General features: G+C 37.9%; 6 protein-coding genes and 3 long non-coding RNA genes across 12 annotated transcripts; 4 read left to right on the top strand and 5 right to left on the bottom strand.

Moving 5' to 3' along the window:
• Nucleotides 1–17,980: 17,980 nt before the first annotated feature.
• On the bottom strand, nucleotides 17,981–22,656 carry LOC147557270 (uncharacterized). Its single transcript, XM_086663845.1, has 4 exons — nucleotides 20,514–22,656; nucleotides 19,484–20,117; nucleotides 18,761–19,403; nucleotides 17,981–18,685 (listed from the first exon to the last, which is right to left on the bottom strand). The coding sequence occupies exons 2-4, from the start codon at nucleotides 20,100–20,102 to the stop codon at nucleotides 18,649–18,651; spliced, it is 1,299 nt and encodes a 432-aa protein (XP_086519971.1). The 5' UTR covers nucleotides 20,103–20,117; nucleotides 20,514–22,656; the 3' UTR covers nucleotides 17,981–18,648.
• A 13,531-nt stretch (nucleotides 22,657–36,187) lies between these two features.
• On the top strand, nucleotides 36,188–43,447 carry LOC147557269 (nodulin-26-like). Its single transcript, XM_086663837.1, has 5 exons — nucleotides 36,188–36,599; nucleotides 37,090–37,320; nucleotides 42,508–42,708; nucleotides 42,950–43,011; nucleotides 43,110–43,447. Exons 1-5 carry the CDS (start codon nucleotides 36,417–36,419, stop codon nucleotides 43,294–43,296), a joined length of 864 nt encoding a protein of 287 aa, XP_086519963.1. The 5' UTR covers nucleotides 36,188–36,416; the 3' UTR covers nucleotides 43,297–43,447.
• A 26,677-nt stretch (nucleotides 43,448–70,124) lies between these two features.
• Nucleotides 70,125–71,190, top strand: LOC147557268 (uncharacterized). Its single transcript, XM_086658790.1, has 3 exons — nucleotides 70,125–70,391; nucleotides 70,609–70,798; nucleotides 70,931–71,190. Exons 1-3 carry the CDS (start codon nucleotides 70,125–70,127, stop codon nucleotides 71,188–71,190), a joined length of 717 nt encoding a protein of 238 aa, XP_086514916.1.
• A 379-nt stretch (nucleotides 71,191–71,569) lies between these two features.
• Nucleotides 71,570–79,215, bottom strand: LOC147557265 (uncharacterized). Of its 2 annotated transcripts, XR_015233904.1 has the most exons (7): nucleotides 79,085–79,169; nucleotides 78,922–78,989; nucleotides 74,761–74,814; nucleotides 73,065–73,122; nucleotides 72,715–72,771; nucleotides 72,327–72,609; nucleotides 71,570–71,963 (listed from the first exon to the last, which is right to left on the bottom strand). It is a non-coding gene; the product is annotated as an uncharacterized LOC147557265 (long non-coding RNA). The 2 variants fall into 2 exon arrangements; XR_015233903.1 differs by having other exon boundaries at nucleotides 71,570–72,609; nucleotides 79,085–79,215.
• LOC147557266 (uncharacterized) lies at nucleotides 75,020–78,856 on the bottom strand. Of its 3 annotated transcripts, none has more exons than XM_086658217.1 (4): nucleotides 78,533–78,856; nucleotides 78,344–78,381; nucleotides 76,448–76,785; nucleotides 75,020–75,684 (listed from the first exon to the last, which is right to left on the bottom strand). In XM_086658217.1, exons 3-4 carry the CDS (start codon nucleotides 76,781–76,783, stop codon nucleotides 75,157–75,159), a joined length of 864 nt encoding a protein of 287 aa, XP_086514343.1. In that variant the 5' UTR covers nucleotides 76,784–76,785; nucleotides 78,344–78,381; nucleotides 78,533–78,856; the 3' UTR covers nucleotides 75,020–75,156. The 3 variants fall into 3 exon arrangements, with proteins under 3 accessions (XP_086514343.1, XP_086514344.1, XP_086514345.1); XM_086658218.1 differs by having other exon boundaries at nucleotides 78,349–78,381; nucleotides 78,533–78,611; XM_086658219.1 differs by lacking the exon at nucleotides 78,533–78,856 and having other exon boundaries at nucleotides 78,344–78,457.
• LOC147557267 (uncharacterized) lies at nucleotides 76,989–77,952 on the top strand. Its single transcript, XR_015233902.1, has 3 exons — nucleotides 76,989–77,483; nucleotides 77,626–77,672; nucleotides 77,746–77,952. It is a non-coding gene; the product is annotated as an uncharacterized LOC147557267 (long non-coding RNA).
• A 2,377-nt stretch (nucleotides 79,216–81,592) lies between the features above and the next one.
• On the bottom strand, nucleotides 81,593–84,886 carry LOC147557264 (seipin-2-like). The gene is made up of 2 exons (XM_086658216.1): nucleotides 83,630–84,886; nucleotides 81,593–82,314 (listed from the first exon to the last, which is right to left on the bottom strand). Exons 1-2 carry the CDS (start codon nucleotides 84,743–84,745, stop codon nucleotides 81,826–81,828), a joined length of 1,605 nt encoding a protein of 534 aa, XP_086514342.1. The 5' UTR covers nucleotides 84,746–84,886; the 3' UTR covers nucleotides 81,593–81,825.
• Nucleotides 84,887–103,632: 18,746 nt separating this feature from the next.
• LOC147557262 (protein trichome birefringence-like 41) lies at nucleotides 103,633–127,888 on the top strand. Its single transcript, XM_086658215.1, has 5 exons — nucleotides 103,633–103,939; nucleotides 108,290–108,461; nucleotides 117,039–117,214; nucleotides 126,586–126,744; nucleotides 127,535–127,888. The coding sequence occupies exons 1-5, from the start codon at nucleotides 103,668–103,670 to the stop codon at nucleotides 127,839–127,841; spliced, it is 1,086 nt and encodes a 361-aa protein (XP_086514341.1). The 5' UTR covers nucleotides 103,633–103,667; the 3' UTR covers nucleotides 127,842–127,888.
• Nucleotides 110,032–112,702, bottom strand: LOC147557263 (uncharacterized). Its single transcript, XR_015233901.1, has 2 exons — nucleotides 112,083–112,702; nucleotides 110,032–110,414 (listed from the first exon to the last, which is right to left on the bottom strand). It is a non-coding gene; the product is annotated as an uncharacterized LOC147557263 (long non-coding RNA).
• Nucleotides 127,889–144,179: the final 16,291 nt, after the last annotated feature.

The raw sequence follows: 144,179 nt of genomic DNA, 5'->3' as shown, positions 1-144,179 counted from the left end.
TATTCTGATGGTTTGGTGTGGTTTTGTCGTGGAGCTAACTTTGAATCAACAACATATTGTTGAGGATGTACTTTACTTTGGCCCTTGTAGTGTCAAAGAATGTATTCTATCGAAATATGAGGGTAGATTAAACGATTAGTGCATGTCTTAATTATATCCTGCCAAATGATGATCAACTTTTTTTTTTAATTACTTGTGTTTTCTTGGTTAAACATTTTCATTTATCATTTGAAAATTGTAATTTTTTTGTGGTAATACAAATAAAGTTATAAGTTTGTGTAAATTTTATTGGAGAGCCCGGACTGAAACCGTCTGGTGTCCGACTGGCTCGATAAAATAAACGGTCTTGGACGGTCAATGGACAAACAATTCTCGGAAGTGACCGTCCCAAGTACTCCATGTGTTTTCCGACTACCAGATCTCCTGTATCATTCTTGGTTAAGTCAATTTATTGTGTCTTGGATCGACTGCTACCCGGTGATGAGATGTCATCCTTAATGGTGGTAATGAATGGGCTGTCACCATAAATATGGATATCGTAATCCCCTAACGGGCATATCCAGTATATTTTCATACTGAATGACTGTAACGTCTCCCTAACGGATACAAGGTGGTAGGTCCGCTGAGGATGTGAGGACTGACTTCTTTATCCAGGGCTGGAAGTGCTTGCGTATTTGGACGTTGCTTCGGGGTGCCCAAGGTAAATGTGTCGGGCCCATTAGCCAATAATTCATGGGCGTGGTCACCATGTGAGTATTTCTGGGGGCGCTCCTGGTGACGTATTTTGGCCCATACATAATGCAATTCATCATGTTGATGACCATCAATATTATTTTCATCTTGTATATGAGTTTCAATCAATTCTTCATCTTTATTTACTAAATCTTCATTTAAAGTTGGTTATTTTGTAACAATGAACTTGTCAAGAGCCCATTTTTTTGTTTAGATTAATTGGTTTTCTTTTTCTTTCTCTTACCTCTTCAAACTTTCGGACTTGTATTTTCTTGGTGCCATTGACTTTTGCTATAAAAGAATAACATAAAATAAATGTCAACTCAAAATCACTATATGGAAAAATAATATTTAGTTATCCAACAAGACAACAAAGCCTTGATGTATGATAAAAAATTACGTATTATTTGTAATTTATCTTCTACCTTTAAATACACATTATGGTAAAATGACAATTAAAAGTACTTTTATATGTTAAATAAACAGTGAATAAAATATATAAAGTGAAAAATTAGTGAGAGAGTACCTTTGTGATCGAAGACTTATAGTTGTAAATTCCAAAAAAAAAATAAACTTGTAAGTTGTATTTTATATTTTGCCAAATGCCAACATGTAAATTATCATCCAATTTTAATTTGTCATGACTTGAACTCTTGAAATTAAAATTTAAGAAGGAAAAAATCAAGATAAGGTAAAGTATGAGATAATAAAAAAGAAATGTGAGAAGTGTTATGACGGAAGCAAGTAATCCAACAAAAGCAATAGGAAATAAAGAACAATCACACAGAACACAAGAGCTTTACGAGGTTCGGTTGGTGAGACTTACTCCATGGAAACAACGACACGATGATTTCTACTATGATAAGCAAATAAGTGACACAAGAGATTCTTGAGAATTCGACATAGATATCTCTTAGGGTTTTATTTATATAGCCACTATGATAAGCAAACAAGTGACACAAGAGATGAGAATTCGACACAGAGATCTCCTAGGATTTTAGTAGCCACTATGATAAGCAAACAAGTTCACAACAATTAATGTGATGTAACTACTTTTAGAGAATTGAGAGAGAAAAACGTTAGAAAGAGAGAAAAAGTCAAACAGAGAGAATGTACAACTGGCATTAGATAGAGAGAAAAAAGTTATAGAGAGAAAGAAAAAGTTGAATAATAAGAGAGAAAAGTTAGAGATGGTATAAACCGGTACAATAAAAATATTAGCTAATACATTAGTTGGTAGTAGTAGATATCTTGTCAGAGTAACAAATATATATTTTTTAATACTAGCATTAACCTGTAGGTAAAAGGGGGCCCGGGTAAATTGGGGGCCCGGTGCCACCGCACCGAATGCACTCCTTTACCCACGCCCCTGTGTATAACTTGTCAATGGGTTAACAATGCAAGAAGACCACTGGTTACATACCCCTCTGTATGAAGGAGTTGAAGGAAATGTCATTTGACCAAGATGGCAATGCGAGCAATAGGCCGTCTAGGACAATTGATGAAGAAGATCATCAAGTCCGATTGATTTATGGGTCGTAGTGTTTAGCTAGAAACCAACTACGATCGTCGAATTACGAAGTAATTCGCGGCTAACTTCGATCGGATCCTACATCGGGTTACACATAAGAATGGATATTTAATCGGATGATATGACTAGTGGGAGTGTGATATAACATTGGGAATGTCCCATAAACATATCTCACAGGCCTAAATAGAATTTGGGCAAAAGATAACAAAAAGGCCCGAAATAAGGGTTTTGGGCCTAGGCCGGTTCGGATACTTCCAAGACTCGGATTGGGCTGAATTTTGGAGGGTGTGTTTCTGACATACCCAGTAGTATGCAAGAAAAATTTCGTGGTGTTTGGACACCTCCTACTTAGGGAATTGAGAAAATATCATTAATTGCTATTTCCGACTATTTCCCTAAATTTTATTGTAAAGGGTGTTTTAGGAAACCTTTGAGTAGGTGTATTCTCATTAGGGTTCTGTATAAACACTCTTAGGGAAGAGAATAAGGTGTGGAATTTCTCTCTAAGCTTTCTTACTCTACCACATCAAGTAGAGAGGAGAAAGTGAACTAATTCCCAAGCTATCTTCTAGTCAAGCAAGAAGAAGGTCTTCTTATTATCAAACCACCATTGGAGTGCTAGCGAGCTTTCAAGGAGGGAGATTAAATACACCGTTCGGTATGCCAAGTAGAGGAGCTACTTTTGTAGCTCTTGGTCTTCTTTAATCAATTCAACTAGCTGGAGGGAAATAGCGATTAAGGTAATCTACTATCTTCCTATTAGTTAATTACTAGTTTTGCATGATGATCTTGGGGATACTAGTATTTGATATGCTTGACAGTTTGATAGATTGAGTTTATAAAAGTATTTTAAAAGTGTTTTAAAATCACTTCAAACTCATAATTTGATTACAATGAATATGATTCAACTAGTTTTTCAAATTAAAAAATCAAAATATGTGATTGAAAGTCTTTCAAAACATTGAATTTCATTGATTTTGAATTGGTTTTCAAAGTTGTTCTTGAAAAAGTTTCAAAAACCTAGAATTTTGATCCAAAATTGGTTGATTAAAAGAATTATTTTTGAGTTTTAGGAAACTACCAAAAACAAAGTTTGAAAATTTTAAAAGTTTCTAAAAGTTTTGAGAAATTTTAGAAGTGTTCTAAAAGGGACTTCAAAATTTAGAAAGATTTTAAAATTTGGAAAATAGCAAAAAGAGATTTGCAAAAAAAAAAAAAAAAAAATCCTGCCCGGACAGAAGCTGCTGGACGCGTCCAGAGCAGCAGGGACGCGTCTTGGAGATGCGACCACCAGCTGCGATGGAAGCATATGGACGCGTCTAGGACGCGACCAGAAGCTGCACAGGTAGCTTACTGGACGCGTCTAGGACGCATCTAGAGCTCTCGACTAGACGCGTCTTGGATACCCGTCTGGGAGGTTCTGGGTGTCTCGGACTAGGTCCGAGGCACCTAGTGCTGGTCCGGTCCAGCACCAGACGCGTCTGGTACATGGACTAGCGTCCTGGCTCCGGCCAGGACGAGACCAGGCCTTGATAGGCCTCGTCCAGGACATGCCGGCCCTATGGGCCGTGCTATGTCCGGACCTTGTCCGAGCCCTTTTGTGGGCTTGGGCCGGGACTTGTCTAGGACTTGTCCCGGGCTTTTTCGAGGCTTTTCGGACCACGAAAAGGGACCATTATTCGAGTGGGAGTTTTTGCAAAATTTTCTTCCGATTCCAACCAAATAATTCTAAAATTAATCCGGGCCATCCAGAAGGCCAAAACGAATTTTCCTTTAAATTGATTTATGAAATCATTAAGAATCAAACCAATATTTTTTCCGAAATTAATTCGGGCTTTCAAAACCCGAAACGGAGTTTTTCTTGAAGTTGATTTTAGAAATCATAAAAGATACAACCGGAACGCACCATTAGTCGAATTCTTCGAATTTAGACTTAAGGTCTGTAATGTTACAAGTGATGTCGACAAAAGTGTATCCCAAGTATATAATTCTTAGCCTTAATATATTATATGAATGCATGTGATGTGAATGCGGGAAACTAGTATGGCCATAGATTTGTTTCTGTATTCTTGTTTTAAGCACGGATGGGTGCATTTTTGTAATTAATTTTAATTTCAAGTTTATACGATCTGCGAATCGTTAAAGTCTTGTAATTAGAGTTTAGGGTCTATGAGTCCATTGAAGAAACTCAAGGAAGGAATCCGAAGGCGAGTGGGATAAATCAATGGAGGTTCAAAGATGGAGATCTAGACGAACCAAAAGGCGAAACAAGAAGCAAACCAAAGGAGATTAGATCTTCTAAGTTAGGGGCAATACTAGGATCCACGTCTGCTTGATTTATTTTCTCGTACGCATTTACTTACTTATTTACGCTTTATGTCGTGGATGTTAGTTAGGCTAAATAGTTCACTATAACAAACGCCAGACTAGCGTAAAAGTCCCTAAAATGTAATCTTGAGTAATCGCCTATCCAGATTAAGACACTTGTTGCGCCCTTATTCGAGGAAGGTAGGTCGGCCTTCGCAGAGTACCTCCTCTACCTTGGGACAATGCGGGTAGGTCTATAGAAGAGGCCTACACGTCTAAATGGTTCTACTCTACGAGATCAACAAGAGAATCTTGGATGATCGAGGCAAAAAGATAGATTAGTCATTCATTAATGAAATCTATCAACCAAGAGTCATAAGGTATGATCAGTGAAGTAGTTCACTCACCCGGAACGACGGAGTCAAAGGGTACGGCCTTCGTCCGCTTTACTCCGAAGAACTGGGATCTTGGAATCACTTATTCAATCAGGGACGATTTTTATTGAATAATGTGGGAAAACTAAGTTTTTCAAAACGATAACGAGTTTTAAAACTTTGCCATCTCTTTTATGTAGTTTAAAGATGACAAAAGATATTTTCAACTTCCGCTCACTTCTCGACAAGGAGAAGCTGAATGAGCACAACTTCCTCGACTAGGAGAGGAACCTGGGAATAGTTCTCAGGATGGAATGCAAGCAACATGTACTAGAAACTTCAATTCCTGTATTGGATGATACTCCGACTAAAGAAGAGATAGATGAAGAAAGAAGTGTGCGGAAAAAGGCAGAGCCTGTAACTTGCTTAATGCTAGCAACCATAAAACCGACTCTGCAAGATCAGTTCATTGACATGGATGCTTACTCCATGATGCGACAACTTCGGAAAATGTTCCAGAAACAGTCGAGATTGGAGAGGTTTGAAACCTCTAAAGCAATTATGGACATGCACCTTGAAAAGGGGAAACCAGTAAGGCCTCATGTTCGTCAAATGACCAGGCTGATGGGCAAGCTAGCTAAACTAGGTTTCCCTTATAGCCAATAGACGGCTACCGACACTATCCTTCACTCCCTCCATAGTGGTTTTAACCAGTTTAAGATGAACTACAACATGAATGGATGGGATAAAACGTTGGAGGAACTTCATTCTATGTTTCTAACAGCCGAAAAGGGCGTCGCTATAGTGGAGACTAAGAAGGACGTTCTTATGGTACCAAAGGACAAAGGGTTCAAGAAAGGTAGAAAACAGAAGAAGAAAACCGCGTCAAAAGGAAAAGGCAAACGGGTTGCCAAACCTAAAGACAAAGGTCCTCCTCCTGACACCAAATGTTTTTACTGTGATGGCAAGGGCCACTGGAAAAGAAACTGCCCTAAGTTCTTGGAGGACAAGAAGAATGGAACAACGGCTTCCAATTTAGGTATAAACAGTTAACTTATCAAATACTGTAAAATTCCCAAACTTTGGTATATGATACCTAAAATTGCCCTATCATTGTGAATGTACAGGTGCAACTGGGAACTGAGTATTTGACTAAGGAAGACAAGATCCAAGAGGAAGCAGAAGCCTCGACTGCTAAGGATGCTGAAAGGGATCGAAGTCTACTTTAGGCACTAATCTAGATTAAACGATTTTCTAGTTTTTAACATCATCTCTGTACTAAGTATTATGGAGAATCAATAAAGAACTTTATTTCTAAATTGAGATGTTATTAAAAGTGCTAAATTAAACAATCTATACCTAAGGATTCTAAACTTGGTAAACACCTACAAGATAGGTTCAAATAACCAAAACATGAATCAACTGAAAAGAAGAAAGTCTTGAGTCAGAAACAGAGATTGATCTTCAAACGTACTTCTAACCTATCCATATTTGGAGTGTCCAAAACGATTAAGATGAAGAACACGAATCAAACTTTATCCTCCAAAATCCACTAGTTTAGACATAGCTTCCCACAAAACTACCAAAATTCCGTCTAAAGCTAAAACTTGTAAAAAGCGTTACAAAACTAGCTAATATTTGACGCAATTTCTTTTAGAAAGAAATTTGGGCTTTTTCCACAACAAATCAAGAGAACAAAGTGTTTGTTGCTCATGAAAGTATTCTTTTATTAATTAGCACACCTAGTAGTCTGGGAGAAAAGTACTAATTAATACAAGAATAAGGGGGAGAAAAGTACAAGTCGATTTAATTCGATCATGAGAAAAATCATGAAGAGTCATGAAGAACAATCATGAAACTTGTACAAGACGATTAAATTCGACCAAGAGCAACAAACTGCGGCTCCTCGGAAAAGGAAAGGTTAAAGATATGATCTTATAAACCCACCGCACAAAAGCGAATGTCATTCGCAGGAGAACTCTCAAAGCAAGTGAAAGTGTCTCTAAAGGAATATCTCAAAGTAGTTGAGAAAATTCGAAATTGTTGTTCAAAAGCCCTAAAAAGTCAAAAGTAAAATCTCAAAGACTCAGAAAATAAAGGTTATTTCTGAAGAGATAAAAGACCTGCGCAGAAACGGAAACTGACTCTAGATTTTGGCTAGAAGCCAAAATCATCATGGAATCCATATCTCGTCAAGACATGAAGCTTGATAATTTAAGTCAACGGAAGACCTAAATTAGTTTTTCCAAAGTAGAAAACTAAGAAGATGGAGACATTCATGTTTCCCGAAACTAGACAAGAAGAATAAGATTCTTCCAGTCAAGTTATATCCATAGGCATGCTTCAGAAATCCATCGACGGATTAAAAGAACGCAAGAGCCAGAATATTCGATTCAAAGAGGCAATCAAAGAAGTTTGATTCCTGAGGAATGAAGAAAAATCTTGAATCACGAGTTTCAAGAAGGTAAGTGGGAGAAACAAACCTTCCGGGTCCGTATGCAGAGTACATACAAAAGATTGAGTACGACATAAGATGTTGCGTAACAGTGAACACACTGACTCAATAAAAGGACCACACACCAGGATGAAATGCCATTTTGGGCATCTGAAGATCTATAAGCATAGATCAAAAAGATGATAGGATTAGAGAGACTCAGTACGCTGAGATGCTTGAGATCCGAAACAGAAAATATAAGACTTGGAAAAGTCTAAAAGAATTTCGACCCAAAACTCATGACAAAGAGCGTTGCCAAATCGGAGTTTGAAAGACACCGATGAGCAAGCACGCATGAGAGAGACGTTTATGTTTGAAAACATAAAGTCAAGTCATGTTGAACGTGATTAGCATTTAGACATCCAATTCAGATTGGAAACTCGGAACACTACTGAAACATCCTAGAAGGCTAAAGGATGACAGTAGTACAAATAGTCATCGTAGCAAACTTCCAGACAAGGAAGGAAAATAGGCTTAAAAGTGTTTAAGCCGTAACCGTTGCAAATTCTACATAAAAAATTAAAAGCCTTAACTCTAGTAAAGATTACTAGATATTATCAAGGTTGAAGATAGCAATCTTCAAATTACTTGATAATAAGCAAAGTTTAAAACCGACTACCACGGTAGTCAAACTAAACTGTCACCTAAGACATAGTATGAGATTCATACACAGTCTAAGGCATGAGGTAAATTTGGAATAAACCTCGACAAGTAAAACTGAGTGGGTAAAAAGAGTTTTACGGAAGAGGCTCAGATTTACAACTCTCGTTATCAAAATAATAGAGTTATTTCACAAGTCGTCTAAATTTAGTTTAGTGTTTAAACGACAGTCCATTGATGATAAAACATTCCGAATAGGTTTGTCAGATACGTGTTCTGTTGAATGAAACCCTATTAAGTGAACTTGGAATATTTATTGTCAAATCCCTAGTCCAGGTCATTGCATGGACAACAATGACTCATGAAGACTAGTACGGGAGTCGATGGGATAGCGCAGTTTCATGGGCTATAGGAATAGTGTATTCGATTCGACTACGTGAGTGTGTAAAAGGTTTATACACTGGCTAACCCTTTAATGAGAAATACATCACTCTTGATGAACGCCAAATACTTCTCAAAAGAAAAGATTGGAGAGATTCCTCAAAACATGAGTGTTCCACTCATCTTATGTAAGGAATGTCCGACTTTGGTTCCGTCAAACACCGCGCCGTAAAAGGAGGTTATAAAGACAGATGCTGGGAAGGACAGGATAGATATGAAGTTAAGTGGGAGTGCAAGAATGGATTGTGTCATCCTAATCACATTAGGTACAAAGTGTCTCAAGGCCACTTGTTGAGTAGCAACTGAAAAATGCGTGGCCACGCTCAAACGGATTAAAAGTTAATCGTTTGTCTTTTACAGTTGTGCTCAGATATCAAGAATGACTGACGGATTTGACGTATCAAATGGGATACAAATTGACACGGCAATCGATCATTGCACTTGTTCTAAGTACAAGTGGGAGTCTGAAGGAGATGTCCTTCGACCAAGATTGCAATGCGAGCAATAATTCGGCTAGGACAATTGATGAAGAAGATCATCAAGTCCAATTGATTTAGGGGTCGTAGTGTTTAGCTAGAAACTAACTACGATCGTCGAATTTTGAAGTAATTCGCGGCTAACTTCGATCGGATCCTACATCGGGTTACACATACGAAAGGGTATTTAATCGGATGATATGACTAGTGGGAGTGTGATATAACATTGGGAATGTCCCATAAACATATCTCACAGACCTAAATAGAATTTGGGCAAAAGATAGCAAAAAGACCCGAAATAAGGGTTTTGGGCTTAGGCCGGTTCGGGTACTTCCGGGACTCGGATTGGGCTGAATTTTGGAGAGTGAGTTGATGACATACCCAGTAGTATGCACGAAAAATTTAGTAGTGTTTGGGCACCTCCTCCTTAGGGAATTGAGAAAATATCATTAATTGCTATTTTCGACTATTTCCTTAAATTTTTTTCTAAAGGGTGTTTTAGAAAACCTTTGAGGAGGTGTATTCTCATTAGGGTTCTATATAAACACTCTTAGGTCAGAGAATAAGGTGTGGAATTTCTCTCTAAGATTTCTTACTCTACCACATCAAGTAGAGAGGAAAAAGTGAGCTAATTCCCAAGATATCTTCTAGTCAAGCAAGAAGAAGGTCTTCTTATTATCAAACCACCATTGGAGTGCTAGCGAGCTTTCAAGGAGGGAGATTAAATACACCGTTCGGTGTCCCAGTAGAGGAGCTACTTTTGAAGCTCTTGGTCTTCTTTAATCTATTCAACTAGCTCGAGGGAAATAACGATTAAGGTAATCTATTATCTTCCTATTAGTTAATTACTAGTTTTGCATGATGATCTTGGGGATACTAGTGTTAGAAATTAGATGTCGTTATCCGCTATAAACACTAGTATAAGGGTATCATACCCAACACTGTATGTATCTCAATCTCCGTGGGAAGATATCAACATAGATTTTGTTCGATTCCCAAAGACTATTAGGCAGCACGACTTCGTCTTTGTAGTTGTAGACCGTTTCTCAAAAAATGACTCATTTTATTCGTTGTTCAAAAACTTTGGATGCTACTAATATTGTTAAACTATTCTTTCAGAAGACTGTTCGTTTACTTGTTGTATGGGCAAATATCCGCCCCACGAGGTGCCCGCATAATTTATGAACAACCGCTTCGTAAGGATAAAATCCGCTAAGCTTGATAAGGAGGCCCGGTAACGGCCCAAGACGCTAGCATGATCACCAGATCCATGCCCGCTTAACACTAAGCGTATCTAACACGTGTCGCACGATAACCACCTCCTAGTACTAAGCTATCTGACGGCTAGAAGGTTATCGCGCAATCCATAACCGCACTAATGGTGAATATTCCGTATCTTCCACTTGAAGACGGACGTTACCGGCCAGTAGCTTATCGCACTCGCGGTAACATCCTGACCGTCTCCCAAGAGATTCGAATACTCATCTGACGGTCGATACGTCAGATCCCCTATCTCTTAACGTACTTCCATGAGTAATGTCACAGAATAATTACGTCGGTTACGAGCTGACCGTCATCAAGACGACCCTCCTCTACCACTATAAATACAAGAGGCTATAACCAGACCAAGGCATCCAATATTCGACAACAGTACTCGAGTAGCTAAATCCATTCTCTCCACTCACTTACTCTCTCATAAGCATCTCAAAGGTCTTTCGATTCCCTCAAAGTCTCTGACTCATCATCTTAGAAGTTCGGAGATAAGAGTCTGGTTGTCACGAATCAAACGATAACTAACTAGCCGTATCGACACCATACCACCACCACCTTATTGCATAAGAGATCTCTCTGGTCTAATATATCTTCCCTTCAACGGTAACGAGCTGATCGTATCAACGTCATTCATCCAACGATCCTCACCATCCGATCCACTTACGACCAGCACCTTATTGCTGATCCCTCTACGACCAGCACCTTATCGCAAGTCCACTTACGACCAGCAAGTTAACGACAAAACATCATTACCATCTCCCTTTTCACTACAGTAAGTATACTATTACCGTGGGGATCTGTTCCGACAACTCCACGAGCCGCGACACCTAAGCACTCCGACGACGGTTACCTCACTATCGCTCACATTCACTTTATTTATATTTGATCGAGTATCTGACTTGACCGTCGGAGCCCCCTTAGGCCGGCACCATCTCGGTGTCCCAGAGGCTTCACGATCTCTTCTCTCTTTTTGTGTGCAGGTTCTTTTCGACACGTAGCTGGTCCCCAAAGCATCCGACCCGACCCGACCCGACAAGACTTTGACCGTTGACCCGTTGACTGTCAGACTTTCCGATCCGTAGACATTTTACCGTCTACAATTTGGCGCTAGAAGGAGGGGGGCCAGCCACTAACTACCGAAAAGACAAGTACCATGGAAGGAGACATGTCCAACGCTTCTGTGGATTTCTCATCACAACTTGCTGCACTCACTGCCCAGATCCAAGAAAACGCCGAAAGATTGAGAGCTTTGGAGGAGGAGAACTCTACTGTCCGGGCAGAGAACATGCTACTGCAAGAAAGAATTACCGAGTTGGTGGTTCCAAGAAGACAAAGTTTAGGGGACAATCGACCACCTCCCAACGGTTCTGAAGTAGGAGGACCATCTAATCGCCCAACACCCCCTCACAACACTACTGCAGGCTTCACCACCAGCCAAGTAGGGACAGGATTCGCAAGTGCTCCATTCATAGCTCCAACACATACCTTTCAACAAACTCTCACTCCACAGCAGACCATGGCTGCTCCTCTTTACTCATCTTCTACTATTGCTATGCCTACTATCTTCCCTATGCCTACTCAACCCACCATGGCTTCTAATCCCTTATTGTTTTCACATCCAGGTACCCCTTTAGAGCAAGCTTTAGCAAAGAGGCTAGCTGAAATGGAGGCTCTGATCACTAGAATTCCAGGAGTCCCGACCCCCTTCAAGAAGAGTCTTCCTCAAAGCTATGCCGATTCTCTGTTCGTCGATGCAATTGCTCTGGTAGAGATGCCCAGAAAGTTCACTTTTCCCAACATGAAGATGTATGACGGCACCTCTGACCCGGACGATCACATAGCCTCTTACAAACAGAGGATGTTTACTGCTGCGATTCCAAGGGACTTGCGGGAAGCGTGTATGTGCAAGAGTTTTGGGTCTAGTCTGATTGGCCCAGCTCTGCAATGGTACACCAACCTCTCCCATAACTCAATTGCTTCATTTGCCCAGCTCACAGACACCTTTGTCGAGCAATTTGCAAGCAGTAAGAAGCTGGAGAAACTCTCTGGTGATCTCTACCGAATCCAACAACGAAGAGGTGAACCACTCAGAGAGTATGTGGGAAGATTTAATCGGGAGAAGGTGTCAATTCCTTACTGCAACCAGGAGACAGCAGTTGATGCATTTAGGAAAGGTTTACTGCCAGATGGGGAGTTGTACAAAGAACTCACCAAGTTCAATTGCACAACAATGGAGGATGTTCTTTCCAGAGCCTGGGTTGAAATTAGGTGGGAAGAAGACGAAGCCCACAGGAACATATACTATTCGCAAGAAGATAGGTCAAGAGATCGTCACTCCAGAAGATACGAACGACGGTCAGAAGCCAGGAGCAATGATCCGTACCCAACCAGACGACCAATTCCAAGGGAGAACAGGAGGCCATTCAACCCTCCGCCTAATCGTCAAAACGAGAAACCGCAAGGACCCATCCGTACCAAGATTCCAGAATACAACCTCAACATTGAACCAAGTGAGGTGATTGCTGTAATGAAGGGGATGGGTAACACGGTAAGGTGGCCAGGGAAGACAAAGACGCCAAGCGACAAGAGGGATATTTCCAAGTGGTGTGAATTCCACTTGGACCATGGGCACACTACTGCAGATTGCATTGCCCTCAGGCTTGAAGTTGCTGAGCTCCTAAAGAGGGGTCACCTCACCGACTTACTGACAGACAAAGGCAAGAAAACCATGTCCCAAGGAGATGCCCGACCCAAAGAGCCAGAGGAGCCGATTCCAACATTGACTTGCAACATGATCACAGGGGGCTCGGAAGTGAGTGGAGTAAGCCACTCGGCAGCCAAAAGAAGTGCACGAATCACAGCCAATCCAACTGCCCACTCGACAGAGGCGTCGACCCTAACTTTCACCAACCAAACCATCAGCTTCGTTTACAACGAAGTCTCAGGGCTCGTCAACCCTCATCATGACGCTCTTGTCCTCTCTCTCACTATTGCAAATGTGTTAGTTAAACGCATACTAATTGATAACGGATCCTCCACTAATGTCTTATTTCTTCATGCCTTGCTAGGAATGGGACTAGAAGAATCAAACATCTGCCGACGTTCTACTGTCCTTATAGGATTTAGTGGAGAACAGAAGTATACCTTGGGAGAAATCGTGTTACCGGTATATGCAGGAGGAATTAACCTTAGCACCACTTTTGTGGTACTGGACTGCCCATCAGCTTATAACATGATCCTTGGAAGACTTTGGATCCAAGAGATGAGGGCAGTACCATCAACATACCACGATGAAGGCTCCCAAGAAGCCCTTGTAGCAATTACAGAACAAAGTACCCCTTAACTCGAACCTTAACCAACCGAACATGGAGGAGTTAGACGAAGTCCAAATTAACCCCAACATCCCAGAGCACAAAGTCCAAATTGGAGCACAGCTAGCTCCTACTCTCAGAGGAAAACTCATTGAATTCCTAACCAATAACTCTGATTGTTTTGCTTGGTCTCATGCAGATATGACAGGGATAGATCCCTCTATAATAGTTCATGAATTACAGGTAGACCCTTCCCATACCCCGGTCAGACAGAAAAGAAGGAAATTCGCACCAGAACGCAACAAGGTGATCAACGAGGAGATCCAGAAGCTACTTGACATCGGATCTGTAAGGGAAGTGCACTATCCAGATTGGCTCGCTAATGTGGTGGTCGTTAAAAAGAAGAATGGTAAGTGGCGGGTATGTATTGACTTTACAGACTTGAACAAAGCATGCCCGAAGGATTCCTTCCCACTACCTCACATCGACATGCTAGTAGACGCCACAGCCGGACATGAACTCTTGAGCTTCATGGATGCATTCTCGGGCTACAATCAGATCCTTATGCATCCAAACGACCAGGAGAAAACCGCCTTCGTCACGGAGAGAGGTATATTCTGTTACAAAGTCATGCCTTTTGGACTAAAAAATGCAGGTGCCACCTACCAGAGGCTCGTAAACAAAATGTTCGCCAACATGCTAGGCGACACTATGGAGGTCTACATCGATGATATGTTGGTCAAGTCCTTAGTAGCAGAACAACACTTGGAACACCTCAAACAAGCATTTGAGGTACTCAGGAGGTATAATATGAAACTAAACCCTGCTAACTGTTCTTTTGGTGTGTCCTCTGGAAATTTTTTAGGGTATATGGTGACTCAAAGGGGAATCGAAGCTAACCCAGATCAGATCAATTCGGTGATGGGTATTCCTTCCCCGAAATGCATCAAGGACGTCTAGAAGCTTGCAGGTAGAGTGGCGGCACTTAGCCGATTCATTTCCAAATCTTCCGAGAGATGCTATCTGTTCTTCACCACTCTGCGAAAGGGGAAAAATTTCGAGTGGTCACCCGCATGTGAAGAAGCTCTACAACAGCTGAAGAGATACCTCACTTCTCCACCTTTGCTCTCCAAACCAAAAGATGGAGAGAAATTGTTCATATACCTTGCTGTTTCAGAGACAGCGGTAAGTGCAGTACTCGTTCGTGAGGAAGACGGTAAGCAGCTGCCTGTCTACTACACAAGCAAGTCATTACTCGATGCTGAAACTCGATACAGCCAACTAGAGAAGCCAGGAAGCTGAGACCTTACTTTCAATGCCACCCAATTGTGGTGGTTACAACTTTCCCAATGAAGAATATTCTTCACAAACCAGAGCTGTCTGGGAGATTGACCAAATGGGCAGTGGAGTTAAGCGAACATGACATCAGTTACCAGCCAAGGACAGCGATCAAATCTCAGGTACTGGCTGATTTTATTGCTGACTTTACACCTAACACCTTAGTGCAGGCACAAGGAGAATTGCTCCATCTACAGGAACATAGCCAACTCAAATGGACCTTATCAGTAGATGGTTCCAGCAACATGAATGGAGTAGGACTTGGTGTTGTTCTCACTTCCCCAGAAGGTGACCTAATCCAACAAGCAATAAGATGTGGGTTCAAAGCCACCAACAATGAAACAGAGTACGAGGCCTTAATCGCAGGAATGAACCTAGCAAAGGAGATGGGAGTCCAGAAACTTGCGATAAAATCAGACTCCCAACTCGTAGTTAACCAGCTACAAGGAACCTACCAGGCCAAAGACGTGAAGATGGCAGCCTATGTGTCGCATGTAAAAGAACTACAAAGTTAGTTCACCGAGGTTAGTTTTGAACAGGTACCCGGGCTCGAGAATGGGCACGTTGATGCCTTGGCCAATTTAGGGTCATCAATTCCAACCAAGGATGCACAAACAATCCCCTTAACGCTACTTCAGTGGACGGCAGTATGGAAAACAAAGCCTTCAGAGGTAGCGGTTACAGCTGCAGAAGAGACCTGGATGACACCAATAATCAGGTACTTAACTAATGATGAGTTGCCACAGGATCGAAATGAAGCTAGAAGGCTCAAAGTCAAAGCTGCAAGGTTTTGCATCATGGACGGCCAGCTCCTTAAGAGATCATACTCTGGGCCTTACTTGAAATGCATCACCCAAGAGGAATCCAAGTATGTCCTCAAGGAATTGCATGAGGGGGAATGCGGTAACCACTCTGGCGGTCGCAGCCTGGCCAACAGAGCACTGACTGCAGGTTACTATTGGCCGACTATGAGAGCAGACTCTACTGACTATGCTAGACGTTGTGACAGCTGCCAGAGGTTCGCCCAAACTTCCCACCTCCCTCCAGAGAAGCTAAGTTCAATTCTATCCCCATGGCCTTTCATGAAATGGGGGATGGATATAGTAGGCAAACTACCAACGGCCCCAGGCCAGAGAGTCTACATGCTTGCTGTCACAGACTACTTCACCAAGTGGGTGGAAGCCGAAGCCTACCACCAAATCAGAGACCGCGAGGTAAAAAGTTTTGTTTGGAAACATGTCATTTGCAGGTTTGGAGTTCCCAAGGAGATTGTCACAGACAATGGTTCCCAATTTATCAGCTTTGATTTCCAAGACTTCTGCAAGGAGTGGGGAATCAAACTAAGTTTTTCGACTCCTAGATACCCTCAATCCAATGGGCAAGCAGAATCGTCAAACAAAACGATAATGAACTCACTGAAAAAAAAGACTCAAAAAAGCTAAAGGGGCATGGGCAGATGAACTACCAGGAGTGTTGTGGTCATACAGAACCACTTCAAAGACCCCAACTGGGGAAACCCCATTTTCCCTTGCATACGGTTGTGAGGCGGTAATACCAGCTGAAACAGGAGTTCCCTCTGCCCGATATCAGTGGACCATAGAAGAGAGCAATTGGGAGCTACTTAACCATAACCTGGATACGGTAGACGAGGTAAGGGACATGGCGGCAATCAGGAATGCCGCATACCAACAGAAAGCAGCCAAACATTACAACAAGAACGTCAGGGTTCGTACATTCAAAGTTGGCGACTGGGTTCTGAGGAAAGTATTTCAAAATACTAAGGAAACAGGAGCTGGCAAGTTAGCCCTTACTTGGGAGGGCCCATACCTCATTACCAAGGTAGTGGGACAAGGAGCTTACAAACTTCAATCAAAAGATGGCCTAAACATAGGCAATAGCTGGAATGCCATTCACTTACGAAGGTACTACTTCTAACCTTGAAACTTCTCCTATTTCGCCTTTTTTCCAAAGATCACCTACTGACTTGGGCGTCGGAGGGTTGTTGGCTATGCCAACAACCACCCCTCACCATCTACGTGTGATGACAGGAACTGTCTCCAAGACACAACAAAGTAGCAAAAACAATAAGAGGCTGGACGTCAGAGTCGAAGTCCAAACCACCAGAAGAGTTTCGCACTTCGACTGGGGAGCATGAGGATACTGTAAGAAAACTATGAAGAAACACAAGAACAATACGGGTTAAGCAACCCTCACCTGTCGAACAGGCAACTAAAATCACCAGGCACCTAAGTTGAATGACGAACACTTCTTCATTTGACAACAACGAGTTCCAGGCACCTAAGTTGAATGACGAACACTTCTTCATTTGACAACAACAAGTTCAACGTACTGTTCATCAAAATTAATTTAGAAGAAACAAAGTCCCACACTTATTCCTCAAGTTCAATGTAATGTTCTTAAATCTAAGATATCACTTCCGATGTAAACAAAAATTTAGAAATAAAATCTCAAGTATTTATCCAGTAATTACTTGTGTTTAAACTTTATCAATATCGATGTCATTTCACTACAAGGGCATCTAATTACTTGTCTGGAGAGAAACAGTAGGTCGCTAGACGATCCCAAAACACAATAAAGTGTCGGTCGTATCACTTTTATAAGTGAAGATTGGCAACCCATCCAAGACGGGACAACAAGTAGCTAGCCGTCACCTGAACACAGTAAGGTGCTGGCCGTATCCCGTGTATAACTTAGGATTCATAATCCATTCAAGTTGGGACGACAAGCTGCTAGCCGTCACCTGAACACAGTAAGGTGTTGGCCGTATCCCGTATATAACTTAGGATTCATAATCCATTCAAGTTGGGACGACAAGCTGCTAGCTGTCACCTGAACACAGTAAGGTGTTGGCTGTATCCCGTATATAACTTAGGATTCATAATCCATTCAAGTTGGGACGACAAGCTGCTAGCCGTCACCTGAATACAGTAAGGTGCTGACCGTATCACTTGTATAAATTAGGATTGGTAATCCATCCAAGATGAGACAATAAGTTACTGGCCGACACCTAAACGCAATAAGGCGCTAGTCGTCTTCCCTTCATAAGCATAACCACTCAACTAAGAAGAAAAACAACAGGTACATAACCATAGCAATGTATCCTTGAAGGAAGAGTCTCAAAGAAATCCAGTGGGTTCACTTGAACCATTAAAATACAAATCCAGAAGTCAACTCCACAAACAACATATATCCGACGCGTGTCGTCCAAACAAAAGGGCTGAGCGCCTAACGACACACGACGACGACTACATATAGTTCGTCACTAAGGAAAAGAAATCAACAACACACATAATATTCTAAACAAGTCAAGACAAAGGAAATCACTAATGAGGCGAACCACCTCCAGTTGCGTCATCGCCCCTCATTACCTCGTCCATATCTATCGTCATCTCTCTCGCCCGCTGCTCCGCCAAGAGCTCCTCGTGACGAACCCGCCATGCCTCTATGTTATCATCCATATCCCATCTGTCGGGCCCATTCTCGCGGTACTCGACGAACAAGTCTGCACGGGTCCGTAACGCCGCGTCAGTCGCAATCTGATCCCTCTCACGGGGAAATTCATCAACTAGTTGTTGGTTGTACGCCGCTTCTCGCTCCAGCACAGTGTACCGCCCCCGAAGATCCTCTAGCTCTCTCTCCCGGGCACGCATCCTGTCACCCTGCTCCTGAAAGGAAACCACCTGGCTGTCGTAACGAGTCTGCAACCTGGAGAATGATCCCGTCAACTCCGCAACTCGATCCACACTCTCGCTCAACTGACGACGGGAGGAAATCGATGCCATGAGAGCCTACCAAGACCCAAAACAAAGATGAGCATATAAATATAACGAGAAATAGTTGCAACATGAATAAGAGGTAAATACCTGGTATTGGTGCGAAACACCATAGTCTGCACCCCTGCAGGGACCATAAGCAAGGAACTTCTGATGATCCTCAGAAGAGAGCAGCTGGTCCCCTCCAGTAGACAAAAAAGTGGAACCATCAAAGGGAGAAGCAGAAGGATGATGCCTCCACATAGAAACCCCACCAGAAGACTCAGATAGGGGTATCGCCGAGTAAACCGGCTCCGTAGCTGGGACCTCTCGGTAACAGGAACAGACGAAGAAGAATGCGGAAGAGAACTCGAACCGGTGCCTGCCTTGGACCTCTTCCTCTGGCCACCCTTCCGGATGTCCGCGTAAGGAGCAGGGATGTAACCAGATCCCACCATTTGCGACGATGCGAATGACTCTGTACTTGCCGAAGGAGGTGGAAAGAATACCGGAGCACCAAATAACTCTTCGTAGGCTTGAAGCGCACCTCGAATCTCTATAGCCGTTGCAGGTGCAGGGGGACGACTTGTTAGGGTCGCACCAGGAACAAAGTCCCACAAAGGGGTACCTGTAATAAGAGAATGACTCAGAAGGTAGGAAGAACTCCTCTCTGGATCACGACGCTCGAACAACTTTGAAATCCTCTCCTTCCAATGCGGCAGGCGCTCAACGTGCTTGTTGTTGAACGAACAATCTGTCAAAGGAACACTACAAACTTAAGCTACAGAAACGCAAACGCATAAGGTACTCTAAGTTAAACAATAACATACTTACGAGCATCTTGCCAACTGGAAGGAATCTGCCCTACCCCCCGGTCACCATATACAAGGTCACCGCGCGCAAGAAAGTAACAAGTTTGCCACTTTCGGTCGCTAGCCGGCATTCCAGTGATCAAGTGAGCACCGGGGTTCCGCAATTTGAAACCATAACGACCATTGTCCCTAGAATGGCTCGTCAAGTGATAGAAGCGAATTACATCGCTAGCTGAAAGCTCAACCTGCTGTAGGTAGGCCAGCACTTCCAAGCACAAGAGAAGTCTCCACGCGCTAGGCATGAGTTGTGAAGGAGCTATCTCGTAGTAACTCAAAACCCCATGCACCAAACGAGGGATGGGAAACCTAAATCCCATCAAGAAGGAAATCATGTAGAACGCGGTCCAGCCGCCATGGTCTTCGTCAACAAGTTCGTTAGGCTGCGGAAGCCTAAGCTCTATGGACTCGGGGATATTGAACATAAACCGTATATCCCGTAATCCGCCCTCCGTAATGGTTGAAACCGGATTTAGAGATGGTCGTTTCAAGGCCACCCGTTCAAGCACCTTTTGTCCCCGGAACTCAGAAGGTTCTAGCACGCGAAGCGATCTAGAAGAACTACCTTGCCCATGATGACTCATCTCGGGATGCAAAGTCTGTAGGACAAAGGGATAAGGCTTCAAACCCAACAACTAGCTTGAAGGGTGCATTTAAACGAAACATATCCTAGCAGTAATTCACTCAAGGTATCGATCCTAACAGTAGCTCACTCAAGGTATTGATCCTAGCAGTAGTTCACTCAAGGTATCAATCCTAGCAGTAGTTCACACAACGTATCGATCCTAGCAGTAATTCACTCAAGGTATCAATCCTAGAAGTAGTTCACTCAACATATCGAGCCTAGCAGTAACTAACTCAAGGTATGCAATCTCAAAAACACATTACGACAAATAAGGAAACTAACTTTAAAGATCAAAACATCACGGATATTCAATATCAATTCAAGAACAATTCAAGAACTCAACAAAACCAAATAGGAGAGAGAAAAATACCTGATTACAAGTGAAGAATCCCCCAAAAATCTCTCTCTTCAAGCTTCAAATGGTAAGTAAAATAATGATCCTTCACCCCTTTTATAGGGTCCGAATCAATAGGCATCACCTACCTCCTTCCCGCCAAGGAGCCCTTGAACAAATGCACACGATCAGCATATTACAGATTACCACCATAGCAGAGTGTCCCACTCGCAAACCTTAAACAAATGCAAAAATTGCCAGGCGTCTCAGGGACATAGAAGAAGGATGTCCGTCCGAGATAAATATTCGGCACAGAGATGGACGCTCCTAAAGACTCAGTGAGAGTCGGACATCCGAAAGATGCAGAACTGGGCTAAACGTCCGAAAGAGGCAAAGCGAGATAGACGTTCCAAGAGCCGCGGAAGAGAGCTGGGCGTATACCCACGCCCAGCTCGCGCCACGTGGCGAGTTCCTGCGCAATCCCGCAGGAACGCGCTGGGCGTCACGGGACGCCCAGCGAGCGCCACGTGGCGCGTTCCTGCGCAATCTCGCAGGAACGCGCTGGGCGTCACGGGACGCCCAGCGAGCGCCATGTGGCGCGTTCCTGTGCCTTCGCGCAGGAACGCGCTGGGCGTCCTTGCTATGGGCGTCCCAGCGCCAGGCGCCCCTGCTATGGGCGCCCGACGTTCTTGTTAAGGGCACCAAAACTGTCCTTTTCTTCATTGCGCCCCTCTTTTTGTGTTTTTTCTGAATTTTTGAACACGTCCCGAAAACTCGCACTTAGCGCCTAAAAAATCCGGGCAAGGCACCCAACCTCGAAACAGCCACCGCTACGATGCAAAGTGACACTCCCACTAGTAAAATATGATCGAGACGCGCACTCCTCCGCTGACACGGTCATACCTCACTACTCTCTAACTCCGAATCCGGACTTAGAGAGTGGGGGGCAAATTGTATGGGCAAATATCCGCCCCACGAGGTGCCTGCAGAATTTATGAACAACCGCTTCGTAAGGATAAAATCCGCGAAGCTTGATAAGGAGGCCCGGTAACGGCCCAAGACGCTAGCATGATCACCAGATCCATACCCGCTTAACACTAAGCGTATCTAACACGTGTCGCACGATAACCACCTCCTAGTACTAAGCTATCTGACGGCTAGAAGGTTATCGCGCAATCCATAACCGCACTAATGGTGAATATTCCGTATCTTCCACTTGAAGACGGACGTTACCGGCCAGTAGCCTATCGCACACGCGGTAACATCCTGACCGTCTCCCAAGAGATTCGAATACTCATCTGACGGTCGATACGTCAGATCCCCTATCTCTTAACGTACTTCCATGAGTAATGTCACAGAATAATTACGTCGGTTACGAGCTGACCGTCATCAAGACGACCCTCCTCTACCACTATAAATACAAGAGGCTATAACCAGACCAAGGCATCCAATATTCGACAACAGTACTCGAGTAGCTAAATCCATTCTCTCCACTCACTTACTCTCTCATAAGCATCTCAAAGGTCTTTCGATTCCCTCAAAGTCTCTGACTCATCATCTTAGAAGTTCGGAGATAAGAGTCTGGTTGTCACGAATCAAACGATAACTAACTAGCCGTATCGACACCATACCACCACCACCTTATTGCATAAGAGATCTCTCTGGTCTAATATATCTTCCCTTCAACGGTAACGAGCTGATCGTATCAACGTCATTCATCCAACGATCCTCACCATCCGATCCACTTACGACCAGCACCTTATTGTTGATCCCTCTACGACCAGCACCTTATCGCAAGTCCACTTACGACCAGCAAGTTAACGACAAAACATCATTACCATCTCCCTTTTCACTACAGTAAGTATACTATTACCGTGGGAATCTGTTCCGACAACTCCACGAGCCGCGACACCTAAGCACTCCGACGACGGTTACCTCACTATCGCTCACATTCACTTTATTTATATTTGATCGAGTATCTGACTTGACCGTCAGAGCCCCCTTAGGCCGGCACCTTCCCTGTGTCCCAGAGGCTTCACGATCTCTTTTCTCTTTTTGTGTGCAGGTTCTTTTTGACACGTAGCTGGTCCCCAAAGCATCCGACCCGACCCGACAAGACTTTGACCGTTGACCCGTTGACTGTCAGACTTTCCGACCCGTAGACATTTTACCGTCTACACATGTTTTTACCTAAGACAATAGTGTCTGATAAGTATGTAAGGTTTATGAATTATTTATAAAAAACACCTTGGCATATGATGGGAAATAGACTCAAATTTTCATCTGCATATCACCCACAAATTGATGGGCAAAGAAAAGTTGTCAATAGAAGTCGAGGAATATCGTGTTACGATGTCTTGTTGGTATACATGTTAAAAGTTGGGACAACATCTTGCATATACCTGAGTTTGCATGCAATAGTTCAGTCACTGGGACAATTGGCATGAGTCCATTTATAGTTTTTAGTGGGTCCAACCCTAGGACCCCATAGATCTGATCCCTACGTCCATATCACATAGACCATCTGAATCAGCTAATGCATTGCATTCGGAGGTCAAGAAACACATATTCATGAATAAGGAAAAATATAAAACAATTGGTGATTTACATCGCAGAAATAAGAGTTTTCAATGGGAGGTTATGTAATGATACAGATAAGGCCAGAAAGTTTCTTCTATCCCATCCATTACCAATGAACCATGGTACCCAACAGACCAGCCTTCACAACCTTTACCTTCTCTACCATCCACCCTGCTAATGTCAAATTTTTTCTGTATGGTATCTGGTATAATAGTGAGATTGTTATGTCGAATCACGCTTTTTCTCCTCTTGATCTGAGGGAAAACTTGTAAGGAGCTCGAAAACCTCTTAGACGCTCAAGATAGTTAGAATTCCCTTGCGAGCAAAAGAATTGAACATTGAGTGAACCTTTAAAGACTTACTCGATGTGAGTTAAAATGTGTTTTTCAACGTTTCCGCTTTGAGATGATTTGATCACCTTTCATAGGATACTTCGACCGGCTGCAGGGAGGCGGTTGAGATCCACAGTGTTGGACTCAAATTATTTTTTCGTGGGCTGGAAATATCTGGGGTTCCCTTTGGAGTGTTCTTATCGTTGATATCTAGGAGTTCCCTTGTTTAAGGATTCTCGATAGATTATGTTTCCGAGTTGACATATCCTTAGGGCATGTCTCTTCCTAAAGACTCTTTAAGCCCAAGTTAATTCAATACTTAAGATCCTCACCGACTAGGAGCTTTGACATGATTCAGGATTAAGTCGTTATGAATTAGGCACGCTTCTTCCTTCCATGTCTCGGGATTGAGGTATCGGCCCTGCTTACGTGGAGGCCCTAGTATTCTCGTAAATCCCAAGGCAGACTTTGTCGTATTTGAGTCAGGGCATGGATTAAGGTGCCTAGGATAATCACACCCGCTCTCCAGTTCTGGGCTTGAGTTGTAGACTTCCTTCAGATTCAACCTCTTTGTTGACTTAATGCAGGTTGAACCTTGGGGCTTCTGTCTTTGCTTGACCTATTCACCTAAGTCAACTAGTGACCAATTCATAGACCATCACATCCCTTTGAGCAAAGATGAGGTATTGGACATCTTGGATGCACAAGTTGTTTCTATAAGGCATCGAGGATACCAAAAATACTTTGTCAAGTGGAAGAATCAACCAATTTCTAATTGTAGTTGGATAATAGATTCAGAGATAAGAGTATTTAATCCTAATTTATAGAAGCAGTATCACTAGTTTATTTCACTGAGGCGAACCTTCTCTTAACCACGAGGAGTTGTGTGACGCCCCGTGTCCCAAAATAGACACGACCATGCCCCGGCAACTCACAGGCGAGACAAAAATCCGGCAGAGTCTCCTCTGTAAATCGAACCGGTCGCACCTGCAAAACTTGTTATGCAAATCATACATTCGCATATACAAGAATAAACTATAGAGCAGAAGCTAAACAAACTCAACACAACTTCGGGTCGAAACCCGAACCATAAAAAGAACTACAAAAGCCTCTTACACATAGATACAACTTATAAATAACTCTAAGTGTTATATATATACATATTAGAGTTTGGTTTCTGCGATAAATACATAACTTGAAAATAACGAAAAATCATATAAAACGACATAACTCCACTAGCCTCGTCAGACAAGATCACCGGCTGGAATACATACTCCGCCTTGAGGCTACGACAAAGCACCTGCACACTAACAACTGGTAGGGGGTCAGAATACTCACCGAAACGAGTTATTCTGGTAGAAGACCAATCCAAAACCCATCACGTTTTCAAAAGTTCATTTAATAAGTTGTAAACATCATGACAAAGCGAGTTATCAAACCAGTTACCGTATATACTATATACAAAACCATTTTCCTTAATCTAGCAAGCAAAGCAGTGATTAGCTGCCCACCCATGGTGCGCTCCCAATAAGAGGAGAGTTCCTCAGGAGAACCTAGAGTGCGTTAGATAGTACCAGCCCATTTATGGCACTAGCTAATGCACTACGTCTCCTCGAGAAAGAAACTTACCTCTAGCCGGTAAGCCCCTCTCCCACTAAGGGACTCCGCAATCATTGAAGAGTTTACCTCATGATACATATATACCTTAAGTATCTAAATACGTTTTTGATCACCGAGTTCGAATAAGAGAGCCGTCCCCCAATTACTATGGAAGGATCTGAACCTCATTCTCTTCGGTACCCTGTCATGCATCTAATGCGATCTTTCAAAATCAGTTCCATTCGTATATCAAAATCACATTCTCATATTCGATTCAAATCAGTTCCATTCGTATCTCAAAACCAATATTCTCATTTAATTCATTATCTTATCAAACACGGAAGTGGAACAACCAAGAGTCATATCGCCACAAAGTAGAGGGATTCCCAATCAATGTCACCTCCCAGGCGAGCGGTCAGGGTGTACGGCCCTGAGCCTCGAGCTGGAGGCACGAGCACCAATGGCAAGCAAGTGAAGCACTCTACTCCCACAGGTCTCATGACTAGTGTCGCGCACCTCACCGGACTCACACGGGTCACAACCGTGTCCACATGTCACCTACTCTCAATGGCTACGTGCCTGTAGGTTGACATAATCCGCAGTCGGGTACATACAAGAAAATCCCCAGTAGATGCAATCATCGTAAAATCAGTTCGAAAACATTTCTCACATCCCATCACAACAGTTCAAGCATATTTCAATTCATCACTTAAAATCGAGTTTCATGCTACCTAAACTCTAGTTATAATGGCCCATAAATAACTATACGACTTAGCACATTTCATTATCTATAAAACCATGCTGGATAAAGGATTCAGAACCCCTACCTCAGTCCTTGCATCACCAAAGACCTCTCGCCTACCAGACGACCTAATTCCTCCTCATTCGCTTACTCTGGGATAAGGAAGAATAACCAAAACATCGAATATAAACATTAGGTTCTTATACTAAGAACCTTCGTACAATAAAGACAATATCAAAGAGAAAACGATGAAAACTTAAAACACGAAAACAATCAATAACCCTGGAAGACTTCGAATAATCGATTTGATCTCTAACTTTCATAGCCATGTCCACTGAATACTCGAAATGCATACAAACTGACGAACCGCTTTCCCATAAATTCTATTTTTCATATTAGAGTCTTCATAAGCTGACAAATCATATAATGAACTTTATAATATAAATCTATAACCGAAATTGTCCATTTATATGAAATACGACAAAATTTGGGTAATCATCTCTATTCCAATTCATTCCCAAAACTAGTCCAAATCTGAAATTCGAGTCGTAAAATAATTCGGCAACACCTCGTCTATATACGGACACCCCAAAATAGTTCATAACATCCTAAACATGATCCTGAACATTAATCATTCGACGAAACTAAAGAATAACTGCTCCAAATCATGAACCCAAAAGAAACTAGTACAACTATATAGTATACGAAATAGCTATCATAAAACCACCAAATTTGGACGAAATAGAAAATTCTGAACGGATAGATATGTAGAACAAGTCGAGTGGAATTACCTGGAACAAGTTTCATTGAATTCCGACCACCAGACGCAATGAAATTGACGAACGAAAATGGAGGACACTTCACGGCCAGAAACCCATTTTAGTTTCCACGATTCTCTTGTCTTAAATCTGACTTTTGAAAACAAAAGGTAATTGGGTTTTAAAAGGTGGCAAAAGGGTTGGGACGTGGATGCAGGGAGGGGTTTTGGGTGTGGGTTTAAAAGGATTAAAAGGCTGCCATGTGTCATTATCTAAAGTGCCATAGAATATAATCCCAATCCAACCCCCTAATTTATATATAACCCATAAGTAAGCCCTATCATATTTATATCTTACTTATTCAACCCCTTTAATTATTTTATAAACCTCACTTGAACTTTTTCTTCTTTTCATTTTCTCCGACAACCAATTATAAAGAAACTATATGGTCCCCCCGTCTAACCTAAGTCTTCTATATATTTACCCGAAAAACATGAGATGTTACAAGTTGATGATGATGACATCATCAAATTTGTACAAGGTGAACTGAGGGGGAGATGAATCACCAATGCCCATGAGTCTATATGGGTCCCAAATAACACAATTATTATACTAGATGCTCATTTAGTGTGAAACTAACATGCATAATACCATAGTGTATAAAATTTTACCTCTCGATCCTCCAAACTGTCGATCATCTCTCAAAGGTTAACCAATCTATCATCCCGGTTTCCTTGTGTTACATGCTGTGCCCATCTACACATTAATTTCAAATCCGAACTTATATCAAAATCCTTGTTCGGGATTGAATGACCAAGCTTAAAGTGGTCCTCAATCCATGCCTATACAAAAAACTATTAGTACTACCAACAAGATAGACTCATATTTAATATAAATCAATATACTTATAATGATGTGAGAAATACCTGAAGGAAGGGCAGATAACCCGCCATTTGTCCACCCTTAGTAGAAGCATGACTAAACTGCATGTAAAGATAAGCAAGCACAACCGTGCCCCACGTATAGTTTGGGACCTCAGTCAAGTGCATCAAATATCGAAGGTAGCAAACAAACACCTTTGAACAACTTCAGTTACAGAAAATCGTCGAGCCATAATATGGAGAAGTTATCCTCTGACGCAAATGTCTTTCCCCCTCTCTTCATCTATGTCTAAGCTACCAAATAGTTTTGCCTCAACCACATCATGCGAACACTCTTGCACTTAGTCACCTTCATTTCTGCTGCTGCAGTTTCAGATGTTACCTTTAAACCTTGCACAAAAAGTGCACATTTGTTGACATTTTCATCATCAAGATGAAACGAGTCACCTTCAATCCAAAGTCTAGTAATACGACGCACATCCTCTTGGAAAGGTGTTGGCATCCTCATGCCACCTCTCACTGAATGCCGTGATAAGAATCCGATCGAGTTTCTGGTACGAGTACTTAGCTATTTGCAGAAGTTTGGATTCTTGCACCTTCTCACAAACTACTTGACACTCGATATCTATGTCCCAAATATGATCCATCTTTGATTCTCGTATAGTTTCATTTTGAAGGGTCCTCACATGCACACCAGATGCATGATTATTTAGTCTCAGAACGACGCAATCATATCACATAAACATATAAAAGTTACGTTTAATTGAAGTAAAAACATAAACTTATCCAACATTGTGGGATCCAAAAAACCATACACGTACCTCTTCGTCCTAAATCTAATAAGCAATGTGGTTCTCATAGTTCTTTAGAACGCTTTGGTCGATCGGTTGGCCCCTCTGGAAAGAGATCGTTGGAACCAACTGTCACCTTCTATTGAGATGTACCTTCTGTTATATTAGACGACTCAACCGCTTCAGTGGTCGAGGGGTCCATCCTTTGTTTCTTCCTAGCTGTATCCCTCCTCTTTCTCTCACTTCCAGTTGGTGGGACACAACCAGAAGAGATAAAATGCTCAAACATAACATAAATAACTTTATTCATCATTCACTTTTTCACTTTTTCATTTTTTTTGTCTTTCTTTCGTTCTTTTTTCACTTTTTCACTTTTTTTTCCTCTTTTTTTTTTCATAACACAACATCACATAAAACAAACATAACTCACACAATACTATATTCTTGCAATCAACTTTTTCCATTTCATACTTGCTTTGACATTCTTCTTTCTTTCTTCTCATGTCTTCATTCTCGGGATAGAAGATGATGGATGATGATGGAGTATCCGCTTTCCTCTAGTTGACACTCTTATTGGGTTTCATGGACTACAAGGGCAAGGTTAATTCGCTATCCTAATGTCACTCTTAGTAGTTAAGACAGTTGAGCACACGAGATCAAACGAGCTCTTTTGATAGTTACAAGGTTGAATAACTCTTCATTCTACTCGGAGTTAGCGCAGAAGAGTACACTCGAAGGACAACTTAGTCTTTGAGCTCTCACATGGGTTAAGTCTCCACTAATAACTACTCTAGGTCTCTTAGAGATGTTTCTTCTACACTAAGATGTTACTCCCATAGTATAACACAAACACTCAAAGACTCGACTTTCATGCAAAGACCATTAGCAATCACAAAACTCATCAACTCGACACATATGCATCAACATTCTTAAAACTATCACTATAATCACATGCAAGTCTACTTAAAATGTTCAAAAATTTTCAAATTTTGGCTAATTTGAACCCTTTTGTCTTTGAAACCCATGGTCATGCATTGGTTATGGTCATATCTCGCATCCCCAAACTTAAAACTAACATTGTTCTCAATGTTCTAAGCATACACTCACCAAAAGATAAAGAGGCACATCAATTTAAAGATAAGAGTGGAGAGATATTACCATAACCGAAGGAGATAAAAGATGATACTACCAAGGCTCATGTATAAAGAGGTTCCAAGTTGATGTTAAGCTCGCGCCATCCCCAAACTTGGAACAAACCACGCCTTAGAAGTAAAACATATAAGAGATGCTCCTAAAATATCAAAAAATATAATGAGAATAACACATAAAAAGCATGACCATATAGAACTCTACCACTAACGCGGGTATACACGATTGCATTGAGCTATGCAATTAGCCTTTGATTCTGTTGTTGTCACACAAGAGCACGAGTTATGTCTCGTGGAGGGTTTCCAGAGATGCTACCCACAAACATCAAAGACCACCTTAATCGGCCTAACGATCATAAAGCAAAAGACGGAAGATTTTGGGGGTCAACCCAAAGAAAGCTATATACAAAAGCTAAAAGTCTCACAAAAATATTAAACGAAAGAAGTGCAAGTGAGACTAATAGCGAAAAGAAGTCATCCCCAAACTTAGTGGATGCACGGTCCACTAAGTGCGCATAAATGCTAGGGACGACGACTAAACAGTCGTCAAAAGGATCAACATACAAATGAAGGGTCAGGAAGTCAGTCGAAGGTAAAAAGTCATCCTCAAGCTTAGTGTATAGAACATCCACTAAGTCCCTAGACATGCTAGGGAAGACGTCCGAAGTGTCCCAGAAGGGGTCAACAACCAAGTCTGAGATCAAGTGGAAGGTCGAACTAGACTCTAAGGGTGAGGCAATAGGCTCGGGGACCAAGTCAAGGTCCATAATTTCCTTAGGCAAATAATCCAACAAGCTATCCGCTATCTCTCTAACTACTATGTCATCGACGTCCTTAAAGGCATCGGGAGCCTCAAAGTTAGGCATAACACCTTCCATTCTACATAACCCATCCAAATAATCGCAAGTGCTAAAGATTGGAAAGTTCAACATTGTGTGATCCCCAAACTTGCTCATAGAGCTATCATCCTGAACATTAAAATCTAATGTAGTCGGATCATGGTGAGATGACAATGGTTGAGGGATTGAGCAATAAGGTTCATCGGTCAGTTCATGCTCTAAGGGTCTATCAAGAGCTTCTTCGACATTTAACTTAAGACTAGAGTCAGGTGTATTACCCTCACCATCATTCGTAGTCTCTTCTTGAGTTTGGGGTGCGTAAACCCCTTCCTCGTCAACGATAGGCTCTGACTCATGTCTATCAACAGTATTGAGAATCTGTTCCGTGATTTCTTTTATATCTCGATTGAATCTAGTTTGATACTCTAAAAGTGCTTGGAGAGTATCTTCAAACATCTCCTCGTAATAAGGCATATGAGTATAACTAGACGAAGACTCTTGCGGAACACGGATCATGGGACAATAATCGGTCAAATGGTGTAAGCTCGCACAAATAGTACAAACCGGGCTAATGGTCTCCATGGTCCTTTCTCTACTACCTTCATATAGATACTTAGACTCGACTCTTTGAGTGGAATCATCGAGTCAGGAATTGTCATCACTAAATGAACCGTTCATATATGCTTGTCGATAGTCTCGAAGACTCTTAGGGGTTGATTACCCTCATGCTCATAATCCCTAAAACCATGTTCATGACGAGTCTGACCGACTCCATACATCCGTCGATATTCACCCATGGTCATCCTAGGTCGGTCAGACTCAACTCGCGTATTCCTATCACTAATCAGACCATTCCTATATAAGTTTGAGTAGTCTTGACGACTTGTAGATGGTCGACTAGTGTTGGAAATAGTTAGAATAATGTCATCATCATCATCATCAAACGACAAACTTGCCATGATTTCACAATCTTTAAGATGCTAACACACAATCAAAAAATGGAGACTAACACTAATAGAACTAAACAATCACGCACAAGTGAAAAAAAGGAAGAGTTAGAATGCGATACTAGAAAATGCTCCTTTCGTCTCGTTCGTTTTTCCTCTTTAGCTTCTTGATTCCTTCCTTTCCCTTCGCCTTTATGTCTCTTTTGGCTCTTTTCTATAAAACGACACCTAAAAATATGAAAGTAAGAGAAACTACAAAAATAAATAAAACAAAAATGTCTAAGAAGCAAATAACACTAAACTAATGAACAAAACAAACAAACGATATCCTAACTACTAAACCTATCCCCGGCAGCGGCGCCAAAAACTTGATGCACCCGAAAAGGTTACACACCCAAGCGGAGGTATCAAGTAGTAACCGGTAAAACCAGAGTCGATCCAAGGATAGGAAGGTGATTAGGATAACAAAGGAGTCTTGTTCGCCGGTTTAGGTATTAAAAGCTAACTTAGACTAAAAAGGAAAGGAAACAAAGATAAATGGGGGTTTTGATTAAAAGAGCAACAAAAGAAAACCAATAAAACTAACTAAACAATCAATGTAAACGGGCGAGAGAGATTCGAGAGAAGTATCGGATGAACAAGAGTCGGAAGGCAACAAATAAATGGGAGAGGTGTCGAACCCGGGAATCCATAATGATAAACCTACGACTATATGTAGTCCGATCTAATGTTTCAAAGTGTAATCGATGTTCGACTCCTAAGGTGACATCTATAAGCACTACGTATATCCGGAAATCATACTTAGTCAAACAAACATCATAATCGGTTAATCCCGAGTCAACGAAAGTGTTGTCTAGTCGCCTAACTATGTGAAGTGCATGACAAGACACATGAAATTATGACCTAGACTACGAACGATATCGAATACTTCGGTTCGTCTATTAACTATGCGAAGTGCTTGACAAGACACATGAAAATACGATCGAAACGATAATCGAAATAAATGAACATCAATTTATAATCAAGACATCAGATCATATTAAACATAATCACGAATTCATCACATTTCATCTCATATAATCGACACACTAAAGTTAGCTAATTATGGTGAATGGATAAGAAATGGAATGAAAATGATGAGAGAATCCCCCTTTTCGATGTGGTTCGAGGCTAAGATCGTCGGAAATATGAGTCTCTAAGGTGCAGCCGATCTCCCCTTAGCAAATTCTGGGTTCCCCATAGCGACCACCATCATCTTCTCCATTTATCACAAACCTCCATTAAAGCTAAACCCTAGCTTTCTCTCTCTAGCAATCTTCAACCAAAATCAAATCAAACCACATAGGAAGCTAGATCAAGACATGGGGAGCAAAATCCCTAAGGTTTCAGATAAAAAAGGTTGCTGGAAAACTCATATAAATCCGACCAAAGAAGCATGAAATTCCGGACAAGAACCAAGAAGATCCGGCCACAGGGTGTTGTCCGGCCTTCCCTAGCTTGTACCGAGCCCCGTGCGCGCGTCCCATGCACGTCCGAGCTGCAGCCGCATCCCGTGAAGGCGTCCCGAGCTCGGAGAAGCTGCTGCCGAGAGGAAGCTGCTGCCGGAGTTTCTTCTGGCCGCGTCCTTGCTCGTCCCGGTTGCTGCTGTTCGTGTTTCCCGACTGCTGGTGCGTGCTTCCCGTGGATGCGTCCCGAGCTCCAAACAACTCCCATGGTTGCTGCTCATCCTGAGCTCTTGTAGTGTCGGCCTTGCTAGGCCGGCCTAGCTTGGCCGGCCAAGCTAAGGCCGGCTACTCCTTCTTCCTCTTGCTCTCTCTCTAGCTCAAACTCTCAAACTCAAGAACACTCACAAACCCTAGCCTCCTTAATCTCTCTCTTCCTTTCTCCTTTTCCAAGCTTGAAGATGATGAATAGTGTCTTTGACCCCTTTTCTCTAACTTGAGTCAAACCTTAGACTTAGTCAAAGTTTGACTGAGTCTTTAGACCATTTCACCTTGGACCCTAAAGAGGTGCCTCTAAAATCTCTAATCCTTTTCTTTGTGGGCTTTTGGTTTTTCTTTGGGGCTGACTTTGATTCCCAACTAGAAACAAAGGAGAGTGCCTTCAAGAAAAGACTTTGGCTTCTTTCTTTCATATCTTCCCCGTCCGAACTCCGAATTGAATTCCGTTTTCACCGTCGGACTCGTCATTGACTCCACTTGTCATATGATTTGCTTGAAATATTTTTCTCCCATTTTCGGCACATGAAATGATAGTCACAAATCGTTCCTTTTATTCCGGTTTACATGTTTATCTCCAAAAATGATACCTAACAAGAAAAACACATAAAATATTATTGATAACACTCGATAATGACTAATTAGTCTAAGTTAGGCTCTCCAAATGTGACATTTTCGTGTCACATCAATAACACACACCCGAAAATCAAAAATAACTAAATAAACCATAAAACGGTAAGCTTTTAAGGTTTACCTGAAAAAATTGAGGGCTTTCTTCCTCTCTTGATTTTCACCCACTTCCAGACGAAATTCTTTCAAACAAGGTCTGAAAATCTTCTTCCTTGTGTTGCTAACCACTATATTCAAGTATTCAAGTAATGTTTTTACAAAAATTCAAAAAAATAAAAATAAACCAAGGGTTTTAGATTTTCAACCACACAAAGACAGAGATAGAGAGCAAGATAGAGCGAGAGAAGGAGAGAGAGGGAGAGAGAGACAAAGAGAATGAGATAGAGATATAGAGATGAAAATGGTTGTAGTGATAGGTGGTGATAGATTATTGAGAGAGATAGAGAAGATAAACTAAAGAAGAAGATGAAAGAAGGACTATGTTCTGATGAAAGAGATAAAAGGATCAGTTAAGGGATGTGTTGGTTTGAATATGACGCAGCGGAAAACTACGCAAAGGCCATCGTCTAAAACTTATAAAACTCGAAATTAACAAGATTAAACTAAATACTGAATTTTATTTGTAAACTGAATGAATAGAACAACTACTAGATCCCCTTTATATAGCTTTAGGATTTCCTAAACCTAATCAAATTCGAAATAACAACTTTAAAAAACAAAAAAGCTAGAATCCTAAAGTCATAAAACTACTAAAAATATTAATTCTTTACTAACCCAAAATATGAAACTACTAAAATATCTAGATTATTAGATATCTTAGATTCTTCAGTTATTTTCCGTAAATCTCCCGGCATCAGTCTCCTCCACTCCACTTCAATGAAACCCGCCTCGAGTTTACTAAACGATTTGAATTTATCTTGTTTGGTATTCCCTTGATGTAGCCTTTTCGAGAATTATGCATAAAAATCACCAAATATTCATATTTGAATGAAAACCGAATTATGTTATCACAAGTTTTCCGTCTACACTTGTGATGTGGTTTAATCTTTATTTTCAACTCAAAAATAAATTTGTAAGGATCATGAATATGGTGATTGAAGACCACAAACTTTAATGAAGAATGTCTGTTGGAATTACTAACCATTCCTTTAGAAACAAATCTAGATTCACAAAATATTAAAAAAGGGATCTTCATATAAAGAACATTCAGTTTGACTGGAATCCGACTAAAGTTTCTCATCTTCCTTCGGTTCAAGTTCTTTAAGAATTAGAAACGCCTCATCTTGAGAATTGGTGATATTAAGCTCTTCTGTGATCTCGATAATGTTAGTATTTATTTCTTCGACAACTTGCTTAATAACACTATCCACATGAATTTCCGTGTGTGACAGATTATTGAAATTATCACTAATCTCATCCAAAATTAAATGATGCAGGGAGATTTGCAGAAGATCTTCGAAGAATCTTAGGTATCGTCAAGTTTAGCTATTTTGGTTGTTTCCTATTTTTTTTAGTAGACAATTATTAGTTTTAGCAATTTTGTATTTTTAGGTAATTTTCTAAGTTTTATATTCTAGAATTTTATTTATTTAGAAGTTGTTATTATAATTTGATTAGACACAGGAAACTAGTATTTTATTTATTAGAAGTTGGAGTTAGTTTAGGTTTAGAAAATTCCTAATGCTATATAAATGGGATTTAGTAGTTGTTTAGGTCATTAAGTTATATCAATAAACTTAATTCTTTAGTTTAATATTGTTAGTTTTAGGTGCAATTAGATATTACCTTAAAATTTGTAGTAATTGTAGTTGTGTTTTCTTTGTATCTACTAACAAGTTGCTTGTGGGAAAATCCCTCAACAAATTCTCTGTAACCATATCCATTAACAGCTTGGTTGTGGGCGAATCTAACAACAAATTCTCCGTTAAGGTATCCATTAATAGGTTAGTTGTGGGGGAATCCCTCAACATATTCCCTGTTTAGGGTGACTGCCTAATGTTTGCATTGGTATTTAGATGATTTTTCAACATCACCTCGAGTAGGTCTATTTGTTGATTCATCTTGTCAATTGCTAACCATACAACATTGATACCCTGACCACCGCCGAAGGTTGTGTTTCTAGCCTTGCCTTCTGCTTTTGAGCTTGAAGAAACCTCGCTCTTCATGCCAACTGACGGAACGGAAAACTAAGAAAATGCCTTTGATCTTCGTCTAAAACTTATAAAGCTCGATACTGACAAGATTAAATTAAATACTGAATTTTATAAATAAAATGAATGAATATAATAACTACTGCATCCCCTTTATATAGCTTTAGGATTTCCTAAACCTAATCAAATTCAAAATAACAACTTTTAAAAAATAAAAATTAGAATCCTAAATTCATAAAACTACTAAGGAATATTAATTCTCTATTAACTCAAAAATTGAAACTACTAAAATAAATAGATTATTAGGTATCTAAGATTCTTGAGTTATTTTTCGAAAATCTCCCTGCATCAGAATTACCTTGACCTAGCAGCGTTAATTTTGCCATTATGTCAAACTAGAGAAGAGGGAGTGCTTTTTTCTGAAAGAACCCTTCTAACTAAAATAACTTATTTGAGGGGCGTTTTAAGAGGGCCCTTTAAAAAAAACTCTCAAAACATTTTACAACAAAAAAACAACTCTCAAACTATTAGTTGTGCTCTCCCTATCATTCCTAGTTTATTTTTATTAATAGTATAGTCAACTCTTAGAGATGATATTACAAACCCAAGTTTTCTGCATTCAAAGTACACACCCATCTTAATGTGATTGAATTGCCTCCAAGAATCACATCCATTTCATCCAATTAAGAATGGGCTTCTGACATATTTCATAATATGTAGTTGACTTTAAAGTTCTTGTTAATGCATAAATATGAATATGATTCAAATTAACAAGTGTGAGTGGTAATTAAGAATTTTTCATCTTCTTCCTTACCTTTCCTGTTATGGCTGAGATCTCCAATGATGATTCTATTTCTGATCCTCCAAATTACATTATTTCAAGTTCGAGTCTTGTTGTTCCTGTAACAGACGATAAAAATATTCCAATTCGGGTAGAATCCAGGACGAAACGATCCAAAGCAACAAAAATTGAGGATCAAATATTCTCATTACCCTTCCTCCAAAAGGTACATATTTCATATAACTTATCTAAATATAATCTCTCAACCTTTGGAGCACAAGACACAATTGATTTAGATGTATAGTAACAAAAAATATATCTTTTGACCTTATTGAATTTGTTACCATTTATTTTTTGTTACAATTGTACATCAAATGGAACTTGATTGAGAATTTTAGTCAAGTATAATTTATTTTTCACGAAAACCATCCTTTCTAAATTCTATAAGAATAGTAACAACCACATCAATCATTACAGTTCTATTTTACGGCTATTCAAACATTAGCACCTAATTCTAACTGGAACATTTTTGGTTCTAGTGAGACATTTTCTCTTTACATAGTATCTTTTTTCCAATATACCCTTTGTGTTTAGCTTGTAATTTTTTTTTTGAAACCATATTTCATTTATAAGTGATTAAATCACTGATTACATGGATATTGATTATTCCTATCGGTTCAGCGACATAAGAGTTATATTAAACCATTTAAATGTAGTTGATTGCAGAAGGAATTGGTACATACTTCTTAATGTTCGCGGGTTGTGCAGCAATTCAAGTTAATTTAAGTACCAATAATGTGGTGACTTTGCCAGGAATCGCTTTAGTATGGGGATTAGTGGTTATGATAATGATATATTCTGTCGGATATATTTCTGGTGCACACTTTAACCCTGCTGTTACAATTGCTTTTGCAACTTGCAGTTGCCAAAAATTTCCATGGAAACAGGTAATATGTTACATTAATCAAGTGGAAATTGACGTGTACAATTCTTTCTCTGTAAGCGTATTGGTTTGATGAGTTTGGCTTAACGGGAGACCAAAAGTAGAGTTCTAGCCATAATTTGGTTCCATAGCCCTAGCCCTTCATAAAGATGAAAGTCTACCTCTTGGGCTTTAGAGTATCTCCAAATGCTTATCTCCAAATGCAACACTCCAGAAAAGCTGAAAGAATCCCAGGCGTCGAATGTGAAAATAAGATATCTAAATGGCCTATTTCCTGTCGAAATATCTTTCTATATGATATAATAGATATTAGGAAATATCAAATATTAGAAACTAGATTGAAATTAGAAACTAGTAAATATATTAGTATAAACTATTAAAAACTAGTACAATATTAGGAACTAGTAAAATTAGAAACTAGTAGTATTGTAACTCTATAAATAGAGTTTTATATTTCTTTTGTAAACCATCAAGGAATAAAAACAATCTCTTTGATCAATTTCAACTTGGTACCAGAACCAACAGTCTTAAATTTGAGTTTGGGAATTTATATTGATTGAAAGGGAAAGAGCCTTCATCTTCATCTTCATTGTCATCTTCATCTTCATCTTGTTTTTCCGGTTTAGCTAAAGTGAAGGGCAACTGATGCTTCCTCAATAATGGCTCGCAATAAGGCAAATTCAAATTTTGCTAAAGTTGTTGGTCAATCTGACAAAACTACTTATAAGTGTACTCACTGCAACAAAATTGGTCATACCAAGAGTCATTGTTATGAATTATTAGACTATCCAGAATGGTGGGATCATAATCGAAAGGAAAACTTTAGGAAGACCCTTGTAGATCCAACTGTTAAGCAAGCTTCATCGACGGTAGCTACTACAGGTAGTGTAGGCAAGACTTTAAATATGTCTACACATGTTTCGGATAGTACTTGGATAATTGATTCTGGTGCTACAGATCATATGACTTTTGATTCTAGACAGGTCTCAACCATTAATCAATCTTCACATAAATATGTCTCTGCTGCCAATGGCACCTCAGCCCCTGTTGTAGGGGAAGGACCTATAACTCTAACGAACATATTGAACTTAGACTCTGTTTTGGTTGTCCCATCTTTAGATCATAATTTATTATCAGTGTCTCAAATAACCACCATTCTATTTTGTGTTGTCATCTTTTGGCCTGAATTTTTTGTATTTAAGGACATTCGGACAAGGCAAACAATTGGTTATGGTGTTAGGCAAGGAAAGTTGTATTACTTGGATTTAGTATCTGAAAGCTCTAATAAATTGTGTCAGACATTAGTAGTGAACAATTCTGAAATAAAAAATAAAGATGAAATATGGTTATGGCATCGCCGTCTGGGGCATGCCTCCTTCGGTTACCTTAAGAAATTATTTCCATCGCTATTTATTAAATGCGATGTTTCAAGTTTTCAATGTGATGTTTGTGTACTTGCAAAAAGTCATCGTGCATCGTTTCCGTTAAATTTAAATAAAAGTCCAACTCCTTTTATGATCTTACATTCCGATGTCTGGGATCAATCTAAGGTTCCTACATTGGGTGGGGCACGGTGGTTTGTTACCTTTATTGATGATTGTACTAGGATGACTTGGGTGTGTTTGATGAAATCTAAAAGTGAGGTAAAGTTATTGTTTCAGAAGGTTTATAAATTGTTTAATACTCAGTACAACGCAAATGTCCAGATACTTCGTAGTGACAACGAAGGAGAGTATATGGATCATGAACTTCAAACTTATTTGGTTTCTCATGGTATTGTCATCAAACTACTTGTCCAAATACCCCTCAACAAAATGGGGTCGCGGAAAGAAAGAATCGTCACTTGTTAGAACTTATCAGGGCTATGTTGATCGAAGCACATATGACATTATCTTATTGGGGAGAAGCACTTCTTGTTGCAACCTATTTAATTAATAGAGTACCATCTAGTACTATTGAGTTTAAGACTCCTTTTCAAACTCTATCAGATGTTACAACTTCTCTGACAGTTTCAAATTTACCTCCCCGTGTCTTTGGGTGTGTAGCATTTGTTCATCTTCATGAGCACCAACGTACAATTGAACGTTACAAAGCGAGATTAGTGGCAAAAGCCTATACTCAAATTTATGGAGTCGATTACACAGAGACATTCGCTCCAGTTGCAAAAATCAACACTGTTCGCGTCTTGTTATCGTTAGTAGCAAATTTAGATTGGCCACTACAACAATTTGATGTAAAGAATGTTTTTTTGCATGGGTAACTATTAGAAGAAGTCTATACGGACCTTCCATCGGGATGCAAGATACTAGAAATACATAACCAGAAGGTATGTAGATTGAAAAAGTCATTGTATGGATTAAAACAATCACCAAGAGCGTGATTTGGAAGGTTTACAAAGGCTATGAAAGAATTCGATTATCGCCAAAGCAATTCTGACCATACCTTATTTATAAAAAGGCAGAACGGAAAACTCACAACACTTATTGTATATGTTGATGACATGGTGGTTACTGGGGATGATCCTGAAGAACGAAAGGCTATACAGAATTACTTATCTAAAGAGTTTGAGATGAAAGACCTTGATCCGTTGAAATACTTTCTTGGAATTGAAGTATCTCGATCTAGTATTGGAATTTTCCTATCCCAAAGAAAGTATACTTTAGATTTGTTACATGAGGTGGGTATGTGAGTGTGTGAGCCGATTGATGCACCTGTTGAAGAAGGATTAAAGTTGTCAGTGGAGCCTAATCAGATACCGGTTGATAAAGGAAGATATTAACGGCTGGTTGGAAGGTTGATGTAATTGGCGCACATGAGGCCAGATCTTGCATATGCGTTAAGTATGGTTAGTCAATTTATGCACAATCCCGGTGAAAAACACATGAATGCTGTTTTACGCATTTTGAGATATTTGAAGGCGGCTCCTGGAAAAGGTATTTTGTTTACTAAAAATTTGAGTTGTCGATGTATATACTGATGCAGATTGGGTCGGGGAAGTAAATGGTAGGCGATCAACTGCAGGATATTTTACCTTGTTGGTGGAAATCTTGTTACATGGAGAAGTAAAAAACAGGACGTTGTTGCACGTTCAAGTGCAGAGTCTGAATTTAGTAGAATGGCTGATGGCATATGTGAAGCGTTATGGTTAAGACTCCTGTTGGATGATTTAGGATGTCTTTCTGAAAGATCAATTCAATTATATTGTGACAATAAAGCAGCATGTGATATTACTCACAATCCAGTCCAGCACGACCGCACAAAGCATGTTGAGGTGGATCGATGTTTTATTAAAGAAAATTTGGAAGACACATTGTAGAGTTACCAAAGATCCATCCGAAGATCAATTGGCTGATGTTCTTACCAAAGCAGTTTCAAGTCGAGTATTTTCGAAAATGCTAGACAAGTTGGGCATGTGCGATATCTATGCACCAACTTGAGGGGGAGTGTTGAAATATCTTTCTATATGATATAATAGATATTAGGAAATATCAAATATTAGAAACTAGATTAAAATTAAGAACTAGTAAATATATTAGTATCAACTATTAAAAACTAGTAAAATACTAGGAACTAGTAAAATGAGAAACTAATAGTATTGCAACTCTATAAATAGAGTCTTATATTTCTTTTGTAAACCAATCAAGGAATAAAAACAATCTCTTTGATCAATTTCAACTTTTCCCACTTAACCATTTACAGGTACTCTATTAAAAAAACATTCTCCAACACAACAGTACTAAAGACAAACTCTAAAACTTCTATTTTGACTATAAAATTAATTGATTTATTTATGTGGTACTTAGAGGTCCTTAATAGAACACTCTAAATGATGTCAGATCATTTTAGATAGAGTTAATTCCTATATGACCCCCTACTTTGTGACCAGCTTCCTTTATGGCCCCCTTTTTTTCGTAAATTCAAATATAGCCCCCTATTTTCATGGAAATGTCCTAACTACCCTTCCTTTAAATCTTTTTTCAAAATAAAATCAAAGAAACAAACATAATTCCACCTCACTTCCCTCTCCACCACTTATCTCTCTCCACCTCACCTCTCTTCCCAAATCATCTTTCTCTCTCTCTCCACCTCACTCTATCTTCTCCGATGAAGGTCGCCGGCCGGAAAATTTTTCGGCCGGCGACCTTCAACCTAAAAAAAAAAGAAATTTTTTTTTTTTTTCTCTCATCTCCCTCTAAAAACTCCGGCGAAGGGGGTTCCCTTCGCCAGAGTACGGGTCTGTTGAAGAACAGACCCGATCCGGTCTGTTCTTCAACAGACCCGTACTCCGGCGAAGGGAACCCCCTTCGCCGGAGTTTTTAGAGAGAGAGAGAGATGAGAGTAAAAAAAAAAAAAATTTCTTTTTTTTAGGTTGAAGGTCGTCGGCTGGAAAATTTTCCGGCCGGCGACCTTCATCGGAGAAGATAGAGTGAGGTGGAGAGAGATAAGTGATGGAGAGGGAAGTGAGGTGGAATTATGTTTGTTTTTTTATATTATTTTGAAAAAAGATTTAAAGGAAGGGTAGTTAGGACATTTCCATGAAAATAGGGGGTCATATTTGAATTTACGAAAAAAAGGGGGCCATAAAGGAAGCTGGTCACAAAATAGGGGGCCATATAGGAATTAACTCTTTTAGATATTCAAGTTGAATTTTGCATTGAAGATAGTTTTTAAAGAAAAACTCCAAAACTATCCTATTTGGCACTTTTAAGTTTGGGAGTTTGAGTGTTGCTTGGAGATGCTCTTAAGAGGCTATTAGCAATATCCTACATCTCTTTTGCATTTAGTATGTGATATGTGTACAAACTCTAGCAACCTTTTCAATTGAAGCTATAGCATAGGAGAGGGTTCGCCAGGGGCTTTTGTATCCTTTAATGAGTTCTTTTGTAAAAAAATCCGGGAATCGTCAAGAAATTGTGAGACTATGAATTTGTAAATCCATTTCTAAGTACTCCATTTTTCTGACTTGAACAAACTGTAATTTACGTGAGATTAGAACCTACGTAGTTGTCTACGTAGTCACTAATAGTTCAAATTAAGAAGCCAAAAGAACTTCTTATGATTCTAGGATAGTTCTTCTAGTTAGTTGTTGTAAGTTTATTAAATCGGTCACGAGTTGTGTCTATATCAAACAATATACCATACATTATAGTCCTCAGTTATCTCATGAAATTTATGTAATATATCTTTGTAGGTACCTGGCTATATATTTGCTCAGATCCTGGCATCAATACTTGCAATGGGAACCATAAGATTATTATTTGATGGGAATAAAAACAATCACTTCGTTGGGACATTACCAGCGGGGTCGAGTATACAGTCTTTGGTGTTAGAGTTCATTGCAACTTTCTATCTCATGTTTGTGATATGCAGTGTCGCTACAGATCACCGAGCGGTCAGTTTAATCTTCAAATAAGTATGAGAAATTTAGCTAAATTGCATGCTTTTATTTTCAAAAAACAAAAACATCTACTCTTCTATCTTTCATATGAAAAAAACATCAACAAATGGGTTTTAAATAAAGCATAATTAACTAAATGTGTGTTCCATTTATCTTTTTTGACTCCTCTTAATGAGTTCGAAATTCTAGTTTTCATGTGTTCCGACATGTATTCAATTTTCGATGACTTTGGCAGGTCGGAGAACTTGCTGGGCTTGCAATAGGATCTACAATTATCGTTGACATTCTTTTTGCCGGGTAAGTATCTAGGGCTAGAATTCTAGAGCATGACCTACAACTGTTGATTTGTGTATGCTTTTCTTTTAAACCAGCATCATGATGTATGTTTTGTCCAGGCCAATTACTGGGGCATCCATGAATCCAGCAAGAAGTATCGGGCCAGCCATCGTGTTCAATAGGTATGACGGGCTATGGATATACTTAATAGGGCCCATCAGTGGCGCCATAGCAGGAGCATGGAGTTACAGAATCATTAAGTGTGATTCTCTTCTCAAGAACTGTATGCCAAAGCGGTCTATTTGAAAAATGAAACAATGAAATACTAAACAGTGATTACTGATTATTAGACTTTTCATTTTTCCTGCTTTCTTCTGCGAGGTGTATCTTTTATCCTGTTGACTCTTTCAACTCCAACTCAATCAATTTAATACATCAACTGATTTCGTTATTTTCATTCGCTACTTGTGTGAATCGGAGTCGATTTTGGCTCCACCCGACTCGTCAAACTCAGAAACGGAATACTCCATTGTGTTCGTCTCGTCGAGATCTTCAACTTGGAGGCAATAATTACTCAAATCCGACTCCAGATGAATGAGAAATTCAAGTTTAAAGATTGGTCAGATATCGGTCAAAACAGGGACTAAAGCGGCAAATTGGACAATTCAATTTGGGGGCCATTTGAGCGAAGAGAGCACGTCCAGATCTGGACGGCTCGCGTTCACTCTGCGGGATTTTAAGATATCTGAGTATCTGACGAACGCGCGATTGGTGATTCAGGACAGTGTCAGGCACCTATCAGAGGCGTTGATCCTTGCAGATCTAACGACCCACGTTAGTCCCGAGTTGGGCATGAGTCTAGCGCCATCCGACGGTAGGCGTTCCACCCGAGTTATTTAGCCTAATCCGACGCTCCAGATTGCCATCGACTCTAATATGGGTAGTTATCTCAAGTTAGTCCGCCATTTTGGAGGGATATGCCCATTGACCCTAAGAGACATATGTACCTATATGAATCCTATTTGAACAACCCAAACCCACTTCATTTTTCATCCAATTCATTCCCTTCTTTTCTTTCCTTCTACGATCAGTATTCTGGTATGTGTTTGGAATATAATTCTGGTCTTAGAAATATTTTATAAGTATATATAGAACTCTAAAGCCTCCGAGTGAATTCAAGTCATTCTCTTCTTCTCTTCTCTTCTCTTCTAAAATCAGTATTCTGGTATGTGTCTGGAATATAAATCTGATTTTAGAAGTATTCTAGTATGTGTCTGAAATTCTGTAGAGAGAAGTAGCGAGTGAAGTTATAAAATTCAAGTGTCTAGAACTCATATTATTTATGAAGGTTCGCCCGCTTTCAGAATATAGAAGTATCATCTTAAATTCTGAAAGGATAGTCGTTGTATCCTGAAGGCATACACCCTAACCATTGGTACTGTTATGGGGTGTAAATTGTCTTAAGGAAAGAGAAGTTGTTCTCGCCTCGACTCCATAAATTCTTCTTACCTTCTATTAATTTTGTCTACATCGATTAATCCAAAAGAAGGATTGCTGATAAGTTCGAATTATAGTCTATCTTTCTATAACTTAGAGAAAGGAAGTTCCCTACTTCAATCCAGACTCTGTCTTAAACAAGACAGGACATAGATAAAGTGAACGTGACTCATAACCAGAGGAGCAACAACTTGTCCACAAGTTTAAAACTTAAAATAAAGGAGTATGATTCAATGAGCTCGAGCTCGTATTGTGTCGTATGAGCTCGAGCTCCACACTGTTGATTTTCAAGAACGTTTTCCAATGCGGGTACATTTGTCCTCCCGTTTCTCTTTAAATTAAGGACTATTTAATGCAATATACAATACAGCTTTAAAGCCTACTTGGAGCATCTCCGATGGTTAGCATTAAAAAGAACACCAAAAAGGAATCTTCACCAATTTTTTTGGTATTTTCAAATTGTTGAACCCAAAGGCAGAACACTAGAAGTCTCACCAAATCACTAATCATCACACTAATTTTAGAGGCAGGACAATACACTGGACGTAGTGGACATCCAACCATAATTTTAGAGGCAGTTGCCTCTTACGACCTCTGGATATGGCATGCATACTTTTGATACCGGGTTCTAACAATGACATTAATGTACTACAGTCTTTTAATTTTATTTGCAGATTTATGCTTAGCATAAGGTAAAACTGCTCAGTAAAATATAATATCATAGGAAAAGAATATATTACAGGATATTATCTTGTTCATGGTATATATCTGAAATGGTCAACCCCTGTTCAAACTATCTCTCAGCCTCTAGGTTTTGAAGAAACAACATTTTGCAATGATGCAAGAAGCATGTCGTAAAGATTTTGAACGTGCATATGGAGTTCTTCAATCTCGATTCGGCATTATTAAGGATCCAACGCGATTTTGGGATAAAAATGTCCTCCATGATATAATGTTTGCATGCATTATAATGCATAACATGATTGTAGAGGATTGATGTGGCAATCGTACAATACCCAATATTTTCTCTGAGATTCCAACGGTAGAAATTGTTGAAAATGAAGTCGAACGTTTCAAACGATTCTTAGCTAGGCACAAGCAAATTAAAGATAAAAAGGCTCATTTTGAACTACGAGACGCTCTTATTGATCATCTATGGGAAAAAGGCAATGATGAACATTATTGATTCTTCAATAAGTTGTTCGCATGGGACTAATAGTATTGTAATGTCTCCGAAAACCAAGAGTACACAAAATCGATAATGGTGGAGATGATAATCATAATACTTCGATTATGTGTTATTAAGGGTATAAATAAAAGTATGTAAGGTAGTTTCTTTTTTCAAATATTTTAGTGAATTGTTTATTTTTCAGTTTTAGTATAATTTAATTAAGTAATGAATTTTTTTATGGGACCAAATGCACAAGAAGAAACACTAAAAGGGTTCAAATAAAGATAACAAAACAAGAAAAGGACTCAAAATAAATAAGAAAACAAAAAAAGAACTAAAAAGTAATGGAAAAAGACCCGAGCCCACCATCCAACCATTTTGGTGGGAGTGAACCGTGTCCTACCATATTTGGTCGGACATTGTTCACGGCACATGAGATCTTTGGTGATCTTTAGTGCCGTTGGGTGGAGGGGGCACTGGAGATCACCAAAACCTCCAGTGCCGTTGGGAATGCTCTTAACAACAAACTTGCCCTTTTCAACCAAAAAAAATCTACAAACTTTCCATCAAATCAAAATAACCATAAAAACTTTTTGTGTTCCCCATCGGGTGACTTCGTTCAAAATGATTTGTGGCTACTTTATTTACCCGACTAAGAATGTGGAAATATTAAGTGGAGATATTTTATTTTTATTTTTATTTATACGGCCCCATAGTTCTAGGGTAATTAGTTAATTCTCCTTTTTGACAAAACTATTTTCTTAGACAATTTTTTAGTGTAGCGTATTTAGTTTTGTTTCATGAAATGATAATTTATGATCATTAAAACCTTTGACATTTAGCATAAGTGAGTTTCTCTTTAAATGCTTTTTAAAGTTATATGTCTTAACAAATGTACTTGCTTGGTTCAAAACTATCACATGATCACCAAAGTTACCATTTCATATTTTGTCCTTCTACGTCTCTAGATTTCGTTCGCACTCTTGAACCGAAAATCTTATTAAGACCCTTGAATTTACTAATCGATTGACGTCTAGACCGAATGACGTAATATTCAACTTTTATGTCTTATCGACCCTAATTCCCTTATCTATCTTAGGAGACTAGGTTGCCCATTAGGATTTATGAAAGACCATTCTGTAAGTTATACAGAACTAGGGACCTATTTACGAAGACTTAAGGATTTAATTATAATATCCACTGATGCCGAGACCTTTCATTAAGGGTTTTTTCTGTAAATTTTTCTGTTAACATATCTAAGGATACTTTTGTTATTCTTAGACAGATCTAAGGACCTTCCCAAAATTAATTATACAGATTTACCATTTGAACATGTTATGCGAAGTAACTTACTTTCTTGAAGAAATGTTTAATTTAAGAATTTTACATTCTCTGTCAACTTTGTATTCGAGACCGTTTCACAGAATATTCATTATCTCAGACTGATGAATTCTCTCGAACACTTCATCATCTTGTAACTCTTTGTATGACGAGAACATTTTGTCGTCGACCTTGTCTAACCATTTAGGTTTCGACATTTGGCTTGACACACTTCTCCGCTCACTTATGCGGTTGTCTTCTTTGATCCGTCATCGTATCAAATCTTTAGGATCAAGTATTCAGGACTTATATCTACGTCATTGATGTCTCTCCATAGTCTCGATAGCCGTTGTCGCACCCAGTATTTTCGTCTATACTTGGTGGTCAGGGTGTCGCTTAGCTCTTCGATGTCTTGATAATCGAGAAGATATTTAAGAGTCATCAGCAAAACATTTATGGTGACTATGTGCTGAGCCTTATGCTTGCCCATGGCTAGGGAAGGGTAGCCTTTAGTGAAATACTTCACAAGACCCAGCGGGATTAGATTTATCATCGTTTTCAATCTCCACTGATCGAAGTTTTATCTTTTTTAACGTTTTGTTTTTTCGCGCTGCTATACCATTTCATTGAGGTGTATAAAAAGTCGTCGTTTGATGAACTATGCCATCCATGATGCATATCTCGGCGGAAGGAGATTCGTACTCTCCCTCTCGATCGCTTATCAAAGCCTTCATTTTTTTAAGTTGAGTTTCTACTTTAGATTTATAAAGCTCGAACTTTTCGATTGCTTCATCCTTACTCCTTAGTAAGTAACCATAATAGAATTGAGCGGAGTCATTGATAAAGGTGATGAAATACCTTTTGCCACCTTAGGTTTGAACCATCTTTAAGTTATAGAGTTTATTAGGAATTAAGTCTAAAGACTTGAACGCCGTCTTAGTTATTTTTGACTCTACACATGTTTAACATGTTCCTCTTGAGTTAATTTCGAGTTTCAAAATTAACTCCAAGTTCATTAATTTCTTTAATGACTTATTATTCACATGTCCTAATCTTTCGTGACAAATATTAGAGGACTTAACAATTTAAGCAAAATTATAAATTTCATTAATAATAGGTGCCTTCGACATTACAGAGGTAGCATTTAGTTTAAATAACACCCCACATAAATCGTCGTTCCCAATATATATCCCTTCCTTAAATAGGATAAAGATATCTGACAAAAAGACTAGTTTGAACTTGTTCTCATTTAGAATAAAACCAGAAACCAAGTTTTTTTTGAATGTCTGGAAAATGGAGTACATCGTTCAAAGTCACTTATATATCTGAAGTGAACCTCAACACGATCTCCCCCTTTCCTTTAACTTGGGTGGTCGAGCCGTTCTCTTTTAATAAGGTCTCTCCTTCGATTACCTCCGTATAGGAAGAGAATAGGTTTTTGTCACTACAAATGTGATGACTTGCCCCGTTGTCGACCCACCATTCTCTTTGGTTGGTAACCAAGTTAACTTCATATGCCACTGCACAGAGGTCCATCTTCTGAAGTTTCTCAGACACTTTGTCAGCTTTAGTAATCATAGCACACTGATTCTGATTTGCGGTGTATTTTACTAACGAAGCTTGGTTCTTAACCTTTTCATCTCAATTGCCATATGTGGAGCGATAATCTTTGACTAGGCGGCCCCGCTTGCCACAGTTGTAGCATTCGCCGAACTTCTTATTTTTCTTCGACTTGCCTCCGATTTTAGACAGATGTTTGCGCTTCTGGGTGAAGTCAGTTCCCTTAAACTTCTACAGAGATTCTCCATATGTGGTGTTAGGTAGACGAACCTGTAGAGTTGTTCTTGTTCTTGCCATATTTCTGAAACACACAGAAAACCAAATCAATATCTTATGACTAGAGAAATAATCGTTATAAAATGTTTTAAGATTGTTGTTCCTCTAGTAATGGGTCAAGTTCACTTTATCTCTGTCTAGTTTTGATTAAGAAAGAGCCTCGGTTGAAGTAGGGAACTTCCTTTCGCTAAGTTATAGAGAGATAGACAATAACCGGATTCAGACTTATCAGTAATCCTTCTTTCGAATCATCTGAGATACACAAGAAGTATTTATGGGGTCGAGGCGAGAATAAATTCTCTTTCCTTAAGAAATTTTACACCCCCGTAACACCAACAGTTAGGGTGTATGCCTTCGGGATACAACGACTATCCTTTCAAAATTTAAAATGGTACTTCTATATTTTGAAAGCGGGCGAACATTCGTAAATAATATGGGCTCTGGGACTGAAGCAAATAGATCTTCTAGACAACTGAATATTATAACTTCACTCGGGTACTTCTTTCTTCAGAATTCCAGACACACCAGAATGTTTCTAAAAGCAGAATTATATTCCAGACACACCAGAATACGGTTTTAAGGAGAAAGTAGGAGAAGAGAACAAACGGAATTCACTCGGAGACTTCTTTCTTCAGAATTTTAGATATACTAGATATTTCTAAAATCAGAATTATATTTAAGACACACCAGAATACTGATTTTAGAAGAGAATAAAAGGAGATAATGAATTGGATGAAGAATGGAATGATTTTGGGTTGTTTATATATGAATCGAATAGGTACATTTGTCTTTTGGGGTTAAGGGATACAACTGTTCAGAACTTGGGGATAAAGTAGAAGTCAGGATCAAGTTTAGGGTCGGTTAATTAATGGGACGTTGGATCCACCTAAAAAGTGCGGACAGAACACTAAGCGTTGGGTTAATACCGAAATGTGCCCGATAGATAAGTTGCTGATGATGACGAGGATGAACTTACCAAAGTTCTTAATGGTTTCATGAACCGTGTGAGGGGTTTACGTCTACGTTGAGGTAGACTTAAAGAAATCACCTGCGTGAGCCCGAGGGTGGAAGGCTGCCTTATATGAAGGACATACAACAGTCTTCTTAAAAGCTCATTAGTCTTAAGTTATGTTAAGGGCCTACTAAATGAATATGAACGAATCGCGGAGAACGCAAGACTCAACGGATCGTATGTGTCGTGAGGGTCTCAGCTAAGAATCTCCATGTTCAAGAATCATTTCACTTGGTTGTTTTATTCTTGTTGTTGCCCCACTCCACTATGTGTCAATTCAAATCGAAAGATATTGAACACTTAAGTACATGTCCCACTTCAGCTTGGCAGTCGGAAGTCTTTGGTAGCCATCTTGTGGGGGATTGTTGGGTTTAATGCATGTTTGGGCCCACTTAATGTTTAGGCCCACTTGCATATTGAAATTAATTGAGGGCGAGCCTTACCCACTCAACACTAGTCAAGACTATCTTGTCTTGTAACTAGCACATGGGTGGGACTCTCTTTCTTTCTCCAGAAAATTATCCCACATCTTCCAACTATTGAAACTAAAGATACCTTATAATGAGTTGCTTGACAAGTCATAGTAAAGCACATGGCTGAGTAAAGAAGGTTCCCACACGCGTTCTCACACATGCGAGGCAATTGGGTTGTTGGCCATTTGGTTCTTTGGGAACTTTGGCTAGTTGGGCCATGTAGGCCTTTGGGCTATTTGGGCACTTCGACCTCGTGGGTCTTTGGGCCGTAAGCTTGTGGGCCCTTGAGCCCGTGAGTTCGTGTGCTCGAGTGCTCGGGTGCTACGGTGCTTGGGAGCTTAAAGTGAAATTACTCTTTTGCCACGTGGAGTAGTTAAACTCGGATTATAACTAAGTCGGTGGGATTAAGCAAATCAGTCTTTGAGTTTATCTCAAACTGATTACGTGGGGTTAATCTGATTAGTTTTCGGGTTTATCTCCCGACTTCTCTACCACGTTTCTTAGGCGGTTAGGGTTTTCTCTGAGCCTATATATACTGGCCGTATATGAAAAGAGAAAATACACAACTCAATTTCGGTTATCTTCCTCTTTCTGTATGCTTAAGTTTCGAATCCTGCGATCTCCATTACTATCTCTATTAGTGCAGACAGAGGAAGTAAGTTGTGGTAAATCCTTGGGGAGTGATCGAAAATCAGTAATTGGCACCGCGGTTACTCTGAAATCACTTTCAAGACAGTGAGCCTCCATACCACGACACAGTGAATAAAGTTCTTATCTACCCGACAGTTTCATTGATCTACCCCATATTTTCAACATTATCAACTTCTTTTTCTCCTTCTCCATCATTTGTGAACTCAATTAGTAAATCGGAAAAAAATGAACAAAAATTAAGAGTAATCATGGAGTATATTAGGGGTTTCAATTGGTTGGAAATTATAATGATCTGGGTCAAAGGTTTCCAGTAGTTTTCTATAAAATTGATAAGAAACAATGAACTTTTCTTAAATTTAGGATTTAATGGATATTTCTGTTTTGAGTTACTTTAATCTTCTACTTGAATGTTATCAAAGATTGAGATGGAAGTTTGATTTAAATAACATGTCTTTGGTTGTGGGGGTGAATTATCATGAATTGAAGATTATGGTATTTTTCAATTTCATGAATATTATTTGTTTGCTCTCATCATATTTAGCCTTAAACATATCTGTTTGATTGAGATTGCTAGGGTTTGTTTTGCATTTCTTGATATGAAAGTTCAACGCAGATTTTGCTAAGTAAAAATGGTAGTGGATTGCTTGGTGTTTGATCAGTTTCCTCTTACTGTTTAAAGGAGATTTAGATCAAATAGTTGATGGTTTAAAATTTTGAGTTTTCGACGGTATTACTAAAACAAACACAGTTTTTTCTAGTCCAAGTAAGGAATTCTCCCATGTGTGCTTGCTGTAGCCAATTTTTTCTGAGATCTAGATTGTTGTAGCCAATGTTTGCACAGTTGATTAATCGAAAAGGAGTTGGGAATTGGAGGTTGGTGTTGTTGGCCATGTGTGCTTGTCCCTTGGTTTTATATAACTTAATGAACATGAGTTGTGTCTCATTTCTCCATGGACTTAAGTTTGAGTAGTCCACTATCAATAGCTGGTAAATGACGACAGCAATGGAGTTAGGTATAGCTTTAGAGTTAGATAAAATATATGTTAATAATGTAGATTTTCCAACTATTTGGGATTTTCTAATTCCAACTTATACGGATCGTTTTCCCAAATTAAGTTATTGTTATAAGAAAATGGTTGTTTTTTCTATATGGACCATAACTTTGACGGCCATAAACATTTATAGTGCTCATAGTTTAACTATTGCCCATTATAGTACATAATTATTCCTTGTTCATTCATCAAATAAATATGGAAACCTTAAAGTCAACAAGCTTTGTGTTTGTATAATATTACATTGCTTAACTCCTAAAACCTTCTTGTTATTGTTCTTATTTAACTGCAGCCTAAGAGAAAAGTACATCTTGTAGTTCTTTCGGAAACAAACCAGCCACACACAATAGCTAGATTATTGTGGGGAAGACTCATTTTTGTTGTTTTTATGTTGGTTCTCTCTTTTTGATACACCTTTTGTCTTAATATTAGAAATACATGTCTTAGTTCAAGAGTACTTTTTTATCAGTAACATATATCAAGAACCTTACTTCTTTTGCTTGAGTTTGAATAATGACATATTTTTTATCCTTTAAATTCCACGTAAAAAACAGGCCAGTTGGACGAAACCAAAATTGGCGCATTACATCAGAATATTGGCGAGGGATGGTAACAGATTCCCAATAACAAAACCCGATTGGAAAGAAGTTGACAAAGAAAACATAAAGAAATCCATTAGTGGCATTAAAGTAATAAATTTGACTTCAATATAGTTGTCTTTCAAAGAATACATTGATATTCCGGATGACTTAAATGAGTATTTACGTAAAGAATTAAATGCTAAGTGGAAAGACCACAAATTTGCTACGAAGAAAAAATATTATACGGATGTTGAAGATAAAAGTGAATGTGGAAAAATGGTCCCTCCGGAAATTGTTGCTTCTTAGTGGTTCAAAATGCTTGAACTCTGGGAAAATGATGATGATGTTATGGTAAAGATTTCTTTTCATCATATTATATTTTGTTCGAAGCTTTATTATGTATTTCTAACTAATTTTTTTTTAAAGTAGAACCTAGTAGAACGAAATGCAAGAAATAGGGCTGCTCAGAAGCTTTCTCACTCTCTTGGGTCAAGATCTCCGCACAAGTCTCTCATGAGGTAAAACTCGCACAAGGTTCTTGAATTATTTCAGGAGATTTGTACTTTGAAATCAACACTTCAGAATATTGATATTATTTCAGGAGAGAGAGACTTGTTCGTATTTCAATTAGTTAGAGATTGGTTTGAGTGTTTTTGAAAAATGAAGTCGCTACTTAGCTTAGTGTATCTGAAATTCTCGATAACTATAAGCTAATTGAATGCAAACTAAGTTCTTGGATTATTGTGATTCTCTTCCATTTTCATCTATATGCTTCTTACTTGTGTTTATGTCTTAAACCCTGTACATGTTTCCCGATTTCTGTTTTGTTTATTGACATGAAAAAGGGGAAAAGTGCTTCTACCTTTAAGATTGATCCACATGAGTTACTCTTAAGATGTTCTTCTCTTCATATCTGAAAGTTCTTTATTTGATCATAAACCATAACAGGGATCCTTCGACTTTTAGTTATTTCAAGTGAAACTCAGCTACAGGGGTGAACTGTAGATTATTGGATCAAATTTGACTGTGTCCATATGAATTTATAGGTCAAAATTCGATTTAGAAGAACTTTTGTCTAAAATTGGGACTAGTAATAGTTTTAGAACATAAGTTCTGAAGACAAATTTGTGATATGTTTTTGGTCCAAAATCCAAACCTATATATATGTGTGTGTGTGTGCGCGCGCGTGTGTGTGTACACGATTAGTTGTAATTTACGATAACGTATTATGGTATTAATACCTAGAATCCGCCGTTATGTATTATGCTTGGCCATAATGTATTATGCCATAGCAAAAACAAGTTCAAGATGAAGAAAAACACCAACTGTTTGCTTGGTTTATGTGAAATTATAACTCTTATTGGTTTAGAATTCTTTTATTGTAACTTCTTAATGACCGAGTACCATCGAAACTGTTTGCTTGTTGTTTGTTCTCTGTAGACAGAATTTAATGTTCTTTTATTTATTCAAATCTTAGTCAGTTAGTGTGTTGTGCCCAATCGGGGTTAATGTGAACAATACGAGTAATCCAAGATAAGCAATAGGAATAGTAAAGAACAAAACACAGAGATTTACGTGGTTCGGTTGGTGAGACCTACTCCACGGCGACAACGGCGCGATGATTTCCACTATGATAAGCAAACAAGTTTACACAAGAGATTCGTGAGATTGTGCCTTACTGATATCTCCTTAGGGTTTAGTTTATATAGCCACTAAACCCTAATCCCACCGCCTCACCGACTCTCTCTTTACAACCGACATTGTACACGGATACGCTAATACTAATAACTGACATAAGCTTAGCTTCGCATTCCAGCTCTGTCTCGGAGTCCAGCTTTGCCTCAGAGCACTGCTTCGCATACCAGCTCTATCTCAGTAATCAACTGCGCTAATGGGTCCAAGTTTCGGTAGGTTGTACCGGGTTCGATATCAATTCATATTCGAGTCACTTCTAACAATTCTCCACGTTGCCTTGTATATGCTCCTCTTGACTTAAATCTGTCACCATCATAGCTCAGCGCCTCTGAGCCATCGTCGCTCCAGCCCTGCTAGGGCTAACATCTGGAAATCCCAATCAAGTCTAAGCAATGCTTAAACTTGAAAGTTGTTACTGCCTTGGTCAGCATATCTGCTGGATTCTCTGCCGTAGAAACTTTCTTCATCGTGGCTTCCCTTGTTCAATCACGTCCTTGATAAAGTGATATCTTACGTCAATGTGTTTAGTTCTCCCGTGATAAATTTGAGTTTTGGTCAAATGAATAGCACTCTGGTTGTCGCAGTAGACCTCTGTCACCTCCTGCTTCAGGCCCAAATCCTGAACTAAACCACTCAGCCATATTGCCTCCTTCACCGCCTCTGTTGCTGCCATGTACTCAACTTCCGTTGTAGACAACGCTACCACCGACTGCAGCACTGCTCTCCAACTAATGGCACTCCCGCAGAGTGTGAACGTATAGCCCGTCAGTGACCTCTTCCTATCAAGATCCCCCGAAAAATTCGAATCTACAAATCCAACTACCGAACCAGAAGTGTCATCCCTTCTGTCGTAAACCAAACCAAGCTCCACAGTTCCTCCCAGATACCGCAGTATCCATTTCACAGCCTGCCAATGACCTTTCCAAGGTCTGCCCATGTATTTGCTTACTACACTAACAGTATGTGAAATATCAGGCCTTGTGCACACCATAGCATACATAATGCTACCTACTGCATTTGCATAAGGCACCCGAGACATGTACTCCGTCTCGTCATTAGTTGTTGGTGACTGTTCACCCGAAAGCTTGAAGTGTGCTGCCAATGGAGTACCGATAGGTTTTGCCTCAGTCATACCAAAACGTTCCAACACCTTCTCGATGTACGTTTTCTGAGACAAGAACAGTTTCCCAGGAGATCTGTCTCTCCGTATCTCCATACCCAATATCTTCCTTGAGGGACCCAAGTCTTTCATTTTAAACTCACCCTTTAACTGATCCTTTAACATGTGGATTTCCGACATATCCTTGCAAGCTAACAGCATGTCATCCACATACAGGAGTAGATACACATAAGAACCATCCGATAGTTTCCTGTGGTACACACAACTATCATACATGTTTCTGTCATAGCCGTTTTAAACCATAAACGTGTCAAAACGCTTATACCACTGCCTAGGAGACTGTTCAGTCCATACAAAGACTTCTTCAGCAAACAGACCTGGTCTTCTTTTCCGAGAATCTCAAACCCCTCTGGCTGACGCATATAGATTTGTTCCTGCAGTTCTCTATGTAAGAACGCAGTCTTAACATCAAGCTGCTCCAATTCCATATCATACAAAGCAACCATAGAAAGTATCACTCTAATAGAACTATGCAGGGCCGTGTGGTGGGCAGTGCGGGTAGCGCGCCCGCACTGGGCCTCCCACCACAAGGGGCCCACGAACGCTGTTAGTTATAAACTTATATAGGGAGGAAATCAGTTTTGTGAGTAATTAATGGGGGAGAAAATTTTCTCTCTCCACTTTCCTTTTGAATTCTCGGTATGAGAGTTAATTCTCTCTCTACTTCTCACGCAAATCTCTCCCTTCCATGTTTATTTAAATATTTAAATTCCATGTCCTCCCACTAAACAGTAACACTTATTTCCTTCAAAAGTTAACTAGGCAATAGCCTATTTCCATCAAAAAAAAATTTTCCTTCAAAAGTTTACTTTCCCTATATTCCTCTTTTTTCTTAATTTATTCTCTTTTTTTCTTTATAAAATTTATTCTCTTTCTAAATATGCAATTTATTTCCATATCTAATTTATTTTCTCACTGTAGAGAAAACTTAGAATTTATATTATATAGAAATGGGCTTTGTTGAGTCTTCAATTTCAATTGTCTTTTTTGTCTAGTATTCAAACTCTTGCATAACCATTACAAAAAGCGAAAAAATAAAATCACTCAAGTTGAAAATTGGTGTCACTATTATTTGTGATTTTAGTGTAACATTATAATCCTGTCTCTCCTTTTATAACAATTTCTTTCATCTAGACAGATCAAGTAATTATTATGTTTAGTTAGTTTGCTTATAATATATGAATCGATACTTTTTAGTTTATTATTTTGAATTCTTTTAAATAAACTAGTTATTGGATATTAATCATTATTAGTCTTTTTAACAAAAAAATTTGTTTTACTTGTACCTTTTTACAAATAAGAGAAACAAAAGAAAATGTACCCGAATTGAAAACAACTATATTCTATTATCCTATGTTGGTTACTTTTTGGTATTATTTAGTCTTCATATTGTTTTACTAGAGAAATTAGTTTATGTTATTGATAAATTCACTATTAGAAAGCAGCCGATTCGATTGAAATACACTGAGATTTAATCCATATACAATTATTATCTTTTTGTGGTAAAATTAATTTGAATTTGCTTGTTGTGAGTCTTTAAAAAAAATATATTTACATTTGATTATACTAGGAGCCCAACTTAAAATTTGGCACCGGGCCCCCAAATTCTCAGGCACGACCCTGGAGCTATGTTTAACAACAGAATAAAATACCTCATTGAAGTCTATCCCTTCTCGTTGTGTAAACCCTTTAGCTACTAACCGTGCTTTGTAACGTGCATCTTCCACCCCTTGGATCCTTCCTTCTTCTTGAAAACCCATTTGCTACCAACAATCTTCTGACCCTTAGGCAGCTCGGCTAATTCCCAGACCTGGTTCATCCGAAGAGACTCAATTTCTTCATTCATGGCAAGAGACCACTGCCGTGAATCATCGCTCCTCATAGCTTCTTCATAGGTGCATGGCTCACCTCCATCTATGTTTTCTCCCACACTAAGTACAAATGCAACCATATCTGCCATCCCATACCTTTCCGGTGCCCGGATGTCTCTCCTTCCCTTATTCCTCGCAACACTGTACTGAACCAGCTCTGGCTCAGCTTCCTCAGCTTCCTCATCTACCTGAGGCCGAACCTCTACCGGAGTGTCTATCTCAAACTCCACCTATTCTCCATGATCTTCCTACTCCACCTGTTTGCCAACACCCTCTCGAGCATCTACAGGCGTTACCTTCTGAGTTACCAAGGCTAACTCATCAAAAGTAACATCTCTACTTATGAGAAACTTCTTCTATTTTCCATCTGAATTCCACAACCGATAACGCTTAACTCTAGGCTCATACCCAAGAAATACACATTTCTTAGTCCTCGGATCAAGTTTACCTTCTTTAACATGTGCATAAGCCGGACAACCAAAGATCCTTAAGTTCTCATAATTAGTAGGATAACCAGACCACACCTCATTAGGAGTTTTACACTCTATAGATGTACAGGTGAAATGTGAAGGAGTTGAAGGAGATGTCCTTCGACCAAGATGGCAATGCGAGCAATATGTCGGCTAGGACAATTGATGAAGAAAATCATCAAGTCCGATTGATTTAGGGGTCGTAGCGTTTAGCTAGAAACCAACTACGATCGTCGAATTACGAAGTAATTCGCGGCTAACTTCGATTGGATCCTACATCGGGTTACACATAAGAATGGGTATTTAATCGGATGATATGACTAGTGGGAGTGTGATATAACATTGGGAATGTCCCATAAACATATCTCACAGGCCTAAATAGAATTTGGGCAAAAGATAGCAAAAAGGCCCGAAATAAGGGTTTTGGGCCTAGGCCAATTCGGGCACTTTTAGGGATCGGATTGGGCTGATTTTTGGAGGGACGTTTCCTTATGTTATGAACATTAAATCTGCCCATTTTGGCTGGGTTTGGACGTCATCTCCCTAAGGAATTGAGAAAATATCAACTAGTTGCTATTTTCGACCATTTCCCTAAATCTTATTCTAAAGGGTGTTTTAGGAAACCTAAAAGGAGGTGGATTCTTATTAGGTTCTATATAAACACTCTTAGGTCAGAGAATAAGGTGTGGAATTTCTCTCTAAGCTTTCTTACTCTACCACATCAAGTAGAGAGGAGAAAGTGAGCTAATTCCCAAGCTATCTTCTAGTCAAGCAAGAAGAAGGTCTTCTTATTATCAAACCACCATTGGAGTGCAAGCGAGCTTTCAAGGAGGGAGATTAAATACACTATTTGGTGTCCCAAGTAGAGGAGCTACGTTTGAAGCTCTTGGTCTTCTTTAATCAATTCAACTAGTTCGAGGGAAAAGCGATTAAGGTAATCTACTATCTCCATTAGTTTAATTACTAGTTTTGCATGATGATCTTGGGGATACTGGTGTTAGACATTAGATGTCGTTATCCTCTATAAACACTAGTATAAGGGTTTAATTCCCTTCAGTGGTATCAGAGCCTCTTGCAATTAACTAGTTTTTGATAAGAATCGAACTAATTCATATTTGATATACTTGATAGTTTGAAAATTGAGTTTATAAAAGTATTTTAAAAGTGTTTTAAAAGTATTTTAAACTCATAATTTGATATTATTGAATGGGATTCAATAAAATTTTCAAATTGAGAATCAAATTGATGATTGAAAGTGTTTTAAAAACTCAATTTGATTGAATTTCGAACTAATCCATGCTTGATTAAGTTGATAGTTATGTTTAAAAGAGTTTTAAACATAAGAATTTGATTGATTCTGAATGGGATTCAAGAATTTTTCAAATAGATTTCAAAATTTGTTCTTGAAAAAGTTTCAAAAACCTAGATTTTGATCCAAAATTGGTTTGATTAAGAGTTGTTTTTAAGTTTTGGAAACTTTTGAAAAACAAAAATTTGAAATTTTAGAAGTGTTTTAAAAGGAGTTGTTTTGAGTTTAGGAAACTCCCAAAACAAATTTGGAAAATTTTAAAAGTTTCTAAAAGTTTTAAAAGAATTTTAGAAGTGTTCTAAAAGGAATTTCAAAATTTTAGAAAAGTTTTAAAATTGGAAAATAGCAACTTAGAGTTGCATAAGAAAAAAAAAAATTGGAAACTAGGGTTTTGAAAAACCCTAGTGTCCGGCCAGGAAGCTTCCTGGCCGGATCGGAAGCTCCTGGACGCGTCTTCTGGACGCATCCAGAGCAGCTGCAACCAGAAGCTTCTGGACGTGTCTTCTGGACGCGTCTAGAGCAGCTACTGGGGACGCGTCTTGGAGACGCGTCCAGGTCACGTCTAAGACGCGATCAGCAGCTGCAAGGGAGCTTCATGGACACGTCCAGAGCTCTCAACCAGACGCGTCTTGGAGATGCGTCTGGGAGGTTCTGGGTGTCTCGGACTAGGTCCGAGACACCTAGTGCTGGTCCGGTCTAGCCCCAGACACGTCTAGGACGCGTCAGGTACATGGACTAGCGTCCTGGCTCCGGCCAGGACGAGACCAGGCCTGGATAGGCCTCGGCCAGGACATGCAGACCCTATGGGCCGTGCTATGTCCGGACCTTGTCCGAGCCCTTTTGTGGGCTTGGGCCGGGACTTGTCTAGGACTTGTCCCGGGCGTTTTTTAGGCTTTTCGGACCACGAAAAGGGACCATCATTCGAGTGGGAGTTTTTGCCAAAATTTCTTCTGATTCCAACCAAATAATTCCAAAATCAATCCGGGCCATCTAGAAGGCCAAAACGGATTTCTCTTTAAATTGATTTATGAAATCATTAAGAATCGAACCAATATTTTTTCCGAAATTGACCCGGGCTTTCAGAACCTGAAACGGAGTTTTTCTTAAAGATGATTTTAGAAATCATAAAAGATAAAACCGGAACGCACCATTAGTTGAATTCTTCGAATTTAGACTTAAGGTCCGTAATGTGACATGTGATGTCAACAAAAGTATCTCCCAAGATAATCATGCATATATAATTCTTAGCCTTGATATATTATATGAATGCATGTGATGTGAATGCGGGAAACTAGTATGGCCATAGATTTATTTCTATATTCTTGTTTTAAGCACGGATGGGTGCATGCTTTGTAATTAATTTTAATTTCAAGTTTATACGATCTGCGAATCGTTAGAGTCTTGTAATTAGAGTTTAGGGTCTATGAGTCCATTGAAGAAACTCGAGGATGAAATCCAAAGGCGAGTGGGAGAAATCAATGGAGGTTCAAAGATGGCGATCTAAGATGAACCAAAAGGCGAAACAAGAAGAAAACCAAAGGAGATTAGATCTTCTAGGTTAGGGGCCATACTAGGATCCATGTCTGCTTGATTTACATTCTCGCGCGCATTTACTTACTTATTTATGCTTTATGTCGTGGATGTTAGTTAGGCTAAATAGTTCACTATAACAAACGCCAGACTAGCGTAAAAGTCCCCAAAACGTAATCTTGAGTAATCGCCTATCCAGATTAAGACACTCGTTGCGCCCTTGTTCGAGGAAGGTGGGTCGGCCTTCACAGAGTACCTCCTCTACCTTGGGACAATGTGGGTAGGTCTATAGAAGAGGCCTACACGTCTAAATGGTTCTACTCAACGAGATCAGCAAGAGAGTCTTGGATACTCGAGGCAAAAGGATAGATTAGTCATTCATTAATGAAATCTATCAACCAAGAGTCATAAGGTATGATCAGTGAAGTAGTTCACTCAGCCGGAACGACGGAGTCAAAGGGTAGGGCCTTCGTCCGCTTTACTCCGAAGAACTGAGATCTTGGAATCACTTATTCAATCGGGGACGATTTTTATTGAATAATGTGGGAAAACTAAGTTTTTCAAAAACGATAACGAGTTTTAAAACTTTGCCATTTCTTTATGTAGAATTAAGATGACACATGAAAACGGTTTCAACTTTAAAATCACACCTAAGGGAGGTGTTGATCCACTTCCTAGAACGGAAGAATGAATCCGAGAATAGTTCTCAGATTCAAAAGGAAAGCTTACTAGAATACCCAATCCCAATGTTGACTCATACCGAAGAAGGTCAAAAGCCATTTGCAAGCAATCTTATAACATTCTCTTTGGAAGAATAATGGATGCTAGCATAACCATTAAGACAAACTGAGGAAGAATTTCTCACAGAATTCATAAATGGAGAGGTACGAGACCTCCAAGGCAATCTGAAAGTCATCCTAACGGAAGACAACAGAATACATCTATCACCCAATTCAATATCGATTGAACAAAGATAGATAAAACCTTAGATGAGTCACTCAGGTTGTTACGAACAAACTGAGCAGAACATACGGGAATATCCAATCTAGGAAAGGTTATTGAGATTTGGTACAAAAATCTAAGAAAGAGCTCTTAAGATTCAAAAGGGCAAAGGGTCAGTCAAGTGAGACAAACATTTGATCAAAGAAAAGCAGTTACCGAGTACATGATCAAGAGTATTTCTCATTACTGTGAATGTTTCTAAACAATGGCTAGACCATTTAAAAGGAAACTACCTTTAGCACCTGGAGGACAAAAGGAATGGAATTATGAATTCCGGTTCCGTGTCCTTGTTAACAAAGTTAAAAACAAGTATCGTAAAATTCCTTCATCAAGTATTTAAGACCAGATGAGCGGCTCAGTGAAAGCTCAAGGAAATCACATACTTGACTAAAAGAAGTAAAGATCCAAGAGGGAGCAGAAGCAGTAATGCTAAGGATGCTGAAAGGGATCAAAGTCTTCTTTTAGACACTGATCTAGCTTAGAACTTAATAGTGATTATTTTGTTCTTCTAGAAACGTCTGATGTTTTAAACCAGTGGTAAAATTAACTGAAGGTTAACATTGATAATGGCTAAAATCAAGAGATTCAAACTCATTAAACTTCAGCATTGTCAATTAGGTCTTAAGGACTAAATTGACAAAGTCACCCTTTTCAAAAGGCATAGAGACTAGTAATCTATTAGTACTCATACAGTGTTATGCAGACCTATAAGTTTACTTGCAGAAGCTAACGAGAGCTATTCCAATATGTACGCTAATAACTTCATGAAGTATGGAAACGTACAAATCATAAAGTATAAGTCAGAATGTTTGAAAGGATCAAACAAAGTACAAACCGAAGTAAAGAATCACTTTGACAAGAGAGTTTAAGCCGTCCGATTAGATTGGAGTGGTAAAAACTTGAGTCAAACATTTGATAACCATCAAAGGAGTTGAGAAACCGATTCCCAACTCGCTCCATGGAACACATCTGTGGGATGGTAGATTCAGTGGGAGTAATCGAACATTGCTATGCATGATTCGATCAATGATGGGTTTAAGCCAGTCTTCCGAATATTTTGGGATATATTCTAGAAACGATTGTTTTCACACTTATCAAAGTCCGTCTAATAGCTAAGCTTGTAAAAGCATTACAAAAATTAGCTAAAGTCTGACGCAATTTCTTTAGAAGAAATTTGGGCTTTTTCCACAAGCAATCAAGAGAACAAAGTGTTTGTTGCTCATGATAGTATTCTTCTAGTAATTAGCACACCTAGTAGTCTGGGAGAAAAGTACTAATTATTACAAGAATAAGTGGGAGAAAAGTACAAGTCGATTTAATTCGATCATGAGAAAAATTGTGGAGGGTCATGAAGAACAATCATGAAACTTGTACAAGACGATTAAATTCGACCAAGAGCAACAAATTGCGGCTCCTCGAAAAAGGAAAGGTTAAAGATATGATCTTGTAAACCCACCGCACAAAAGCGAATGTCATTCGCTGGAGAACTCTCAAAGCGAGTGAAAGTGTCTCTAAAGGAATATCTCAAAGTAGTTGAGAAAATTCCAAATTGTTGTTCAAAAGCCCTGAAAGGTCAAAATAAAATCTTAAAGACTCAGAAAATAAAGGTTATTTCTGAAGAGATAAAAGACCTGCGCAGAAACGGAAACTGACTCTAGATTTTGGCTAGAAGCCAAAATCATCGTGGAATCCATATCTCATCAAGACATGAAGCTTGATAATTTAAGTCAACAGAAGACCTAAATTGGTTTTCCAAAGTAGAAAACTGAGAAGGATGGAAACATTCATGTTTCCCGAAACTAGACAAGAAGAATAAGATTCTTCCAATCAAGTTATGTCCATAGGCATGCTTTAGAAATCTATCGACGGATTAAAAACACGCAAGAGTTAGAATCTTCGATTCAAAAAGGCAATCAAAGAAGTTTGATTCTTGAGGAATGAAGAAAATCTTGAATCATGAGTTGCAAGAAGGTAAGTGGGAGAAACAAACCTTCCGGGTTCGTATGTTGAGTACATACAAAAGATTGAGTACGACATAAGATGTTGTGTAACGGTGAACAAACTGACTCAATAAAAGGACCACACACAAGGATAAAATGCCATTTTGGGCATCTGAAGATCTATAAGCATAGATCAAAAGGATGATAGGATTGGAGACACTCAGTACGCTGAGATGCTTGAGATCCGAAACAGAAAAATCTAAGACTCGGAAAGTCTAAAAGAATTTCGACCCAAAACTCATGACTAAGAACGTTGCTAAATCGGAGTTTGAAAAGACACCGATGTAGCAAACAAGCATGAGAGAGAGATTTATGTTCGAATACATAAAGTCAATCATATTGGATATGATTAGCATTTGAATATCCAAATTCGGATTTGAAAACCGAAACACTACTTAGAAACATCCTAGAAGGCCAAAGGATGAAGTAGTACGAAAGTTGAACATGTCATCGTAGCAAACTTCCAGACATGGAAGGAAAGTAGGCTAAAAGTGTTTTAAGCCGGGAACTGTTGCAAATACTACATAAAGAATTAAAAGCCTTAACTCTAGTAAAAGTTACTAGAAATTATCAAGGTTGAAGATAACGGTCTTCAAATTAATTGATAATTAGCAAAGTTTAAACGGATTACATACGTAGTCAAACTAAACTGTCACCTAAGACAAAGTATGAGAGTCATACACGAGTCTAAGGCATGAGGTATCATTTTAAACCTCGACAAGTAAAACTGAGTGGGTAAAAAGAGTTTTACGGAAGAGGCTCAGATTTACAACTCTCGTTATCAGAAATAATAGAGTTATTTCACAAGTCGTCTAAATTTGGTTTAGTGTTTAAACGACAGTTCATTGATGATAAAACATTCCGAATAGGTTTGTCAGATACGTGATCTGATGAATGAAACCCTATTAAGTGAACTTGGAATATTTATTATCAAATCCCTGGTCCAGGTCATTGCATAGACAACAATGACTCACGAAGACTAGCACGGGAGTCGATGGGATAGCGCAGTTTCATGGGCTATAGGAATAGTATATTCTATTCGACTACGTGGGTGTGTAAAAGGTTTATACACTGGATAACCCTCAAATGAGAAGTACATCACTCGTGATGAACGTCAATACTTCTCATAAAGACAATTGGAGAGATTCCTCAAAACATGAGTGCTCCACTCATCTAATGAAAGGAATGTCCGACTTTGGTTCCGTCAAACGTCGCGCCGTAAAAGGAGGTTATAAAGACGGATACTGGGAAGGACAGGATAGACATGAAGTTAAGTGGGAGCGTAAGAATGGATTGTGTCAACCTAATCACATTAGGTACAAAGTGTCTCAAGGCCACTTGATGAGTAGCAACTGAAAATGAGTGGTCACGCTCAAACGGATTAGGAGTTAATCGTTTGTATTTTACAGTTGTACTCGGATATCAAGAAAGTCTGAATGACGTGACGTATCAGATGGGATACTAAATTGACACGGGAATCGAGGCATTGCACTTGTTCTAAGTCCAAATGGGAGTCTGAAGGAGTTGAAGGAGATGTCCTTCGACCAAGATGGCAATGCGAGCAATATGTCGGCTAGGACAATTGATGAAGAAGATCATCAAGTCCGATTGATTTAGGGGTCGTAGCGTTTAGCTAGAAACCAACTACGATCATCGAATTACGAAGTAATTCGCGGCTAACTTCGATCGGATCCTACATCGGGTTACACATAAGAATGGGTATTCAATCGGATGATATGACTAGTGGGAGTGTGATATAACATTGAGAATGTCCCATAAACATATCTCACAGGCCTAAATAGAATTTGGGCAAAAGATAGCAAAAAGGCCCGAAATAAGGGTTTTGGGCCTAGGCCGATTCGGCCAATTTTGGCTGGGTTTGGACGTCATCTCCTTAGGGAATTGAGAAAATATCAACAAGTTGCTATTTTCGACCATTTCCCTAAATCTTATTCTAAAGGGTGTTTTAGGAAACCTAAAAGGAGGTGGATTCTTATTAGGGTTCTGTGTAAACACTCTTAGGGCAGAGAATAAGGTGTGGAATTTCTCTCTAAGCTTTCTTACTCTACCACATCAAGTAGAGAGGAGAAAGTGTGAGCTAATTCCCAAGCTATCTTCTAGTCAAGCAAGAAGAAGGTCTTCTTATTATCAAACCACCATTGGAGTGCTAGCGAGCTTTCAAAGAGGGAGATTAAATACACTATTCGGTGTCCCAAGTAGAGGAGCTACGTTTGAAGCTCTTGGTCTTCTTTAATCAATTCAACTAGTTCGAGGGAAAAGCGATTAAGGTAATCTACTATCTCCATTAGTTTAATTACTAGTTTTGCATGATGATCTTGGGGATACTAGTGTTAGACATTAGATGTCGTTATCCGCTATAAACACTGGTATAAGGGTTTAATTCCCTTCAAAATGTTCACCAGATACGCTGTCGTGTTCACTGCTTCAACCCAGAACACCTCCGGCCGCCCTGCATTTGAAAGCATACAATGAGCTCGTTCCAATAGAATTATGTTCATACGTTCCGCCACCCCATTCTGTTGTGGGGTCTTTCTGACCGTATGGGGTCTCACTATTCCTTCGTCTACACAGAACCTATTAAACTCGTTTCCACAAAATTCCATGCCATGTCAGTCCTCAAGCATTAAATCGATTTTCCAGTCTGCTTCTCGATCAAGGTCTTCCACTGCTTGAACTTGATGAATGCATCATCTTTGCGTTTCAATATGTAGACCCATACTTTCCTGGAAAAATCATCTATCAAGTTTAACATGTATCTACCCCCACTATGTGAGCTGACCCGAGAGGGACTCCAAAGATCTGAATGGATGTAATCCAGAGTTCATTTGGTATTATGAACCGCTGTACTGAACTTTACCCGACATTGCTTCCCGAAGACACAATGTTCACAGAATTTTAGTTTTTCAACCTTCTTCCCACAGAGTAAACCCTGCTTGCTCAGTATAGCCATCCCCCTTTCACTCATATGCCCTAACCGCATATGCCATAGCTTGGTAGTCTCAACTTCCTTGTCTGATGATGACACCGCTACAGATCCGGTAATTGTGTTACCCTATAGCACATATAGACCATTCTTTTTCAACCCCTTCATAACTATAAGACTCCCCTTAGAAACCCGAAGAACACCACCTTCACCAACATATTTGCAACCATTATCATCTAGAGTTCCCAAAGAGATTAGATTCCTCTTCAAATCTGGAACATGTCTGATGTCTATTATAGTCCTCACAACACCATCGTGCATCTTGATCTGAACAGTTGTAATTCCAACCACCTTACAAGGAGCGTCGTTTCTCATTAACACCTTACCGCCATTAATGACTGTGTAAGTAGAAAACCATTCCTTATGAGGACATACATGGAATGTACAACCAGTATCCAAAATCCACCTATCTTCAGCGAAGCAGGCATTGATCGCCATAACCATAGCTTCATCACATTCTTCAATGATTGCTAAGACACTACCATCATCTTCTTCTATGACTGCTGCCTCTTCTGGCTTCTTCCTAAGCTCAGGACAATTCCTTTTGAAGTGCCCCTCCTTCTTACAGTTAAAGCATTTGTACTTCTTAGGTTTCGATTTAGACCGAGAACGACCCTTCCCATTGACCACATGCTGCGTCCTTCCCCTTACCATCAAACCATCACCTGAGCTGCTTTCTTCCATTGACCTCCGTCTCAACTCCTTCGAGTTCAATGCCGCTTTAACATCCTCAAAGGTTGTAGTTATTTTTTCAGACATAAAAGAATCAACAAAGCTTTCATATGATGGTGGCAGGGATGCAAGCAATAATACTGCCTTATCTTCTTCTTCGAATTTGACATCTATGTTTGCCAAATCTAAGAATACTCGGTTTAGTTCATCCATATGGTCTTTCAACGATTCCCCTTCTAACATCTGTAAACTAAATAATTTCTTCTTTAGATACAAACGATTAGTTAGAGATTTCGTCATATACTTTGTCTCTAGCTTACTCCGTAGCCCATCTGCAATAGTTTCGGTCGCTACTTCCCGCAAGATCTCATTGCTCAAACAGAGTAGAATTTGACCATGAGCTCTCTCTCCATGAGATCTTCCTTCTCTGCTTCTGAAAGTGATTCAGCGAGTGCAGCCTTCCCATTCAACGTCTTCAGCAGAATCTGTTGAAATAATAGTGCTCGTATTTCGCCATCACAGACACCTCAAAACCTTAGCTTTGATACCAGTTTGTTGTGCCCAATCAGGGTTAATGTAAACAATACGAGTAATCCAAGACAAGCAATAGGAATAGTAAAGAACAATCAAGAACAGAACACAGAGATTTACGTGGTTCGATTGGTGAGACCTACTCACGGCGACAACGGCGCGATGATTTCCACTATGATAAGCAAACAAGTTTACACAAGAGATTCGTGAGATTGTGCCTTACTGATATCTCCTTAGGGTTTAGTTTATATAGCCACTAAATCCTAATCCCACCGCCTCACCGACTCTCTCTTTACAACCGACATTATACACGGATACGCTAATACTAATAATCGACATCAGCTTAGCTTCGCATTCCAGCTCTGTCTCGAAGTCCAGCTTTGCCTCAGAGCACTGCTTCGCATACCAGCTCTGTCTCAGTAATCAACTCCGCTAATGGGTCCAAGCTGCGGTAGGTTGTACCGGGTTCGATATCAATCCATATTCGAGTCACTTCTAACAGTATGTATTCACTACATTGAGCTATTATTTGATTGCTACACTAGAATGCTATTTATACGGTACGTTATGCTCGAAAAGAACTATTATATATAGTGAATTATGATGGTCATTTGAAGATATCTCCTTAGAAAGAAATGTTTTGTGTTTAAGCCTACCAAGTACAATCCAAGAAGACCCAAAAAATAAGTAGTAATATGACATGTGAAGACGTAGTATGTAGATCCATCCCTTTTGTTAATCATGTGATTCTTGTAGAAACAGAATGTTGTAGCTTCTTTTGGTTCATATTGTTCGCTCTTTGCTTCTTTTTGTTATAGATTGTGTGAAAGCCCTCGCTGGTCCTATTGCTTCTTTTTGTTCATATATTGATTATAGAGATGCTCATTGAGATCTTCTGTAGAAACTTGACTACATATGATACTTTTAGTTTGATATTATAATATTTGAGTTAATAGTGTTTTATGTTGTCTTTCGGTTCATTTTAATCTTCATGTTATTATATCGATACTAAGATATGTGTTCTTCCTTTTTCTTTGTAGGGATTGAACTTGATGACGAAGAATTATGAATTTTGAAGGGAGTTTTGTTATAAATATGAATGCTTTATGAATGATTTTGACGTTGATAGTTATATTTCGTTTATAATTAGTTGAACCTTATAAATTTACCTTTAGGTTGATAGTTTTATTTAGTTTACGATTAGTTGAACTTTATAAATTTACCTTTAGATTGATGTGTTATCAATTTGTTTTAAATTTATGTTTATCAGGTTATTATTCATTATGTTGTTGCAGTTTATGGATCACCTACTGCAGCAACGGGTTGCGAAAACTGATTTAAAAAGAGTTAAGAAAACTATTGCCGACTGTATAGGGGTCGCCGGCACGGGTTATAACGACGGGTAAGGGGCGTTGGCAAAATCAGGGGTTGGCTGAAGGGTGCGCAAAAATTTGGCGCCAAATTCCATTGCCGACGGTGATTTTTTCAAAAACCCGTCGGCAATAAATTTTAGTCACTCGTTCCCGGGATATACTGACTTATGATGACGGTAATTAAAATTCATGTAACCGTCGGCCATTCTAAGGCTGACAACCTGTAACCCGTCGCTTGTTTCATCGGCAGTAGTACTGCCCACGCCTTTAAAGCCGATGCCTCTATTCCGTCGGGAGAAATCTACAGCGACGGCTTTTTTAATGTTGCTGACGGTGTTATTCCGTCGTCAGTAACCTTAATTTTGTAGTGTGTAAACTTTGATGACTTCTACTTTATTTCTTTTGTAGACAATCTTTATCAGGGTATATTTAATGAGGGCAGTTGACTATAAAACCTCGTAATCCTATAATAGCAATTGAGTGCTAGTACTAATATGAGTATAAAAATCAAACCATTTGATCATAATTGTTGATTTTGAAACCATCTCATGTAAATTTGTGACTCTTTATTTGATTTTTTCTAAAATAATTATTATCATATTTTATCTCAAACAAATGAACTAGTATAGTTTCAAAACAATTTTGACTTGTAAGAATAATATACAAAGTATTTATATTATACTACAACAGTATATATTAGTTAATGATGTTGTAAAAAGTAGTTTTTCTTTGTAGTCTTTTATTTTATTAGATAACCAGTTAGATACTACACATTGATAGATTTTAAATTTGGTATAATGGTATACAACGCAAACACCACAGTTAAGTTTGCGCATTGTATGCACAATGATGATTATCATCATACATGCATTTTTTGAGTAATCGTTGTAGGAGACATGCCATTATGGACAAGAGTTCTTACATAAATCGAGACCAAGATAGAAACAATATATTGCAAAGAATTTACTTGGAGAGTGATGGATGTTGTCATGAACAACCTCGAATGAACCGAGGACGATACCAACACTTATATGTACGCTTATGGGGTTATGGTTTAGCCGACAATCGGCATGTAAAGGTAGAAGAACAAGTTGCTATATTCTTAAGCACAGTTGGACACGATCAACGTAATCGCAATTCAATTCTTCAATTTATTCGATCAGGAGAAACTGTTAGTCGGTATTTCCATTTAGTTTTGTCAACATTACTTAGGCTTTACAAAGATGTTGTTAGACCAGCGACGAACGCTAACTCTCCGATGGATGAAAGTCGTCGACAAACTTGACATGAGTACTTCAAGGTTAGTCTAGGTACAATAGTGCTTCGGTCTTTTGCAACTAAATTAATTAAATAAGAACTTTAGTTAATGCATCATGCAAATTCTACAGAACGTTGTCGGTGCAATCGAGGGGACTCATATCAGAGTAACTGTTCTTATCAAAGACCAACCTAGATATCGTAATATAAAAGCTTACATTTCCCAGAATGTTTTTGTTGCATGTGGGTTTAATATGAAATTTCAGTACATAATTGCTGGGTGGGAAGGGTCTGCTCATGACGGACGTCTTGAGATGCGCAGTCTCTCGTTCTGGACGCAAGTTAACCGTTCCAATTGGTATGTAGTTTTAAATAATTATATCAAAGAAAAGAAATTGTTTAGGTAAAAAAATAGTATTCAAGTAAAATTATAACTACGTTATGTTAATGTAGGTAAATATTATCTTGCTGATGCTGGATTCCCGCTAGTACCTGAGTTTTTCACAGCATATCGTGGCACACGATATCATCTGCAAGATCATGTTGGTCGTCGACCTCAAAATCCTAAAGAACTGTTTAATTATCGGCATTCATCCTTGCGTAATATCATCGAAAGGACTATAAGATTGTTAAAGAAAAGATTTGCATATTTGAGAAATGCACCATTCCATGATATTGTTACACAAGCTAAGATTGCACTAAAAAAAATATAGCCATTAAGGACATTGGAAAACCATTCGCAAAACCTAAAAACCGTCCCCAATAGTTTACTGGGGTCGGCTTTGGTCTGTCCCTGAAGCCGCGTCCCAAATGGTATTTGGGATAGATTTAGCGACAGATTGCACCTTCCCTGCTAATGTATTTGGGACGGTGATAAATTGTCCCAAATCTATCGGTCATTAGGGACAATCATTAGTTGCCCCTATTAGTTTGGCAAAAAAATTTGTTTACAATTGGGACAATTACGATCTGTCCCCAATAATTTGGCGAGAATTTTCTTGCGAAAATTTTCTCTAGCTTGCATTTGAGAAAGCAAATATTAGTATTTTTGAATCCCAAACATACAACAATTTATTATAAGATAACCATATCACAAGAAATACTTAAAGCATATGAATAAAAGACATACAATAGTTTCACCAATTTGGGTTCTGTAAAACAGACATAAAGAATGCAAATGAAATCAAGTAAGGCACCAGGAGAAAATCTAAATATCAAAGTTCATGATCAATGTATAAGTATTTAGTACAGTAGCCAATGGGATTTCTCCAACAACTCCTAAATTTCTTTTCTTGTTGCTACTTTACTTGAATGTGTGTTATTTGGATTTCTCCACATACTTATAGTCACCACTCGTTGTCCAGATGAATAGGGTCATCTACAATCACCTTTTATCCTTGGATAAGAAATTGTTGTTTTGGACTTACGTGCATGTCGAAGATCGACAAGACAGTCACCTCTCCTGAACATATTTGCAGCTCTTATTCTGTTGTTTGCACAAAAACTGAAAGTCAACTCAGGGATTTTCTCATGTTGGAGCTAAGTAGACACCTTAGAACAGGTAAAATCTAAATATGATCATAAAATAGACATGGATATTACTCTCAAACGGATTTCCTTGCAGCGGCGCTTCATCTCATGCAATACAAATGCAAAACAACGATTTTCTGGAACAAAAACATTATGTGGGATCACAAATATCTTATCAATTTATCGTCTCTTTAGAACCACTGCTATGAAATATGCCTTAAGTTGAACTTGTAGTCGGAACCTTTTTCATATCAACACGTGCTTTTCAGAATTTGAAACGCTATACTATTCGAGATCTTTGAAAAGCTGAAACTCGTACCAGTAGCACCAAGGGGATGGCCAATGGCCATAGCACCTCCATCGACATTCACTTTCCTTGGGTCAAGCCCAAGTTTGTCACAGCAATACACAAATTGGGAAGCAAAAGCATGAGTAAGGGATCAAAACTATTGTCAACAATACGCATATGTAGGTTAGAAGCACAACATATTGGTCAAACAAGATGTGATGGTGTTTATATTACCTCGTTTATGTGGAAGAGTATTTTTAGCGAAATCAGTAAGGATATTCCCTTGGACAATAGGAAACAGGTACTGATCGAACTGCATATTGGATCATAATGAGAAACTATCAACAATCACAATGTTCTATATGGCATTGAAGGGTGATACACTACATTTAGCCAATACTTGAGAAAAAGATCTGACCTTATTATCTACGAGAACCTCCAACATGTAGCTATTCCAAAGATACCTAGGGTCAGCCTGTCAAAGAACAACAATGCAACACATGGCATGACATTTGTAAAGAAAAAGAGGCACCCATCACATTCAAGATAGGAAAACAATTGTAAAGAGTGAAATTTAACCAACAACAACTAGCTTGAAAAATGATGTGAACTTGTTTGCAAGTTGCCTAATTGCTGCCTACCCTAAGGAGGTAGCTTTAAGGGTTCTTAGTTCTCATAAAAAATGAAGGAATAGTTTTACTTGTTAACTAGAAACATGACTTCAAAGTGAAATTACTCTCATGTAATTCAAAACATAGATAAAATTACCTGTCTCTAAAGAGGAAGCCTTTTTTACTCTTTCCCCACATCATGCAATCGTTGTGCACTGCAACATCGAATCATGAGATCATATATACTACAAAAAAAGTTCATGATAGAACATGAAGAAAGAGAAAGAAAACTAAAAGGAACTAAGTTCACATAACGAAGGAGTTACCAACCACTGTTATAAGACAATTCCACAATAATAGGAACTAGGAAAAACATTGAATAAATCAGGAAATTCAGGTTTGGTTATCTGGAGACTGAGTAGAACTTTGATCATTTGAGATGGTATCTTCTAATATTGCTTCGGATATTTATCTCCTTATTCAGCATAACAAGTTGCAGCTAAATCAGATGTTACTTACTAGGTGAAGTCAAACTTAGAGGAGTAGTAATTAAATCAGCATGAATTTAAGTACTAAAAACCAATCAACGACTAATAAACTATGAGTGCCTTAACTGTGATCTATAACATTACAAACATTGCAAACATGCAGAAGCATAAAGACTCGCGAAGGTTGAGGAAGTTTTGACGTCTTTTACCCTGTTTTGATCTTTATGAAGTAAGGCAACTTTAGTTTACACGATATGAAATCTGAGAATGGTTGCTTAGAAAATAAAGTTGTTATGCTCATCTTTAGTTATGTAGCCTCGTTTTACACGATAATCATAAAGTAGATGGGAAAAAACAGTTAGTTAGACAAATAAAATCATCCCGAGACCATAGATGGAAGTGTAAACAAGGGCATTGAATATGTGGCATGATATAGTTAATCAGTTCGAACTCATAAGATTTTGGGAGAGGTCAATCAATCTAAGTTTTAACTACAATTGAATCCCACGGTCCTACCCTCTCCACCATACACAAGTAGCAAATGACACTACCTTTGTAGACATGCATAATTTTAGCTTTGAACTTGCAAGATAACAACAATGGACCAGAACATCCGTAAAACTTACAGCTGCCCAGTCTTGCTCCATTCTTGTTACACCATAAATATGGAAACATTTCCAAACTTAACACCCATGAGTAGAAAACACAATCTTTAGCCTTTTGAATGTTATTGGCCTTATGCAGTTAGGAATCAAATGTTTAGAAAAATACATCGTGACAAACATATGAATTATGTTTATTTGAGAAGAAAGAATAGTAAGAGATTATACTTTCGGATTGATTGATCTCTCCCATGCCATTGGAGTTACTGTACTCCAACCCAACTCCTAGACATGATTATGGAGAAATCATCTAAGGGAACAACATATTGTATCACATAACCTAGAGAGATACAAAAGGACTACTATCTTCTTCTTACCTATGTCGTAAAATCCAGCTTTTAGGGCGGCTACAACATTTGCAACTGCTTGAAGAGCAGATGAGCATTGTCCGTTCACGATTCTAATGAGCATAGTTTCTGGCTATATTTAGGTTAACTCTAACCCTGGCTTGAATGCTTCTTATGACCCTTCATCATCTCATTATAACTTAATAGCAATATTGTAGGGCAAGAAGACATAATAATAAAACTACACTTAGATTTTCTCTAATAACAAAAAAAAACCTAAACAAATTTCTGTCTTATATTAGAAATTAAGTTTATGATTTCAAAACACTAAATAGTTTAAACGGATTGTTACTCACAATAACTAGGGTTAGGAATAGAAAAAAGAATATGAAGAAGAAATTTAATTGTAGTAATACCTATAGAACCAGCCGATTTCTCAGATTTGTTCAAGTCGATTTATCCTAGGCAATCTGTTTTAGCCAAATTCAATTGATGGTGTGTTTGGATGCAGGAATCATGAATCCACGGATTCATGAATCCAAATGATTCATGATTCCATGGATTCATGAATCCAAATGATTTTTTTTTGTGTGTTTGGTAACCTATAAGAATCCTAGAATTCTTGTTTCCTTCATCTAAAATCCTTTGGCTTGTTTGGCAAACATAATTGGATTCTTACAAAATAAGTTTTTAATTAAAATAATACCTTCATATTCATGAATAATATCCAAAAAAGAAAACCTCATCCAAGTATTGTCTTAAAAATAAAAAGTAAGTACTGGTAAAAAAAATAATGTCATCTCTTGTCCATGCTAAAATAATTTGCTCTCGATCCACATAAGTTGTTCATCTGGTTCCATTGTTAAGAAAAACCTCCTTCTTTCAACATCATGATGGAACCATTCCAAGCAATTGATCTTTGTCTCTGTATCTAACTGGAGGGTGTCAAGTGCTTTCTTTACGTCTTTCCAGCAATTGTCGTCCATGTTGTTCCTTTGGGCCATTGCATTAGCAACATTTTCAATTGCGACACGTACTCCGGTCATCTCTTGGCTCAAAGTTGCTGAAATAGAACGACTACGCTTATTGCGTGTCTCTAGAACGGAGCCGCCACGTTTAGATGAAGATGAGCGACATTGATCACCGCCAACATCAAAAGAATCGCAGTCAACATCAACTTCGGTAGAAGGAGCTCCTTCATTTGTGTTAGACTCATCATCGGTTGTAAGATTAGTTGTTGTTTCTCTATCCCCAACTGCCGGTTCGTCTCCGAACACTTCAACCATCTCTAGGTACAAGTCAACGGACTTGTTTCTTAAAAATTTCAATTTTGGTCTTGCCTACAAATAATAGAGAGAAAACCATAAGAAAACCACAAATAAAAGCTGGAATCATAACTTTATAACAAAAATGCATGGAAGTAAAGTTTAACTGCCTCACTGATTTGGCTTAATTTGCAAAGAGCATCTATTATCACACTGTATGAAACAACATCAGGAAATAAATTCCATATTTTTACCATCTTGGTTTGGAATTCCATAGCAAGACCCACTTCACCAACTCTACATAGGCCAGTTATAAGAGTTCCACATGTAACATTATCAGGTCGAAGTCATTTTATCAAACACTTCAAGGGCAGCACTAATATTTTTCTGTAGACACAGTCCTTTAATAAGTGTATTACAAGTGATCAAATCAGGCTCATACCCACTCTTTTGACATTTTCCCATTACACAAAATGCATAGTTTACCTGACCTAATTGACAGCAACAGTTAATCGAAATATTAAATGTGAACAAATCCATTTGGATTCCAACCAAAATCATCTTTTCATAGAGGGTAAACACATCTGAGTAGGATCTAGTTTTGGCAAGTGAACTCAATAGTTGATTAAAGGTAGAGGTAGATATAAATGGTTTAATGGAAACCAATTTATCAAAGTAAACAAGGGCATTATCAAGATTCTTAATATTCCCAGACTTACATTGATTAGGGAATTCCAAACCAAGATGGTAAAAATATGGAATTTATCTCCAACCGAAGCATTCTCATAACTCTAGTGATAAATTCATGTAAGATAGTCATTGAAGGTATTTAACTTACTTGTATAAGTTCATCCCATACTCGATCCTCAGCAATAACCATATTCCTACTAGAGCTCCAACCGAAGCCGCTAAGTTTCAGAAGTTCTTCCACACCGTTTTTTAACTTCTTCATTGTTTTTATTCGATTTTGAATGTTAGCTTTGCTGATTTTTTGTTGACATAAGGGTTGAACAGCATTTGAAATAGCAACAAAAGCAGGTCCTTTCCAACCGGCATTACCACCTTTACCTTTGTTGCCAAGAAGAGTTTGTTCTCTTAAAGTGTCAAGCATCGCTTTGTCCATTGGAACAGTCCATGTCACATTCTCCTTTTTTTGCGAATCAACTTCATTCATCTCTAATAGTTCAACAAAATAAGAATGTAAATAAAACAAGTATACAAATTCGTAATTCATATCATTCTGAAATATCAATGACATATCATTCTAAAAATCAAATACGTATCATTCTAAAAATCAATGACATATCATTCTAAAAATCAAATACATATTGCTCTAAAATATAAGTTCATATTATTCTAAAACATGTTAACGCTGAAACTTAGTAACATACAAAGTATCGGACCTATGATCACTTAAAGAATCGCTATACCGGAGCAATGGGGGGCTTAAAATACAAATACTTCAGTACCTGGAGCAATGGATTTCTATTGCGAGAATGCAACGTTTTCTAGCTAACCAAGTCTATTGCTAATTCATTAATACAATGTCAAATGTCTTAACAGTAGAGTGACTCGTGTGTGAATTTGAACAAGATGGATATTGTGGTTGTTAATAATTCCTAGGCAAGGCTCAATATTGATCGGCAAAACAGAGGAAGAATAAGAAGAAACATGTTGGTACCAGCCATAAATATCAATAAACGTTTTCCCCGCCAAAAGCCGGAAGGAAAAACAAGCGAGCAACTACTTATATAGTACAGTTCGTTTCAGGTAAAGGATAGGCATCCCAATCTCTACTATCAACTTATGACAATAATGCAATAGCATATAAGCAAGGTCAATTATCATGAAAGATCACAAGGGGTTAATCACAGGTATTTATATAATTCAATAGTTTCTAGTATTTTCTTCTTCTTTGAGTTCAAAGATAGAAAAGTTTGGAGGTGCATAACCTTTTGGTTTGTATTCAAGTATATGCCTGAAAGATCTAAAAGTTTTATGTCAATTACTGTGCAGATTCGATCTTTTTTCTCGCATCGAAGTTTCTTAAATCAACTTCTCAGGTTTGTTTTATGGTCAATGGAATTCTGCTGTTTCCAATCTAAATCCTATCTTACACTTTTAATATCTCTACAGGGTGCAGCAACTACGTGTTATGTTGCTTTGAGACCAGAAATAAATGGTGTTAGCGGTAAATACTTTGTCGATTGTAATGAAAGTAATTGTTCGAGTCTAGCAAACGATGAATCTGAAGCTAAGAAACTTTGGAAGCAAAGTCGTGCATTGATTCACCTACAATCTTTATGTTGACAAACTTGAGAGCCTAACTCCTATAGATGCCATAAACCTAAAATCATGAAATAGAGAAAATATAAAGCATTTCTAACAGATATGAAGATCGCATTTGAAAACCCTAGAAGATGAAAGAGGGAAGTGTGTATACCTTCAGAGGGTTTTGTGGATTTGGAACTATTATATACCTAGGTAGTTGTTCATTGGCACAAAGTGATAGAGTAAACAATAGAGATTTTGAAACCCTAGGTAGTAAATCAATACTAGGTATACTAAATTGGTCAATTATCATATATATACCCAAGTTGATCAGAACAATAATCGAAAAACCCTAGAATTTAAAATGCTAGTTCGACTGAAAACTAGATATCAACCATTGACTGTTGCAAAGATATAATCAAACCCTAGAGAGAGAGATACGAGTTAGAATTCATGAAAATACCTCACCCGAGCTTTGATCTTCAAGCTTCACAAAGAAATCTGAAAATCACAAAAGGTTAGAGTGAGACAGTTAGGGTTTTGAAATTACTAGATCCGGAACTTCAAGCTTTGTGGAGAAGGAGAGAGTGATACGAGTTAGAGAGAGAGAGAGAAAGAGAGAGAGAGAGAGAGAGAGAAAAAGAGATAATACCTCACCCGAGCTTCAGCTTCAAGTTTTTCTCTGAAAATCGGAAGTGTTGGAGAAGAAGACGACTGGAACTCCGACTTTGAGATCTGTCCGAAATTCGGGAGGATTTGGGTTGATTTGAGAATTGGATTTGGGGCGTAAAAATCTAAAATCCTAGCAAATCTTAGGGGGTAGGGTGGAATTCTGGGCTAATACAAATTATGGAATTAGAAATCCTTGGGATTCAAGAGTCCTAGGATTTTGTGTAGCCAAACAGACCAAGAATTCATGAATCCTACCAAATCCCATTTTTGGTAGGAATCCTAGTTAGGAATCCTGCATCCAAACACACCATGAATATATAATGTGAAAAATAGTTTGTAGTAGAAGCGAAAAAGAAAAATAAATCCAACCTGTTGAATAAAAATTAGTAGAACCGGCAGCAGGGAGAAGAAAAATTCGATCATTTAATGGGTACAACCTGAAAAATAGTTTGTAGTAGTTGAAGAAGGTGAAGAAGAAGAAAAGAAGAAGAAGAAAAGAAGAAGAAGAAAAATAAAAAACCTAACCCGTTGCCCGTTGGATGAAGTTCAGGAGATCAACACCTTGGAGAAGAACTCGGCTGAAGAGAGAAACGGATGAGGAGAGGGACAACGTGGAGAGAGAAAAAGGGGAAGGATTTATTTGGGTCAAAATAATTGCGCCAAAACTGGCCGCACTTTTTTTTGTTTCCCACTACTCCGAAAGTTTGTCCCTACAATGCAATTATTGTCCACGTTGTAATTTTATTAGGGACAAATATTACCAAACCATCCCTGTATTAAATTAATTAGGGACACATGTGAAAATGTGTGTCCCTATTGCGCCTTTTTTTGTAGTGTTGTGATCGCATGTTCTGCTTTGCATAACTTCTTACGAGATGGAGATCCTAATGATATATGTATTGTCGAAGATAATGAGAGCGACGCTGATGAAGTAGGCGAACTAGATGATATAGACCAATCCGTGCAAGATGAAGAAATTTATATTGTCCCATCACAAATTTTGGAAACCAAATAAGGATATAACAACAGAGGATATGTGGACTAATTTTTCGAATTTATAGTTCTAGTAATTTCCCCTTTCATGTTTAAATATATTTTTGCAAATATTCATATTATTCTCTCAATTATGGTTTATCAGACAATTTATATAGTTTTAGAGTATCACAATAGATGACATTTTGATTCTTTTTTATTGATAAAGATGGTTGCTGAGTCTAGTCCTGCCAATTCAAACAAAAAGTGTAAGAAGCCCACTGTGACGTGGAGCACTATGATGGATGATAGTCTAGTAAATACGCTTTATGATTACATTTTGACTGAAAAAAAATGAAAATAAAAAAGTAATTGATGAAATATATAAGAAGATAGGAATCCTTATTACTGTTGAAAATATCAAAGCTCGTATGAAAACATTTAGAAGTCATTATACTACCGCGAGGGATGCAATCTACTCCAGCGGATTTACCTTTAATAGTGTAACTTTTCGCATTGAAGCGGATGACGATGTAGGAGAGACTACGTAAAGTTACGTTTTTCTATTTATACTGTCTTAATAAATTTATAAATAAAGTTTGACTTTGTCCTTCACATTACTTATTGTCAGGCACACCCTACTGCAAAAATTTGCGTACGAAGAGTTTTTCGTATCAAGAAAAATTAGGAGTCATCGTTGGGATAGAACAAGTCACTGGCAGTAGACAAATGAAGGCTGATGATATTTTCATGAAGTACCTGGTTAGTGAATCATTCGAAATTATCAACTTCTAAACTTTTTAATAAGATCGTTTATATAATTAATTTTTTTTATTATAAGTGAAAATGGCAATATGAGTCCATCAATCTGGATGAAGATGAAGGTTTATCCTCTCCAACTTGCGTTAATCAAGATCAATTTATAGCGCCAAAGCGTAGACGATGATCGATTAGTGATGAAACATCTATTTTACTTGCACAAGCTGCAAACAAACTTGCCGAAACAATTCAAGCTCTTTCAGGTCGTGGTGTGGAAGATATATTGATGAGCATTCCAAAATTGAGCGAACAAGAGGTTGAAGACGTTATGTATATGTTCGGAGAGAAACCCAAACTTACACGTATATCCCTTGATTTTCCTTAATCAAGAAGAACATCATGGTTAAGGTTAACCAACGGTTAATCAAGAGTCAGGTAGTTGCAATGTTTCACGTATTGATGAACTTTAGTATGACTCAACTTAGCATTAGTACTACAAATTTAGGAGATCACATTAACTTTGACAATTTTAAGTAATCATTAGAAAATTGATTTGTCTTGCTGAGGAAGTTTCCATAAATTTTAAAAATTTGTTTTTATGGATAATATGGTTTATTTTGATGTTTAACAAAATGTTTTTTCTTGGTAAATACTTTTCTTGGTTAACCAAACATCGAAAAAATGAAAAAAATATCTTTTCCTCTAGCAAACCAAACAGTGGAAAAAAAAAGGGAGAACGGAAACTTTCCCTTGATGAACCAAACATAGAAAATATAGAAAGTGTTTACAGAGAAAAAAAATTCTTGGAGAAAAAAGTCATCAGAATAATTTTTTCTCTACTTTTTTTTCCTTACATCAAATTGCTGTCAAACACAACATAAGAGATCAACAATCAACCTGAGCCAGCCATTAAATGAGTCAGTTTTACGCGGGCAGGAGCAGGACAAAAGCAAAAACGCTGAAATATGACCCCACTAAATTCAGCTCCCAAGACAGATTTCATGTCTGAACTGTGAAAGAGCAAAAACCACTTAGAGTGGTCCTCAGTTGTTTCTCAGTTGTCACTGTCTGACTCTGACTCTGAATCGTGTAAACTGACCAGAGAACCCAAATCAACCATTTAGACGAGTGGGGACAAGAACCTTTCTAAAATTTGACTTGAGCAAATCCAGACCTTGAGTCAGGTTTCAGGCCTGACTTGCACAACAAAACAACCACTGCAGAAGTCTAACAAGTCAGCTAGTCATGTTATGCTTTAATTCTCTAGATTTCAATTTTCGATACAGACAAGTAATAATATTATGAACAGTTAAGAAGAAAGATGTCTGAAAGATTTCCCTCAGATGGTCATGGGTTTGTACAGCCTTAACAATGAAAGAGATAAGACTCCAATTTGAAGAAAGAAAATTCTATACATTAATCAAGATTGAAAATTACAAATTCATGCAGCATTCTCTCACAAGTTGAAGTGAGAAACATAACCTTTAGATGACATGCCCGGATAAAGTTGAGCGTGTTAGACGAGTTCTCGTATCTTGTCTCCTAGCCACCCTGAAGTCGTGGTACATTACGAGTTTCAATGTTGTTAGCAGAACGATTTCTTGATCCTGTTCTTGGAATAATAATAGGTCTACAGCAAATTAGTATACACATCAACTGCATCAGAAAAATCACCATACTGATCCAGATAAATATTGTTTTTTTCCAATACCACATTACTCTTTTATATAGAGGCAACTCAGACTGAAGCAACAAAGAGCTAGCATAAATTTCAGGTATACCAGCTCCTCGTCTATATTCAGCTCGCTGTTCCAGGATTACCCTTATACAGGAAGTTGGTTCGTATCCTTCAGTAAAGCCTCTCATATTTAGCTTGAGAATTTGCTCCTCTGATGAATAACCAGCAAGAAGCGGAACACTCTTCAGGAAAGTTCCGAGATAGGTAATAAGCTGACTTTTATAACGTAACATACATGGATGCCTCAAACTGCCGGCTACTCTACCATTTGCAGATAAGAACTCTACCTTGACCTATAGACAAAGTATTTGCAGGTATATTACAATCAACACAAGTACAGGTATAAAAGATGATTGAGAAAAGCACTATAAATTAAGGAAGTCAATGGTTACACAAGAAAGAGTGTGATTAACCTTATTGATGCTTTTAAAAATTAACATACGCATTTCCCAACTCATTATGCTACTAACATCAGTACCCTAAAGTTGGCACGAGTTGAAAGTCGAGATTTATGAGGATTTCAGGTTATCAGCATATGCATTGAACACATCCAATTGAAATAGATAAGATATTTCAGTACATGATCAGTGTAGTAAAGGCAGTGCTTGAAGGTTTAAAATAATATTGTGAAATTAAATTAGTATTCTCTCAATGATTTTTAGGGTGAATGAAGGTTTTTGCAGAGGTTACTGCTATAGCTTTGCTCTATGGCGACAATGTGCAACTAACATCCGTATTTCTACCAAAAGAAGGATATGTTACTTCAGAAAGAGAAGAAATAGTTTAGGTGAATGGAATCCATCTGCCAGACTTCCTCATCAGCTAGTTCAAACAAGAAAAGATAGTTCTTTATAAGAATTAGAGAGTCGGTCAACTACTTCAAACAAAAAGAGAGAACTCGTAGCAAAGATAAAGGAGTCCGCAATGATTTTTAAGTGTACTCATCTAGTAATCTGGATACTCTCAATCAGGGCATCACCAGCCATCAGCATATTAAGTTCTACGCGAGCTCTCATTTACTCCAGTTGGGGCTAATGGGGCTTCTTAACTTGCTAAGTACTGATATATATGGATGAGCGTTCCGGAACAGTCAGAGTTTAGAGCTTATTGTAAATGGGTATCATATTATGGATTTGGGTTTCATTATGAGCACTTCTGTTGGTACAGAGCGATGCGTGTTACAATCATGACACTCCTTTTGTCTCTTAAGAGGCGAAAGGCACTTAAACAGGAGACGTTGACATCTTTATCACATCTCACTCAATCTTTTAGAATAAATTCGAAACGAAAATTGTACAATTCAAACGGGAGATTGCAAACCAATTTTCCAGGCTTTACTTTTCTAGGAATTAACTTGAAACACCAAAAGGAGAATATCAGAATAATGTCTAAGTGGGTTCACTAATCCAAACCTTACATCTCAATCTAAAAAGATCTCAAGTCATGAATCAACAATTATATAGGAATGTTGAGAAATGAGAATAGTACAAGCATCGTTTAGTAGAAAGTTGAGATATATGGAAACAAAAAGAAATAAAAATCTAGCACAAAGCAGTATAATCAAAATACAAAATCTAGCAAGAGACATAAACTGATAACAACTCATACCTGGAATATCCCAAGTTTCTTATTATAATCAGATTCTGGCAAAGTTAACAAGACAGTGAGCTGCAACTTGTGATTAAGAGGTATAACACGTGAACCCCCATATTTTCCGATTTCAGCCTTATCTTTGCAGTTGACTCCACAAGAAACACTAGGGCATGATGTGAGAGGTACTAAAGCAACCGGACTCGACTTACTATAATCAAAATTCAGAGTTCCTGATATCTGAATCGGCTTCTCCACCAAGTATCTCATCATAAGACCACTAATAACAAACCCAAATACTAAAAAACAGAACAATATCATACAGATATAAATTGACCAAAATAATCCCCACCCGAACTTCCTTACCCAATTCCCATATGAAGTCTGTCGCTTCAATTGCTCAGGTAAGAAAAGATAAACAACTTCAAATACAATACCCCATATTTTTATCAACTTCTGAGTGATACTATCTTTACCCTTCTTTAGAGTTACAAGAGGATTTGTTACAAACAAGAATGAGAAATACAAAACCCAGATAGGGAAATTGAAGAAATTAAAGAACAAATTAAGTTGAAAACTTATAGCTTTAATCATTAATTCTGCCACAAACACCAAAAAACTAAATGAAGATTCATTTAGGTTTTCTGAAGAAGGATTTGTATTAGTTGAAGAATCGATAGCTTTCTCTTGATTTATTAATGTATCGTCACTGACAATTCTATCCGAACCTATATGAGAAGAATCTGATATCGAACATTCCATTTTCTCGTTGTTCAAATCGCTCAACTTCTTATTTTCTTCACTAAGAATGATTTCCTCAGTGATTTCTGATATTATAGGAGTTTTAGAGTTCGAATCCTTTAAATCATTACCTGAATAATTTCCCTTTCTGCCTAACTTAAGGGAAGATCGACGTCGTATTCCGTCAGGAAAAGAGGGTTTTGATGAATTCATTTTTTTGTTTACTACCTCATGAGATATATTATCCCCAATTTTGAGCTCTGAAAGCTTCGACGATCCAATGGATTCTCCTTCTGATTCAACATTTGGGATGCATTCGAAGAAGTGAAATTCGTCTATAGTATCGAAGAATTGATCCAAATCGGGTTCTTCTGATTTGTTAGAATCTTCCATGGAGAAAAATGGAGAATTTTTAATCTGGGGTTAGGGTTTTTCCGCGTTTCATTCGCAAAAGAGATCCAGAGAGAGACAGAGAAAGGATAAAAAACGAAGGTCGGTTAAGGAGTCAGAAATGTCAAGGAAGATGAGTTGTTGGGACATGTTGAGAAATATGTTTTTTTTAAGGCAATGCGTAAAGCAATCAACAGTTGGCAGCAGAAGTGGTTTCACGGGGCTCACATAAACTCCAAAAAAGCCTTAGAGGTTCCAAGTTCGAATTACAGAGAAGGTAAAATCTTTGGTTATTTGAATTGCGGTTATTAAGATATAAATAATATAATTGGGCTTTAGTTATCGAGCTTATCACATCTTTGATATATCAATGCCAAATGTAATGACTATCGTTGATCGTAGTCAATTTCCAAAAAAAAAAAGAAAAAACGGCAATGTGTAAAGCCGTGTTGGAGTGGGCGGTAGTTTTGTGTAGTTTTGGTTATCCAGCTTATCACATTTTTTTTGTCTAAAAATTCACTTGATTGTTTTTAACCCCTTAATATCCATCGTCATCTTTACATCTCCTCGACCAATAAAACTTCTGACCATCACCATCATTTCCGGCCAATGACTATCTCACTCATTCTTGGTCTCTCTTACGGTCTCTCTCTTTCACTGTACTATCTCTCTCAATCTCTCTCACACTTTCTCTTTCTTTTTCTCTCCTAGTCGTTCCCTCTCTAGATATCTCTCTCTAGACATGGATCTATCTGGCCCGTTCTCTATCTCTATAGATCTTTCTCTAGAGGTTTGTTCTGGCAAAGATCTCAATTTTCCACGAAAATCTTTATTAAACATCCGCAATAACCATTCACGTGATCCCAAGATCCAACTATAGCCTCCATTTTCTCTCAGTCAGTAACTTAAACCCCCTCCTATCTCTCTCTAGAAAGCTACACTTACAACTCTCTAGATTTCATGAAGGTCTGGATTAACAAAACTTTAATTAATGAGTTAGTAACTATTTGTAAGACTAATTACTGAGTATTTCGAATCAGATTAATGGGTTGTTTGGAATCATAGTATTAGTCAGAGTTGAAAGCATCACAAGAAAGAGAAAGGAATGAAAATAAGAGAGTACTAGATAAAAATTTCAATTTTTGGACCAAAAAATAAAATGCTCCCCAGGTCAAATAATGTTGTTCAAAGTCTTTATTCCCAAGAGACTTTTCTTTATTCCCCAAAATCACAACCTTTTAGAAACTGTTTTGTAAAAACTACCAAGTGTCCATATATATATGTAATTGTTGAGTTTTGTAAAGCAATCTCACATTGGTGGGGAGACAGAATGTGGTGATCCTCTTAAGAGATTAAGCACCCTTCCCTAGTGAGGCCTTTTAAAATCGTGAGGCCCACGTGTGCCATAAATGGCAGTATCACTAGCAGCCCAGAAGGCTGGTCCGCCCTATAACACTGAGTGGTTTATTTTGATTTTCTGAATTATTCTTTCGTTTAAGAGTAATCCCTGTAAAACTGTTCCTATTTAGTGAAGATGAAGATTGATTGTTGTTGTCCCATGGAGTAGGTTTTAATATCAAACGACGTAAATCTTGTGTTATGTTATTTCCTACTATTTTGTGTTGCTTTTTGTTGTTATCTTTGTGCAATTATCATCTTGTGAATGTTTTGCAGTCTTCAACATTTGGTATCAGAGCATTTGGTTGTGAGTCACAATGTCTTATTTGAAATCCCTAAATTTAATAGTTCAAATTTTACATTGTGGAAATTGAAGATGCAGGCTATGTTGGTGAAAGATGGTTGTGAAGTTGCTATTGAGGGTAAAGAGAGAAAGCCTCGTGAGATGAAGGAAGAAGTATTTGTAGAAAAGAATGGTTTAGTAATGGGAGATACTCTTCTTGCTTTAGATGACGTTGTTTTGTTCAATGTGCCCGGAGAAACAACTACACATGGTATTTGGGACAAATTGACAGACATGTATGAAGGAAAATCTTTACCGAATAAAGTTTTTCTTCGTAAACAATTATATAATCTAAGGATGAAGCAAGGAGCTTCATTGCAAGAACACATGAACGACTTTAATACTCTAATTAATAAACTTGCAGCAGTTGATGTGAAGATTGAAGAAGAGGAAAAATCCAGTCTTTTATTATGTTCAATGCCTGATTCATGGGATGGGATGATTATGAACTTAAATGGCAGTACATCTCTTAGTATGGATGCACTTGTGTCAGCATTGCTCACCGAAGAGCCTAGGAGAAAATTAGGCCAAGGGTCTTTAGCCGATGCAATGTTGGCAAGAGGTAGATCGACTGAAAAAAAAATTATGGAGATAGATCCAGATCCAAATCTAAAGGACATAAGAAAGTAAAGTATTGATCATATGGAAAATTTGGGCACTTAGGAAGAGATTGTCGTTTACGGTTCAATAGCTGATTTGCGAGGACAAAAAACAGAACCAGAAACTTCTCAAGGAAATATAGTTAAAGATGGAACTTCTTCTGAAGACTCTGTTGTGTTGCCAGCAATAAGATGTGGCGAGTTGAAAAATCAATGGATTGTTGATTGTTCAGGTGCTTCTTTTCATATGACACCACATAAAGAGTGGTTTTACTCCTATGTGGTGCTTAATAAAGGTACCGTTTACATGGGTGATGATAATCCATGTAAAATAGCTGAAATTGGAGATGTCCGAGTCCGGATGTTTGATGAAAGTACTTGTACAGTTTCCAATGTTCGACAGGGAAGAGTCTCATATCTTTGAGGGTCTTGATAAAGTTGGTTACAAATTTTCTGGAGAAAATGGACGACTAAAAGTAAGTAAAGGGGGCACTTGTGGTGATGAAAGAGGAATTAAGCAGTGGTTTGTATCGTTTTATTGGAGATACCGTAGCCAGTGACGCAATTGTTGCAAATGCAGAATCTGAATTGGCAACAACATGGCGCAAACGCTTGGGTCATATGACCGAGCGTGGTTTAAAGGTAGTCCTTAAAAATAACTCACTTAATGGTTTGAAATCTTTTAAGTTAGATTCATGTGAAGATTGCTTATTTGGTAAATAACATCGTGTTAAATTTTTAAAGTCTAACTCTAGAAGTAAGGATGTTTTAGAATTAAATCATTCAGATACATGGGAAGCCATTGTGGAGTCACTTGGAGATGCACTATACTTTGTTTGTTTCATAGATGACCATTCTAGAAAAGTTCGGGTGTATATGCTTAAAATGAAATCTGTCGCATTTGCATGCTTTAAAAAGTTTAAGGCTTCGGTTGAAAATCAGAAAAGGAAGAAAATTAAATGTTTGAGAACTGATAATGGAAAAGAGTATCTCGGAGATTTTCCGGATTTTTAAGGGAGCACAGGATTTATAGGCAATGGACTATTGATGCCACATCACAACAAAATGGCATGGTTGAACGTATGAACCAAACTCTTATGGATCGTGTTATAAGCATACTAAGTGTTACTGGTTTGGAGCATTGCTTTTGGGGAGAAGCAGTTCTTACATTGTGTTATTTGGTAAATAGATCTCCTACAACTACACTTGGTTACAAGGTTCACGAAGAGATATGGCCTGGTAAGTCTGTGAATTATTCATTCATTCGGATTTTCTGTTATGATGCATATGAGTGGGTTCCAAAAGAGAAGAGAACTAAACTGGACGTCAGGTCAAAAAAGTGAGCAATGCAGATGGAGTAAAGGGGTACAGATTGTGAGATCCTACTGCCCGCAAGTTGGTGATTAGCCGAGATGTCATTTTCAATGAAGATGCTATGCAAAAACAGAAAGTTACTGATGTACATGAGATGGATAATGTTGAAATTGAATTTGCAAAGAGAGATGAGAAACAATTGGGCGCTGATTTAAACAATCAATCTGTTGAAAATGAAGAAGATGATGTTAGTCAAGAGCACGAAGAAGAATCACTTGGTGAAATACAAGAATCACAAGGTCGACCACGAAAAACCCGTCATACTCCTGCATGGTTAAAAGACTATGACATGAGTTATGCATGTGTTGCTAATGATCATAGACCTAATTCTTATCAAGAAGCATGTGAGTCGGTTGGTGCTAGCTCTTGGAGAACATCCATGGAAGAGGAGATGGAAGCCTTGTATAAAAATATTACACGGACATTGGTAAACACTACCACCGGGCAAGAAAATAATTGTTTGCAGGTGAGTTTTCAAACTAACAAGAATGTAGAAAATACACAACCCGTTTAGTTGCCAAACAGTATGCTCAAAAATCAAGTACTGATTTCAACGAGATATTTTCTCCGGTTGTTCGTATGACTACTACTCGAGTTGTTTTAAGTATGGCAGTTGTTTTTGATTTAGAACTTGAGCAATTAGATGTAAAAAGTGCTTTCTTGCATGGAAACTTGGATGAAGAAATTTATATGACTCAACCCGAAGGTTTTGTAGAAGAAGATAAAGGGAATCTGGTTTGTCAGTTGAACAAGCCTCTATACGGTTTGAAACAGGTGTCGAGGTGTTGGTATAAGAGATTTGACTCCTTCACCGTGAGCTTGGGATTTCGTCAGTGTGAAACTGATCATTGTGCTTATGTCTACTCATAGGTTCCATTTTTGTTGGCTCTTGTAGGTTAAGCACAACAATTCCTTTTCTGCCTGCATCAATATGTTAGGGGAAAAATCAACAAGAAAAATAGCTAATACCTGTGACTTCATGGCATTCCTTGGTTCGTATGAGATGTCATACTCGCGTAACTCTACTGCCCATTTGGTCAGGCGTTCAGATAGCTCAGGTTTTACAAATGTTCTTCAAGGGAACTTTGTAATAACTACTATTGAGTGACACTGGAAATAAGACCTCAGTTTACGAGCATCGGTAACCAATGTACTTTCAATTGCTGAAGTGCTTCTTCACATGCTGGAGACAATTCGAAGCTCTTTGACTTCCGCAAAGTGGTGAAGTAAAGATAACATTTTTTGGAAGATTTTGATATAAACCGACTAAGTGTAGCGACCCTTCCTGCTAGCTTCTGCACGTCTTTTATGCAAGTAGGAGATGGAATGTTCATGACTGCATGGATTTGTTCTGGGTTCGCTTCAATTCCTCTTTGTGTCACCATGTAACCTAAGAACTTTCCTTAGAAAACACCGAATGAGCATTTAGTAGGATTAAGTTTCATGTTGTATCTTATGAGGACGTCGAAGGCTTGACGAAGATGATCGAGATGTTGTTCAGCCTCCAAAGACTTAACTAACATGTCATCTATATACACTTCCATATAGCATTTCAGCAAACATTCTGTTGACTAGTCTCCGGTAGGCAGCTCCTGCGTTCTTTAACCCAAAGGGCATCGCCTTGTAATAGAAGATGCATCGTTCTGTCACGAAGGGCGTCTTCTCTTGATCGTCAGAATGCATCAAAATTTGTTTTTATCTGGAGAAGGCGTCCATAAAACTTAAGAGTTCATGGCCAAAGGTAGCGTCGACTAACATGTTAGGGAAGTTGACTTCGCGAGCTGATCCGATGTCGATCAATTTTCTAACTTCTTCATTGATCACTTTGTTTCTCTGCGGAGCAAATTTTCTCATTTTTTTCTTGACTGAAGGAAAGCTTTGGTCAACCTGCAATTTGTGAACTATGATTTGAGGATCAATACCTATCATGTCAGCTTGTAACCATGCAAAGCAGTCGTGGTGACAAGCCAGAAATTCCACCAGCTTTTCTCGAAGTGTGGGGTTTAACGTTGAGCCGATTTGTACTTTATGATCTGGTAGCTCAGGGTGAACCTAAACTTCATCCAACTCCTCCATAGTTGGTTTGTCTGGGTCACTATGAAGTAGGTGTTCTGTCTGTAATTGTTGTAATGGAGCTTTAGGTGTCTCCAAGGTGTTATTGTAGCAGTTCCGAGAGGTGCTCTGTTCACCTATAACTTCGCGTACTGCCCATGGAGTAGTGAACCTTCTGAGCTGGTGAAAGGTTGATGGGACTACTCTCATATTGTGGATCCAAGGTCACCCAAGTTGTACTTAGGTTGATTCCACCCACAACATATACTCGTCTCTTCTAGTCCCATTCCTCAAAATGCATGTAAAAACAACACGTATAATAGATGAACCATTATTGCTGATGTAAAAAAATTGGCCTTCCGTTAAATCAGCATGAAAAAGGGAGTTGATGCGTGACAACCTCCGTTACGTATGATTATACTGTTATGTTGGGTGTTATTCAGCCTAGTGTTCCTGCTTCCAGCTCTACTTCCTGCTCTGCTCCTCTTTATTCCAGCTCCTCGCTCTTGTTCCTTGCTCCTGCTCCTTGCTCCAACTCCTTGCTCTTGCTCCTATTCGTCTGTTCCCAAGGGGGGAAAACCTGCAAAGGATTCGAAAATCGCTCCGACGCTCAAGCTAGTCAGGGTGCTCTTTTCAGTAAAAGAATGAATATTGATTGATCCTTTTGGGGGACGAGTTATGAGAACTCTGAGTTTCTTGTGATCTTTTTGGGGTCAAGAGATCGTGTCCTGTGAAGGACGTTGTGGGGGGCCTTTTATAGGCGATGTTAGGCTGACTGTGATTAGTGGCGGTGGTGAGGCGAGTGTCGTCAAACCGAAGGAGAAGTTTCCTCTCTTGAGTATCTAGGGTTTCTCTTAGATTCTATCTCGGATCTTTGATAAGTGGAAGTTCCTAAGTTGAAGGATTCTCCGTATATATCTTGCCGATGTGATAGACTTTAAAGGAAAAGTTTCCTCCTTTAGATACGTGGAGTCCAAACTGGCTTAAACACTTCGAGATGTGTAGCCGACTGAGATCTTTCTGGAAGTTTCGGGATGAAGTCGGTAGGTCGTTTGGCGCTGCGGCCTCCCCAGTTCTGGGCGTAAGACAGTAGTCGAACCTGTGCGGACCCCCCTTACTCCTTTGAAGACCCCATGGCTGATCTGTCCATGCCAAGGGCATTTTGTAGGGTTGGTTTCTTCTGGCCGACCTCCCAGATAGGGGAATATTCGGTGGACCATCAGGGCTCTAATGCGTTTCGCCGGAAGGAGGAGTACTGAGTGAAGGTAAAATCGTAACAAGTAACTAGGAAGATCCGGATCACCACACTTTGATAAAGTTGCCACCACAAATTGATAAAGAAACCGGTTGAGCTAACACCACACCTGGATAAAGTTTCCACCACCAGATAATAAAGACGCTCGAAATCCACCACCTATGGCAGTTCCAAAACCAGAGGATAAAGGAAAAGATCTTAACAGATCCAAAAATCACAAAAGACTCTACAATTTCTCAAATTCGTTTTCTGATTTTTCTATTGATAATAAGCCTCATTATATAGAGGAGAATACATAAAATGGGGAAATAAAAGCTAGTCTAAATGCATAGAAACTAGATACATTGGAAACAACTAAGTTTAAATGCATGAATATAGAAAGACTAGACTAAACTTAATGCTTATTACTAAAACGAAAACGACTCTTCAAGTCTTCGAGAAACTTCTTTAAAGACCATAATTATCCATACATGTTTCATGATCCAAAGCTGTTTGGTTCAACTCGTGTTGATCTAGCTCCGATGCTCCCGCATCAGACTCTCCAGGTTGGAAAGGATTTGTCCTCAAATCGGATAGCCCCTCATCTTCAAAATATGGAGAAAGATCACCTACAATGAATGTAGTCGAAACTCCATAGTCACCTGGAAGCTTTAGTTTGTAGGCATTATTACCAATTTTCTCTAATATCTTAAAAGGACCCTCTCTGCTCTTGGCATCAGCTTCGACTTGAGTTTGTTTGGAAACCTCTCTTTTCTTAGGTGTAGCCAGACCAGATTACCTGGTTCAAAAGACTTAGCACGTATGTTTTTGTTTCCCTTTTCCTGGTACTTCTAATTAGCTCTTTCAATTTCTGCCCGAACAGACTCATGTAGCTTCTTCATTGTAGTTACCCTTGTCTTTGCTTCAAAATCTGCCTTAAACCCTAAAAAGGCATTGAAATCAGATCAATTGGAGTAAGTGGATTAAGACCATACACAATCTCAAAAGGTGAACATTTTGTCGTGTAGCTTATGGACCTATTATAAGCAAACTCAGCCTGACCTAGCTTCAAATCCCATTCCTTTAAGTTCTTCATTATCAAGCCTCTCAAAAGAGTAGTTAAGGTTCTATTTGTCACCTCTGTTTGACCATCAGTTTGTGGATGACAAGAAGTACTAAAAAGGAGCGTAGTACCAAGTAACCTCCACAAAGTCTTCCAGAAATAGCTCAGGAACTTTGAATCACGATCAGACACAATGGTCTTAGGAATACCATGAAGGCGTACAACCTCCTTAAAATACAAGTCAGCAACCATACTAGCATCATCAGTCTTGTGACAAGGAATAAAATGTGCCATTTTGCTGAACCTATCAACTACCACCATGATAGAATCTTTTCCCCTCTGAATTCTCGGTAGTCCCACAATAAAGTCCATGCTCACATCATCCCTGGGTTATATTGGAACAGGTAAAGGAGTGTACGGACCTGGTTGGAAATGACTTTTCATTCTTTTACACGTGGCACATCGTTCTATGATTGAATGAACATCTCGCACCATCTTGGGCCAGAAGAAATGCTCCTGAAGCATGTCCACTGTTTTGTTGATCCCAAAATGACAAGAAAGACCTCCGCCATGTGCTTCACGAATCAGCAGCTCCCGAACAGAACTCCTTGGCACGCAGAGCTGGTTTCCTTTAAAAAGAAATCCATCTTGAAAATGGTACTGATTTGTAACTCCCTTTTTGCACTCATTATAGACTTCAGCAAAGTCTAAGTCTTCATCATATAAAGTCTTTAAAAATCGAATCCCATAATTCGAGAATCCAGAATAGAGATTAAAGCATACCTTCTTGAGAGTGCATCAGCAACAACATTCGTTTTTCCAGCCTTGTATTTTGACACAAATGAGAAGGATTGCAGAAATTCTACCCATTTAGCATGTCGGTTGTTCAACCTGTGCTGGTTGTTTATGAACTTCAGTGCCTCATGATCAGAATGCAAAACGAACTGACCTGACCTTAAATAATGCTCCCAATGAGTCAAAGCTGTCACAACAACATAAAACTCCTTATCATAGGTTGAGTAGTTTTACTGTGCCCCTGTAAGTTTCTCACTGAAATAAGCAATGAGACGTTGTCCTTGGATAAGAACAGCTCCTATACCAACTCCACTAGCATCACACTCAACTTCAAACACTTGATTAAAATCTAGAAGTGCTAAACTTGGTGCTTCGCATAGCTTCTATTTCACCACTTCAAATGCCTTTTGGGCAGCATTGCTCCATTCGAACTTGTCCTTCTTCAAGCATTCAGTTAGTGGTGCCACATCAGTGTTGAAATTCTTCACAAAGCGTCTATAGAATGATGCAACCTCATGAAAGCTTCTTACACCAGATTGGGTTGTCGGAACTGGCCAACTCCTTATAGCTTCAACTTTGCTTTTATCAATTGAAATCCCCTTATCTGAAACGATAAAACCAAGAAAGACAATGCTAGAAGTAAAGAACTCACACTTCTCTGATTTAGCATATAGCTGGTTTCTCCTTAACACCGTGAAAACTTCCCTGAGGTGTTCAGCATTCTCGGCTTCATTCTTGCTATAGACAAGAATATCATCAAAATAGACCACAACAAACTTTTCAATTAAGTCTAGCAGGACCTGACTCATAAGTCTCTCCTGAAAGTGCTGGGTGCATTTGATAATCCAAATGGCATGACTAGCCATTCAAACAAGCCACTCTTTGTCTTGAATGTAGTCTTCCATTCATCACCTTTCTTCATTCTGATCTGGTGATAGCCACTCCTTTGATCAATTTTCTAAAAGACCTTTGAGCCATTCAGCTCATCTAGCATGTCATCCAACCTGGGCATAGGATAACGATACTTGATGGTTATCTTGTTAATAGCTCGGCTGTCTACCCACATCCTCATCGAACCATCTTTCTTTGGTACAAGCAGAGCTGGTACAGAACATGGACTCATGCTCTCCCTCACATACTCTCGATCAATCAACTCTTGCATTTGTTTCTACAACTCCTTAGCCTCTTCTGGATTGCATCTATAAGCTTGACGATTTGGCAAAGGTGCACCAGGTAGTAAATCAATTTGATGCTCAATACCTCTGTTTGGAGGTAGTCTGGGTGGTAGATCTTTAGGAAAAACATCACTGAACTCATTCATCAATTTTAGCATTAATGGATGAGAAATCACTTCAGCTCCCTCATTCTTTTCAACTACCAGCAAAGCAAATACCTCCTTGCCCTTACCCATCTTCTTCATGATTTTGGTTTTACCCAAAAACAGGTTCTCCTTGGGTTTCTCTGCTGCACACTTAGCACACATAGTAGGTGATAATGGTGCCAATGTAATGTGCTTCTTATCCTTATGAAAAGAATAAGTGTTTTTGTACCCATCATATACAGCTCTTCTATCAAACTCCCAAGGTCTGCCAAGCAATAGATGACAAGCATCCATTTGAATAACATCACATACCACCTCATCATGGTAGTTCTTCCCAATAGAAAAGGAAATCACAACCTTTTTAGAAACTTGTAACTTGCTCCCATCAGTCAACCACTTCAGTTTGTACGGTCGTTGGTTCTTTTTAGTTGGTAAACTCAGCTTCTCCACAAGTGTACTTGATGCGACATTGGTACAACTCCCACTGTCAATAATCACACTGCATACTCTTCCTTTGATTGTGCACCAGCTCTGGAAAATAGCTTCTCGTTGTTGTTCTTTTGTATTAGGAACATAATGCAACACCGTTCGAATCACCAACAATTCTCCTCGATCAGGTTGCTCAATGACTTCATCATCTTCTTTATGAACTTTCTGATCCACAGCTTCCAAATCATGAGAACTTTGTTTTAGCTCTTCCTCAATCTCCTCAATGTCTTGGATGGTCATAACTCTTCGATTAGGACCTTCAGCAGCTTGGAAATGCCCAAACCCTTGACATTTAAAGCACTTCTTCTTCAAATTCACATCCATAGGCTTTGATGAATTCTGAATTTCTGTCTTTTTGCTGCTGCTACTAACATCACCTTTAACAGCTCCTTTTAGAATCAAAGAAGAAACGAGATTGTGTGGTCTGGTATATGGCTTCTTTCCCACTTTGTTCTGCTTCTCCATCTTGATGGCAAACTTCTTGACGTCATCAAGAGTTCAGAAAGGTTGCAGCTCAACCTTGGTTGGAATCTCATCATTCAAACCATGTACAAAGCGTACAATAGTCCTCTCTTGTGGTTCTTGAACATCACATCGTAATTGCAGATGATCAAACTCCCTTGTATATTCTTCTACAGTCCTCTTCTCTTGCTGTAAGTGTGTAAGCTTTAGGTGCAAATCTTGCTTGTAATCATCGGGTAAAAATCTCCTCTTCATAAGTCGTTTCAGCTTCTCCCAAGACCTGATTCTGGTCTTGCCTTCTCTTAAACGCTGTGACTTAAGAGTATCCCACCAAAGGCTAGCATACCCCTTTAGCCTTAATGTTGTTATCTTATACTTCCTCTCATCGTCATATGTATTATACTCAAATGCCTCTCCATTGATCTTAACCAATCAAGAAAGTCATCTCGATTTAGATTACCTTCAAAATCAGGAAAATCAACTTTGAATTCTTCTTGACGATGTTGTTGTTGTGGACGATTGTGTATTCACCTTCTCCAGTGTCCAGACCTGACACTAAGATCAAAATCAGAACTAAGAGAAACACGTTCGTCGTTGCTAGAAGATGATTGGTCATCGTCTCCTCGTTGTCTCCTTGGTGGCACTTGCATATTCGTGCCATTAAAAGCCTGAACCATTTGCTGCATCGTTTCCTCCATTTCTCTACCAATACGCTCAGGCGTGTGCTTGGTCGATAGTCAAACCTCTTGGAAATTCCATTTTAACAAAACAGGATAAATAGCTTCACTCTACCAACCTGAATTATAGCTCTGATACCACTTGATGCGTTTCGCCAGAAGCGGGAGTATTGAGTGAAGGTAAAATCGTAACAAGTAACTAGGAAGATTCGGATCACCACACTTTGATAAAGTTTCCACCACAAAGTGATAAAGAAACCGGTTGAGCTAACAACACACCTGGATAAAGTTTCCACCACCAGATGATAAAAACCTCAAAATCCACCACCAGATGATTGTTCTTTATTTCCTATTGCTTTTATTGGATTACTTGATTCCGGTCACAATAAACCCCAATTGTCATAATAAAATGGTATCAGAGCTAAGATTTTGAGGTTCATGTGATGGCGTTTTGAAGTTTCTGTGATGGCGAAATACGAGATAGAAAAGTTCGATGGAAGTAATGATTTTAATCTTTGGAAGATTAAGATGTGAGCAGTATTAGTTCAACAGGGTTTGCTGAAAACGTTGAATGGGAAGGCTGCACTCTCTGAATCATTACCAAAAGCAGAGAAGGAAGATCTCATGGACAGGTTTTGGTGTGTTTAAGCAATGAGGTCTTGCGGGAAGTAGCAACGGAAACTACAACCGATGGGTTATGGAATAAGATGGAGGCAAGGTATATAGAGAAATCTCTAACTAATTGTTTGTATCTAATGAAGAAATGATTTAGTTTACAAATGTTAGAAGGGGAATCATTCAAAGACCATATGGATGAAATCAACCGGGTATTCTTGGATTTGGAAAATATATATGTCAAATTCGAAGATGAAGATGAGGCAGTACTACTGCTTGAATCCCTACCACCATCATATGCAAGCTTTGTTGGTTCTTTTATGTTTTGTAAAACAACTACGACATTGGAGGATGTTAAAGCGACATTGAACTCCAAGGAGTTGAGACGATGACCTTCGGCCATCGCAAAGAGGAAAGATATTCAAGAAAAATAGGCGGCAGAAATGAAACAATAACAACAGAAATAACTTTTTATTTCAAGGACAACATCTATTACAGAAGAAATTACAACAACAAAAGATACAAACAAATGCCTCAAGGAAATTCGCGGTCAAAATCACCACGTAAAGGTGAACAACGACCGAGATCGAACCGGTCACACTGAGAGAAAGGGTTAAATGTCACGAAGAAAAAAAACCTCGGCATCCAACCACTACCCGAGTAGATCACCAACTTCTTATCAAAGCCTTGCAAAAGGAAGCGATGGTCCGCACAGAACAAAGACAACGTCATTGGCTGGAGTTGTGTCGGACAATGAGGACACTTGGGGGTCACCATTTCCATTACGGAAAATCCCTCCATTGGCCATTACCATCACGTACAAAAATTGCTTAAAGAAATTTGAAGCCGAAACTCGAAAAGAGGTCTCATCTTGAATCAGTTGAAGATCAAGAGCTAACAAGAAAAACTAGGAAAAAACTACTAAGAAAGAGTTGTTATTGAAGAAAACTAAAGACAAAGGAGGCTATTTATAGTAGAAGAAGAAGATCAAAGGGTATTCCCGAAGAAAGAAGACATTAAGGAAAAAAGAATAAAGTACCTCGGTAACGTACCAAGTGATAATGACCGGTCGTCATATCGCCGCTAAAGACTGACCAAGCCAGAGGAGAATTAATGAGACTCGACAAGACTCATTTTCCCCTCTAACCAGAGACGCCACGTACCCCACACACATGGCAGTAATGGTACCGTGGGTAGTAGTTACCCAAAAGAACAACGCTGAAAATGCATGATCAGAAGATCAAATATGTGACGTCACAAAATCAAGCGAAAAAACGGAAATTTATTTCCAAGGCACGAAACCGAAACGTATCATGCATTAATAAACACATGGAAAAACCCTTCTGGAATTATCAGCCAAGTCTGCTATAATGGAACAACCCTGGCAATAAAGTCTTTCAGAGCTCAACTACAAAGATATCAGCTCTGCCCTTAGCAGAACAGTTCAGCAACATCATCCCCGGAACACGGAGCTCAAGAAAACAAATACCCAAAGAATGACCAAGCTTCACGAACAAATCTTGTCCATATATCTATTACCCTCAAGATTTATTTAAGTTATTTAATGCTTAGAACTTCAGAGTAATTCTACTCTTTAGTTTCTTTACTTTCGACTAAGGAGTGGCAGGACTCACGATGATACAAATAGTGGTCATTCATCGATTGACGTCAAGAAGTCAATAATAGACTAGATGCCCAACGGGTCAACCCGACTTAAGGCAACAGAACTGCTGGACCCACAAAGATCTGTCACCTAAGCCCAGAACTGTGAGGTCGGCAAAGATCAACTTAGGAGCTCCAGCCGTGCTCTGCCTAAAACACAACCAGGTACGCCCTGCGATTCTCAAGGAAAGTAGGGTGTCCACGTGAACAAGGTCGATGCGTTACACCCTAAACTGGGAAGGCAGAAGCGCGCCACACGCTTACTGACTTAATCCCGAATCTTCCCCTCGGATCCAACGCTTCTAGATGCCTCCCACCAAGATCCTGAAGGATCTTGAGCGCGACCATCAGATCTATACAATTTCAGCAGAGTGAACGCGAGGCGTCCAGATCTCGACGTGTTCGCTTTGCTCAAATGACCCTCAATCTGACTTATTTGACGCTTTAGTCCTTAATTTGACCGATCTTCGTCCAAATTTTAAACTTGAATTTCTCATACATCCGGAATCGGATTTGAGTGATTCTTGGCTCTAAATTTAAGATATCGACGAGACGAACGCAATGGAGAATTCCATTTCTTAGTTTGACAAGTCAGGTTGGGTCAAAATCGGCTATGATTCCTGTTAGTAAAATACGGTAAAAATAAAATTATTCTACTATGCAGCGGAAAAACATGTTTAACATGTTCTATAAACATAAAGCAATCAAAAAGATAATATTAGATCATAACTGAGAGTTTTGGATTGAGTAAATAAGAAATAGAACCAATCCGCAACCTATTGATGGGCCTAGAAAGTTTCCTAAATAGGTCACCACCCGCAAGTATACGGGTGTCAAGTAGTAAACCCGGTAAGACCGGGGTCGATCCGCAGAGACTAGTCAAACTTATTCTAATACTTAGAATTAGTACGGTTCTTCAAATGGTTTTTGTGATTGAAATAATAGAGTAATAAAATAACGAGACAAACAAAAGAGATAACGAAAATGAACTCAAATGGGGAAGAGGGCCTAGGGTTTCGAATCCGCCTAATCATGTTCAAATAAAGTCGTAATCATCAATGACACTACAAAGTTGAATTTCTCGAATGATAATAAGTTAACTAATGACTGACAACTAATAAGCATCGACCATAAAAGAATCTAATCTAATGATGGTGGATCAAATCGGATGCAAAACCATGAAAACAATATTACCAACGAGGTCAAGCTCATTCATCACATAACGGAATTCTAACTATTGCCTATCAACTTATCAAGCATCAATCATAAAAGAACTTAATCTAATCATGATGGATCAAGTTAGAAGCATAAACAATGAAAGACAAATTGCTACGATGATAATAAGAGCACATTACGATCGTCAAGATGAGTAAGCTATCATCATACATAATAAAGACTTCATCAAAAACCCTAGGCAAGAGATTTAGCCACACATTGTTATTGAATAGATTATAAAATGTTTCACTCCACTAATTAAGATAAAAAGAATAAGAAGAAAAAAAAATATCACCAGACTTCTAGTTGATGAAGAAGGTGATGAACATCAATGGAGAAGATGATAGATTTATTAAAACTTGTTCACCATTTGTTCCTCTTTCTCTCTCTCTCTCTCTCTACATTTTATGAAAACCAGTAAAACTGAATGAAAGAGTAAACATTATCTCTCTGAAATTCCCTCTTTCTCTATACAAAATATGCTCACTATTCTCTTTCTCTCTCTCTGAAATTCTCTCTTTACATTGTCACAAAAGAAGATGAAGAAGGAAATGCAGCTCTTTCTCTCACTAAAAGTTCTGTTCTTTCCCTCTCTTTTCTCTGTTCTGTTGAGAATCTCTCTTATAATCTGTTTTCTATTCTTCTTCCTCTTCTAAAATAATTTCTTGAAGCTCAAAGAGGAAGAAGAACAGATTGGAAATCAAGTTTGTGTCTCCCTGAAAGATGAGATTAAAGATAAGATGAAAAAAATCCTTCTCTCTGTTCTTCAATATATATGTAAGAGAATAGATTTCTGCCTATCAAATCTGAGTCATGTCTATTTCTAGAAAAATATCCAACACCTTCTTCCTCTCTCTGAAAATCTTCCTCTGATTCTAACCTTTAATATATCCAGCTCACACTACTTCAGAAATCCCTCCATAGAATCCTCCTTCAGCCAAGAAGATGAAGAAAATATAAACCTGACTTCTTTCTCTAGGGAATATCTCATTCAAATCCTCTCCGAAAATTTCTTTGTCTCAAGAAAATATATTCAGCCAGCCTATCTCTCTGTAAAATTTGGAGTCAATGTGATCTCTCTCAATATCTTCTTAACAAGATCAAAGAATCTCCATCAACCTCTGTCTTAAGCTCTCTTTCTAATTGGAATGAATCTCAAATCTCAATCCCGGTTTCTTTCTTAACACTGGAAATCTTTCTCTCTTTGTTTCCTCTTAAATCTCTGTCGAAGATTATATCTCTTTCTCTCTATTTCCTATATAAATTTCTAGAGAGAGAGGGAACAATAACTCAAGGAAAGAAAAGATTTTCCTTCCTCATTTACCTTTATAATTAGCTCAGCTTCTTTCCATTCATATTGAGTGCTAGAGAATAAGAAAAGAAATCCAAGAATGTTAGGTAAATTAATTTGAATATCTCTTCCCATTTCTCTCTCTACTGCTTGCATTCTGTTATTGTAGAGAGAGAATAAAAGGAATAGAGAAAAGAAAACTTCCAAAATATGGGCATCAATCAGCTGTGCTTGCTGGAAATTAGATGTCACGTGAATGAGTACTTGTGGTGCATCGCGGAATAGGGAGAATAAGATGAGACCGGCATCCGTCCTTCGGATTCGCAAACTAACGGTTCTAGCCACTCGGGTGTACGGAGTAAGTGTTGCACGTTACGTAATATCAAAGCCATAATCCGTAGGCTACTGTGCAATGCGGCTATTCGAATATAGTATGGCTCTCGGCTAAAAACGTGCCACGCAGTCCCGAAGTTATCCCTTTGGTCAACAATTTGACCCATAATTTGACTTGCTCTATCTTTCTCATCCGGATCCCGATTTGACATCTGTTTTCTCTAACGAGTTAGTCTAGAACCTAATTTTCAACGGACCACCAATGTTGACCAAAATTTCCATAATCACAAATGACCAAAATACCCTTTTGTGTGTCTTTCTCTCGTTTTTATATGTTTTTCGCACTGAACTTCATAAAAGACACCTGGAAAAGAGAAATACACAATTCATCAGAGTAACTGTTCGAAATAGACTAACTAACCCAAATTAAGAGATTCAAATGAGGCATTTTCATGGCTCATCACCTATCCGCAACCTCTCCGATTTATGCTTAATCTGTACTGCTGTAATATTTCGGCTATAACTCTCTGTATATAACTCCGACTGCTCTGAAACTTTCAGGGTCGACTGGGAATCGTATTCTGGACAACTTTGTCGAAAATAGCCTTAGGCTAATTCGGCTCAGAAGGTGCTCAAATATGCATGTTTCTATTACGAAGTAAAACTGCAGTTTTTCAAGTCCGAAATCTAGTAGGGTTTCTACAAAAAGATAATGCTTCCCCTTAGTTTCTTTATCTTAATGAACTCCTCCAATTATGATGCTAGACATCATTGGAGCAGTCAACTTGAAATAGTATAAGCAGAGGAAGAAACTGAAAGGAGATTCTAATTTGTTTTAGAGAATGAGAATATGTGTGTTTTAGAGAATGGAGAAGGGGTTTATATAGGCCAGGGGAGTCGGTTTAGGCGCCTAAGGTTTTACCCCTAGGTGTGCCGCCTCCCCCATGTGGGCATCATTGGTGTAGAGCTTTAAGATTAGGATCCAAAGCCTATTATTGAACCGGCCAAGTGGGTCCATCAACCCATAGGACTTATCTACGTTTACCATAGGATATCGTCCGGACTCCCGTTTCAATAGAGAAAGCTAAAACACTTCGCTCCATCGGACATTAAGTACATTGCATGTTGCGCATCCGTGAATGTCTCCCCAGAAATGGTCTGTCACCACGGAGGATCATTTACATCTTGTTAGTCCATTAGTAACCAGTATATAACTACTTAGATCTTATCTCATGAAGAGACACATGCGTTTTCACACCCCGAGGTTGATCACTTAAGTTAATGCTGCCTAAGGGGACACTCCCATAGTCCATACTAGACTATAATAGCTCTGTCACTATTCACTTAGTGACAGTGTACTCATATCTGGAATCAATGTAATGAACCATACGTCTATGTGACCATTTACGACGTATTTCTTTATGGTGATCCTGTTCGACCCACCTAAGTGTGCCAACACCACATACCAGAGACTCCCACTCCGATGGCTGAGATAAGGCACTCCTTTAGTATCGGAGTATGTGATGCTACAGTTTCCATATCGACGATTCCCAAAGTCGATAAAACTGCGAACTGATTTATATCGATGTCCTATCAAGAAGTATTCCATCTCACACCTATCAATCCTAGATACCGATGAATACTATGGACTTCGATAATGGATACATATAACCTGCAAACAATATGTGAAACATACAAATGCAAATACTAAATGCTCATAAGTCTCATGATTATGTATAAGTTGATATTAAATTTCGAAATTCTAAATATCTTATCACAAATTTGCTCTAAATTCCAACATAATTTTCTATTTAAAACATAAGCAATCTTCAAGATTTTTTTCTTTAAAACATTAGAAATCTGAAAGATCTTACAACCTCATATTTCCAAAAAAAAAAAAATTTGCAATATACACAAGAGCCTCAATCTCTTTCTCTCCCTCTCTACTAAACCATCTCTCTGAATCCAATACTTTTCAAAGTACAACAAAATTCTCAGAGAGATGGAATTCCTAGTTAATTCTCGATCTATTCTTGTATTGTTCTTCATTTTAGTCCAAGGAATAGATGCTACTCATAATTTAAGCAATTTATATTCCACCAACAAGAATTGTGATTTCTTCGTAGGTTCTTGGGTATATGACGATTCATATCCGCTTTACGATTCATCAAAATGCCCACATATTAGACGGGAATTTAACTGTATACATAACGGTCGAAATGATAAACAATATCTAAAATATAGATGGAAGCCTCAAGGTTGTGAATTAGTCAGGTAACTTGTTTTCCTTTGCATTTTCAGTAATTTCAATTGCAATTAGATCAATAAAATTACACTTTTGTCAATTTTAATCAGTAGTGACAACAAAAGATTTGGTTGTTTCTTTTATTTATCGACACAAAAGATTTTAATTTTAATAATCTGAACTTCATCGATTTTTCTAAAATTCCCTTGTTGTTTCTCTTATTTTCGTGTTTTTTTATTAATTGGCTAATATGTTAGCTCTTTTGGTTCAAAAGATCTAATTGTATAATTTATAGGCATACTTTTATTTATTTTGTGGTCTGCGTTTAAATTGCTCAATATTTTTATGTATCGTATTGAGAAAATGCATTTTTGTACAACTAACGTTTTGTTTAGTTTTTTCAAAATTCTTTTGAGTTAAACCAAAATATTTATTCATATGTAGAAATTCAATCCAGAACATTACATGATTTTGAGATTTTTGACTCCTTTGAATACAACATGAGATTTACAAAAGTAAATTACAACACAGATTTAAAACTTTGAAAAGCAAGTTATAACATGAAGTGAAAGGAGTACAACATTACCATAACTAAATAAAAGACTTTAAAGGTCACAAAAAGAAAAGAACCTACAGATCACGAATGAAAAGATCCTAAAAAAGTTTTTTCAAATAATTAAATACTCATTTAATCTTTTATTTGACTATTGAATGCATGTTTTTATTTTAGGCAAATAAATCCACTAAAAACAAACAAGGTTTCAATGTTCATACCTCACTTCACAACAAAACTTACAAACAAAGGGACTAGATTATAACTATTTAACCGCATGTTCATACCTCACTTGACTATTGAATGCATGTTAAAGTCACATATTTATTAAGGGTCTTTGGTATAGGAATAACAATGTTTAGTATACACAATGCATTAGATAAGGAGTAAACTCAATTACCAATTAGTGATGAAGTTGTAAGCTCAAAAAACCCTTTTTTTCTCCAAAATATCTAAAAATTGATTAGACTAAAAAAATCAACCCCTACCCCCTACCCTAAAACTTTACACGGTAAAAAAGGGATGGAGGCCCTAAACCCTAATTGATTAACACAAAACTCAGCTCCAAGGAAGAATACATAAGCGACATATACATGAAAGCAGTTTCGACTTGGCATAAACAAATTTCATTAATGAGAATAGTGAAAATTTTCAACAGGAGCCACCGAAAAATAAAAAATTTTCATCCACATCAGATATGACTGAAATTTCATCTGTTTCGGTCAAATTTGTTGCATTTTTCATTGTATATCGAAAATCCTTTACGGCGGGGAACAAATACGACCGAAAATCCAAAAAATGTTGTTCAACCCTACAGAAAGACCAAAAGAGAATTTTTTTACTTCATAATTTATTATCTTCATTATATAATTTTGTGTTCATGTCGATGTCTTCTTTTAAGTCGATGTCCCCGTTTAAGTCGATGCATTCGTTTAAGTCGATGCACTCGTTTAAGTCGAATGACTCTTCTTTATAGATGTGTGTTGCCTCCTGCCTCGTTCATGAAATCTTGAGGAATCACTAAAAGCTTGTATCCAAGACAATAATGACAATAAACTTATGTAATTTTTAGGTTTTGTTATGTTAATGGTGATGTAGTAGTGATCAATATTACGGTTGCGTTGTTTACCAAACTACATGAATGAATAAAATATTAAATCTATCGTTGTTTTTTATTCAAGTACTTATATTTTAGAGTTATTTACTAGATAATCTTAATAACGCACTCCTTAAACTAATTTAGTAAAGCAATAGCAAGTATAATGCACCGCCTATACCAGATAGTGCTCTTCCTATACCAAAGGCCTTTATTAAGATGTGAGAATATTCTCAATCCATGAACACACGTGGGGCATATTTTTGTAGGTACCACTTTTACCATCATTTAAAGCCATTAACATTTTTACTTACCCGGGACACTCAATTTTGTTTATAGAAAATGATTGTTCAGGTAAAGATATTAGACATAATTAACAAAAAAAATTAATTAATTTTAAAATACCGACGAATGTCATGTTTATTGTGTGTAATTGCGACTTATGTGTGAAATAAAAAATATAGTCGGTGTTTAGGGAAACAAAAAAGTGTTCCAGGAGAACAAACTTTGATAGTCCCCCCCCCCCCCCCACCCCACAAACACACCTTTCTTTTAGTATCATCCGCATAGAGTCGCCTGTAAGAGATTCTCGTTGGAGTTCATTCTCTTCTCATCTTCATCTTTCTCTTACTTTTCTCTTTCTGTGGCCTTCCATCCACGGGTCATACAAGAAGAAGGTCAGATCCTATAGTTTTTGTGTTTATGCACGCTTCAGAAACTCTATCAAAAGGTCTAAAGTGATCATAAAGGAAAAGCAAAACGCATAAATGACTGAATTATATATGTAAACATAGGTAGTTCAACAAGAACTACAAATAGACATACCCCAGGAACATAACGACCTCTAGAATGGCTTCCCTCGACGACAATAAAACATGAAGGTACGACATGAATATTTGGTTTGCTGGGGTATGGTTTTGATGATGTTTGGCTTTCGCTTTATTCCTTTCTTTCTCGTCCAATGTTGGTATATACATTAGGATGACATATTTTAGCATAGAAAAAAACGACGTTGTATTTATGACTCAATTTTCCTATAGTTTCCACATACTAGGCACTGTCGGGGCCTAAGTTTGAATTTTATTCTTTATTTCCACCCAAAAGTTTGTAACCCAGAAAATTTCTTCGTTTTCCCAAAGCGGCTGCAACATATAATTATCAATCAGATCATTTTCTATCTTGTTGCTCCAAAACTATCCTTCCACATATTAAACTAAAATAAGCTTATTCCCTCTCTTATTTCTTCAAATAAAATCTGCCTATTTAATCCCTCTATTCTTCCAATCACTATCTCCTTCATTCACTCTCTCCTCTATTCACTTAGTCCTTCATTCTCTCTCTTTCTTCAACGACGATGATTTAAGATCCTTGTCATTGCAAATTTGCAATACCAGAATCTGGTCTAAAAACATCAACCTCAAAAAGTCGATCTAGAATTTTAGGGGGTATGAAGAATTATAAGAGATAAAAGAAAAGATATTTGCATAATAGGGTTGAATAGTCGAACCCCTAGATTACATATTTCAAATTGTACCGAGATACGAAGAACACTTACATGACATTTGATTATTTGATGTTTAAAAGCACTTACAATTTGATTTAACTAGAGAATGTTCTGTTTTAGAAACGAAGAGGAAGACGAAGCTTCACCATTATATACGAAAACGAAGCTTCACTGATATTCTTCAACTCTCTCTAACTTATTTATTGCATTAGAGTTTATAGATCTGATTCGATTTTTGTTATGGATTAAAATAATTAGGTTTTAGAGGTTTTAACTTCGCTTTGTTTTCATTGTTCACTAACATCAGGTCGTTAAGAAGAAGAAAGCTTTGTCAAATTTGAAGAAGAGGCTTCCTCAAATTTGAAGAAGAATAAACTTTCAAATCGTTTTTTTTTTGCTTTAGATTTGTAAACTGAGTTTCCGAGACCTCCAAAATGAGTTTGCAAAATCTATAAGCTCATTCTGCATTCCGCAAACCGAGTTCGCGAGATTTGCAAGTCGAGTTTGTGAGATCTGCAGATCGAGTTGCAAGATTAGCTGGTCAAGTTTGCATTTTGCATATCAAGTTGGAAATATTTGCAAATGGAGTTTTCTATCTGCAAACCATGTTTGCAAATTGAGTTTGCATTCTCCATACCGTGTTCGTAAGATTTACAAACTGAGTTTGCATTCTGCAAACCATGTCTGGGAGATTCGCAAACCCAGATTGAAAAAAAAAATGACAAATTTTGCGAAAAATGTATTGAAAATAGATTTTGTTAGAAAGACAATGACATATATTTTCTAAACGTATAAGTTTTATCAAAACTGAACATTATATATTTAAAGTTTGATTCGAAAATTAAGGAATTAGTTTCACAAATTTGTAGTTTGGTCTCTATAAATATTTTGACCTGTAGCAAAAAACCCTCCATTTTCTCTTTATGTTTTATTGAGGATTATTGGTATTTTTTTCAGGTGTGTACTTTCATAATTTATGCATGTGTGATATTTGTTTTGTTTGTAAATTTGTATGAAGTTTGCAGCTGAGTTCTTTTAGTAAGATACCCACACATCTCTGCTTCACATTAGATTAGACCTACTTTCTAGTAAGTTCCTCCACCACGTTGTGCTATGGCGGACATTTGATTAACTTATCCAATATTTGATTAACTTAATCATTTGATTTCATTTCTTTAGAATGAATTAGTAAAACAATTTAAAGTTATTATTTGGTTTTTGTACAGATTCAACGGTCAGGATTTCTTGGAGAAATTGAAAGGGAAAAGCATCATGTTTGTGGGGGACTCACTTAGCTTGAATCAGTATGAATCTTTCGTTTGTTTACTTCATTCTGCAGTACCAGATTCTAAATACACCGTGCAAAGTCAAGACTCCGTCACCACATTTAACCTTACGGTAAGTTTTCTTTCTTTTTCTCCGTTGTGTGATGATTTAACCCATTCTGGAATATTATGCTTTTGGCATCTAATAATGAATAAAAAATCTAATCGAGAATTCTACATCTCAACAAAGCTAGTTCAGAGGTAGAATGCTGGTTATCTTAATAGCTAGAGTTCTCAATGTAACAATACTTATTGGTGTTTCTATTTGAATTGGAGTCGATTTCGGATCGGTTCAGACCTCCTAACTCAAAAACAAGATGTTTCATTCCCTTCGTCTCGTCGATCTTAAAGTTTAGATTTAAGAAACGCTCAAATCGAGTTCTGAATGAATGAGACACTATCGTTCAAGTTTTTTGGTTAAAATATGGACTAAAAGGTAAGATTGGAATGTTAGATTAAGGATCATTTTGCAAAGAGAGAACGTCTAGACCTGACGACTCAGATTACACCCAAACGGAATAATCCTAATGCATAATAGGTGGTCAAAGTGAGTGTAAAACTCCCTATTGTCTAAGCTTCGAGATACTTTCACATATGAGCCATATCCGAGGGGTTACATTCTCTCCTCCCGTTTCTTGAATATCCAAAGGTGTAAATCGCAGTCGACTTTTCCTGATGGATCCAAAAGGGTTACACAGAAAGTGGATGGGCGTCAAGTAATAAACCTGTTAAGACCGAGATAGATCCACAAAGACAAGTTGATATGAATTAAATAGGATCCAAATCACCTCCACATTTAATTCATATTTTCAAGAGCATGAAACATTGTTATATGTTCATTTTATAGAGCCTGAGAAGAAAGTTTCATAAGAAAAAAGTCCAGTCTATTCGCACATCAAGACAAAAATTGGTCTACTTTTGAGTTCGACTGCTCTATGATTTGAAATACTGGCAAATCGAACCGTTAATCGTGGTATCTTGGGAGAATAATGTTCGTAACTATGTGGCAATATACATGGTGTCAATTGTCTTTAGGAATGAGCTATACCTCGTCTTAATTAAAACATTTTCTTCTAATCCTCTGATTTTTCTTTCTCATTTATCGGATTTCCAAATAAAAGAAATTCTTATTTTTTTAATCAAAATTTGTATTCATTTTAAAATAAAAATAAAAACTAAAGGAATATAATTCCCCTTTGTAATCTTAAAACGATAAGGAGATTCGACCACAAATCATCTATTCTACATAACGAATACTATTTGGGCTGAAATATGAAAGATATTGAATTATTCTCTTCCTTAGTCTTTCTCTTTAAAAAGAAAGTATTTTCAATTAATTTACAAGTGAAATCAAATTAACAAGCAGTTTCACCAGTGACTCTGTCAAGAGACTGTTCGAGTTAATTCGTTGAACCGGTATAGCGAAATCACCAAACTTATGACAATTGAATTACTTAGGTATGCTAAATTATTTTCTTTGTTAGATAAGGAAAAAGATGGTAAATACTAGTGAAGTCGCATGGAAAAACGTTTGTCCTACCCATACCGAAAAACTGGAAAAGTTTAAGGGAGTCGATTTCAAACAATGGGCAAAAAAGTGTGATGAGCGTTAGCAAAATATCTTACGAAAGACCAACCAATAATTTAGAGTAAATCATTTAAGGTACTCATATATAATTGGGAGTCTAATATACTTGATGAATTATACATGTCCAGAGATATAGCATATTTAGTAAGCAAACTGAGTAGGTTTACAAGCAATCCGGTCAAGGAGGACAAGACTGCTATATTAAGGGGACTCAAGTGTTTGAGATAGACTAAAGAGTATGGGCTATTATATACCAAATTTCCCAAAGCATTCGAAGGATATGGAGATGTCAACTGGATCATAAATATTGGTGATCAACCAGTGGATACGTAGTCACCCTGAGTGGGGCTACCATATCGTGGGAGTCCTGAAAGAAAAGTTGATAGCTATATCATTAATAGATTCTGAATTAACGTGGTAGAGTGGTGGCATCACTTCCTGCAAGAGTCCAATAAGCGCTAAGTTAGTGCCTGCAATAAATGTACACATTGTTATGAAGGCAACTATTATCACGGAAAATTGTAAACTGTATAACGGTAAGTTATGACACATTCTTCAAGGACATAATGTAATAAAGTAAAATCTCTCAGTAGAAGTCATGACAATAGATTATGTCAAATCTAAGGATAACCTACAGATCCATTTACAAAAAAGTTACCTAGAGAGTTAGTAATTGTTTCATCAAGGGGCGTGAGAATTCCTCCTAAGTAAACGAGTGAAGTCATAAAGGAGAATCCAAGATGTAGTGTCAATGGGAAAATGAAGATTATATATGGACTCGGTTGTAAACTCGAAGAAATTTATCTCTTTCCTGTTACCAGAATGACTCGATGTTGCCTACAAGGACGAGGTTAAGCTCAATTCTTTTAATAAATCCTTAATCTAAGAAAATTACCTCTGACATAAGGTATGGCAGGATACCTTTATTAGAATAAGCTATGTGTGTGTGCCAAGTGCTAGTTTTATGAGAAGGTCGCAATGACAAACTTCTCTAGATCACACATGAAAACCACGTTTTACAAGGTCCAAATGAACACAAATGAAAATTTTTAGAATTAAAGGAACCAGATGCATGATAGTTACTCGTTGGTTTACAACTTACCACACCTAAATGAAATAATCCCAATGGTTCTGTGATATCTACTCCTTGATTAAAGATCATTTTGCAATGAGAGAACGTCCAAATCTGACGACTCATATCACACCTAAATGTTATAATTATAACAGTTGTTCAATTTAATGGGCAGTCAATGTGGTGTAAAACTTCCTTGTTTTTAAGCTTCACCATAGTTTCGGGCATGAGCCAGATTAGAGGGCTCACATTTTCTCTACCATTCCTAGAAGATCCAAGGGTTTAGATCTTAACTGATGCTTCTTCTCAAGAACCGTTGCCTTTGTGCACTAATGTTCCCAAAAACGGTACACCCGCAATATTATACGTGGGTCAAATAATAAAATTCAGTATAACCGGGGTCGATCCACAAAGACTACTCAAACTTGATCTGAAACATAGAATTAGTAAGATTTTTTCAAAAGTGGTTTTAGTGGTGAAACGAAAAAATAAAATACGAAAAGAAAATAAACAAAAATGATAAAATAAACTCAATGGGGGAGAAAGCCTAGGGTCTCGAATTCATAGATCCATGGAACAATTCTAAAGATGATCTAATTTGATCAGTCAACCCCTTCCTTTATTTACTCGGGCTTTAAAACATGAATTATCAAAAGCCCGGAAGGTATCTTCGTTAAAACGACAAAACTAAAGGCGTATGCATCGATCCCCTATATACTAATTGACCAACTATTATGCATCAACTAAGAAGTATAATCCATCAAAGCATTTAGTCTAAGCATGCAATATCATCTAAAGAAGCATGCACAATGAAGAACGAATCACTAATTGAGAATAAGTGCAATTAAGACAAAAACAAGCAAAGGACGGATGGACTCCAATTTAATCACATCAAGAAAGTAATAACATCATAGACTACATCAAAAACCCTAGATAAGAAAACTAGCTGCTCATGATCATCATATCATAAGCATCATAAGAATTATAAGTAAGGAGCTTATTGCAAAATCAGAGCTAAATGTGAAGGAGATTACCAAATAAAGATGCTCCTAGTTGTTTCTTAGTGATGATGATGATGAGTATAGCAAGATGGTGGTGATGGAGTGCGATGAATTTTTTTTATCCAGTCCCTCTCACAAAGACAAAGAAAACTCAACGCATTAGCATTCTCTTTAATCTTTCTCTCACAAAAAGACTAATAGGTCCTAACTCTCTCTCCTTCTCTATAACTTTCTTCTCATCAGAAGTGTTCTCTGTTTTTATAATCTATCTATGAGAAGAAGAAAAAGAAAGAATAAGAAAAATAACCCATAAGATATCCTCTCTCGCTCTCTCTACAACAATTTCTCTATGAATCTGTTATCTTCTTCACCTCTCACTATTTTCTACTTCTATCTTTTTCTCTACAAAGTTGGTTCTATCCAAACTCTTACAGAGAAGATGAAAAACAAAAAAAAGAATCAAACTCAATTGCTCTGCTCTCTCTGTTTATAATGCTCATTGAAGACTTCTCCCTCTCTCTTTTATTCTCCTTTTTTCTTTGAAATTTTCTCTATGAAAGTTCAGAGAAGAAGAACATAGAGGATGATCAAGAACCCAAAAACTAATGAAGACCCCTCAATCGAGATCTTGTTTGAGCTAAAGATAAGATGACATCCCCTTTTTATCTCTCTAAAGTGTTCTTATATTGATAAGAATGGTGGCCAATACGTGGACAACCGTTTTTCTTATATGGACAACTATCTTATGTGGACAACTAGAAAAATTAAAAATTTTATGTGGACACCAGTTTTTAAGGGGACAATTCTCTATTATTTTCATCCAAGTCCTCTTAGAATTAGATGTATTATTTTAACTCCTCCCTCTATTTTCTATAAACCCTAAAGTTTGGTCTTCTTCTTCTACAACTTCATCTTCATCACCAACACCCAAATTTGTAGAGAGAGGAAATTGTAGGAAGATTGTTGATCATGACAAAATCAAATAGATCTTTCTCAAGTAAGTCTGACGATGATGTGTCTGAGTGACAGATTCTCGACCATTGGTAGAAAACAACTCAAGTATTCCAATGAATGATCAACAAACATATTAACAGAACAACAGGGAAAATGGGTCTAGCCGCCAACATAAATACGTTTTTATTTGAATGGGGTAGAGAGAGAAAGGTTTAGCAGGCAAGATTGATAGGAGGAACATACTTATTAGGAACCTCAAAGAGATTACCAGCTTCTCCAATTCCAAAACCCCTTCTCCAAGAATCAATTGATTTTGTTAATGAAAAACTAAAACTACTAAAAATCTAGAAGTAGTAAAGAATGTGAATAGAAATCATGGGTCATTTTAAATTCACTACATTCATCAAATTCATCTTGACATCAACTCTTTCAATCTCTTTTTATACTTTTCTGAGGTGGTTTGATCTTCACTAGAAATAGGTCTGAGTGAAACTAAAAGTTGTACTATCTTTGCCTTGCTTTCATCTTTCTCTCTCTAGATTTCTCTCTCCATGTGTTACTTCAAACAACTCAGACTCCAAGCATCAAATAACCACAAACAAATTACTAGCTATGAATCTCACAAACCATAAAAACCCAGACGGATGTATTGTTGTATCGCACAACTACATCAAGAAATTTTTTTTGTCGGTGACAAAGAAGAAGAATGATATTTAGGTTTTTATTTTCCAATTCGAGTATAGTCCTCCGATTGATTATTGTTTTAGTATTTAAAGCCTTATGGAGTTGTCCCCTTATTAAATCAAAGTCAACTAAGTCAAGCATAGTTGACTCACACCGGACCCGAAAATAGTTGTCCATATAAAAAAAACGGTTGTCCACGTATTGGCCACCATAAGAATAGAAGAGAGAAGATATTAGTAGCCGAGAGCCCCTTTGGGCACCCTGAATTTCCATCTCTGTAAAATTTCTTTCTATCTATAAGGATATCTCAAATTTCTCTTCAATCTCTTTCTGAAAGCAGCTCTCCCGCTCTCTCTTTATTTCAATCTAGAAATGTCAATCTTGCTCCATCAATCTCCAAATATACTGACTCAATCATCTTTTTGTGAATCCTTCCATCTATCTAACTTTCTAGCTATTACATGTTATCTGAAAATCTCTCTTTCAAAAATCTCTTTCCTTCTTTGTCTCATTTCTCTTGCAAAATAAACTCTCAATCTTTATCTTTCACGCTCTCTCCCTCTCCACCTCCTGTTTTGATTTTGAAACATTCCATCCTTTGGAATTAATTTGAATAGAGAAAATTGAATTTGAGAAATACAGATTTGGCTGGTGCGCGAGTAGTAAAGGAGACCTTGTTATGTACTTCTCGAGAGGACAAACGTTGTGCGACACTCCTCGTCAGATTAAGCCACTTGTATGGGAGTTAAACCGACCGTGGGATTTTTCAGTGCAAGTACAGGAATATCGAATTATCTTGCGTCGCGTTGCACAGTTTGAGCGTTAGGACTGATCCCCAATACTGCCCGCGCGTGCCCACTAGTGTACCAAAAATGTTCAACCTCGCCGTCAGATTGCGTGGAACGTGTTATCTAGCTGATTTGCTAATCTATCTTTGACTCAGAACTTTGACTTGGACTAACTTTCTCATTCGGACTCCGATTCGACTTCTGTTTTGGCTAGGGTTTCGTCTTGAACTATAGCTTTCATTTGAATATCAATGTTGGCCAAAATTACTTGACTAACATTATCTCCAAATGACCAAAATGCCTCTCGTGTGTGTCTTTTAGATTAACGCTTCGAAATAGATTAACTCATTTAGATTAAACGACTGAGATGGGACATTTTCATGTCTCATCATACACTGAACAATCATCAGATGTGTCCCTACTTCAACAAACATGTCCCAAAAACATGTTTAAACTCAATTTTATAAATATGGCAATCAACTCCAAATTTGATTCCGTTTTCCCTATAACATCACACATTGTAAGACTTTCATTTTATAGATTTTGAAAATAATATTCAAGAGTTTTTAGAAGAATTTCATAAGAAGTAGGTCCCGTCTATTTGCGTTAAGACAAAGGTTAGCCTACATTTGAGTTCGATTGTTTTCTGGTTCGAAGTACCACAATATTGAACCTTTAATCGTTACGTTAGGGGAGATATATGCTAATAATTATGTGCTACTATAGAAGACGTCATTTGTCTTAAGGGAAAAGTAATATGACTCCTCGATTAAAACATTTTTTTTAATCCTCAAACTTTTCTTCTTCTTTTCCATTTCTTTGATTTCCAAATCAAAGAATTTGTGATTTTTTATCAATAAGTGTATTGATTTTAAAGTAATAAATCTGGAAAACAGAAAGAATACAATTCCTTTTTTCAATTTTAATTCGATAGTGAGATTCGACTACAAATCAGCTATTATGGATAACAAACACTATTTCTTAGAAATATCAAACACATTGAATTGTTGTCTTCGTTAGTTTGTCTAGATTAATTTGCAAGAAAATATTTCGATTGGTTCACCACTAAAATAAAAGTAAGAACCAGTTCAATCATTGACTCGGTTGAGAGACTGGCTAATTAGTCAACTCGGTGAATTGGTATACCGAAAGTAACAATATCTTTTTATCGACCAGTTCTATTTAATAAAACCCCGACAAATCTACATATTTTTTCCTTGGTCATATATTTTTCTTTCTTTGTAAGGGTGTGTTTGACATCACCTATTTCCATGGAAATATGTATTTCCACAGTTTGATACGAAGAATATTTCCATGGTTTTAATTCCCTGGAGTATCTACTTCCATGACATAGTCAACTTTGAATTCCTTGCTTCCCTTAGGAATTAACTTCTATCGAAAGTCAAAAATCAAAATAAAAATATTTCAACATATTGGGATACTTGAAACCTAATATTTATCTCCATTTATGTTCAAAATGATATTTTTACTCATACAATTTAGCAAAATACACTTTTACTTATATATTGGGCAAATGACATTTTTGTCCTTCTTACCAAATTGACATGTTACTAAGTTATCAAAATGACATTTTGGTTTTATGTAGCGAAAAATTACATTTTTACCCTTTTATAATATCAAGTTGACATTTTACCTTATGTTGTCAAAATGACATTTTTACCCTTTTTTAATACCTAAGTGACAGTCTATCCTTATGTGGTCTGAATGACGTTCTTACCTTTATCTTATAAAAATGGTATTTTACACTAACAATTTTACCCTTTTATATTAGTAGAATTTTTTTTTATCTTGTTTTATTAATAACTTGGCATGCTTACTCTTAAGTTACCAAAGTGACACAAGGTTAAATAGTTTTACAACATAGGGTAAAAATATAATTTTACAACATAAGGTTAAATACGTAATTTGGACACATCAGGGTAAAAATGTAATTTTGACAACATAAGTGTAAAAATGTCATTTGACTACATAAGGGTAAAAATGTCATTTGACTACATAAAAGTAAAAATGTCATTTTGACTACATAAAGAGTAAATAAAAACTCTTAGATGAATATTATATTCATAGAAGTTTGTTGTCAACCAAATAATAGAGTTTGTAATTTCACGAAATAATAAATGACTACCAAAAGAAAGAACTCTTATTTCCACGGAATAAATTCTGTGGGAGACTCTCCATGAAACTCTTTTATTTTCATGGAATTATTTCCCTTACATCAAACACAACCTTAGATGTCTATTTTGTTGAATGAGGTGTCTGTATGTGATAGTCTTGTTTATTACATGCGAGCCTAGGTCTAATACAATGTTAAATTTTAGATACCTAACTCAAAATTAATTGACAATAATTAAAAAGGTCTTAAAATTTATTTACCAAGGTGTGAGATTTTCATTTTTGTGATATGCTAAGACCCCATCACTTACACTCTTTTAGTACTCTACCGTATTTGATCATTCTTGTTTCTAAAAACACAGAGCATTGCTTTTTTTTTAAGAAATATTATTGTATTAGAAACTAATTTAACTTGTTAACTATTTTGTAGGAATATGGGATATCAGTCATGCTCCAACACAATGTGTATCTGGTGGATGTTGTAAGTGAAGCAATGGGTCGAATGTTAAAACTAAATTCTATCGAAAGCGGAAAGATATGGAAAGAATTTGATATGTTGATCTTCAATACTTGGCATTGGTGGGATCGCAGAGGCCCTAAACAACCGTGAGATATCTCTGGACTCTTCTCTTGCAATATCTTAATGATCTGAAATGTACAAACAAGATAAGTATAAATACAACTGGAAGTAAGATAGAGATGGAAAGTTAGTTAATGAGAGGTATACAAAAGTAGGGTTACGAATTTGGTCTGCGGGCTCAGCCACCCATGGGTACCTCGAATCCAGGCTCGGGCTTTCTGGGTACCATATATTTAATGGCAATCGACCGAGCAGGCGGGCTCGTGATTGGACACAATCATGAATGTCTTGCACAAAGCTTGCCATGGTTAGAGGCCAACAATGGGCTTAACGGGAATCGGGTTTGCCATCGCAAGTAAAATCAAGGGTTTTTTCCCCTTAGAGAAAAACTTAGAGAAATTGAAGCTTGAGTACTGATCATAGAGGAAGAAAAAAAACAAACAGGATGATAATGATAACATTAAATTTGAGTTTAAATTTAAGCAGAAAACTTTATATCTAGCTTTATGAATCTCAATTTGAGTTAATATATACCTAGACTTTCAAAATAAGCTTTTATAAAAAGGAGTCTAGGTGAACTAAAAATCGAATCACATACCTACACTTAGAAGAATGTAATATCTAAAATGTGATGGTATGATTGTCGAAAAGCATATGAACAACATAATTATTGAGATTCTAACTTACACGCATCTGAATTGTAGCTCCTCTACTTGAGACACCGGGTAATCACTTAATCTCCCACCTCAAGTTTAGCTCTATAACTTTAATGGTGGTTAGACGAAAAGAACACCTTCTTCTTTAGAGTAGATAAATAGTTGGGATTTATTCTTTCTCTACTTAGTTTTGTAGAGATAGAATTAACTTTGAGAATTCTCGACCCCTAATTCTCTCCTAACGAGGTCCTTATATAGAATCCAAAGTTAGAGTCCAATCCTAATTAGGTTTCCTAAAAGACCAAAATAAAATGAGGTTTAGGATTTTGTATAAATAGAAACTATTTTCCATTTCTCTATTCCCTCTCTTATGGCTGGACAAGACATGCCCTAAGAGGGCAGATCTGGCCGGCTCTATTAGTGTGGCCGGCCAAGGCATGGTTGGCCCACTAATGGGCCTTTAATTGCCTCTTAAGTCCTGGACCCAAATACCCCTTTGTTCGGGCCTTCGTACTATCTTTCCCTTTGAGTTTCTTCAGCCCTTTTGGACATATTTATGGGTCTAACCCATGTTTATATGTCTCATCCCTCTAGTCATATCTTCCAATCAAATTGATACTCTTTGGTGTAACCCGATATAGGATCTGGATGAAGTTAGCCGTAAATCACCCCATGATTTGACGATCGTAGTTGGTTTCTAGCTAAACACTACGATCCCTAAATCGTCCGAACTTGATGATCTTCTTCATCAATTGTCCAATCCGACAAATCGTTCGTGTTGCATCTTTGGTCGAATGAAATCTCCTTCAGATTAATGCCCTGACTACTATACCATTTATAACTTTCGCGTAGAAAAACAACCACATTAAAACAACCAAGTGGATTGCAGAGAGGAATTGTGGGATCTCTCGATGATAATATCTGAGAAATATGTCAATCTCGATTTAAGATGAAAGTTACCACAAGATAACTAGGGACATGCGAATTACTCGACTGAATGATTGATTGATGATTAAATCACAAGGTTGATTAAAAAAATCAGAAAGTGTGAAAGCTTAGATCAAGACTGATTAACCTGCTCAGATACCATGTGATGTTATTGAACCCGAATATATAAGGAAGAACGAAAGTAGTTGAGACTTAGAGAGAGAAGCCGACAGATAAAAAAGGAAAGAAGAGATGAGTTCAAATGGTTCTGTGTTGTATTCCTTATCAAAGTGATTACAAGTATATATAAGATAAATTAGGATAAAAAGGATAAATACAAATACAAGAGAAAATATAGACAAAGATAAATAACAATCTTCATGGTATCAATCGGTGTTTTCTTAATAGTAACCGTGGTGTTTTCTTAATAGTAGCTTTAATGCAAACTGTTGAATTGGATGCTAATGCTATTTAAACCATTCCAGCAACTTCAATGGAATCGTTGAGATTAAGTTTGAAAGTAAGAGGGAAATCCTCACCTCTTCAGTTAACCTTTGGATGAAAGAGGACCAAGGTCATTCAACAAAAAATATTTTTAGTGTTACGTTTGACAACCAAAAGTAGAAGTTCTTTTTCTTCAAAAAAGAAAAATTATCATAAGTACGTTTGGCGAAAATGTTACACATAAGTAAAAAACTCAAAAAGTTAGTTTTGTAATGTAATTTACTTTTCTGTTTTCTTTTTCTCTTAAACATACATGATTTCCATTAAATTTATTTATGATTTTCATTATTACTCTTTTAAAAGAGGTGGAGGTGATATTGATAGTAGTGGTGGTGCCGGAGGTGGTGGTAGTGGTGGAGGTATGATGGTTGTCGTGATGGAGGTATAAGATGGTGGTGATGAATGTATAGGGATGGTAATAAATTGAAGGAGACACAAGAGATATAATTATCAAAGGTGATTTCATTGATAGAATTGGGTACATATTTATAGAGATTACAATAGGGTTTGTAGAGAAATAATAAATAAGGAAATATTACAAAGGGGAAACAATTAAAATTACAATTGCTATATTATGTATTTCTTTCTATCTTGGGGAGATATCTTCTAGATATCTTCCTTTTCTTCAATATACTTCAATACACCCCGCAAGTTGGAGCAGGGGAAGGAATCTGCATCAAGCCCAACTTGGAGAGTAACCGATGAAATGGATCTGAACCAAGTGGTTTCGTAAAGATGTCAGCTATCTGATCGGCAGAGCGAAGGTGAGTCGTCTTAATAAGACCAGATTCAATTTTCTCCCGAACGAAATGGCAATCGATCTCGATATGCTTTGTTCGTTCGTGAAAGACAGGATTGGCGGCAATGTGCATAGCCGCCATATTGTCACAGAAGACCTGAAAGGGTTCTGGAATTGAGACACGAAGGTCTTGAAACAAATATTTCAGCCACTGCAGTTCCGCAGTGAGTGTAGCTAGAGCCCGATATTCTGCCTCAGCCGAGGATCGGGAAACAGTCGGTTGTTTCTTGGACTTCCAAGACAACGGACTTGAACCAAGCATAGTGAAGTAGCAGGTGGTCGAGCGACGGGTGATGGGACAACTAGCCCAATCAGAGTCGGTAAAACCAGAAATAGTTAGAGTGCTGGACGAAGAGAGAAGGAGGCCATGATTCATGGTGCCTTTCAAATAACGAACAACTCGAGTAGCCGCATCCATATGATTGGAGTGAGGATTTTGCATGAATTGACTAAGGTAATTCACAGAAAATGAAATGTCAGGACGAGTCACCGTGACATATAAAAGTCGACCAATAAGACGCCGAAACGAAGTTAGATCGTCTAATGGCGTACCATCAGTAGGTAATAACTTTAAGTGTTGTTCCATAGGAAAAAGACTTGGTTTAGCTCTGAGGAGACCCGAGTCGCGAAGAATGTCCAACGTGTATTTGCGTTGACAAAGGAAAATGCCTTTTGGGGAACGAGATAATTCGATTCCAAGAAAGTATTAAAGTCGTCCAAGGTTTTTAAGAGAAAAACGTTTCTCGAGACGTAATTGAAGAGATGAAATTTTCGAGGCATTATTGCCGGTGATAATGATGTCATCTACGTAAACTAAGACGTAAATGGCAGTCGGACCATCAAAAAAAACAAAATAGTGAATGATCAGAAGATGACTGTTTAAAACCTTCAGCTTGTAAGCCGGTAGAAAATTTGGCAAACCACTGTCGAGAAGCTTGTTTTAATCCGTAAAGGGATTTGTGCAAGCGACATACTTTGTGGTCACCAGTCCTGGAAAACCCAGGTGGAATAGTCATGTAGACTTCTTCATCCAAGTCACCTTGGAGAAAAGCATTATTCACATCCAACTGATGGAGGGGCCAATCTTTAATGGCAGCAACGGAAAGAAGTGCACGAACAGTGACCAATTTGGCGACTGGGGCGAAAGTATCATGATAATCGATGCCTTCTACTTGGGTATAACCCTTGGCAACGAGTCGCGCTTTATGACGTTCAATTGATCCGTCAGAGCGGTATTTGATTTTGTACACCCATTTACAACCAATTGGTTTCTTTCCCGGGGGTAAGGGAGTTAATGACCAAGTTTGATTTTGTTCAAGAGCTTGAATTTCCTTATCCATTGCAGCACGCCATTCTGGAAAAGCCTTGGCGGCGGAATAGGATGTGGGTTCTTCCGTATTGACAACGGAAGTAAGAAATGCTCGATGGGAAGGGGTGAATTTTTCAAAACTGACATAGTCAGTTAAGGGATATTTTGTGGAAGTCGTAGGTGCAGTAGTACAAGAACAAAGATAGTCAGCCAAATGGGCAGGACGTCTCGTTGTACGGACTGGTCGAGAAGAAGGTAAAGGTTCTTCGGGAGAAGTAGCTGAAACCGGGGTGGTGTCAGAATTTGAAGGTGAAGGTTCTTTCGAAGGAGAAGCACCTTGCAGAGGGGAAATACCTTGCGAGGGAATAACAGAGTCAGAAGGAAGCTCGGGAGATTCCTCCGAGGAAGAAGCAGCGGAAGATGAGGAGTCTAACACAATAGGTGGGATGGGGGTCGCGTCAGTGGAAGAGTGTGAATGGTCGTCGACCAAAGACGGGAGAGTATACAAGTCCGGATGAGGCGAGTGGGTATCGTCGATGGGACTGAAGTAATAGGCGTCCGATGAAAGCGGAGTGAAGGAGGTAGGTTCAGAGAATGTCGATTGACGTTCAGCGAAAGGGAACTTATCCTCAAAAAAACGCACGTTCCGGGAATCATAGAGATTGTGTGTCTCTAAATCGTAAATGGTGTATCCTTTCTTCCCAGGCGGATAACCAACAAATATTCCAGGTTTAGCTCGATGATCGAACTTATTTTGGATGTTGGTATTGGTTGCAAAACATAAACAACCGAAAACTCGGAGAGCTAAGTAGTCCGGTGGAGAATCATATAACATTTCATAAGGAGATTTGTATGAAAGTGTTGGAGTCGGCATTCTATTGATTAAATAGGTTGCCGTTTTTAAACATTCCCCCCAAAATTTTAAAAGGAGATGTGCTTGAAAACGCAAAGCGCGAGCAACATCGAGTAAATGACGATGTTTACGTTCGACGACACCATTTTGTTCGGGTGTGGAGACGCAACTGCGTTGATGGAGAATTCCATGAGAATGGAACCAAGTTTGGAGATCATTGGATAAGAACTCGGCTCCATTATCAGAACGAAATGTTTCAATCGGGTTTGAAAATGTATTTTCAGGACTCGAGGATATAGATTTAATCTTCTTATGATATTGTTTAGAAACAAACTGAAAAAAGAAGTTTAAATGTGTTTTAGTCTCAGACTTGGTTTGCATAAGGAATGTCCAAGTAAATCTGGAGAAGTCATCAACAAGTGTGAGGAAATAACATTTGTTGGTTAAAGATGGAACCGGAAAGGGTCCCCAAATATCAGCATGAATAAGTTGAAAAGCAAAAGTACTAAAACTACTACTTTTATTAAAAACCAACTTAGATTGTTTTGCCATAGGGCATACAACGCATTCATGCGACTTATTAAAGGAAATAAACGGGAAACGTTCTGATAAAGTACGTAAACGGCCTAAATTAGGATGTCCAAGTCGACGGTGCCAGACGTCGATTGACTTATTCAAAGCAAGTGCAGTAAAATTCCGACGGAGAATGTAGAGTCCATCAATAGCATCAGCCCGACCAATCTCCTGATGATTTGAGATCGTCTGAAAAAGGCAATGAGTTGAATCAAAATAAATACCAGATTTCAAAGATTTACAAGTCTGATTTACAGACATCAAATTAAATTTGAAATTAGGAATGTAATAAACTTGGTCAATAGAGAGAGAGTCGGAAAAGACGACTCTGCCAATGTATTTGACTAAGTAAGTCGCTCCATCAGGAATTTGAACATAACAAGATGGTGGTGCTAAAGCATAAGAGCTAAAAGCATCTAGAGAGAAGCAAACATGGTTTGAAGCACCACTATCAACAATCCAAACAGAAGGGTGAGATAGGGAAGTACCTGACATCATAGCAGAACTGGAAGGAGTTTGTGCATTGATAACTGCCATAATGCGGTCATAGTCTTCTCTGGTAAGAGTTGGAGCTGGAGAAGAGCTGGAACCCTGAGAAGTGCTACGGGCACCACCTGGACGAGGGGGGGCGACCATGTAGGAGATAACATCGATCAACAGAATGACCGAGACGTTTGCAATGAGTGCATATTACATCTCTGTTACAAGTGTCAGCAATGTGTCCATGAAGGTTGCACTTAGTACAATAAGGACGAACTCGCTTATTTTTTGGGCGAGGTAAATCACTTTCTTTCAACTTGTTAGCAGCCGTGATCTTAGCGTTGAAAGCGTGAAAGTCAAAAGGAGCATTGATCTTATTTTTCTGCTCTTCTTGAATGACCAAATTATATACCTTGGCCAGAGAAGGTAGTGGTTCCATGAGAAGTATGTTATTGCAAGTCGCAGAATAACGTTCATGAAGACCCATGAGAAATTCAATCGTACGCGAGGTAAGATGATATTCAATAGTTGTTTTGCCAACAGGGCAAGCACATGAAGTGGGTGGAATGATAGCATCCAATTCGTCCCAATAAGACTTCAACTGAGAATAATAAGCTGAAATAGTCTGGTGCTCCTGAGTAAGGGCAGAAATCTTTTTCTTCAGTTGATAAATGTAGGTAGCGTTAGACGTAGCAAAACGCTCCTTCAAATTCTTCCAAAGATCAAAAGCAGAAGACGAACGTCTCGTGCTACGTCGGATTTCCTCGCTGACAGAATTGGATATCCAAGCAGCCACCATGGTGTCACAACGGATCCATGCATGAAGTTGCGCAGGATCCGTCGGTTTAGGGAGCGACCCATCGATAAAACCTTGCTTATTTTTAATGATAAGAGCATCGTGCATACTGTGAGCCCATTCAGCATAGTCTGGACCGGTAAGAACGGGATTAACACCAACAGAAGTGGCATTGTCCGAAGGATGCACATAATAAGCCTCACATATTTGTTGAAGAGGAGGAGTAGTGTCTGTCATCGGTGGAGTGTCATCTAAATTTGAGTTCAGATCACTGATGTTGGCAGATTGTCCAGAAGTCATTGTTCTGTAAAGAATAGAAGAAAATAATCTATTTTAAAATCAACGTCACAATAATATATAAGGGACGGTTCAGAATTTGCACAACTAACAGAAGTGTCGGAAAGAAAAAAGAAGTAGGTGCTGTCTCAAATAGTCCAAACAGAAGTGTTAGGAAATAAAAGGGACAGCCCAGAATGTCACAACTTAACAGAAGTGTTGGGAAGTTAAAGGGACAGTATACTATCACAAATAGTCCAAACAGTTATGTACTGTTGGAAAAAAAAAAGCGTCACAAACGTGAGATGTCACAAAAAGAAGTCAAATTTGGGTCGGTCAAAGTCAGAAGTCTGGGTCAAATACGAATGGACCTGGTCAAAGTCAAAGGTCGGTGAAAAAGTCCGGTCAATGGGGCAAGACGGGAGTCAATTAGATTTGACTCCGTCACCTGATTCGGGATGATTGCCGCCGGCTAAATTAGGGTTCCGGTAGGTTGTTTTAACCAGCCGAATTTAGGGTTTCTTTGAAACCAATAGGTAAGTCGTAATCAACCTATGGAAAAAGGTAATCAAAGGGAAAGGAGTTCGAATCGAGTGAGTTCGTCCACCAACAGTGATCAAATGTGGAGGATTTGTAGAGAGAGAAAGTTCTCTGGAACTGTCGCTCTCGGCCAGTAGTAAAATTGAAAGTTCTCGTGATGAATTTCCGACGAGAAGAGGGTCCAGGTGTGTATTCGTGGAGGTCTTGTCGTCTGAAGAGGCGAATCACACTATTCCGGCGGGAAATCCGAAACCCTAAAGGGTAAGTTCGTCGGAGAAGACAACAGGAAGTCGGGAACCGAAAATTTGTTTTTGGTTCCGATTTGGGTCGTGTTGAGTTATGTTCTGGTTTTAAAATTAGGTCTATTCCGGTTTTAAAATTATTATGTTCTGGTATGGGAACAGACCGGATTAGGTCTATTCTAGTATTGGATGAATCCGGATTAGGGCTAATCTTGTTCCAGAACAGAACAGAATGTGTCTTTAACCTGTTCCGGAACAGAACAGAATGTGTCTTTAACCTAAAATTGGTTAAAAATTGTCGCAAAAAATTCGAAAAAAATTCGAAAAAATTGGAAAAAAATAAAAATAAAAATTGTTGATAACTGACCTTTGAAGATGATGTAAAGATTAAAATAATAAGAATCCGTAGAGCTCCTTGAATAAAAGCCGAAGAAACCAATAATTTTTATGAAAAACTCCAGGAAATATTAATTGTGCTCTAATACCATAATAAATTGAAGGAGACACAAGAGATATAATTATCAAAGGTGATTTCATTGATAATTTTGGGTACATATTTATAGAGATTACAATAGGGTTTGTAGAGAAATAATAAATAAGGAAATATTACAAAGGGGAAACAATTAAAATTACAATTGCTATATTATGTATTTCTTTCTATCTTGGGAAGATATCTTCTAGATATCTTCCTTTTCTTCAATTTACTTCAATAGATGGTGTTGGTGGAGGCACGACGGTGGTGGAGGTATGGTGGTGGTGGATGTACGATGGAGGTATGAGATAGTGGTGGTGGATGTATAATGGTGGTGGTGGAGGTATGGTGGTGGAAAGGTACAGTAGTGGTGGAAAGGTACAGTGGTGGTGGAGGTACGGTGGTGGAAAGGTATAGTGGTGGAGGTACGGTGGTGGTGGGGTTGGCGGTTCAGTAGTGGTGGAGGTATGGTACGTGGTGGTTGAGATACAGTAGTGGTGGTGGTGGTTGAGATACAGTGGTGATGGTGATTGAGATACAGTGGTGGTGGAGGTTTGAGGTGTGGTGGTGGTGGAGGTGTATAGTGGTGGTGGAGCGGAAATAAATAAATAAATAAAAAAATTGGTAAAGTGAAATATGAAGTTTAAAAGAAGGTTAAATTTTAACTTAGGTGAAGTAGAAAATTTTCACGTTATCAAACTAACTTTTTCACTTTTCTACTTAAATAAGTAAAAAAGTAACTTATTTTAGTGTTGTCAAAGACACCGTAGTACCTTTTTAGGATGAATATTGAATATAAAAGACTGAAAGAAGAAAGCCTCCCTTCTTGAGCTAGTTTTTGGATAATGGAAGACCAATACCAACAGCCAGAAAGAGTTCTAGATATAGTGTTTTTGGGATCAAAATTGTAATTATTATTTCGAGAACACAATTTTTTGCCCAAAGCTCTGAGATCTTGTTATTCTTGCAGTTGGGACTACATTCAAGATGGAGACAAAACATACAAAGACATGGATCGCTTGGTTGCTTTCAAGAAAGCATTGACAACATGGGGACAATGGGTGGACAACAATATTGATCCTAAAAAGACCAAAGTCTTCTATCAAGGAGTTTCTCCCTCTCATTACTAGTAAGCGAATCTGAAACTATGATTATTATTTTGTTAGATACCACGACTCATTACTTTAAAGATCGGAAGTAACGTGATTAATCGGAACGCTCAACGTCTTAGGCAATGCTTTTCTTTTTTCAAATAAAAATATGTAACCTGACTCGAGATTTTGAATGACTCTTATCATATTTCGGAATGCTCAAAGTCTTAGGCAATGCGTTCCTTTTCTCAAATAAAGATATCTAACCTAACTCGAGATTTCGCATGACTCTTATCATTATTCAGAATATTTGGCTTCATGTAACCCGTAACCCAAATTTCTTTACATGACTCATCTGAACTAATTTTGGGTTAGTTTGAGTCGGACATAAAAAGAAAATCTACTTTAGGAGTTTGTCTAAAGCAATCTGGAATGACAATTGTGTTTATGAGGAAAACAAGTCACAATTAGACGAAACATGGCGGATTAAGACATTAAAAATACGACCTTAGTAGAAACGTTGAGCATCGACTTTAAATATGTGAGATTTTCATAAACTTAGTAAAAACATTGATCAGGATGATGCCACCTACATACGAGTGAACTGAGTAGATATTTCTTTTATGGAAAATTTATTTGGCCTGACAATGAATAGCCTAGATGGTCGGAGAAAGCAAAATATTTGATGTCATGCCAACGTCACGTAAAAGTTTTGCCTTCTGCGTGCAACTTCGGACCATTTGTTGTCTGGTCATTTATTATCGAACCAAGTAGCATGGTTGCTCTTTTTATTTCATTCATCTTTAACCGTTACTATTTTTTAACTAGTGGGGCCGATTGGAATAAGCCGTATATGAGGAGTTGTTTAGGTGAGACCGAACCAATTAAGGGATCTAAATATTTGGGGGGAACTCCAGTTGCAGTCGACACCATGAAAGAAGTGTTGAAAACGATAAAGAAACCAGTGTATTTGCTGGACGTAACGACTCTTTCGCAACTGAGGAAAGACGGGCATCCATCAATGTATGGACTTGGTGGTCCAAAGGCAAGGGATTGCACCCACTGGTGTGTTGCTGGTGTTACTGATACTTGGAACGAAATTCTATACAATTATCTCGTTCTCTCGAAAACATAATATTTATTAGTGGTAAGAATTTTACACAATAAATTATATATTTTGAATATTATTGAGTTTGAAATTTTTGGGGTATTTTCAATTTTAGTATTACTTAATGGGGGGGGGGGGGGGGGGCGAATTAGTATTTGATTTTAGAAAATGACTTTTTGGGTTGAAAAAATTATCAAAATAACCAAAACAACCTAGATTTTTTTCTCCTAAAATAACGAAATTCTATACAATTATCTCGTTCTCTCCCAAACATAATATTTATTAGTGGTAAGAATTTTACACAATAAATTATATATTTTGAATATTATTGAGTTTAAAAGTTTTGGGGTATTTTCAGTTTTAGTATTACTTAATGGGGGGCAATTAGTATTTGATTTTAGAAAATGACTTTTTGGGTTGAAAAAATTATCAAAATAACCAAAACTGTTGTGAAAAATAAAGGAGGAAAGAAGAAAGACAATGGAAATATATTAACCAAGAGATTGTAGACAAGAAGAACTAGATTTATATTCTTATATTTGTAGAGAGATTCTCTACTTTAGTACATTGGTATTTGGTACACATTAGGTTGGTACATTCACACATTAGCTAGAGACCTCCTTATATATGCCTTTGAAGAGATACACATCTAATACAACAGTTACATGTAATCAATGGTGCTTGAATACAAATAGTGGTGGAGAACTTATGGTGGTGGGAGTTACAAAGTGTGGTGGTCATCCACCATAAATCAAAGATTTATAACACTCCCCCTGGATGTCCACCACATCAGAAATTGGCTCATTAAAACCTTACTAGGAAAACCCAATGGGAGAAAACCATAGTGAAGGAAAAAGAGTACAAATTCTGTTTATCTGTTCATCTTTGATGTCCACATAATATGCCTCATTAAAACCTTGTTAGGAAAAACCCAGCGGGAAAAATCTTAACGAAGGAAAAAGACTACAGTATGAAAATGTAGTATCCAGTGTTTTCATAAACTTGCTTCCCCTCATGAAAGTTGAGGACATTGTTCAACTTGTCATGGTCAGCTTCCTTTTGGTATATAAACACATAAATATAATAAGTAGCGTTTGACGTTTCAAGTTGTATTCATATAATGCTTTAAAGTTTATGCATACTTCAGATTGAAGCTTGTTAAATCCTCCAGGAATTTCAGTTGAACTCACTTACTAGTGATTCATATTTGTCATATACATCGATAAGATAATTATAATATTTTGTGAAATCAATGTACTAATCACATTTCAATGTGCATTATAAATTTCATGCACAATCCACCTCACACACATAATAGGTGTTAAACTCATCATTCGATGACTAGTTGTCTCACCAAAACCTTGTCAGGAAAATCCAACGGGACAAAACCTAAACGAAGGAAAAAAGACTACAACTTTTAAACAAATTATAACAATTTTCAATACGCATAGTTGCCTCGTTAAAACCTTGACAAGGAAACCCCAATGGGACAAAACCTTGACGAAGGAAAAATAGTACAACGCGATTGACATTTTATATATGAATGATAGTTGTTTTCTAAAATCACATTACAACACACGTAGTGTATTGTTTGTACTATATTAGGTACTTCAGGACCTGAATTTCCATTACATATGAGAAGTTAAGACAATATGAGTTGTTTTGAAGCTTATAGCCTTTTAGTATTTCAGAATATGTTCATTTTCAAGATTTTCTTTACTCGAATAATCTTTTTCAATACTCTACTGTCACACTTTGATAAACTCTTCAAGAGTCACAATAGGATTTATAAATACTTCATAATATAATTCGAGGATTTGTAATTCATATTGAAATTTTATAAATGGACGTCAAATCCTTTATAGACTAAATGACATTTCTTACATATGTCTACTTTGGTGCTTCAACTTCATGTCCGAAGACTTAATTATTTTGTAAGAAAAATCCACAAGTAATGAAGTATCTCATCAAAAGTTGACAAATTACTAATTCTGAATCAATGTGCTCTCAGTAGCTACTTTTCAGAGATATATCGTCTGAAATGATTTATTTGATTTCTCTAATTCTCACAGCATACATAGTTCAATGACCTCATATATGTGCCAACGTAAAAGGTCAATATGTCTCTTTTAACTCATATCCTATTCAGAGAATTTTATTAAAAACATGAACCGCATTTGTTTCTAATTTGATAGCCTCTTCAGGAGGATTCTCATATCCTCTCCAGGAGTATATGTCACTTTGATCAGCTTAGATCATATTTCATGACCTTTGTTCGTGTATGAGCATATTAAACTCTGAAAAATATTTATGTTTGGAGGTACAAATCTCAGTACATTGATTGCAAATGGAAGAAACTTGATACTTTCAAGTATTTTACGACATTGAATATAAGACTTCTTCCCCCTAATGTCGAAAGATTTCGTCTTATTTATGTGCACATACTTCAAGGATGCGACATAGACGAAAGAGAATCAATTGCTTCGGGCAAATTTTGATTTCTATTTTTATATCATATGATCTGTTGGACCAAAATTGTTATCTAACCACAACTTCAGGTGTGCGCAATTTGTTCTAATAACAACTTCAGGTGTGATTGATTACATGTGAGATGTCATCTTCATGCGATTTTTTCTATTAAAATCCATCATCTCTTTCTTTGTGTATTACAACTTTAGGTGTAATATAAAAGCAGATATTCAACAAATTTTATTTTCCAATAATTTTCAACTCGTCGTCATCCATAGACACGAAAGAAAGAAAGATATTATCACCATTGATGAAAATTTTATTGTAATACAAGTGCAACCAAAATTGTGATATTTTATTCTCCTTAAAAGAATTTCACAAAAATTGGTTGTCTTCCACTGTGAAGAACTTTTTCAAATCTAATTAGACTATATGTTGATACAGTGAAATGAGATGTTCATTTTTGCTACTTCATTTTCAATCTGAACTCGATGAATTCATTTTCTTACAAGTTCCATTATGATATCTTAATAATCAATGGAAAGTAATTCTAATACTGAAATATCTATATTTTTCATTCTTCAGGAATGAGTAAACAAATTTTGTTTTGCAAGGATTCACCGTTTTGGTGATAATTAACTTACTCATATTGCTTACCAAACTTCAGGTTTGGTAATATCATATAGAAATAGATGATTCAATTTCATTGTAACCAAAATCAGATGGTTAAATTTTCTCCTGAAAGAATCTTTATTAATAAATCTAATAATATGGGAGAATTGAAGTACTTATACGAGATAATTTTATCATCCTTAAGATATATCTAAAAAAAATTATTGATTGTCATATATCTGTAATTTTTTTTTTTTTATCAAATATGCACTTAGAAAAACACCAAATATTAGTTATGAGAGTAATACTAATTTATTTTTGAAGATATAACTTACATTAACCTTACCATCGAATGAATTGCATTAACATTCGAATGAATTGCATTAACATTCATATTAGATTGGAATGTTAATCCTTTTATTTACGCAATTCTCATATCCTTCTGATATGATTTAATATGTCTCAACAGCAATAAAATAAATAGTTAGCAATAAAGAAGAATTATAAGTTTGTAAATTCAACAAAGCAAGGTCCAAATACTTTTTAACTTACCAATAATTATTGATCAAACTTACCAATCTTTTATGTGCTTATATCTTGATCAAGGAGTTGATAATTTCTTCGTCCTTTTGATCATAAAGCAATTCGTGCTAATAACGTGTTATAGGATGGTGCGGACCAGCCTTCCGGGCAGCTAGTGATACTGTCCGCTTTAGCACACCTAGGCCTCACGGTTTTAAAAGGCCTCACTAGGGAAGGGTACTTAACCTCTTAAGAGGAGCACCACACTCCTGTTTCCCACCAATGTGGGATTGCTTTACAACACACCCTCCCAAGACCACATCATAGTAGAGCGAATCGTGCTGATAATGTGTTGTGAAAAATAAAGGAGGAAAGAAGAAAGACAATGGAAATAAATTAACCAAGAGATTGTAGACAAGAAGAACTAGATTTATATTCTTATATTTGTAGAGAGATTCTCTACTTTAGTATATTGGTATTTGGTACACATTAGGTTGGTACATTCACACATTAGCTAGAGACCTCCTTATATAGGCCTTTGAAGAGATACACATCTAATACAAGAGTTACATGTAATCAATGGTGCTTGAATACAAATAATGGTGGAGAACTTATGGTGGTGGGAGTTACAAAGTGTGGTGGTCATCCACCATAAATCAAAGATTTTTTTCCCCCAAAATAACGAAATTCTATACAATTATCTCGTTCTCTCCCAAACATAATATTTATTAGTGGTAAGAATTTTACACAATAAATTATATACTTTGAATATTATTGGGTTTAAAAGTTTTGGGGTATTTTCAGTTTTAGTATTACTTAATGGGGGGGTCGAATCAGTATTTGATTTTAGAAAATGACTATTTGGGTTGAAAAAATTATCAAAATAACCAAAACAACCTAGATTTTTTTCTCCCAAAATAACGAAATTCTATACAATTATCTCGTTCTCTCCCAAACATAATATTTATTAGTGGTAAGAATTTTACACGATAAATTATATATTTTGAATATTATTGAGTTTAAAAATTTTGGGGTATTTTCAGTTTTAGTATTACGTAATGGGGGGCGAATTAGTATTTGATTTTAGAAAATGACTTTTTGGGTTGAAAAAACTATCAAAATAACCAAAACAACCTAGATTTTTTTCTTTTGCATTCTCAAATAACCTTAGTCAGTAAAACTGTCTTTTGCATTCTCAAATAACCTTAGTCAGTAAAACTCATTCTTCTTCTTCTTCTTCTTCTTCTTCTTCTTCTTCGAGTTTTATAATCTCGATTCCTTTGTTGTGTATGTAATATCGATTTCTTGTTGTGTATGTTAACTCCATGGCACCACCTCCTCCATAGCCACCTCTGTCGCTTCCTCTCAAACCACCATTATAGACATAACCATAAAAAGAAGAATCTCGAACCTCCACCACGACCATCTTCTTCTCTCTTAAAACCTAAACTCTAAGTTTAATGATGACGGTGATTATGAATCTGATGTTGACGATGAATTATATGTCGAAGTTGATGATTATGTGCACCCAGATCTGAAAGCAAATTTTTCTGATTATGATGAAGATGAAAGTTTTCAGATTGGAAGAAGAAACTTTGTTTTTTTTTGTTATCGATTTACAAATCGAGTTTGCAAAATCTGACTAGAGATTGTGTTCTGTAAAGCTTGCAAACCCAGTTCTTTATATTTTGCAAATCCCAGTTTGCAATTCACATTTGGAAATCCCAATTTGCAATTTACATTTTGTAAACCCCAATTTGTAGAAAACAAAAAACGACGTTGTTTCTGAGCTTTTTTTTTCTTCAAAAAAGGTATTGAACGTGGATCTTTTTAGTAAGCTAATGAAAAGCCATCTAAATATATAAATTTCATAAAAATCCGAGATCTCAAGAAAAAGTTATATAGATAAGTTAAAAAAAAGTAATAGAGTTAGTTACACAAAATGACAAAAGGGTACTTTAGTCTTAATATGTTTTTTGACCTGAATAATAATTATGAAATGTTCTGTACTTTTTTACTTATTGTCAATAATAATTACAAAATGTTTAGTACTTTTTAATAGTTTAAATTTCATTTCTTTTTGTTGGTTTGTTGTTTAATTGGTTAATTATAATGATTATTTATGTTGTTAAGGGTGACTATATGTCTACCGGATATAATCCTTGCCTGCATTGGGAAAAATTTCGTATTTTAAATGTTTAACTAATTATATGATGGTATTGAGGTGCCCTTAGACAAGGACACCAGTTCTATCGGACAACCAAGGCATGAGGACCATCCATCTCTATAGAGCCAAGCGTTTGAAGATTATCCATTCGACGGTCCATACTTATTGTAAAACAGGTTTAGGTCAAATGTAATCCTTATATACAGTTGTTAATATGATTGAATGAATAAAATACCTTTGTTTAAGTATTTTCCGTGTGTCCTTAAATTTCACATGGTATTAGAGCTTCTTCATCTTCTCTTTTTTATTATCATATTATCAACAACTTTGGCGAGCAAAGATCAGTTCCTTTACAGGTCTACTGCTTAACTCCAACTTCCTGGACAGACCCCTAATGGTTAATCCACCCATCAACTTTGTCAGACAGACCATTAGGGGTTCTTCTTTGCGTTTTTCGGTTACAGTTGACCACCATGTCGCCGACTTACCGATGGAGAAAACTTCATGGTTTCGCCCTTCAACGTTAACCATAATCGGACAAACCTATTATGGAATGTCCTTCCCCTTATTCGACCTATTGGTAATAAACCATCCGTTCTGTCCATCCATTCGGATCAACGAAAAAGACTTTCTAGTCTGTCCCGCTTATCAGCATCACCCGTAGACACCTTCGGTCTGCGCGGTTCATCGAACAAACAACTTGGGTCTACTCGTGATCCACGATCATCAAGCAAACCACTAAGGTATGTTCTTCATCTTCTTCGACAACTTGGACAAACCATTAGTGTTTGTCCTTCTTTCTTCTCCCCCTAAAGTTTCTCATTCAACGTTTTTTTTTTACGTTTTCTACCTCTCGACCCGATTCATTACCATTTTTGGTCTTTAGACAAACCATAAGGGTCAGTTCTGCCGATGACGTTACACCACCAGACATTTCTCTCCCTTTTATTATCACTGGAGTTTCTTTCCTTAGGGGGAGTGCTTGTAGTTTACATTTCGCTTTTATTGTGTTACTATACTTGCCACTTAGTTTTTTCTTAGACAGTTGCATAATGACTACCGTTATGGATTCTACTATCGAGACTCTGACTTCCCTGACAACATTGAAAACTCTCACACTTTTGATTCTTATGATAGTCTGATGATTGTGTTCTTCTCCCCGGCACTTTCTGGGATAATTATGGTCCATGGGCTCATGGCATGAAGATGGTTGGGTTTTGGTGTCACCTAGTGTTGTAAGCCGATTCTCAAACATCTAATATGTTTAACACTAGCTACCAGGATCTCATGCAAGAACTAAAGATGAACTAGAGGCAGAAAGAAGAATTACCTTAATCGTTTTCCTATCGAAGTAAAAGCAATGCCTTTATCCCAAAGATGAGAGCTTCAATTGTAGCTCCTCTACTTGTGACACCCGAGCAAGCTGACTTGATCTCCCTTCTTTAATGTCAGCTTGGACCTTATTGAAGTTTGAGAAGAAGAACTATTCTTCTTTTGCCTAGATAGATAGGACGAGAGCTTTTTCTCTAAAATCCCTCTCTCCAATACATGTCCGGGAGATTGATTTTATCTTGAAGAAATTCTACACGTTTTCTGTTCTATAATGGTCCTTATATAGAAAATCGTTAGTTAGAATCAATGAATCATATTCAAACTAGGATTCAATTCATACCACAGAAAAGATAAGACTCAGAAATCCTGTCTGACTAGGATTCCTAGATAGAAGAGGTTTCCATCTAGGGTTTTCCTTAAGCATGGCCTGCCAGATCAGCCCCTTAGTGGGCTTGGTCTGGCCGGCCCATTACCCTAGCCGGCCATAATTGAAGGATATATATCCTTGAGGTCTGAAGGTATATCCTTCCGAAGGAATGTCTTTCGACCAAGATGGCAATGCGTACAATTTGGCTCATAGATAATGATGGCCCTATTGAAAGATCAATCAATCTGGTTCAATTAGGAGTCGTAATGCTTAGCCAGAAGCCGCCTACGACTGTCGAATCACTTTGGTAAGAATGCTAAGCTAGAATTCGCGGGTAACATAGACCGGATCCTACAACGGATTACACATAAGAATGGTAACTTGGACAGTGAGAATAGATTGATGGAACCTAGCATATAGATGGATATGTTCCTGGCTGATAGTGCTTAAAAGATAGAAAAGAATCGGGTTCAAAAGGGAAGCTCGAAAAAGGCAAAAACACACTTTTTGGCAACACAAGGGAATACCTTAAGGGCAGAGCCCTAGCCGGCCATATGTGGAGTGTAGGTCGGCCAACACAAGCCCATAAGGGGTTGTTGTGGCCGACCACACTAAGGGAACACCCTGATTAGGGTTTACTCCTAATTAGGGAATCCCAATTAGATTAAACTCTAACTTGTGCTTATCTTTTCTGAGGGACTTTTAGGATTCCTTATTTGAGTGGGACTCTACTAAGGTAATGCCTATATAAGGACCAGTTCAGAGTTCAAAAAAGGTGTGGAATTTTCTCAGGAAGGAAATCACTCTCTTCACACAACTATTGGAGAGAGAGGATTTTAAAGAAAAAGTTCTCATTCTATCTATCAAGTCTAGAAGAAGGAGTTCTTCATCTCTACCTTCAAGAAGGTCCAAGCAGACTGAAAGGATGGAGTTCAAGCTATTCATTTGGTGTGTCCAGTAGAGGAGCTACACTTGAAGCTCTTTGATCTTCACACGCGATTGGAAAGGTTCGTGGGAAAATTGCGATAAAGGTAGTCTTAGAGACATGTAATTCCCTACAGTGTCATCAGGAGCCGTTTGCATGAAACTTTCTTTGGCTAGAACGACTAGAAATTGATAGATAGAATTGTTTCAATAGAGATTCTGACATATTTATGATTAGTTTGAATTAGATTTAAACGTAATCAAACATGTATTTGAAAGAGTTTTAATGCATAGAATCATTAGATTTTGATGTCTTTAAAAAGGGTTTTCGAAAACGGATCTAACGAATTATAAATTTTGAAAAACGGGTTTCAAACTCATGAATTTTGGGTGGTGAATAGTGAAAAACAACAGCTTTCCACCATGAAAAACAGTAGTAAGAAGAAGGAAGAAGATGAGGTTGGTTAGGGTATTTTAAAATTTTCAAAAACCTGGGCCGGACCGGTCCAGCAGGTCTCGGGACAGCGTCCCGAGACCAGGGTCGCACGGGACTGGAAAGTACATCACTCGTAATGAGCGTCAAACGCTGCTCATTGACAAAATTGGAGAGATTCAACAAAACATGAGTGCTCCACTCATCTTATGTAAGGAATGTCTGACTTTGGTTCCGTTAAACGTCGCGCCGTAAAAGGAGGTTATAAAGGCGAATACTGGGAAGGACGTGATAGACATGAAGTTGATTGGGAGTAGAAGAATGGATTGTGCTTCCATGTTCACTTAGTAGGGTCTCTTTCATTTGATCAAGTATCTAATAAACCTACCTGGAACACTCCATTATTTTGGACTGTCGTGTTAGAAGTGACTCGAATATGAATTGGTATCAAACCCGATTTACGACCCGCCAACCCGTTTAGAAGGCAATGGTAATTGCCTGCCGAATTTTGGACCCGTTAGCGGAGCTGATTGTTGAGACAGAGCTGGTATGCAAAGCAGGGCTGTGAGGCAGAGCTGGACTCCGTGACAGAGCTGGAATGCGGAAGCTAGGCTTATGTCGGTGATTAGTGTTATCGGTGTATAATGACGGTTGTAGAGAGAGTCGGTTGTAGAGAGTCGGTCAAGCGGTGGGATTAGGGTTCAGTGGCTATATAAACTAAACCCTAACGAGATATCAGTAGCACAATCTCACGAATCTCTTGTGTAAGTTTGTTTGCTTATCATAGTGGAAATCATCGCGCCGTTGTAGCCGTGGAGTAGGTCTCACCAACCGTACCACGTAAATCTCCGTGTTTTGTTCTTGATTGTTCTTTACAATTCCTATTGCTTGTCTTGGATTACTCATATTGTTCACATTAAACCCCGATTGACACATCAAACTGGTATCAGAGCTGAGGTTTTGAGGTTTCTATGATGGCAAAATACGAGATAGAGAAGTTCGATGGAAGTAATGATTTTAGTCTTTGGAAGATTAAGATGCGAGCAGTATTAGTTCAACAGGGTCTGCTGAAGACGTTGAACGGGAAGGTTGCACTCACTGAATCACTTTCAGAAGCAGAGAAGGAAGATCTCATGGAGATAGCTCATGGTCAGATTCTGCTCCGTTTGAGCAATGAGGTCTTGCGGGAAGTAGCGACGGAAACTACAGCCGATGGGCTATGGAGTAAGCTGGAGACAAGGTATATGACGAAATCTCTAACTAATCGTTTGTATCTAAAGAAGAAATTATTTAGTTTACAGATGTTAGAAGGGGAATCGTTGAAAGATCATATGGATGAACTCAACCGAGTAATCTTAGATTTGGAAAATATAGATGCCAAATTCGAAGAAGAAGATAAGGCAATACTATATCTTGCATCCCTGCCACCATCATATGAAAGCTTTGTTGATTCTTTTATGTCTGGTAAAAAAACTACAACCTTTGAGGATGTTAAAGCAGCATTGAACTCGAAGGAGTTGAGACGGAGGTCAATGGAATAAAGCAGCTCAGGAGATGGTTTGGTTGTAAGGGGAAGGTCGCAGCATGTGGTCGATGGGAAGGGTCGTTCACGGTCTAAATCGAAACCTAAGAAGTACAGATGCTTTAATTGTAAGAAAGAGTGACACTTCAAGAAGAACTGTCCGAGCTTAGAAAGAAGCCAGGTGAGGCAGCAGTCATCGAAGTAGATGATGGTAGTGTCTTGGAAATCATTGAAGAATGTGATGAAGTTATGGTTCTGGCGATCAATGCGTGCTTCGCTGAGACAGAGCTGGTATGCGGAGCAGGGCTGTGAGGCAGAGCTGGACTCCGAGACAAAGCTGGAATGCGGAAGCTAGGCTTATGTCAGTGATTAGTGTTATCCGTGTATAATGACGGTTGTAGAGAGAGTCGGTTGTAGAGAGTCGGTGAGGCGGTGGTATTATTAGTGGCTATATAAACTAAACTCTAAGGAGATATCAGTAGCACAATCTCACGAATCTCTTGTGTAAGTTTGTTTGCTTATCATAGTGGAAATCATCGCGCCGTTGTCGCCGTGGAGTAGGTCTCACCAACCGAACCACGTAAATCTCTGTGTTCTGTTCTTGATTGTTCTTTACTATTCCTATTGTTTGTCTTGGATTACTCGTATTGTTCACATTAAACCCCGATTGGCATAACATGTCGTCTAAATTCTAAACCAAAATTTAGATGACGAAATAAACTGAGTTTATTTCGGATAACAGGAGTTTGTAAAATTTGAGCACCCGCGTAAACTCCTTTACATTCTCAATTTTACAAGTCTCTTAGGATTCTCTGCCTTGATCTAATTTCTTTGATCCGTACATCCTCCATGTTCGTTCTAAGGTGACAGTTTAGTTACATTTTCACTTCGCTTAGCATTATCGTGCTTAAGAACGTCTTCGTAAGCTATTATGATAATATTATCAGTACTTCCTAAGTTTTATTTTCTTATCTAGTAGAGTTAGCAACAACTCTCAGCATGAATACTCCTTTTCATCTGTTTGTCCTCCCTAAAAGATTCTTATCTATATTTTCGGAAGATTGCTTTTTATGACTTTCTTCAATCTATGATTTCAGATGCTTAATCTTGGATGCTCCAAGCATTCTAGGTTGTTCTCTATAGTATGTTTGAATCTACCTAAGACTCATCCGGGGTTTTTGAGCAAATTTCGAGAAATATCCTTAACTCCTTAAAAAGTTTCACGACGAGCAATTCCTTACTCCCAATATAGCGAGTAACTTCTTTACTCCTATTTGTTGCTCTTATTCGAAACCATTCGAATATTTATTTCCTCCCACTTGTGTTCTTTGAAAGACCCCTTTCTTTCAAGTAAGACACCATCGAGAGCAACAATCTAGTTGTGTTTCGATGTTTGTGAGAAAACCCCGTTATTCTACTTTAGAAGAACCTATGTCTAAAATGTTGTAGACTTTGAATAAAAGACTGGTTTTAGAACTCTTTCTAAAATCCATACTTGTATGTAAACATTTATTCACTATAGCTATTCTAGGTTGTAGTGGGTTGGCAGATTTGTATTAGACTTTTATGTTTTGGAAGATTTATGACTTCTAGACATGTGATCTCATCATATTCTTTAGTCAAATTGATCCTTTACTTGATTTAGGTTGAGTTTCCCAAACTTTTCCTACAATCTAGTTCTTAGTCTATTCTAGTCACATAATCATTGTTTCATGTCTAACATGAGTTTCTATGTTTAATTGACCTCTGTTTTGTCATAAGCGATCTTGTCAAATTTGTTTGTCTAAACCATGATTAACTATCGTTGAGAGATACGTGATTAAACAACTTTAGTTTCATTCGTGTTCTTTCAAATTTATTTGACTATATTAGAATAACTAAGTTGAATCGTTTGGTGTAATTATTTAAAAGTTAAACAGGCTCTTTTAAGAACATCATAAAATACTAAATACTTTATTTACTCCCAAAATCCCATTACAGAGTCAATGTTCGAAAAAGGAAAAAGAAAACTAAATCTGATTAAAGTAATGCCTATGGAGTCTATGATCCTTCTTGAGCTTTTCTAGCAACTCTTGCTTCCTTAGCTTTTGACAGGTTCATCTCCTCTTTAATAAATACTCAGCTCCCACTTGTTCCTGCCATTCATAATGAAAAGAGCTTTTTAGGAATCCTATACCTTTGAAGAAATAGTATTTGATTGAATCAACTTTTAATATTTTTTACCTTGTCCGGAACTTCCAGCTCCGTTGTTTAATTCTTCCAAATATCGCGGGCAATCTCTTATCCGATTCCCGGAAGTACCTTAACCGGCCTAGGCCCAAAACCCTTATTTCGGGCCTTTTTGCTATCTTTTGCCCAAATTCTATTTAGGCCTGTGAGATATGTTTATGGGACATTCGCAATGTTATATCACACTCCCACTAATCATATCATCCGATTAAATATCCATTCTTATGTGTAACCCGATGTAGGATCCGATCGAAGTTAGCCGCGAATTACTTCGTAATTCGACGATCGTAGTTGGTTTCTAGCTAAACACTACGACCCCTAAATCAATCGGACTTGATGATCTTCTTCACCAATTGTCTTAGCCGACATATTGCTTGCATTGCCATCTTTGTCGAAGGACATCTCCTTCAACTCCTTCAGACTCCCACTTGGACTTAGAACAAGTGCAATGCCTCGATTCCCGTGTCAATTTAGTACTCCATCTGATACGTCACGTCATTCAGACTTTCTTGATCTCCGAGTACAACTGTAAAGGACAAACAAATAATTCTTTGAGCGCGGCCACGCATTTTCAGTTGTCATTCATCAAGTGGCCTTGAGACACTTTTGACCTAATGTGATTAGGATGACACAATCGATTCTTGCGCTCCCACTTAACTTCATTACTATCCTGTCCTTCCCAATATCTGTCTTTATAACCTCCTTTTACGGCGCGGTGTTTGACGGAACCAAAGTCGGACATTCCTTACATAAGATGAATGGAGCACTCATGTTTTGAGGAATCTCTCCAATCTTGTCTTTTGAGAAGTATTTGACGTTCATCAAGAGTGATGTACTTCTCATTAGAGGGTTATCCAGTGTATAAAACTTTTACACACCCACGTAGTCGAATCGAATACACTATTCCTATAGCCCATGAAACTGCGCTATTCCATCGACTCTCGAACTAGTCTTCATGAGTCATTGTTGTCCATGCAATGACCTGGACTAGGGATTTGACAGTAAATATTTCAAGTGCACCTAATAGGGTTTCATTCATCAGATCACGTATCTGACAAACCTATTCGGAATGTTTTATCATCAACGGACTGTCGTTTAAACACTAAACCTAATTTAGACGACTTGTGAAATAACTCTATTATTTCTAATAACGAGAGTTGTAAATCTGAGCCTCTTCCGTAAAACTCTTTTTACCCACTCAGTTTTACTTGTCGAGGTTTATTCCAAATTTACCTCATGCCTTAGACTGTGTATGAATCTCATACTATGTCTTAGGTGACAGTTTAGTTTGACTACCGTGGTAGTCGGTTTTAAACTTTGCTTATTATCAATTAATTTGAAGATTGCTATCTTCAACCTTGATAATATCTAGTAATCTTTACTAGAGTTAAGGCTTTTAATTTCTTATGTAGAATTTGCAATGGTTACGGCTTAAACGCTTTTAAGCCTACTTTCCTTCCATGTCTGGAAGTTTGCTACGATGACTATTTGTACTATCATCCTTTAGCCTTCTAGGATGTTTCAGTAGTGTTTCGGGTTTCCAATCCGAATTGGATGTCTAAATGCCAATCACGTTCAACATGACTTGACTTTATGTTTTCAAACATAAACATCTCTCTCATGCGGGCTTGCTCATCGGTGTCTTTTCAAACTCCGATTTGGCAACGCTCTTTGTCATGAGTTTTGGGTCGAAATTCTTTTAGACTTTTCCGAGTCTTAGATTTTCTGTTTCGGATCTCAAGCATCTCAGCGTACTGAGTCTCTCTAATCCTATCATCTTTTTGATCTATGCTTATAGATCTTCAGATGCCCAAAATGGCATTTCATCCTTGTGTGTGGTCCTTTTATTGTGTCAGTGTGGTCACTGTTACACAACATCTTATGTCGTACTCAATCTTTTGTATGTACTCTGCATACGGACCCGGAACGTTTGTTTCTCCCACTTACCTTTTTGAAACTCGTGATTCAAGATTTTTCTTCATTCCTCAGGAATCAAACTTCTTTGATTGCCTCTTTGAATCGAAGATTCTAACTCTTGCGTTCTTTTAATCCGTCGATGAAGTTCTGAAGCATGCCTATGGACATAACTTGATTGGAAGAATCTTATTCTTCTTGTCTTGTTTCGAGAAACATGAATGTTTCCATCCTTCTTAGTTTTCTACTTTGGAAAACCAATTTAGGTCTTCCGTTGACTTAAATTATCAAGCTACATGTCTTGACGAGATATGGATTCCATGATGATTTTGGGTTCTAGCAAAAATCTAGAGTCAGTTTCCGTTTCTGCACAGGTCTTTTATCTCTTCAGAAATAACCTTTATTTTCTGAGTCTTTGAGATTTTACTTTTGACCTTTTAGCGCTTTTGACCAACAGTTTGGAATTTTCTCAACTACTTTGAGATATTCCTTTAGAGACACTTTCACTTGCTTTGAGAGTTCTCCTGCGAATGACATTCGCTTTTATGCGGTGGGTTTATAAGATCATATCTTTAACCTTTCCTTTTCCGAGGAGCCGCAGTTTGTTGCTCTTGGTCGAATTTAATCGTCTTGTACAAGTTGCATGATTGTTCTTCATGACTCTTTATGATTTTTCTCATGATCGAATTAAATCGAATTGTACTTTTCTCCCACTTATTCTTGTAACAATTAGTACTTTTCTCCCAGACTACTAGGTGTGCTAATTACTAGAAGAATACTATCATGAGCAACAAACACTTTGTTCTCTTGATTGGTTGTGGAAGAAGCCCAAATTTCTTTCAAAGGGAATTGCGTCAGATATTAGCTAGTTTTGTAACGCTTTTTACAAGTTTTAGCTTTAGACGGAATTTTGGTAGTTTTGTGGGAAGATATGTCTAGACTAGTGGATTTTGGAGGATAGAGTTTGATTCGTGTTCTTCATCTTAATCCTTTTGGACACTCCAAATATGGATAGGTTAGAAGTACATTTGAAGATCAATCTCTGTTTTTGACTCAAGACTTTCTTTCTTGTCATTTGATTCATGTTTTGGTTATTTGAACCTATCTTGTAGGCGTTTAACCAAGTTTAGAATCCTTAGGTATAGACTGTTTAATTTAGCACTTTTAATAGCATCTCAATTTAGAAATAAACTTCTTTATCGATTCTCCATAATACTTAGTACAGAGATGACGTTAAAAACTAGAAAAAATGCTTAATCTAGATTAGTGCCTAAAGTAGGCTTCGATCCCTTTCAGCATCCTTAGCAGCCTAGGCTTCTGCTCCCTCTTGGATCTTGTCTTCCTTAGCCAAATACTCAGTTCCCAGCTGCACCTGTACATTCACAATGATAGGGCAATTTTAGGTATCATATACCAAAGTTTGGGAATTTTACAGTATTTGATAAGTTAACTATTTATACCTGAATTGGAAGCCACTGTTCCATTCTTCTTGTCCTCCAAGAACTTAGGGCCGTTTCTTTTCTAGTGGCCCTTGCCATCACAGTAGAGCATTTGGTGTCAGGAGGAGGACCTTTGTCTTTAGGCAACCCGTTTGCCTTTTCCTTTTGACGCGGTTTTCTTCTTCTGTTTTCCACATTTCTTGAACCCTTTGTCCTTTTGTACCATAAGAACGTCCTTCTTAGTCTCCACTATAGCGACGTCCTTTTTCGGATGTTAGAAGCATAGAATGAAGTTCCTCCAACGTTTTATCCCATCCATTCATGTTATAGTTCATCTTAAACTGATTAAAACCACTATGGAGGGAGTGAAGGATAATGTCGGTAGCCGTCTGTTGGCTATAAGGGAAACCTAGTTTAGCCAGCTTGCCCATGAGC

The sequence above is a fragment of the Eschscholzia californica genome, unplaced genomic scaffold, assembly GCF_041429995.1.
Source record: "Eschscholzia californica isolate CP2 unplaced genomic scaffold, dmEscCali1.0.p SCAF_2, whole genome shotgun sequence".
In the NCBI taxonomy this organism is placed as follows: Eukaryota; Viridiplantae; Streptophyta; class Magnoliopsida; order Ranunculales; family Papaveraceae; genus Eschscholzia; species Eschscholzia californica.
Note: the sequence above shows the minus strand (reverse complement) of the source record. Positions and strands in the feature narration are given on the sequence as shown.

Excerpts from the sequence above, each read along its gene's own strand:
- LOC147557270 (XM_086663845.1), bottom strand. The coding sequence starts at position 20,102 with ATGAGTCATCATGGGCAAGGTAGTTCTTCTAGATCGCTTCGCGTGCTA. Across the intron at positions 19,404-19,483 it reads TTCCAGTTGGCAAGATGCTC|ATTGTTCGTTCAACAACAAG; the intron begins GTAAGTATGTTA and ends TTCCTTTGACAG. Across the intron at positions 18,686-18,760 it reads GTGTTTCGCACCAATACCAG|GCTCTCATGGCATCGATTTC; the intron begins GTATTTACCTCT and ends GGGTCTTGGTAG.
- LOC147557269 (XM_086663837.1), top strand. The coding sequence starts at position 36,417 with ATGGCTGAGATCTCCAATGATGATTCTATTTCTGATCCTCCAAATTAC. Across the intron at positions 36,600-37,089 it reads CATTACCCTTCCTCCAAAAG|TTGATTGCAGAAGGAATTGG; the intron begins GTACATATTTCA and ends ATTTAAATGTAG. Across the intron at positions 43,012-43,109 it reads GTTGACATTCTTTTTGCCGG|GCCAATTACTGGGGCATCCA; the intron begins GTAAGTATCTAG and ends TGTTTTGTCCAG.
- LOC147557262 (XM_086658215.1), top strand. The coding sequence starts at position 103,668 with ATGGAATTCCTAGTTAATTCTCGATCTATTCTTGTATTGTTCTTCATT. Across the intron at positions 108,462-117,038 it reads TCACCACATTTAACCTTACG|GAATATGGGATATCAGTCAT; the intron begins GTAAGTTTTCTT and ends ACTATTTTGTAG. Across the intron at positions 117,215-126,585 it reads CGCAGAGGCCCTAAACAACC|TTGGGACTACATTCAAGATG; the intron begins GTGAGATATCTC and ends TTATTCTTGCAG.
- LOC147557268 (XM_086658790.1), top strand. The coding sequence starts at position 70,125 with ATGGACAAGAGTTCTTACATAAATCGAGACCAAGATAGAAACAATATA. Across the intron at positions 70,392-70,608 it reads TTATTCGATCAGGAGAAACT|AACGTTGTCGGTGCAATCGA; the intron begins GTTAGTCGGTAT and ends CAAATTCTACAG. Across the intron at positions 70,799-70,930 it reads CGGACGTCTTGAGATGCGCA|GTAAATATTATCTTGCTGAT; the intron begins GTCTCTCGTTCT and ends ATGTTAATGTAG.
- LOC147557266 (XM_086658217.1), bottom strand. The coding sequence starts at position 76,783 with ATGAATGAAGTTGATTCGCAAAAAAAGGAGAATGTGACATGGACTGTT. Across the intron at positions 75,685-76,447 it reads TATGGGATGAACTTATACAA|GCAAGACCAAAATTGAAATT; the intron begins GTAAGTTAAATA and ends TATTATTTGTAG.
- LOC147557264 (XM_086658216.1), bottom strand. The coding sequence starts at position 84,745 with ATGGAAGATTCTAACAAATCAGAAGAACCCGATTTGGATCAATTCTTC. Across the intron at positions 82,315-83,629 it reads AGAAACTTGGGATATTCCAG|GTCAAGGTAGAGTTCTTATC; the intron begins GTATGAGTTGTT and ends CTTTGTCTATAG.